Source organism: Tasmannia lanceolata, unplaced genomic scaffold, assembly GCF_043159265.1.
Source record: "Tasmannia lanceolata isolate RefF3 unplaced genomic scaffold, GAP_Taslan_0.1 ptg000020l, whole genome shotgun sequence".
Taxonomy (NCBI): Eukaryota; Viridiplantae; Streptophyta; class Magnoliopsida; order Canellales; family Winteraceae; genus Tasmannia; species Tasmannia lanceolata.
The window spans coordinates 19,963,537-20,107,715 of record NW_027518697.1 but is presented as its reverse complement, the minus strand read 5'-3'; the positions used below and the strand labels follow the sequence as shown (position 1 = coordinate 20,107,715).

The following is a 144,179-nucleotide window of genomic DNA, read 5'->3' as shown; positions in this document are numbered from 1 at the left end:
ACTGATTGTAAGACATTGATGGTTGATTGAAACTGAGTTTTCACCAGCTTAAAGGAAATTTTGATTTTGAAGAGTATTTCTTGTTGTAAGGAAGAGATAGTAGAACTTTACATAAACGTTGCCATTAAGACGTGGCTTCTCAAGTCTCTTGGCTTGCTAGGCAATGTTGAGTCTTTTGCCATTGGTATATTGCCTTGGGTGTCTGCTGAACTGGTATGTGAATGCTTGAGAGTTGTCATGGTGATTCATATGCAAATGGTGGTCTGTAGATTGGTTTATGTATGGGCAATACCATTTGATAATAATCATTTGTCATGGATTCCTCGACTGACATCAGAGACTTGTGGTCTAGATGTTCCTAAGTGTCTTAGACGAGCTCCTGAGAAGCTTCCACAAGTTATTTCAACTTATATGCAATTATGGTAGCCATCTATATTTGAAATTAATCAAGAAACGTTCATCAAGAAAACCAAAAAGGAAATCCCAAAAGATGAAACCGGGTTAGAATGTGTTGTGGTAATGCCTGTTGGTATTTCATTGAGTGTACTTGGAAGTCTCAGCATTTGGAAATTTTATAATTTTCAAGGCTACAAATACCCTGAAACACACCCATATGTCAGAATGTAGATGACATTTATTCTTTATTTTTCATGAAAATAAACTAATGAAGCAAAGTGTGGATAAACATGTTATATCTTTACCTCCTATTTTGAAGCAAATATTCATCAGTTTTGCTTTATAAATGTCTGTATCTCTATACATTTCCAACACTATTGCTTCATAGATACTCATTTAAAGACTACCATTATTCCAAGAGGATTTAACTTCAAACATATGAATTCCACTCTTCCAAAGTTCCAAGTACTAAATATTGTTACTAGAAGTTGGCTTGCTAAATGGATTCTGGATTGGGCCTATAAATTGCCATTCCAGTATTTACCAGTGAAATATGATAATCGTCGTCTGACCCCGCCAAACTTCTCATGCCATTTTCATTTTCATTTTCTTCCTCTTTTTTGTTCTTTCAGTGTATGGAAGGGATACCATTGTTTAGAATCTTATACTGTCACAGAATTTTTTATATGGGAATTAACAATTACTAACTGCTTAGTAATTTGGGGCCAACAGTCTTGTCTTGAACAGTGGCAAAAAGGATTTCATTGAAGAAGAAACAAAAGATGGATACTATCATATAACTGAGATGGCCTAGGAAATAAGAAATAGGAAAGGAACTAACCAACAGAAAATGGTTTCATTCATAACTGAACTCAGTTAATACAGGGGATTCTTACAAGGGAAATGGTACCCGGACTCCCTTTTGGATAATGGTTTCATTCATAACTGAACTCTAACATACATGGGATTCTTAAGAGGGAAATGATACCCGGACTTCCTTTTTGATGATGGGACTATCACTTAACTGATTTTTTTGTTGGATGTTGAGAGAATCTTGGTAAATATAGCATCCTTTAAAAGCTAATTTTACCATTTTTGTAATAAGAGTGCGAATATTAGTTCCCTTCTTATAAATTCAAATTATCTGTAACAATGATACCATGAGATAGTTCTTAATTTGCTCATCTCTTTCAACTCCCATACTTCAGTTCTCTCTGTTCTAGCCCAGGTATTTTTCTGCATTACATATTTCAGTATCTATTCTGTTCAATCCTTTCTTTTCTATGGATGTTTAGGTGAGATCTCATATTTCTGGTTTAGGTGAGATGTCATATTTCTTGCTTTTTGTTCCAGACAATATTGTACTCCATGCCTGTCCCACTGCTTATTTTATGACAGAATGGAGTAGCTTGTAATCTTGGGGAATCTTTGATAATGACACCCCTCTCTTTGTTTTGTAATTCACTAATTGGCTATTAAAGGCTGTTTTACATGTCCCATACACCTATAAAAATATAATCATTAATCAAAGAGGTGTTTAATAAAGTTAGTTCCATTATATAAAAAGGGAGTCCTCATATCATTTCCCTTTTTTTTTTATAATTTTTTGCCTCCTTATTAGATTTAAAAAACTCTCTTAATGTGTTTTCTATTTGGAGAAGGATAGCATTTGGGGTGGGCCTGGAGCTGGGTTTTGCTGATGGACCATACCTCATAGATCTTTTCTTCTTATCCCAAGGCCCAAAAGATCGATCCGGCGGTCATGCTGGATCGGACCTCAACATAAATGTGGGGCCCACAGAAAATGATGTTTGTGATGGTTGAATGATTTGTGGGCCCATATTTTCCTATCATAGTATCTAAAAAGAAGGCTAAAATATACCTACGTTACTAAGCCAATCAAAGCCTGAATTATATGGGCCGGGCCAACTGGGCCCGGTTCAAGGTTCAAGTTGAATTCAATGTTAAGCAATGCTACACCTGGTCAAGCCCAGCTCACCTGGCTATTTGATTGATGTTTCGGCCCATTGTAGATCAAAATGAAAGGACATCTAAAATCCAAACACACTGAAATATTATAAAAAATCTCTACTGACTTGAATCAACCCTATAAAGAAAAAAATATTGGAAAAATAAGATAACAAAAAAATATCGACACTACTTTTTTCTCACAAAAAAGATCACTTCTCTCTAAATCATGGAAAGAAAAAAAAAATCTGTTAAAACCACTTTTCTTGCAATCCAAACAGGGCCTTGTTGGCTGTTTAGATATAGGGAAATTTTTGGATTTTGTTCAAGGAAAATAAAATTTCCAGTTTTCAGCTAACTCATTTCCCATGGATTTTTTTTATAATGAAAATTTCTCTATTTTTTAAGAAAAATCTTCAAACCCACTAGAGCCTGGAATTTTATTGTTTTACTAGTAAACTACTAGTAAAGTCTTACAAAATGTACAACCAAAATGCCCTAAGGCTCTGTCCACTTGTTTTCTAGCTGCAGGAGAAGAAAAGAAAGGAAAATAATATGACGTGGAAAACTAGAAAGGAAAAGAAACTGTGAGAAAATTCTTTTTTCTCTTTGTTCACTTGGCCGAGAAAGGAAAAAAAAAGTATGCAGGCAAAGTGGTTTTCTAAGGAAAATGATTTTTTCATCCTTTTGGTGAGCAAATTTAGAGGGAAAGTGCAAGAAAGTTGGTTTTCCACGTAATTATTTAGAATTTCTACATGTGTAAATCCGCTTTCGCGAGAAAACGAGTGAACGGCGGAAAATGTCCAATTATGTTCAATCACGAGAAAATATGGCTTACTTTCTTCTCCTTTCCTTTCTCGAGTGAACAGAGCCTATTGAAACTTATGTTGGGGAGGATTCAGCATCAGACCCCAAGTCTTTTGTTACAGCTCTAAAGTAAAAATTTGCTCCTCCCCATGACCTATACAGGCATAAGGAAAGCCTCTAAAATTACTGCACCATATTCTCAAGGTAGAAGGAGGAATGCAGGGCGGGGATGAAAAAAATTCCAAGTGGGACGGGGAAAAAAAGTATAATGGAGTGAGTAAAAAAATTAAAAAGGTCTTATATTATGAAATGGGTCATTCAATGGGGTCCACTTATTTTGATGATATAAAAATTTCATTTAGGGAGATGATAAATTTGCACCCACTGTAGGATAATTCGCACCCCTTATAAAGTGAATTGTGGCAGCATTAACGCTTTTTGACGTCAAATCACGTTAAGAGAGGAGTGAATCGTCCTGCAGGAGGTGCGAATTTATCATCACCCTATTAATTTAAAGCAGCAGTAAATGCACTCTTTGGACGATGACCAATAGAGCGCCCTTGTAACTGTTTTTTTGCAAGGACGCCCTTCAGCCTATGTCATTCCTCCTAAATTATAGTTAAGAGGTGACAAAGAAAAGGAAAAAACCTTGAGAAGATGATTCTAGCACTGTTAGATGGCACAGAAAGTTACACATTTAATCTCCTATGAATATGTGGCGGAGCACTAAAACTCAAATACCACCTTAGTTCACCCTAAATATTTAAGTCACAGGTACACTAAGGTAGGGTAAGTAGATTACCCTAAAATAAATTACCCCATTATAGCTACCAAGTGACTACGAAATTGCCAAATGACCTAAAAAACCAATGAGCCTTCTAAAAATTCGTAATTTGTCAAATGTACTACAAGGTAGCATAATCTCAAAACTAGCCTGTTTAAATTAGAAAAGCATGCAGGGCACAACCTCGATTACGATGAGGTGCCCTAGGACAATGGGTCCCACCTTTGAATGATCTAGACCGTCCATCTGATATGCCTTGCTTTGGATCGTCTATGGCCAAAAAAAAAGTTAAGAGGACCCTCTTCCTATAGTTTGGCAATGAAGAAAAAAGAAAAGAAAATTAGACTATTAGAGCCAAACGGTTCACTTATAAGCTTAACATCCTTTAAAAGAGAAATCCACTGACATTTATAATTATTTTGATTCCTGAATCCAAAAACTGGAATTCTAAACTTGTTGGATTAATGCATCGCCAACTTCCATAGCATTGTTAGACCTTGTTAGAGTGCAGGAGTTTTCAAGAAAAGTTGGGATAGGAAATAGTTTTCCATTTTGTTTTCATTTTCCACTACTTGGAATGCACAACCTCGATTACAATGAGGTGCCCTAGGACAATGGGTCCCACTTTTGAATGATCTGGACTATTTAGATGGGTCCATTGAACCTCACAAGGAACCCATTGGATGCAAATGGGTTTACAAGATCAAATACAATTTAGATGGGTCCATTGAACGCTACAGGGATCGTCTGGTTGCAAAGGGATATAATCAAAAGGAAGAACTCGATTATGGAGAAACCTTTGCTCCAGTTGCTAAACTTGTTACCTTTCGATACTTATTATCATGTGCAGCAATTAATAATTAACATCTCCAGCAGTTAAATGTTAATAATGCATTCTTACATGGAGACCTTGATGAGGAAGTCTACATGGAGATTCCTCCCAGTTTTGTCCGAAAGGGGGAGACTCGAGTATGTCGTCTTAACAAATCATTATATGGGTTGAAACAAGCATCTCGACGATGGTTTGCCAAGTTCTCAAATTCCCTCCTTATGCTGGTTACTAACAATCAACGGCCGACTACTCATTATTCACTCGATTTATTGGAGCATCCTTCACCGCAGTTCTTGTCTATGTAGATGGTATCATTCTTGTTGGGACTAATTTGAGTTATGTTAATTCTCTTAAAAAACTTTATTCATACCCGTTTCAAGATAAAATATCTTGGTCGACTTAAATTTTTCTTGGGTACTGAGGTCACTCGCTCTCGCCATGGCATTTACCTCTCCCAGCGAAAAGATGCTTTGGAAATTCTTAGTGATGCGGGTCTTCTTGGGTCACATCCTGCAGCATTTCCCATGGAGCAAAATCTCAAGCTCGAAAAAGATAAGGGCTCATTTCTAGTTGATCCATCTTGTTATCATCATCTCACAGGCCGTCTCATCTACCTCAGTATACATGGCCATACATTGTTTATTCTGCTCAATTTCTCAGTCAACAAGTCATATTCTCTCATACCCTAGGAAGAAAAACAGTGTCAAATTCATATCATGCTTACATTGGTCACCATGGATGTGTCTGCTCTCATCACTTCCAACAACTTTATTAGCAATAAGCCCTCTCTATTTGATTCCCATCGAAACAAAGGTCGTCCTAAATGTGATCATTGTGGTAAAGAAAGGAAATGCCATCTCCAAGTGTTATAAACATCATGGCTACCTGCCCAAAGGAACTGCCATTGCTGCCACGTCTCAAAATGTTGCACAGTCCTCCCATCGAACATCGCCCAATGATGTTCAATCTTCCACTCATGCAAATAGTACCTCTCCAATCACATAAGATCAGTATCATGAGATCTTTTCTTTGCTCACTAAAGGTAGTTCATAGCCTATGAATTGTTTAGCATGTAATCCTCTATGTTGTTCAACTCAACTTTTATCATCAAATTCATAGATCATTAACACTCTCAAGATTGAACGTCTTGGAAGTTGGAGTGATGGCTCCTTCCTTGATGCTTGGACTTGTAGAGGAACTCGAGAAGAACTTTTCTTCTTTGTTGATGGAGGAAGAAGTAAACAATACCCTTGTGAACACTTGAGAAAGAGAGATTTTCCAAAGAGAGAGAGAAGAGAGGAAGAATAAAAAATGTGCAATGCTTGTAAACTCCGCTCTTTCTCTTTATCACAAATGTTCCAAGGGTGAGAACACGGTCTTTCAATACAAGGATTACAATGGATTAATTAAAAACCTGCAACTCTTTCGTTGCCTTCTTATGCAAGATCGTACCAGAGAGTACCAGAGAAAAACCCCAAGAAGAGGATCCAAGAGGAACCAGGGAAGAAACACACTTCTCTCTTCCACTCTCTTCTCTGCTCTTGTTTTGCAGCACACATCAAATAGAACCAATTCTCTTGTATACATATGTTTTTCTAAAATGTAAAACTGTTTCTAATTTGCTTTTTGCCTTCCCACCCAAGCAACCCACGATCCTATTAAGAATAGGAAAGTGGTGGCAAGGAATAAGGCAACTTTCCCAATAATTAAATATAATTCGGATGGCACTATAGAGTGACATAAAGCTTGCTTGGTTGCCAAAGATTTACTCAACGAGAAGGTCTCAATTATCATGAGACTTTTGCACCTGTGGCAAAATTTGCCACTGTTAGATGGTTACTTGCAATTGCTTCCACCATGAACGGGTCATTACACCAGTTTGATGTAAACAATGCTTTCCTTATGGTGATCTGCATGAAAATGTTTATATGACCATTCTTCCTGGTTTTGATCAAAAAGGGGGGATAAGGGTTTGTAAAGTCAACAAATCATTTGAAATCCCAATAGGCAACACAAGAGGGGTGGGGGTGAATTGGGTAATTAAAATTTTTGCCCTAGTTAAGTGTAATGTTAAGATTAATATTCACAATTAACAATTATAAATCTAACCCTTGTTCAAATAACAACAATAAAGGAAATAGGGTTTAGGTTTTACCAATCACCATAAGAAGGAGGAAAAGAGAATAGGAGGCGAATCAATCATGTATAGTGGTTCGGTCCGGTTCGGACCTACTCCTCTACCCAAGTACTTGGGATTTTCTTTCACTATTTGAGATTCCGCACGCTGAATCTCTAGATAAGCAAATAACACACTCAAGCTCACTACAAACTCTCTCTCAAAGATAGACAAAAGAATCATAATTTCAACACTTTGAATGTAATCAAAATCAAGGCACAAGTGTTTGGGGAGAGGTTTGAAAACCCAAAATGATTCAATAGGTTAATGGGTGTTAGGCTATTTTAGAATGGTTTCATCAAGTTAAAATGGAGCTACAATCTCCTTCTTATAGCCTTTGAAAGAAAATAGCCGTTGGAGGACAAAACTGTAAAAACTTGGTTTTTTTTTAAAAACAGTACAGGAAGCCCCAACAGATCTATTTCGGGTGGTCGCGGTCGACCAAGGGTATCGCGGTCGCCCGCGGGCCATGCTCTTATCATATTTTAAAAATGATTTTTGAACCATCTCGGTCGACCGGGGTGTCGCGGTCGACCAGGTAGGTCGCTCGCCGCATGATTTTTGACCAGTTTAAGTTTCACCTCTGAAAATGGCCCGCTCGACCAGGGTGCTAGGGTCGACCGACCGCAAATTGCAAAAACTGTGTTTTTCAGGTAATTTTCAGGGTTTCTTTTGCAATCCTTTTGGGTTCTCTCTTGGACATTAAAAATACAATTTGGGGGGTCCAAGAGAGTGTGCCTTGATAGAGAAAACATCAAGAGTGTTAGAGATACAACCTATAATCGGATTTACAACTCTTGAGTCTTCTCTTGAACATGATCTTCAATGCGCTCCGTTTGATGCGTGACTATGTTGAGATCTTCGAATCTTCACTCCATCTTGTAGGATTGTTCATCAAGTGTCCTTTTGAGCTTGCTCCCATCAAGATTGAGTTGCTTCATATTGTGTCCATATGAATCTCCAAGTCATGCATTGTGTTGTGTTATGTGATGTGCTAGTTCTTCCTTGTTTCCACACAACACTCAAGGCAACTTATTAGTCCTAATAACATAATCAATTTGTGTTTGTTAATCATCAAAACATGGGTGAAAGTATGAGGAGCCCTTGGGCTTACATCCTTTTATGGCTTAAAGCAAGCATTCGTCAATGGTTTGATAAACTATCTTTGGTTTTAATTTCTAATGGTTTTACCCGATCACGAGCTGATTATTCACTATTTATCAAAAATACTGTAAATTCATTTAGAGCTGAGTTAATATATGTCGACGATGTTATTATGACCGGTTCAGATGAACAGTGGATTAATGACTTTGAGTCATTCCTTAATCATAACTTTCAAATAAGGATCTTGGCACCCTAAAATATTATTTTAGGGATTGAAGTTGCTAGAAATTCTTCAAGCATATTTTTATTACAATGAAAATGTACACTTGAAATTTTACAAGATACGGATCTATTAGGAACTCACAGTACTGATTTTCATATGGAACAAAACTTCAAATTAAGTTATATTGATGGTAACCTCCTACCAGATCCTACTATATATTAGCGCCTAATTGGAAGATTAATTTATTTAAATATTACAAGGACGCATATTGTTTATTCAGTTCACATATTAAGTCATGACATTGCACTACCGATTGTCGTATAGAACAAAACTTAAAATTAAGTTCTACTGATGGTAATCTCCTACCAGATCCTACTATTTATTAGTGCCTAATTGGAAGATTAATTTATTTAAATATTATTACAAGGACACATATTGTTTATTTAGTTCACATATTAAGTCAATTCATGAGTTCTCCAAGAAAGCTACATCTTGATGTTGCTTTTGAGTTTTGTGGTATCTTAAAAAACTCGCCTCATCAAGGAATTTTCGTATCATCTTCCAGTAAGCTTCAATTAATTGCTTATTGTGATTTAGTATGGGCTTCATGTCATGACACTCTAAAATTACTAATTGGATATTGCACTTCCTTTGCAATAATCAAATTTCTTGGAAAACCAAGAAACAAACAATTATGTCTCGATCTTCCGTAGAAGCTAAATATCTACATGTGAACTTATTTGGCCACGCTACTTACTTCGTGATTTGTTGATTCCACATCCTCAATCTTCGAAGCCTTTTTGTGTCAACCAAACTGCCTTATATATTACAGCAAACCTTGTATTTCACGAACACACCAAATACACATGTGCCATCCAAACATCAAATTGTTAAAGTGTAAAAGATTAAATAACGCCTTGTCCAACAACTTAAGCTTTTGGAGTAACTGGTCGTTTCACATGGTATCAGAGCCAAAGGTCCCGAGTTCAAACATCCTTGACAACAAAAATCCACATGCAATGGCCTGTAGACACCCCATTTTGACCGGACCCTAATTCTCGAAATCGAATAAAATTTCAAAGTCCAATCTTGAAATTTCCGCAAAACCGAGCCCCGAGTGTGAAAGAGCTTGAAGAATACCTATTTGCAGACCATTGTTAAGGCCTTTGTGGAGCCCGAATGACCCCCGAGCCCCATTGATATCCTCCGTTCAATTGCCCCAACCTTCTCTTTCATTTTGCAAAAATTAGAAAAGGCGTACAAAAATAACCCAAAGTTTTTTTTGTGTATTGGCACTGCTTATTTGCACCCCTAAGCCTTAATGCCTGATCTCAACCACATATTGATATTTTCATTAATTCTTCTTGTACATTTGCTCACTAAGTACTGCCAAGGTGTTGTTATTACTTCCAAGAATATACTCACAAAATTTCAGGGGGAACGAGTGAAAAAGGGAAGAAACGACAAGCTGAGTTTGTACAAGTATCAAAACAGGTTGTGCATATATCATTTCTGATTTATAAAAGGGGAGTGAATAACATTTCAAGGTGGTGTGGACCCCGATCCGAGAGAGGCAGGGGGACGTGCCCCCAGACGAGTCTCAGGATCATCCACGTGAATGAGAGCTCCACCAAGGAACTCTCGAAAGAGTGCCCCTCACAGCATGAGTGGCGATGTAAAATGAGATACCTCTCGACTCGGGGACTAGCCCGGATTCGAGGCGTACCTTAAACAAAGAAAGAGTCGTCATCCAAGGAAGTGGGCCCTGGATCTCATGCTGTGCTCTGTCGCAACAGATAACCAGAGATACAAAAGGTCCGTGCCTGGTGACGAATGGGGAAGGGGTTAGGCGCTCCCAATTCGCCCAAGTGCAAGCACCTGGTCTCTTATGCCATTTATTATTAACTTTGAAGAGTTTTGGGCAAAAATCATGTGAAATGGGAACAATCATCCCCGAGAAAACGTCTATCTAAGCATTCATGACCCGGGGATGGGCAAAGAAAATGAACATCCAAATCCTAACTCATCGCATCTAATCCTAACTCATCACATCTAAGAAAGCAATAAACAATCGCATACATAGCTACAGCTAAGCAGATAATGATAGATATAATGAGTTAAGGAAAGCAAATATCTAAGTTTAGACAGATAATCAAGCTAAGATGAATGGATGAACGCTATAGCTAAGCAATCAAAGCAGTAAAGTAAACACACTAGCATGCGAGCCTATGCAAGAGATAAGACTAAGAAAATGGCAATCGATCGCACGCTAGAAGAACAAACAAACTAGAATGCATGAGAAATCTAAGATAAGCACACAGCAAGCTAAAAGGTGTAAGAAAAGAAAGAAATCGGAAAATCAACGGCATGTGAGAACCAAAAATGCCAGGGGAAAGAAGATGGAACACACGATAGGCTCAGAGGGCGATTCAAAAGGAATCAAGCCCAGCGATCCTAATCTGCTGAAGATCGGACAAGTCTCGCGATCGTCATGACCTATCATTGGGCTCAGCGAGGACAATCCCTGTAAAGAGACCACGCTACGTCATCGCCCGTCCCAAAACCCGATAAAACGTCAGAAAACCGATGGAAACCTGAAAATCACGATGAAAACCGGAAATGGAATGAAAAGAGGGCTCCGAGTGACCTGGCAATCACCATCCTTGCCCATTTTTGCTTTTGTTTTGAAATGTTTGAAAATATTTATTAAAAAGGTTTGACTGAACTTGGGTGGACCCAAGCTACCTACGTACCCTGCGGAGAGGGATCAAGCCAACGTAGTTCGGGCGAAAATGTGAGAAATATTTGTAAAATGGTGTAAAAAAAGGTGATGAAAAAAAGGGTGACTGGACTCAGGATGCCAGCTGCACGCCTGAGTTGCCTACGTACCCTGTAGAAAGGGATCAAGCCAACGTAGTTCGAAACAGCTTTTTCGAAAAACGCTTTTGAGTGTTTTTTGATGTTTTTTTTTGGATTTTTGTTATTTGATTTTTATGTATTTTTTTATCCCTTTTGATTGAAAGGGGGTTTTGGCTCAAGAGATTGTCGTCCGTCATCGCCTAAACTTGACGAGTGTTCCCAAAATCGATGGGGATCCCGAAATGCAAGGAGAATCCCAAGGAACGCGAGGAGAGTGAACCCGAAGAAGGAGGAACTCGGAACCCTGTAAGAAGCGAAAGTCCTAAAGAAAAAGGAATCCCTAAACCCCATGAAGAATCCTAGTACAAGGAGGCCAAGAAGGGTGAAGGGGGTTTGGCTCAAGAGACACCCCGTCATCACCTGAACTCGAGAGGAAAGTTTCCAAAACCAAGGGACATATCAAACGCGGGTAACGATCCCGAACTTTCGGATCAGAAAACTATCACAAACTTTTAATTCAGCTTATGAAACCCACATCCCAATACCATGAGACATCCACATAGAAATAAAGCACAGCAATGAGAAGTTGTCCCAATACCCAAAAAGGAAAGTATGACAAATCAATTAAAATAGAATGGGCAAGCCAATTTTGTGAATAAAATTTGGTGAAAGCCATGTCAATAGCAGAGAACATCCACTAGCTTTACTCATCAGACCTAACGTTGAATATATGAATTACATAGTGCGGATTTGAAGTTGCCCTCAGAAATTGATTTTGAATGAATGATCAGTGAAGCTCTGTTGTGATCAAAACGGAGCAATGCAAGTATCAGCTCCCCAGTACCACCTAATAGCAGTGCTTGTATTTAAGAAAAGATAATCGAGCAGACCCTCAAACCAAATTTATGCCATCTAAAAAAAATGACAGCATTTGGGGCAAGAAAAATAGAGTGCAAGGAGAGTATAGAGGATCTTTTCTATCACTTACAGACACACTATCCATGATCCAAACCATTCAATCCCATAAACCATAAAAATGAAATGATAGAAATTGTGAGAATTACCTAAGATTGAAGATGATCGGCACGGATCGAGTGATTTGCGAGAGTCGGTTGTACTCCAGAATTGACGGATCAAAGCTTGAAGATGGTGGTAGATAGGCGGTTTAAGGGATGATGGTCGAGGACTTCGGATTGCAGGAAATGAGCCGGGAAGTGACCGGATCTGGGAAGTGCTCGCTAGTGGGTAGGGGTATATGGGGGTGATCAAAGGGTTTTAATGGTGGTTGGGGTCTCAAAGACAAAACAAAACAAACAAAAAAAACAAAAAAACAGAGGAGATACAGTGGCTGCTGTGGTGGAGGTAAGGGCGGAGAGGGTCGGAAATGGGTATGGGTTTTGGGGGTTGAGGAAGGTGAAGGTGGAGGAGGGTTTTGTGAAGGGTGGTGGTGGTGGTTCGGTGGAGGTGGGTTTCGGTTGTTGAGGTGCAGAAAATGGGTTTGGGTTTTGGGGGTTGAGGAAGGTGAAGGTGGAGGAGGGTTTTGTGAAGGGTGGTGGCGGTGGTGGTGATGGGTGGAGGTGGGTTTCGGTTTTTGGAGTGCAGAAAATGGGTTTGGGTTCTGGGGGTTGAGGAAGGTGAAGATGGAGGTGGAGGATGGTGGAGGGGCGAGGTCGGAGCTCCGGTGAAGATGAGGGTGGCGATGATCGAATCGGCGGCTCTCTCCCTCTGCTACTCTTCTTCTTCTTTTTTCAAGAAAAACCCCCTTCCCCCCTGTGTCGACGAGATTTTTTATTTATTTTATAGCTAGGGTTAAAACCCTCCTCCTAATCTCAGCCATCCATTCTCCTTTTGATCCTATGGCCTATGTCCATTGCTCGTCCAATTCTTCTAAAATTTGTAGAGACGCTCTCGGAGAGGTTAACCATCCTGGGAAATTTTGTATCAATTAGTGAATACTGTGGGTCAATAAAATTTTGGGGTTTCTTCGCATTCAGAGCTCGGTTCCTCAAAAAATTCTGGACTCAGCTTTCGGGAATTTATTCGATTTCGAAAATTGGGTCAGGTCAAAATGGGGTGTCTACAGGTGGTTGTGCAAGGAAGAAAAGGAGTGCAAATATATCTCTTCTCTTTTTTATCTGCCCCAGCTTTTACCCGAGCCACCCCTGTGATGTAAAAAGAATAGTCATTTTTATCAAGTAAAGGGGGCTGTCCAAGCAATGCAAGGGGTTGCAAATTTATCATTTCCCCTTATATCCCAATCGATAAAGGCATGAGAGGGGAGAGTTCCATTTTTACCTAAAAAAATCAGAGAAGGAGAATACAAGAGAGAAATCATAGGAGAAAGGGAGATCGATCTCCATCTTCATCTCTATCTCCCACCGGAGCCGTCCATCTTTTTTCCCCATCACCACCTCACCTCCTCGCGCCTATAAATAGGGAGCTCTCATTTTTGCCCAAACGGATTCCCATAGAGAGGAGGAAAGAGGGATTTTAGCAGAGAGAGAGAGAGAGAATTTGTTCAAACCCTAACCCCTCCACCTTCTTCTCCGACTAGGCCTTTGCCGGATTCAGGCCAATTTCTGGCCAGATCCTTGCCTTCCTTGACCTTCTTAGCTCTGCTCCTTTACCACCCTCACTGTCATTGATTTCATTTTTTGTGACATCCTAACTCATTTTAAATCCTAAATCAGTTGAGATCCACTCATCTACTACCATTTTTAAATCTTAACTCAAGATCTGAGTGTTTTTCTTAAACCTTGGCCAATTTTACCTTCGAATCTAATTTTCTTTACTCAAGATCTGATTTTCCCCATTTCAGACATTGATAATTCCTGATTATACCTCATTACACTAATATTTTCCTCGTTTGATTTTCTAAATTTTGTAATTTGGAGAAGCACACAAAAGAAGAAGGAAAAACTCAGATCCAAAGAAGGAGCTGAAAGAAAGGTAAAGGAAGCAAGAAAATGATCAATATAGGTACTTTAGTGTCTTATGCTTTTTAAATTTCTAAAATAATTTTGATAAAAAAGGTAAGATATATTTCTATGAGCAGATTTTATAGTGTTAGCTTCGTTTTATTAATTTATTTATGTTTCCTGTTGTGTTTTCTTGATGTGTTTTGGATCCATGAAGTTAAGGATTGTCAATATATTGATGCTATGCGATTTCTCTTTTGAGATCTTAGCTTGAAAGAAAAGGTTGTTAGATTGTAGGGTTAAACGATCACTATAGTAGCTTAGATTCAGAGCTTTTGTTATTTTAGGAAAAATTATGATATAAATATTCTTGGCTTTAAATTATGAGCCTTTAATGCTAATTTTATCTTGATCTTCAGGTTAATGAAATTATTATTTAAGCTTTATGGAAATCTGTAAAAAAAATGATTTATTTCTTGATTTGTGTTCATCATAGGTTTCTTTACAGTGTTAGAAACTTAATTACTCGATGGTTGATCAATCATCTTTGGTTGTGTATAATATATAAAAATATATGAACATAGACATGACACTTAGTTTGGTCTTTGCATTTGGAAGGAAAATGGAACAGGGTATTATTTTTTGGAAGTATAAGTGCAAGCTGGTCATTGTAAAATTGTCATTACTTTATTCTTTCCCTAACCATTAGTCATGAGAAACTAGAGCATAACTGTCCCCTGCTACACGCATGATTAGGTTTGGTCCCTTCATTAGACTAGGTTCTATTCAGCTCATTCGATTATTTGATTTAATTTTTAATGCATGATCTTATAGACTTGTCATTCTTTTGTATTCCTTTTGGTCATTTAGTATTGTCTTAGTTCTAATGATGTATATGTTGATGGTATTTTTTTTAAGGTTGTAAACTGAATTCTAAAAGGGTTCAGGTGTTTATGTAATTGAAATAATGACATAAAATGGAGGAATATGTTATACCTTATACAAACTATGTAGTTCAGTAAGGAGAATACCAATGCCCTTTTCATTTACCTTGAGTCGTAACATTTTTCAGCTTATTTGGTCCAAGTTGATTTTGTAAAAGCACTTGATTGTTCTTCACTTTGAAGTCATTTCTTTTGGTCTTGATTGTTACACCAGAGAATACACAATTAGTTTATCTGTTTGTAGGAAGCCTGTTATTTTTTGGGAAAGAGTCATAATCGTTTCCTCTTTGAAAGATGTAATTATTAAGATATAGTGATGTCCCATGACAGCCGCTTATTTTATTAAGACTCGGTGGTGTCCCTAGCAGCCCATTCTTTTGTTAAGATTTAGTGATGTCTTATAATGGCTTGTCTTTTTATTGATGAGAAGGGTGGTGTCATGCCCTGGTAATTGCACAACGTCATATTTATATCATATACAGAGATAGATTTGTTCATTAGATTTTTTTTTCATATGGGCCGTAGAGTCGAAATCTGTGTTCATGGAATTCCTTTAGAATAGCATCTAATTTCTTGCCTTGATCTAAGTGCTTATCACCCTGCTTGTTAGTCAACTAACTGGTGTTCATGTTGGTATTTATATTAGTCACTTAACTCCTTAAGTTTCAGCACAATACAGTTTTTTAGCACAGTAGTTATCTGTATGATTTTAAAATGCCAATGTAAAAAGCCATGTAAGTGTGTACAGGAGTGTGTGTACATGTATATACATAAGCATGTGTTTGAGCATGCCTGTGTGTGTGTGTGTGTGTCTTTGTGTATCTGCATGTAGGTGTATGTGAATATATATGTGAGTGTGAATGTGAAGTGTAGGTGACTGTGGGTAGGGATATAGCAGCCTTTCATGTTGGTGCTCAAATGAACAAGTTTAGAGCCCTCATTTTGTAGTAGAAATATAGCAGCCTTTCATTTTATAGTAGAGACATAGCAGCCCTTGCATCAATGGAATTGTAAAAAGAAGACATATACAATTAGTGTGGTGTGGACCCCGATCCGAGATAGGCGGCGAGGGAACGGGTCCCCACACCATCCGGATCATCCACGTGTGAAGGAGAGCTCTACCAAGGAACTCTCAAAACGGATGCCACCCTCATAGCATAGCACGAGTGGCGATATAAAAGAAAGAGATATGTCTCGATCCGGAACCGAGGTTCGAAACCGAGATATACCTGAAATAAACTCAGAGTCGCCATCCATGGATATGCCATGGAACCCTAAAATCAAATCCTCTGTGCAATGGATAACCAGAAATATATATGGGTTCGTGCCTGGTTACGAATGGGGAAGGTCTGAGAGCACCCCCGATTCGTCCGAGTGCAAGCACTTGGTCTCTTATGCCATTTATTATTAACTCCAAAGAAGTTTGGATAAAAATCATCTGAAATGGGAACAATCCTCAAGAATCGTCTACCTAAGCATGCATTTCCTGAGGATAAAGATAATAAACACATAAAATAGAATGAAAAATGTGCCACCTAAGCACAGCTAGGTTATGAGTGACAAACCTAAAGGGTGTCTAAGTTCTGATGTGCAAACACATGCAAGCCACAGCAAAAGGTATAGGATCAGTACGAGAAAGTAAGAAAACACATCAAAACATATAATAACAACATAATAAATCCTAAGACTCTAAATTATTAGCCCGAGTCCTCGGATGGTCTGGTATTCATCCAAAGAAGCCTACGTATCCCCGCCTCCACGAGAATCAAGGCAACGTAGTTCTTCGCACCTATTCTAAACTAGGATGCCTAAGACACCTAGACCTCTATCCTAGACTCGATCTAAAAGACCTGACTAGTTATTAAAGTTTATTGTACGATTATTTAAATTCCAGTGAATTGTGAATTTTAGGACACCCTATATGCCCTAACTAAATGCAGGTTAGCCCTAAGCTAATGCAGGTGGTTCCTACAACCTATGTGTAACTAGGCTGTGCTTCCTAAGGAAAACAAAGGGGTCACTAGCGCATCCTAGACCTAGTCATCAGTCGGCGATGTGAATCGCCAACTGACCGGACGGAGGCGTGACAGACTCCTAACTCTAACACAAACCACACACAACAAATCGAACAACACATCAAAGAGAAACTCTTAATTCTAAAACAAACGTAAACAAGCACATAACAAATAAAAGACAAACTCCTAACTCTAAAACTCTCTATCTAGGACAAACTCCTAACTCTAGAGGAAGATCTTGTTGAAAACAAGGTTTTGAAGAAAAAAGGGTTAAAGCATTTATTTACAAAGTTTGGCTGGACTTGAGATAAGAATCTCAAGCTGCACTACGTACCTCGTGGAAGAGGATCAAGCCAACGTAGTTCGAAAATCGAACTCGCCTAATACGCTTCTAAAAGAAACACTCAACACTTTAGATTTTTAAAGGTTTTTTATGTTTTTCAAATGTTTTTGATATTTTTAAAGTTTTCAAATGTTTTTGAGTTTTAAATTTCTAATGTTTTTGGATTTTAAAGCTTTTCCAATGCTCATGACCTTTAGATGAATTCACTCTTACAGAGAACAAACAAGCATAACCATAAACTAGGGCAAAGCCCTAAAGCAAAAAGGGGAAACCCCAAACAAGCAACTAACGCCTCAAAGAGACGAACCACAACAAGAAAGATAGCGTCCCAAGAAGAGAGAAAACGATCCAAGATCCCAAGCAAGCAAAGCTCTAATAAGACTGAGTTAGCCTCTAATCAAAGCGAAGTAATCAACAACTCTAAAGGAGAAACTCCGAACTAACAACACTAAAGAGGGGAACAAATGAGTCAGAGACTCTCTAATAACACTACCGAGTCAAAGACTCACTCTAAAAGAGGAGGCCACTCTAACATGAGGCTAGGTAAGCCTCCTAAAGGGGAAACTTTCTACACGAGACAAGGCTTGTCTCCGAGACACAACTGACGTAAAAAAAGTAATAAGAGACCCTGTGCATATTTGGCAAAGGTAAAACACCCAACCGGGCCGGACAGCTACCTAGCCATCAGGGTGCAACAAATGTGCAACCCAATACCCATAAGGGTAGGGGTATGAAGCCAAGCCGAGTAGGGTGTTCTTCCAAAACCAAACGGCGCACTCTAATAACACCATCTAAAGGATGAATGAATCAAAGACTCCCTAACAGCGCTACCTAAAGGACGAGTGAGCCAAAGGCTCTCTAATACTACACTTAAAGGAAGAATGAGTCAAAGACTCTTTAATACCGCCACTAAAAAAAAATAAACGATTCAGAGACTTTCTCATACTCTAAAAAAAGGGGACAAATAAGACATAACATGTCTTTTAGCTCAAAAAAAAAAAAAAAAGACAAACCATGGATGCTCCCTAAATGAGGCATTATATGCCTCCAATGGGAAAAGGCGGGCTCTAAGCAACGAGGCTTGCTCCTCGATGGGAGCTGCCTAACGAGACGAAGCGTGTCTCCTTATGAAGGACCTTACTAATGAGACCACAATGGTCCTCTAAACGAAGGAAAGGATCTATCTAAAGGTGTCTAAAAGACTTGGACAGTCCACCAAGAGAGCAGAAAAGAGCTACTAGGCAATCTCAAATTTCCATTCAATCCTTATATAAACAAATCAAGTACTAAGCAAAGAAAGATTTACAACTAAAGAGTACACAACCTGTAATAATAGCAATCATAGCATGTAGCCTAATGAAGTAAAAACAATATCAAACACTCAAACACTTCAAAGCCAACCACAAACCCCAATACGGGGACTCAGCGAAATCAGATGATGCCAAAGTAATCATCTGATTTCAATACACATATAATATTCCTACAAACCGCCTTGAAATCAGACAGTACTCATGTCGATAATATCGAATAGAGTAGTCATCTGATTTCCTCCTTCAATTAAACAATTTATTGAAATAAAATTAATTAGCCCAGACCAGCCGCTGGGTAGCCTAAGTAAAATAAGCTTTCAAAATAGTCTCACCTGGACAGTCCATTCATCTTCAAAACCTAACTCAAAGTTTAGTACAAGAGAAGAATATTAAAAAAAATTAATAGATTATACAAATGCATGCAATGATATTTCTGATTTTTATAAATTTTGATGCATAACAGGGTGGCATAAACTTGTGCAGATTCAAGTGCAAAAAGAACGGTGAGCCCCAAAACACAAAGACGGGTCCAATATGAGGCTAAGTAAGCCTCCTAAAGGGGGGGACTCTCTAAATGAGACCAGGCTTGTCTCCAAACAGGGACTCGGTAAATGAGGCAAAGCCTGCCTCCTATGGGCAAACTCTCTACCAAACTAAAAAGGACTCTTAGAAGGGAGGCTCTAAGTAACAAGGCTTGCTCTCGGAGGAAAGCTGCCTAACGAGACAAGGCGTGTCTGTGGTACCCTGATCCCGCGAGAGGGGTGGGGCGCGAGCCGCCGCGCTCTCTCTCTTGGTCTCTCGTACCCACGCGATTGGCGTGTGCATTTTAATGTTGATTTGAATTAATCTTTCCTGTGAACTTGGGATCACTAAGGCAATCCGAATTCCACACGAAAGAGACTGACAGAGTCGCCACCTAGATGTGGGATCTAGGACCCGTAATTAACCAGAAATCTAGACTTGCTACCTGGTTACGAGAATGGAAGGTATGGGGAGTTATCCGCCACATGCACCATTCCTGCCCGATAATCGGTCTTCGATTCCAAAAGCTAATTCTTTTAAATTTATTTTAAATGGCTCATTCAACTCTATGTTAATGTGCGAACTAAGTGACATGCATCCTATGATCTAATTTTAATGTGAATCCTAGATGTGTATCTTGATTTATTAATTTGTCTGGATTCATTCTAAGTGAAAGTTCTCCTAGAATTCTAATTTCATGGAAAATCCTAAGTGATTTGATTAACCATTTACAAGAAAATTAATATACAAAACACCACAATTTGTTTGTGGTGCCGACTCGCGGGTGGTATGCCATCAGACATCCAAGCTGCCTACGTACCCAAGCCTCACTGGGATCAGAGTCGACGTAGTTCGGTGCACCTAAGCTAAGTTACATATGCCTAACTCAACTAAGACACCGACCTAGACGGGATTGACTGTTTCAACAGTTTTAAGAGAAGTTATTTAATTCAAGTTGAGGATTTTATTATCTTAGGATTTCATCGAAGATGCTATATGATTCTTATCTAAATGCAAGTTGTCCCTTAGACTAATGCAGGTTAGCCTACATCCTAGTTTACTAGGCTTGTCCTATGGAAAAGATCGGGTGACTAGTGTAACTAAACCTATGGCACGGTTGCTATACATAGCAAACGTCCGTGATGAGGCTGGACTCCTGACTCTAGGACTCCCTAAAACCTAGGACTCCCTAAAACTTAGGACACGACACGACACGACACCAGTGTTCCTAAATTGGGCTCTAAGGGTTCCTAAAGGAATTTTGAATCCACCGGCTCTTGGGAATCTCGAATTCTTTTGGGTTTGTGGAAACTTTTAGAGTTTTCTTGAAGCTTTTATTATCTGAAGGTATTTAGTGTGTTTGGTAGCTTTTAAAGTTGTTTATTTAGAAGGTTTTAGTTTCATTTGAAATTTTTAGTGGTCTTTTGGTTAATGGCTTTTAACGGATTTTTATCAGTGGATTTTAAATGGGTGAATTTTAGTTTTGTTAATTTTAGGTTGGATGTACTTTAGATTAATGTCTTTCGATTTTGGTTTGGAAAATGACGTTAACACAACCAAGTTTTGACAATTGCACAAATTCGACAAACCATTGACCATTAAAAGATCTGACAAATGCAGCCCACTAAAACTGTCGTAACTCTTTAACCGCTTGGCCAAATTCAACGTACAAACATGCGTTGGAAAGATCTTTTATAGGGCTACAACTTTGTAGTTCTCCATTGTTTGTAAATCTGTGATTTAGAGGTTCGAATTTGTGTTGCAAACAAAAGGACAGCAACATTAAACTGGAAATGCCTAAAGGTGTGCCGCAACCATTTTGGACTTAACTTTTTAACCGCTCGCTGTCTGATCTAGCACGAATACTCGTTGGAAACGGCACGAAAATATCTACTACTTTGTAGTTAACCATTTCCCACGATTCTGTTGTTTAGAGGTCGAAAAATCTGTTTAAAGTCTAACAGCTAGCACTATGACGGGAATGATATTGGCACCCCCATGTTTTCTTTTGATAGTTCTTATTTTTTTAGTGATTAAAAGACGGTGAATATGAAAAATGGCTTGAATGGGCCTGAGATTAGATTCAAATGGGATGTTTGAAAAAGGGGTTGTTTTTATCTAGTTGGCAAGGTGGGGTATGGATATTGGGTTCTTGAGATTGAGTGGGGGCTGTTGTTATCAAATTGGAGTGGGGGCTGTTGTTATCAATTGAAAGATGGAGGTTTTGTAAGCCAAATTAAATGGGTTTTGATAATTCATGTAAAATTCAAGTTTTCTTTCTTGTAAATGTTCAAAATTTTTAATGAATTGTTTTCCCAAAAGAAATCTAAATTCCCTAACAAGCCAATGATTTCAACATCCCATCGCAAATAGGTTCTAATGACCCTAACACATTAATTATATTTAGCATAAGTGAGAACATGACCAAGGCCAAACTAGTACAAAATTAAACATGACATCAACCAAAATATACGCAAAACAACACTCAATCCTACAAATATAGAAAAGAAAATAAAATTCCAAAAGACATACCTTTTTGTAGACGATATTCCATGCAAACTTATGGAGAAGAGGGATTTGGTCTAGAGAGAGGGCTTGAATTTTCTAAGAGAGGGGTTCTCTCCTCTTTTCTTTTTTTTCCTTCTTCTCTTTGGTGAGATGAGAGGGTATTTATAAGAGAATGGGATAGGAGGTTAGGTGAGGTTAGGTGAGGTTAGGTAAGGTTAGGTGAGGTTAGGTGATGTTAGGTGAGGTTAGGTGAGGTTAGGTGAGGTTTGGATGGTTATGATGGGAGGAGAGGTTAGGTGAGGTTAGGTGAGGTTTGAATGGTTAGGATGAGAGGAGAGGTTAGGTGGTTTTGGATGGTTAGACCCAGGTCATGATCTGCCATTGATCTAACGATTTACGGAAATCGGGTCTCGGAATGGAATCAGGGTCCGGGCTATGAAGTGACCCTAGCTTATTTTGTCCCGATTGATGATCCGTAAAGTCAGATCAAGATATTAATGACCTAAAACATATAAATCAATGATAGAGGGGGTTCTCACATGGATTTAACACACTAATTTATTTGTTGATTAAAACAAAACAAAATGGGGTGTCTACAGATGCCCCTCTTTGGTAGAGATGACGTAGTCATTGAATACCAAAGTTAAAAATGACAGAACCATTTTGCGTAGTTTTAATCGACAAAGGACTCTCTAGATACAACGCACCTTAACATAATGCAAAACCTTAGATGAAACCCTAGAACTTGAATAATAATAAAAACTCGATGCGGCGCCGTTCACAAACGGGCAATTAGAGAATGAGATATCATTTTCGAATGGATTCTGAAGGGAAAGGACAAAGATCGCTCTCAAACAGTTTTTAGAAGGAGATGAGACGCCGCTCACAAGCGGGTTCAACGAGGATAAGAAGCATTCCCAAATGGACTTGGATAATGAGGCACCGTTCACAAACGGCCTCAAGGAGGATAGAAAACCATTCACAAATGGACTCGAGAAAAGAGGCACCGTTCACAAACGGGCTCAAGGAGAAGACAAGACCATTCACAAATGGACTCGAGAAATGAGGCACCGTTCACAAACGGGCTCAAGGAGGAAGATACCATTCACAAATGGATTCGAGAAAAGAGGCACCGTTCACAAACGGGCTCAAGGAGAAGACAAGACCATTCACAAATGGACTCGAGAAATGAGGCACCGTTCACAAACGGGCTCAAGGAGGACGATACCATTCACAAATGGATTCGAGAAAAGAGGCACCATTCACAAACGGGCTCAAGGATAAGACAAGACCATTCACAAATGGACTCGAGAAATGAGGCACCATTCACAAACAGGCTCAAGGAGAAGACGAGACCATTCACAAATGGACTCGAGAAATGAGGCACCGTTCACAAACGGGCTCAAGGAGAAGACGAGACCATTCACAAATGGATTCGAGAAATGAGGCACCGTTCACAAACGGGCTCAAGGAGAAGACAAGACCATTCACAAATGGATTCGAGAAATGAGGCACCGTTCACAAACGGGCTCAAGGAGAAGACAAGACCATTCACAAATGGACTCGAGAAATGAGGCACCGTTCACAAACGGGCTCAAAGAGGACACGAGACCATTCACAAATGGACTCAGAAAATGAGGCACCGTTCACAAACGGGCTCAAGGAGAAGATGAGACCATTCACAAATGGACTCAGAGAATGAGACACCTGTTCACAAACGGGTTCGAAGAGAAGACGAGACCATTCACAAATGGACTCGAGAAATGAGGCACCGTTCACAAACGGGCTCGAAGAATTTAGGGATTTTTTTATGAACTTGAATTTGACGTAGGAATGGATTTTTATTTTTATTTTTTAATTAAGGATTTGGATTTGATAAATTTTTTTATTTTTGGAAAATGAGGTACCGTCCGCAAACGGGCTCAAGGAGAAGATGAGACCATTCACAAATGGCCTCGAGAAAAGAGGCACCGTTCACAAACGGGCTCAAAGAGGACATGAGACCATTCACAAATGGACTCAGAGAATGAGAAACCTGTTCACAAACGGGTTCAAGGAGAAGACGAGACCATCCCCAAATGGCCTCGAGAAAAGAGGCACCGTTCACAAACGGGCTCAAAGAGGGCATGAGATTTTTCATGAACTTGAATTTGACGTAAGATTGGATTTGTTTGAATCGGGGATTGGTTTTGATGAATTTTTTATTTTTGGGAAATGAGGTACCGTCCGCAAACGGGCTCAAGGAGAAGACGAGACCATTCACAAACGGCCTCGAGAAATGAGGCACCTTTCACAGAAGGGCTCAAAGAGGACATGAGATTTTTCATGAACTTGAATTTGACGTAAGATTGGATTTGTTTGAATCGGGGATTGGATTTGATGAATTTTTATTTTTGGGAAATGAGGTACCGTCCGCAAACGGGCTCAAGGAGAAGACGAGACCATTCACAAATGGGCTCGAGAAATGAGGCACCGTTCACAAACGGGCTCGACGACACAAGATAGCTTTGATTGATGAATTCAACAATGAAAAATTTAGAGATTTTTATGAATTTGAATTTGACGTAGGATTGGATTTTTTGAATTGGGGATTGGATTTGATGAATTTTTGATTTTTTGAGAAATGAGGCACCGTCCACAAACGGGCTCAAGGAGGACATGAGACCATTCATAAATGAACTCAGAAAATGAGGCACCGTTCACAAATGGGCTCAAGGAGAAGACGAAACCATTCACAAATGGACTCGAGAGATGAGGCACCGTTCACAAACGGGCTCAAGGAGAAGACGAGGCCATTTGCAAATGGGCTCGAGAAAAGAGGTACCGTTCACAAACGGGCTCGAAGAATTTAGAGATTTTCCATGAACTTGAATTTGACGTAAGATTGGATTTGATGAATTTTTTATTTTTTTGAACTCAATGAAATCGGGGATATTATGGATCGTGCCCGACAAAGATGTTGGAAACTAGGACTTTGACGAATGATGAAACGGCAAACCTTTAGAACGAAGAACCATTACTAGCAAGAATGGATTAGGAACATTTTTATGAAACTTCAACAAGATTTTTCTCAAAGAGACTGCTGGTCTTGTCTTCTGGGGATTTTGATAACTGAAACCTTGAACAAGACATTTGAGATTGGTAATTTAGAACAACGACTCTCTTGGATATTAACATGGAAAAGCGGGATCTGCTTCTTGACAGGTGTTTAGATAAACATTTCTTGACCAGGATAACTAACCGGAAGGGAATTATGAATTTGAATGGTTCATCTTTCTGAGAAATTGGCTCAACCACCATTGCATCTGAGGTTCTTCCAAGCTTAAGGTGCCTTCCTGGGGTATGATCTTTTTACGGAAGCTGGGCTTTCTGATGTTTCTACTTCTGAATTTTTCTGAGCTGATCTTCTTTGAAATGAAGTTGTTTGACTAAATTCTCGAGCTCTTTCAGGTATAATTGCAGGGAGCTGCCTAGGCCTGGCCTCCTTCACCAAGACAGTTACATCATTTGGACATAGGAACGACAATTGACTCTTTCTAAAGAGAAAACTTAGATGAAAGGCACTACTCAAAGGATTGAGCAGCCCTGAAGGAGTGAACTTAGAATAATAAAGATTGACTGACTATACTGACAAACATAGTGATGCTTCTGACTTAGTTAATGTTTTGTTTGGTAAGTCTATCCTTTCAAGGAATAGTTTTTCAATTGGTAAACACCGGACTTCTTCCTCGAAACAGTAATGCCTCAAGAATTTAATTACGACCCCTAAGATTGCTTAGCTTCAATGCCCCCAGTTTTGAGGATATCACTTGAATTTGCTTGAACTTCAGTTGATCTTCAGTCTTGATACCGGCTGTTGCCTTCTTATACTGATTCTCTTACCGTGACCAAGTCACCTCTTCAGGGTTTTTAACTTGGCGGACCGCGCTAGCCTTAACTTTTGCCTGAACCACCTTTCTAGGTTTTCGATCCAGCAGGCTATCCCCTTAGCTTTTGCCTAAGCCGCCCTTTCGGGTTTTCAACTTAGCAGGGGAATGATCTTAAATTTTGCCTAGACCGCCCTTTCAGGTTTTCAGTCTAGCAGATCTTCAAACTCCGTTATTTTTCTTATTCATCATCATTTCATTTTTTTATTGTATCTCAGGACCTAGCTCATTAGTTCTGAACACCAGAAGGACTTTTATAGGTAGGATAGGGCTTTTCAAAGAATGGCTTAAGGCTCAACAAAGATTTCGACCGAACCTGTGAACAGGTCGCCTACATATCCCAAGGTAGGAATCAGGTCGTGTGTAGTTCAGGGCGAATGCCCCTAGTTTGAAGATAAATTGTTTGATTTTTTTTCCTTTTTTCTTTTCTTTCTGGAACAATTAACTTCTCTTCTTTTGGAACTTGTCCCTCTCTTTTTTTTTTGAAAGGATTGAATTTCTTTTCCTTTTTGAATCGACCGAACTCGGTTCAACCGAGTTGCCTACGTACCCCAGTATAGGGATCAGGTCTCGCGTAGTTCGGGGGAATGCCCCAAGTTTGATGGGTTTTCAAGAAAATTCGATTTAGGCTCGAAGGGTTTGCAAATCGGTATTCTTTTGACATTGGGTTTTGATTTTGGGATTTAATCGGCCAAAGGAGGCCTTTCGATGTTCAGATTGGGAATCGATCTAGGTTACTAGAGTCCCTCTGGTACTGATTATTTTTTTTTTCTCTTTTGTTTTTTTTTTTCGCGGAGTTTGACGGCATTTCCAGGTAAGAGATAATGGATCTTCTTCTTTCAAGATTCTAATACGTGCTTTTGACTTTCATAGAGCGAAACTTGTTCTTTGACATCCTCCATCTATGGATTCGTACTCTCGATATCTGATGATCACTTTTCATTGTTTGCTTTTGAACTTTTCATCTTGAATTTGTTGGCTTTATGAATTTGAGAACCAAGGTCATTGATTGGAAATATGAAAGTTGTTTCCACTCTATGCCCCTTGTATAGCATATATCTTCTCACTTTCTTCATTTTCTTTGAGCTTTCCATCTATGTCTTGCCCCTGGTATCGGTTGTAGCTTTTCTAGACAATCTTCTTATTCTTGAAATAATTTTATCAATTCTTCACACTCTTTAGAGGGTAATGTATTTTCAATCGGCATTCACTGAATCAAAGTTTCAGTGCCAGTGTTTATCATTTCAATTTCATCTTTGAAAGGTTGGGATTGGCGCTCCTCCTCTCGTTCAAGTAATTGCTGTGACTCAAGTGGAGTTTCGTCAATTTTGTCCTCATTTGAGGAGGGAGTCTTATTTTAAGATCAGAAGCACACTTAAGAACAGACACAAGTGAACTTTTTGGAACTGACTGAAATTTTATTTAAAGAAAAGCTATTACATCAGACGACCTATCCTGAACATGCTCACGATTCACAACTCTAAATAAGAAAGAGAAACAGAAGATAACTTGCCTGGACTAGGCATTGACCTTTAACTGTAAGACCGGACTCAACAATTATACTGACCATGATGACTGACTCAACATAAAATAGTAAGTGACTAAAACTTTAACTGCTGCAACTGTTTGGCGTTGAAGGCTCGGCGAAGGCTGGTTCGTTCTGAACATCATCATGGCTGATACTTTCAATTTTGGACAATGATGACTGATTCGCATAGGGAAATGCCCCTAGCTCAATGATTCTGAGAGTGAACTCTGAAGGACTTAGCAAAATAATCTTGAAAAAGGTAGCCCCTAGAGGAGGAACAGACCAGGGGTACAAGCAAGATTGGATTATCTGGACCAGGCATGATCAGATCATGAGAACGCATAATCGAAAGATTGTGAGATTCTGCATCTGCCAGTTAGGGGATGGCATGAAGATACGATCGAATCGTATGACAGAAGAACGAAAGACGCACGATCAAAAGATTAGATGAGATAGCATAAGATTGCTTTCAACGGATAGATCATGAATGACTAATCCTATGAGATCTTTGAAAATTATGGGATTTATATCCTAACCCAAAGGGAATTTTTTTTTTTTTTTTTTCACATTTTATCAGTGTTACCTGAAGGCATCAACCCTAATCCTAATCTATCGGAGTGGAGAGAGAATCTCGACTCATGACTTTGTTCGTGTATCTAAGGACCGATCGTGACCATTGGAAGATGGACCACGGCCTAATCTAGACACCAATGGGTAGGATATCCTAAACTAGGCTCACACACATGATGCACATGTGTTCGTATACTACATGCATGTGTGGGTTAATCTAGGGGTAAGGCCAAGAGTTCCCTTAGCGCGAATCCCTGTTCGATATACTGTACCAGTGTCCGGCGTATCAGTACGTGAACAAGAGATCCGTTTACGTACCATAAAGGTACTAGGCTAAGGGTGGAATGCTTCTCTAGCACAGAGGCACCAGGTGATGAAATCCCAGTCAACCATGCTAGATAACACTCCGGGTTCCTAAAATAGGACGCGTGTGCACGTGAGATGCAAGAGTTTAGATGCAAGTGATGTAAGTGTGTGCAATATGTTTGCGCAATCTATGATGCCCTCAGGTTTGGTTAGGTTAAGTTCGAGTAAAATGTGATGAGAAAATAAAACAAGACAAACTAATCTATAGAGTTTTTATGAGCCAGTTAAATTAAATTCAAATGAATTATCTTTTGAAATTTTAATGAAGTTAGGTGGTCCCCAGCAGAGTCGCCAGACTGTGGTACCCTGATCCCGCGAGAGGGGTGGGGCGCGAGCCGCCGCGCTCTCTCTCTTGGTCTCTCGTACCCACGCGATTGGCGTGTGCATTTTAATGTTGATTTGAATTAATCTTTCCTGTGAACTTGGGATCACTAAGGCAATCCGAATTCCACACGAAAGAGACTGACAGAGTCGCCACCTAGATGTGGGATCTAGGACCCGTAATTAACCAGAAATCTAGACTTGCTACCTGGTTACGAGAATGGAAGGTATGGGGAGTTATCCGCCACATGCACCATTCCTGCCCGATAATCGGTCTTCGATTCCAAAAGCTAATTCTTTTAAATTTATTTTAAATGGCTCATTCAACTCTATGTTAATGTGCGAACTAAGTGACATGCATCCTATGATCTAATTTTAATGTGAATCCTAGATGTGTATCTTGATTTATTAATTTGTCTGGATTCATTCTAAGTGAAAGTTCTCCTAGAATTCTAATTTCATGGAAAATCCTAAGTGATTTGATTAACCATTTACAAGAAAATTAATATACAAAACACCACAATTTGTTTGTGGTGCCGACTCGCGGGTGGTATGCCATCAGACATCCAAGCTGCCTACGTACCCAAGCCTCACTGGGATCAGAGTCGACGTAGTTCGGTGCACCTAAGCTAAGTTACATATGCCTAACTCAACTAAGACACCGACCTAGACGGGATTGACTGTTTCAACAGTTTTAAGAGAAGTTATTTAATTCAAGTTGAGGATTTTATTATCTTAGGATTTCATCGAAGATGCTATATGATTCTTATCTAAATGCAAGTTGTCCCTTAGACTAATGCAGGTTAGCCTACATCCTAGTTTACTAGGCTTGTCCTATGGAAAAGATCGGGTGACTAGTGTAACTAAACCTATGGCACGGTTGCTATACATAGCAAACGTCCGTGATGAGGCTGGACTCCTGACTCTAGGACTCCCTAAAACCTAGGACTCCCTAAAACTTAGGACACGACACGACACGACACCAGTGTTCCTAAATTGGGCTCTAAGGGTTCCTAAAGGAATTTTGAATCCACCGGCTCTTGGGAATCTCGAATTCTTTTGGGTTTGTGGAAACTTTTAGAGTTTTCTTGAAGCTTTTATTATCTGAAGGTATTTAGTGTGTTTGGTAGCTTTTAAAGTTGTTTATTTAGAAGGTTTTAGTTTCATTTGAAATTTTTAGTGGTCTTTTGGTTAATGGCTTTTAACGGATTTTTATCAGTGGATTTTAAATGGGTGAATTTTAGTTTTGTTAATTTTAGGTTGGATGTACTTTAGATTAATGTCTTTCGATTTTGGTTTGGAAAATGACGTTAACACAACCAAGTTTTGACAATTGCACAAATTCGACAAACCATTGACCATTAAAAGATCTGACAAATGCAGCCCACTAAAACTGTCGTAACTCTTTAACCGCTTGGCCAAATTCAACGTACAAACATGCGTTGGAAAGATCTTTTATAGGGCTACAACTTTGTAGTTCTCCATTGTTTGTAAATCTGTGATTTAGAGGTTCGAATTTGTGTTGCAAACAAAAGGACAGCAACATTAAACTGGAAATGCCTAAAGGTGTGCCGCAACCATTTTGGACTTAACTTTTTAACCGCTCGCTGTCTGATCTAGCACGAATACTCGTTGGAAACGGCACGAAAATATCTACTACTTTGTAGTTAACCATTTCCCACGATTCTGTTGTTTAGAGGTCGAAAAATCTGTTTAAAGTCTAACAGCTAGCACTATGACGGGAATGATATTGGCACCCCCATGTTTTCTTTTGATAGTTCTTATTTTTTTAGTGATTAAAAGACGGTGAATATGAAAAATGGCTTGAATGGGCCTGAGATTAGATTCAAATGGGATGTTTGAAAAAGGGGTTGTTTTTATCTAGTTGGCAAGGTGGGGTATGGATATTGGGTTCTTGAGATTGAGTGGGGGCTGTTGTTATCAAATTGGAGTGGGGGCTGTTGTTATCAATTGAAAGATGGAGGTTTTGTAAGCCAAATTAAATGGGTTTTGATAATTCATGTAAAATTCAAGTTTTCTTTCTTGTAAATGTTCAAAATTTTTAATGAATTGTTTTCCCAAAAGAAATCTAAATTCCCTAACAAGCCAATGATTTCAACATCCCATCGCAAATAGGTTCTAATGACCCTAACACATTAATTATATTTAGCATAAGTGAGAACATGACCAAGGCCAAACTAGTACAAAATTAAACATGACATCAACCAAAATATACGCAAAACAACACTCAATCCTACAAATATAGAAAAGAAAATAAAATTCCAAAAGACATACCTTTTTGTAGACGATATTCCATGCAAACTTATGGAGAAGAGGGATTTGGTCTAGAGAGAGGGCTTGAATTTTCTAAGAGAGGGGTTCTCTCCTCTTTTCTTTTTTTTCCTTCTTCTCTTTGGTGAGATGAGAGGGTATTTATAAGAGAATGGGATAGGAGGTTAGGTGAGGTTAGGTGAGGTTAGGTAAGGTTAGGTGAGGTTAGGTGATGTTAGGTGAGGTTAGGTGAGGTTAGGTGAGGTTTGGATGGTTATGATGGGAGGAGAGGTTAGGTGAGGTTAGGTGAGGTTTGAATGGTTAGGATGAGAGGAGAGGTTAGGTGGTTTTGGATGGTTAGACCCAGGTCATGATCTGCCATTGATCTAACGATTTACGGAAATCGGGTCTCGGAATGGAATCAGGGTCCGGGCTATGAAGTGACCCTAGCTTATTTTGTCCCGATTGATGATCCGTAAAGTCAGATCAAGATATTAATGACTTAAAACATATAAATCAATGATAGAGGGGGTTCTCACATGGATTTAACACACTAATTTATTTGTTGATTAAAACAAAACAAAATGGGGTGTCTACAGTGTCTCCTAGCAAGGAAATCACTAATGAGACCACTATGGTCTTCTAAAAAGAGGGAAAAGATTTATCTAAAGGTGTTAAAAAGACTTGGAAAGTCTACTAGATAATAAAAGGAACACTACTTGGACTAAGCAAGTCCCTTGAGGCTAAGTTAACCTTACAGAAACACAAATTGTCTCTCTAAAGGGGAGGCTCCGACTATCGCCATCATAGCCCCCTAAGAAGGAAGGAAATCCAAGGTTTAAGCATCTTCAAAAGACCAAGTTAGTCTTCTACTTATGAGGGTATTCCACAAAGATTTTCGAAGGAAAGAAACCTAAGGTTTTCGATATGGTTTTTTTATTGATGCCTTAAGGTCTTCATCAATCCTATGCTTGAGGTAATATATCAAGATACGGTTTGGGATTAGGCCACTTCAAGCTCTGCACAAAAATATCTTCCTCCTTTGAACCTCTTAAAAATGAATTTTCCTAAGCAAGCACTTTCGGTGGCATGCCTTTCAATAACAACCAGACTTACCACATATCACATATATTATTTCTGCCTGATGTAGGTAACTTCAATGGGGGTAAGTTGATGATTCCAGCCACATTGAGCAGGCTAGATTGAGAGTTCTGAGGAAAAGGTAACAAAGGGTTTAAATTTTGGACCTATTGAGAGAGGGCGTTTTTAACAGAACTGCTAGCCTCTGATTTAACCTGCAGGACAGTAACAGAAGAACTTTCTGCTGTCAAATTATTTCCACAACTACTCAAGGATCACCATCCATTGCACAAGTATGAATCAAGTTCATAATGCAGATCAAAAGACTCCACACTGCATCGCTGGTGCTGAAAATGGCCTAACCTCCTTAAGCACATGAACCATCTTCGCCAAAATACACTTCTTCCACTTCCAAATTAAAAAGACAATTTAAACTAGTGCAATCATTGGGAAGTAAAAGTGCTGCCTACACTATCTATAAAAAGAATCATAACAGAGGTGGCAAAAATCTCAATCACATAAATCTACACGGTCATTGGAAATTCAGACTCAACACTTGCACTGAAACCTCTTGTCTATTGCTTCCCAAGGACTCATGAAAATACTATTATGAATTTCAAGATGTTCTTGCATGCTCACAAAAATAATCAGATTATAAATCAACGAATGTACATGATCACCTAAATTTACACATCTCAGTACAAATTACAAATACAGACCAAAGCACATTTTACATTTTGACTATGCCATAATATACACAGGAAACAGATATGAAACTGTATAGGCATATGGACTGTGAGAGTATTTTTCAATCTCAAACTTATCACTATCCAGAAATCACTGAAATAACCTCAAATTAATTTGTAGCCATGACACATTTCAAGAATGAGACCGGATCTGAAGCTTTAAAGCTTGGATCGGGTGAAATAAACAAAACCTCAAGGTATAGAAAATCAATCCAAAGGTTATAGCAAATCAAATCTCTAGGTTAAGGATAATAGCATGAAATCTTATTAGAAATTGACCGGATCTCCGGCATAAAACAATCGGAGAAAAGGAAATGAGAGTTAGGGTTTAAAGAGGTTTTCTCTCAAGGTTTTAATTAGCATAGATGCAGGGGAACTAAGCTAGATTACAAGATCCACATCAAACAATCAGAGAATTACCAAATTCCAGTCAGATCTGCCGGAGAAAATTAGAATAGATCTGAGAAGAGGAGTCGAGGAAGAGTTTGGGAATTTACTTTTCTGGATCTAGATGTATTCTCTCCCTCTTTCTCTTAATCTCTTTCAGATCTTTCAATTAAAGCTTTGAACAATAACGAAATTAGAACTAAATCGTTTAACAAGAGATGTCTAACCTGAGAAGAAGAATTCCACCGGATGATAATGGGAGATCCACCGGAATATGACCGGAGCTCGGCCAAATCTGACCAGAGAAGACGATCAGAGGGAAGATAACGAATAAAATCTCTCTCTCTCTCTCTGCTTTCGCTCTCTCCCTTTCTGTCTCATCTCTCTTCTCAGATCTCTCTCTGTCTGTCTGTCTCAGATCTGAAATCTCAGATCTGAGATCCGAGATTTCTCTGCAAATGAGGTTTTGGATGTCCGGCTGGGTTCCGGTGGGGTTTGCCGGAGGTGGAGGTGGCTAGCCGGATTTAATGGTGTCCGATTGGAGAAGATGATGGTGCCGGTGGTGGGAATGGGGGTAGATCTGCGGAGGAGGATCGGTGGATCTGCAGAGGAGGAGGATCGGTGGAAGAAGGAGATGGACGGAGCGATGGTGGAGGAGGTGGAGGATACAGCTGCCGGAGAAGATGGAGGAGGAGGAGGATGTAGCTGTCGGAGAAGGATCGGATCCGATCGGAAAATCCGATTGGAGAAGATAAAGGCGAAGGAAGAAACCCGATTCCCTCTCTCTTTCTCTCAGATTTCTGCGAAAATCTCTCTCTCGTTTTCGACGAGAATGAACAGTGAAATCGAATTTTTGGTTTTTTTGAATATATATAAAAAAAAAAAATTTTGATATCGGCACTCCATTTTTGGATAAGGCGCGCGAACTACTAGTTGCACTCTTCCCGCTTTGTCTTATTAGACAAAAGGCAAAACCTCGGCTATTTTACAAAAGGACACCCCCCTGTGCGGATAATTTGCCCCCCTTCTGCATTTATACTACGACACTGACTCGGTCCGTTCGCAGGGCAAACCAACTCGGATTTCGACGAAATTTTACAGGGACCTATGGGGGACCCTAACCTAGCTTAGGGCGCAATTTGAGGCCCTAACTCACTGGTTTGGCGAGGTTTCGCACCAGCTAATTGCGAACCTGGGTCTGGTCAAAATGGGGTGTCTACATGTGGTTATGTTTGTGATTGTATGAGTGTGCACATGTATATATGTGTTTGAATGTAGGTATACAGGTGTATGTGTGTGTATTGTGCACATATGTGTGTGCTACGTGACTATGGGTATATGTGTATGTAGGTGTGTGTATGTGTTAAGTAAGTGAGTGTGTATGTATTTGTGAGAGAGAGAGAGAGAGAGAGAGAGAGAGAGAGAGTGTGAGTAGGTGTATGCGTGTATGTGAGCGTGTGATGTCCGTGAGTGTATGTCTGTAAGTGTGAATTTGTGTGTGAGTATGTATATGTATATGAGTGTGAAAATGTATCTGTGTATATGAATGTATGTGTGCGTATATGAGTGACTAGGTGTGTGTCTGAGTATCTATGTGAACATGCGTATCTATGTCATCATGCATTTGTTCAATTTCAGTTTAGATGAGTCTTCATTACAGGTTTGTACACTCATAATTGTGATGTTTTATTTGGGTTTAAAATACTCAGTTGCTGTCCCATTGCTGCCCCACAGGTTTATACATTGGTTCAATTCAGTTTCTCACATATTTACAGGTTTATGCACTAGATCAGTCACTCATTGGTTCAGTTTTTTTTATCGATCTACAGATTTATGCAATTGTTCAGCCCATGTTATTCATCTCTAGTTCAGTCCATGCCATCTACTTATAGTTCAGTCCATGTCATCTACTTATAGTTCAGTCCATGTTATTCACTACAGTTCAGTCGAGGTTATTCACTTTAGTTTAGTTCATGTTATTTCTTTCTAGTTCAGTTTATGTCATCTACTTATAAATATTTCTAGTTCAATCCAGGTTATTCACTCTAGTTCAGTCCATGTCATTTATTTCTAGTTAGCCCAGGTTATCAAGTGAACTGAGTATGCCTCTAGTCTTGGCCAGGTTACCATTGGGTTGGTTAACCAATATGGTGGATGTGTCTTGTTGTATGATGCATTTTTTTAGTATAAGCTTACCATGTTCGATTGTCAGGACATTACAAATTTGTATGATGGTCATTTTCAATGATACAGGGTTATTGTATTTAGTTTGTCAAATAAGGTGAACTCATTGGTTTGGTCATAGAATGATGTGTGTTTGTATCATCAGATTATTAGATAATGTGAGTCAGTTGAGTTTTGAATATCTAGTAGATATAATATTTAAAAAGTGATACCTTGCTTATGTCATTAAATTTGTTTTATTTTGTTCTTTAGTGAAGTTCAAGTAATTGCACCTGTAGAACTCTATACCTTATCAGTAATTTGGTGTTCTATTTGGTACTTATGATAGAATTCAGAATTCTTTTTATAATTTGGGTGGATGTTACCTCATATTTTCCGTGGATTGGCTGATGCATATTTTGATATACATGCTAATGATATTGAATCAACTAATTGCTTCTCCTGATATTGTATAATTACAATTTTGGCTTGTATATAATCATTACTCTATATTGAAGTTGTTAGTAGTAGAGTCGTTTGTCTTGAAATGTTTGATTTAATAATTTTTATAGTGCTGCTAAGAAGCATCATTGGAGCAAGTTTATGTTTGCAAAATCATAAGAAACTTGTATACTTAATATTTGTGCTTTGAAATTCTTTAATTATTATTTCTTTGTTTCTTTTAGAATTTCCCCTCATTGCATGGGCAATAAAGGTGATAGCCCAAGCCCATCATTAGGGGACTTGCTCAGTCCAACCAACACTCATCTTTTTATTTAGTAGACTAGCCTAGTCTTTAAACACCTTTTAGACATTAGAACCCTTTTCTCATTGCAAGGGTAATGAAAGAGTCATCTAGAGCCCCATTTTAGGAGACAAGCTATGTCTCGGTAGAAAAGTCATACCCTTTGGAGATAGGCTTTATCTCATTAGTGAGTCAACTCATAGAAAAATAGCTAAGTCTCATTGCTAGTACACCCATATTAGGTAAAAGACTAACTCGGTCTCATAGTTGCCCTAACCCTATTTTATCATTGCAAGGGCAATGATAAGGTTACTTGGAGCCTGCTATAGAAGACATTCAGTTTCTCACTAGAGTTAGTTGTTCTTCCTATAGGAGACAGGCTTTGTCTCATTAGTCATATTTGTCCTCTCTTTTAGGAGACTTGCCCAGTCTCACAAACATCCTTATTTGTCTCTCATTCGTCTAGAAGACATACTTTGTCTAGATATCATCCCCTTCTTAGAATATAAAGTTTATGAGTCAGTCCATTACTTTAGGAGTCTGTCCTACTGTCATAGAGTCATAGGAGTCCGTCCTATTATCATAGGGAGCTAAGATTTTATTTAACCTTTCATCAAGTCATGGGATTATGTCCAACTCCTGCAAAGTATAAGATTCTGTCCAACCTTTGCAAGATATCAGGAGTTTGTCCTACCCTTATAGATGATAGGAGTCTGTCCTACCTGTACATAGTATACGAGGTTGTCCTTTGAATAGGAGTACCCTTTAGCTCTAGGGATTTTGTCAGGCTGTGGATCACAGGGTTTGGGCATATAGGTTCCCTTTTGCTAAAAGGGTGAAAACACTTTTAAAAATTCAAAAATATCAGAAATTCAAAACTCAAAAACATTGAAACATTTCAAAATGCAAAAACATCAGCAACATTTAAAAACAACTCCAAAAACATCCAAAAATATTGAAACATTTCAAAATCTGAAAACTTCAAAACATCTTAAAAGTTATGAGTCATTAGGAGAATAGTTAGGAAAATCTGTTCTCAACTACGTTGGCTTGATCCCCTCCACAGGGTACGTAGGCAGCCTGAGATTCTTACCTCAAGTCCAGTCAAACCTTCAAAAATAAACATTTCAAACCTTCCAAAAATCCTTAGAAATCATTAATAAATCCAAAACCCTAAAAAATGAAAAACTCTTCAAAACCTTTTAAAAATGATCTTCCTCTAGAGTTAGGAGTCTATCCTAGATGTTTTGGGTGTTTTAGAGTTAGGAGTCTGTCTTAGATAGATTGATGCTCTGTATGTCTTGTCGTGCGAGTGTCCCTAGAGTTAGGAGGCCTCGAGTCATGGTCGGTTAGATATTTAGACGAGCCGATGGCTAGATTAGGATGCACTTAGTTAGCCCACTTTCTAGGGTCTCAGCCTAGTTGCACATATGATGTAGGGCTCACCTGCATTAGACCAGGTTTACTTGCCTTAGTTTAGGACGATATAGGCATGTCTAAAAAAACTTAAACATGAATCGAGTCATGTCGTGTACAGTCTAGTGTGGTCTAGGCACATTTAGGCATTGTAGCTTAGAATAGGCCAACGAACTACGTTGACTCTGATTCTTCCAGAGGCCGGGATACGTAGAGCAGTCGGGATGGTCATCCTGGTCTGAGTCAAGTATCACATTAGAGTCTTAGGGTTTATTGTCCTAAAGTCATATGGGTTTGTGGTCTGGTGTTTGTTTGTATGTTTGAGTGATTTTTTTCTTTAGATATGTCTCTTGTGTGATTTTGGTTGTGTAGCTTATTACTTGTTATGATTTCATGTATAGGAGCATGCTAGTGTGCTTTTTCCTGACATGTTGAGTAATCACTTTCTTTACTTGATTCACATGCTTAGCTGTAGCATTTATATGTTTACTTATCTTCTGATGATATGCTTAGCTGTAGCGCTCATATTCTTAGATACAGCTCTTTACTTTTGTTGATTATTACTTTTGCTATCATTTACTGACGTTTGCTCACTGTGCATGTTTGTCTCTTTAGCTGTAGATGTGCATGTGTATGTTTACCGTTTACTTAGATGAGTTGAGTTAGGATTAGATGAATGTATAGAGACTGGTAACATGGTTATCTGTTATCAGATCGATACTGGTCTTCTACGCCTCTTTATGAGACGGCGGATTCTAGTATTCATTCCAGTGACAGATGGTACTGGTACCAACTCTCATTAGATATGGATGTTAGACATGATATATGGAGATAGGTAGCAGAGTTATCTTATATTGGATAAACATTAGTCTTTTACGCCTATCTAAGAGACGTTGAATTCTAGTGTTTATTCCAATGACAGATGACACTGATATCAACTCTTCTTAGGACTTGGATGTTTATTTTTCTTTTGCCCATCCCCGGGATATGCATGCTTCTCGGGGATATTTGTTCCCATTTCACGTGATTTTCACCCAAAACTCTTCAAAGTTAATATAAAATGGCATAAGAGATCGAGTGCTTGTACTTGGGCGGATGGGGTGCTCTTCGAACTTTCCTCATTCGTCACCAGACACGGACTTTTGTATCTCTGATTATCCGTTGCAACAGAGTATTTCATGGGTTCCAGGGCCGACTACCTTGGATGACGACTCTTCTTTATTTTAGGTACGTCTTGGTTCCGGGTTAGTCTCAAAATCAAGAGGTATCTCATTTATATTGCCACTCATGCTGTGAGAGGCACTCTTTCGAGAGTTCCTTGGTAGAGCTCTCCTTCACATGTGGAGATCTTAGAGGCCGCTGGGGGCTTGTCCCTCACCGATCTCGGGACCGGGGTCCACATGCCAAACCCAAAAGAGGGGCCACATGTGAGGGGGACTGTTAAAGTATAAAAGACTAAATAACGCCTTCTTCAATAGCTTAAGCTTTTGGAGTAAACTGGTTGTTTCACACAAATTGCTGATCTTTTCACTAAAACTTAGAGAAAAGGCTCTTTCTATTTTTTGATCGGCAAGTTGGGTATTCGAGACATTCACAATGAGATAGCTTACAAAGATTCCCTTGAAAACACGTCATTAATTTAAGAGTCGTCAACTTGCTGTCATATCAAGATTGATTTTATCTCTACTTTTATTGTAAATTTATCTTTATCTTATCTCTTGTTTATCCTTATCTCCACTTTTGCTGTAACTGAGCATCATTATCATTTTGTATTTGTTGTGATATACACTCTTGTAATTGCATATACATCTTTACAAAGTGAAATGAGAACATACAAAAAGCTTTTATTAACTTTTACATTTTGGCGTGTATGGAAACTTACAACTATTTGCTTATTTGAGACTTCTCCAACGCGAGCCTTAGGGTGCATTTGGATTGTTGGAATTAGAATTGGAATCAGTGTCCTATTCTGTTTACAACGTTTGGTTAAAAAACTGAACATAATGAAAGGATGGAAATGACATCGGTGTGGAATTAAAAGGGAAAAATGATGGAATCTGTTTCCCACCTCAATACATGTGATACTCTGATATTCCAGCGTTTATTGAAATTTTTTGAATTAATATTTTAATTTTAATTTTTTCCATTCCGTTTCCACAGCAATAAGAATAGGAATCAGATCTTGATACTGATTCAGATTGTTGATTCCGAAAATCCAAGCACAGCTTCAAGAGTTGTAAATGACTAACACTCAACAACAAAATTCCCACACGGGCTGACCCTTACAAGAAAACTATTCTTGTGGAATTTTTTCTCGGGAAATTTTTTTGTATCCCTAATTTAGAGTGAAATGTTATGATTGTGGCTTATTTAGAGGAATATCATTATAAATTGAAGGTCTCTCTGGATAGAACTTGAACTGCCATGGTTTAAGTTAATCTTTCCATGTGTAATCGAATAATGGAAAATTAAGAAATTCTGGAACAATTTTCTTTTCCGAACTTTTCCAAAAAATTCATGTAATCCAAACAAAGTAAAAGATTCCTTTTCATCTCTTTCCACCCCTTTCTTCGAAACCAAACAACCTGAAACGACACAACCCATAAGGTACTTTTCGGATTGTAAGAAAAACATTTTTGATCAATTTTTTTGGAAAAATCTTTTATTTCCAATGTTTAGAGGGAAATGATTTGCTTCTGGTTAATAGAGAGGGATATTATCATAATTTGAAGGTCCCTTTAAGTAGAAATTGAATAGGGCTGGTTTAGGTTTTAAATTTTGGTCAACAACGAAATGAAAACAATTTGGGTTTTGTACGAAATTTAGGCTAAAATCTTGTAAAATCACAGAAACATTTCAGTACGAAATCACAGCTGAAATCTGGGTAAGACTCTTCACCATTAGTTTTTCTTTTTATTTTTTATTGTTGCTTTAGAAATATTTTAAAAGAATCTCATTGTTCTTCTATTTTCTACAAGTAAAATTGATTTTTGTCAGGATTTTTGTCGAAATGTCGACATTTCATTATTTTTTTTATTTAAAAAGTTGCACATTTCACACATTTCAACCAAACCTTTCATGGAATGTTCCAAATTTGGTATTTTTTTCCAAATCAAGTAGATTTCTTTTTCGGCCAAAATTTAAAATCACAAGTTAGTTCAATTCATGTGTAAAAAAGGAAAACTTTAGAAATATTTTTCCATTCCAAACTTTTCAAAAAAATTCCCACATTGCTTTATAAGTTATAACTTCTTTCTTAGGATGTTGATCTTTACACAAGTCTAACACAGTGGTTGATATCAACCTTTTGGGTCCCACACCGAACACATATCCCATCAACGGTTAGCTTGATTTGGCGGACCCTCATGGAGTCTGGATGAATTAAAAAAGCGAAGATGATAAATTCGCCCCCAGTAGGATTATTCGCATCACTGTAACGTGATTTGACGTCAAATAGCGTTAAAGTCTTTTCACGTTATACAGTTATACCCTCCGTTTTGACGGTAAATCACGTTACAAGGGAGCGGATGATCCTATGAGGGTGTGAATTTATCATCTCCCTTGAAAAAAGCTACGATCATCTGATCCAGGAGTGGGAGGCATGACTTGTGATGTCAGGTTCAACGGATCTGATCACGTCCACGTATCAAAATGATGATCAAGAAAACCCTGCAAAACCCTAGGGGCCTGTTCACTTGCTTTCTCGGCTAGGAAAATTCCGCTTTTTTACCCAAGAAATTGAGTTCGGCGCTGTTTTCTTGGTTTCACGCGAAACCCAAAAATCAGACGTGGTAATGACGCGGAAAGTCTTACCGCAGAGGCTGGATTTCATTTCCGATCAAAGCTGAGAGATTTCGTTTCTTTTCTGAAAGGAAAAAAAGTTCTTATTTTCGACCCCACGCGAGGAAGAGAAAACCTAGGCCCAACATTCGGAAGTTCATCTTCTCCGGCAAGACTACCCAAGCAAGGTACCTCTCCTTCGCCTCTCCCTCCCTCTCTCTCTCAGTCTCTATCCTTTTTTCGTCATTTTTTTTCATTTCTGCAAATGGGTCTCCATCTTCAGATTTTTACGGTTTCTCGTCAAATGGGTCTCCATCTGCTAATGGGGTTTCAGAAATGGGTCCCCATCTTTGGAAATGGGTTTGCAAAAAAGGGTTTCGGAAATGGGTTTGCAAAAAAGGGTTTCAGAAATGGGTTTGGAGAAATCGGTTTGATAAATGGGTTTCAGAAATGGGTTTGCAAAAAGCTTCTTCGATCTTGTGAAATGGGTTGCAGAAACCCTGTTCGATCTTTTTATTTTGTGAAATGGGTTGCAGAAACCCTGTTCGATCTTTTTATTGGGTTACAGAAAACCTCTCCTAACTTGCGTTTTTAGGGTTGCAAAACCCATTCTCATTTTTCGTATTTAGGGTTTCAAAAACTCTCTTTGATCTTCACATTGATCTTAAGTATGTGCTGGAACCCATTTTTGGGGCTGCAAAAACCCTCTCTTTATTGATATTGATCTTCCATTTTTAGGGTTGCAAAGAAAATGGGTTTTTAGGTTTTGAAGCATGTCTTGATAAAAAGCTGGATTTGCAAAAAAAAATAAAAATGTGTTTCGGATTTTGTGGTGTTTATTTTGGCTATGTTGCAATAGGATTTGGATTTGATGGGGTTTCATGTCTTATTTGGCTTTCCTTTTTTTGGGGTTTTTTGAGTTTCCCCTTTTATCTATTGCATCTGGGTTTGAGATCTTGGGGTTTTGGAAGTTTTTTTTTTTGGGTTTTTTCTTGCGATTGGGGTTTTTGGAGTATATTTTTGGTGGTTGAATGAATTATTGATGGTTGTGGGTGTATATTTTGGACTATATTCTTGGCAAGTGAACAGGCACAATAAACCTTTTCTCTGGATTTTTCAGGTTTTCCTGTGCAAGTGAACAGCTGCAGGATTTCTTTTCCCCGCACAGTTTCTTTTCCTTTCCTTTCTGCCACGTCAGATTCCTTTCCTTTCCTTTCTCAAGAAAACAAGTGAACGGACCCTAGAGGAATGCTGAAACGTTGGTGGAGATGAGCAGAATCTCTAGGTTCTTATAGAGTTAGGTTTAGGGTTAGGGTTAGGTTTTTTTTTGGTTGGTTAGAAGAAAGAAGGGATTGGGATGGAGGGTTTGAAGGTTTCGAAGGCAAATCTGGTGGTATACTTACATCCTTCTAAAGCCAACAAAGTTCAACAAGCCATTCTTCGTCAGCTCAGCTCTTTGCTATTCCAGTACGTTCCTTTTCCCTCTTCCCTCTTCTTTCTCAATCTCAGGATCCTGATTTCGTTCTAAATGCTTGTAGTTTTATGATTTCCGTTTGCAATTTTCGTCGTTAATTCATCTTTCTATATTGATTTTTATTCTTTGCAATGTTTTGAAACCTAAGAAGAAATAGATTGATGTAAATTATATGCTGATTGAATAAATGACTTGATAACATTGTCTTGAAACTCGACTCGAATTTGATGAGGCTTGGTAGAATGCAAGATCCGTTCGATTCAGTTTATGTTGAGTCCCAAGTTTTTAGGGATTTCAATAACCAACTGTTGACGTTGGCTTGTTAGGTTTAAGCTATCTTTCGTATTTATCTTTTAGTTTTCTTTTTATTGTTCTTGATTCTGATTGGTTGTAGAGTCCTAGTTGTGTTGAAACTTGAGATCATTGTAGACGTTTATATTTTCTTTTTATCTCTTAATGAAAACGTAGAGAAGATTTCAACCTAATTTCGTGCTCTTGTACGAGGGACTGGTTTCCCAAACGAACCGAATTTTCTTCTTCCTCGCTTTATCTTGCAGGTACCTATCAACTGATAAGAGCTGGTTGATCTTGGCATGACAAAAAGGAGTCAACTCAAGAACAAATCAGCCATGGAAGAGAGAGTGGAGAAGTTAGAAGAGACCGTTAACAATCTGGCAGAGATGTTTTCCAAGTTTATGGAAAGTCAAAACCAGAAATCCGTTGAGGATGAGGTTTTCCGTGGCAAGGCTACCTCTTCTAACATGGAATTAGGAGGAAACGATGCATCAAGGTCTGGAACAACAGGTGGATCTGTCTAAACGAGGTTCACCAGACTCGAGTTTCCTCGCTTTGATGGTCTAGTAAATCTTACCGAATGGGTATATCGCGCAGAACAGTTCTTTCGCTTCCATCAAACTGCAGAAGATATGAAGGTACCTCTTTCATCATTTCATCTGGAGAGTCAAGCACTACAATGCTTCTAATGGTACGAGAAAGTTCACAAAAATATGGAGAGGAATGACTTGAAGATAGCTTTATGTGTTCGATTTGGGCCTACTAAGTTTGGGGATTTCGACTCAACCCTTAGTAAGCTCAACAGACAAGTACGGTTAGAGAATATCAGAAGGTGTTCGAAAAGTTGTCAAATATGGTGGAAGGATGGACTGAGAAGGCCTTGATTGAGACTTTTGTGGGAGGCCTCAAGGATGAGTTGGCGGGAGAAGTTCAAGTCTTCCGTCCGAAGAGATTGAATGACGCAATTGGCTTAGCACGCATGATGGAAGAAAAAATCCAACGTGTCAAGGCCACGATTGAGCCTGATGTAAGCACCTCTACATCAGATCCAAAGGTTCCTTGAAAGCTTACGATAGGCGAGATGAAGGAGAGACGTGCTAAAGGGTTGTGCTATAACTGTGATGAGCGATTTGTTCCTGGTCACAAGTACAAGCTTCCCCAATTTCAGTTGATTGAAGTTCTTGACAGTGACAAGGAAGAAGAAGATGAAGAAGAGCATCCGCCTTGAGGACAAGGCAATTTTCAAGGGGAAGGGAGTGTTGAGTCCTCAGTTTTTAGGGATTTCAATAACTAACTATTGACGTTGGCTTGTTAGGTTTAAGCTATCTTTCGTATTTATCTTTTAGTTTTCTTTTTATTATTCTTAATTCTGATTGATTGTAGAGTTCTAGTTGTGTTGAAACTTGAGATCATTGTAGACGTTTATATTTTCTTCATATCTCTTAATGAAAACGTAGAGAAGATTTCAAGCTAATTTCGCGCTCTTGTACGAGGGACTGGTTTCCCAAACGAACCGAATTTTCTTCTTCCTCAGTTTATCTTGCAGGTACCTATCAGTTTATGCTGAGGAATAGTTAAAGAAAGCTTGAAAAGGAGAAAATAAAAGGCTTGTTTTTTTGTTAATTTTGGGCGAATAATTGGTTGGGGCCCTCACCATCGATTGTCACAATCTGAAACGAATGGGCCTAAACAAGCTGATGATCCGTTGAATAATCTGAATTTGTATGCTGAAATGGTAAAGAGTGTTTTAATCCGACACGGGTATCGTGTGTCGGATTCGGCATACCTCAAAAAGATAGATTCGAGGATTTGCCAAAATATTTTAATTAATTCTAAAATTTTAATTATAATAAATAATATATTAAAATTTTTATTAGGTTGAGTAAATATAGTGTTTTATTTTCATATTAAAAATATAGAAAACTTACTATTAGGATGGATAAAACTAAAAAATGTAGAAATTGTAAGACTAAAAACAATTAAAAGACACTAATCCTCTCCTTTGCCGCGATGACTTTTAACGTTTCTTAAACCTTATAGGTTGAGGTTTCGAGGATTGGTGCTGGCAATTCAAAAAAAGAAAAGAAAAGGCACCTAGAAGTGTCTCTGTGAATCCTGAAGTATTGGAATCCGAGACGTGCCCGACACGGATTCTTCGCCAATTCAGAAGAATCCATGTGACATAGCAAGAGGGACTAGCTCTGTTTGCTTTCACCAGTTTCTAGCCGGTGATAGTTTCCTAAGCGGATGTACCCACAGGCCCATCTCTCGGCGGAAGGCAGCTCCATCACCATAACCAAGTCATTGCAATGCCTTTCATTCAACATCCTTGCCTCTCATTCTGCTGGTCCCGATTTGGGTGCATTTCCTGATGCTCTCTCATCACGGATGTCATCTTGTTCTACCATGGGAATGTGTATTGAGTTTTTGATCTTTGCCTCCCTTCTCAATTCAGTTTTTTACCCTTCACTTGAACATGATTCCCAACCAAGGATTCAACTGATTGTCTAGAACTGGAGCTTCCTTCTGAAACTAACTATAAAATTGCAACATTCGTCTAGTTTTTTCGTTTGTCAAGGTTTATGCATTCTTTTCTTAGCCTCACATATTTTCTGATTTTCTAAGTCAAAAACATCATAAACATAAAAGTAAAAATTAAAAGTAAGAAACATACAGAAAAGTATTAGTTCTGGAAAAAAATTGCTTAATTTCTAAATGCAAATCGTCATTCAACTAAGAAAAGAATGCATAAACCTCGACAAACGAAACAACTAGACGGATGTTGCAATTTTAGAGTTAGTTAATGGCTGTTTTGCCATGAGTTTTCGAATATACCCTTAGATTGAATCCGACCTCCTCCCATTCATATTTTCATGCAAAATCCCTCCTTTCTGCTATGTCAAAATTTCACAACCCCAAATACTCCAAATAACAAAGAATTAAATGGAAAATTTAAGTTTAGTTGAAGATATGAAGATATAAAGAAAAAATGGTAATTTTTTTTCCGACTCACTTTTGCATTAGATGCTCATTTACCACAACAGTGCGGTGGTCGCCTTTGGACTGACGCACATTGAGGTGTATGCCTCAGGGTCTTGTAGGTGTGTTTGTGCTAAACCGTAGTCCTTGATGCAACTCGGATCTTTTGCTTCAAGCGTTTTTTAAATTATTGCTTGTGACCATCAATGAAACATGTTGGAAGTGGTAGTCGTAACACTATTAGGGGATGCTTTCCTTCAAAGTCAGAGAGTAATCAATTTAAGATGTCAGTCAGGAAGATTAAGGGCTAGACAAGGGTAAGAAGAGTCTGTAATGGAGATAGACTTGAGTCTTACTCGTTTAAACCCCTAAAGAGTCGATTCTTAAAAACTCAAAAATTCTTGATGGAACTCGAAAGTATCTTTTCCATGTGCGTCCAAAAATATGTTGAGCGATAAATACTCGATGAGTTGTTTGAGTTTTCATTTTTGAAATCATGTTGTAGCAGACCCCAACTAGTTTGGGACAAAGGCTTAGTTGAGTTGAGTTTATGTGGTAGCAAAGGCTCAAAATCGACCTAGTCAAGTCAACTTGGTTTGAGGATATTACTGGTTTGACAATGAAATCTATCCATCAACCTGGCTTGGTAGTTTGAGGAGAGGCAGAGGGAGGGGGAAGCAAAGCTTCTACAAACTTCTAGGTGAGTGGACTGGTCTATCATATACAATGATTTAAATCTTTCGATAGAACCTAGCAGACTAGACCAATTGATTGACACTGGAATTTTGCGATCATGGGGCTGACCATAAGTAGGGAGCTAGGAAAAATCTACACCGAATAAACACTTAATAACACTTTCCCGATCACAAAAAACACTCGACATTCAGGGAGATCAACTCTGTTCCTAAAGGAAAGTGATGTACAACTTTTCTATGCAACCCTTGTACTCGCTTAAATAAATCTGAAAATATGATGAGATTGATATTTATAAGCTCACAAGATACGTAAGTGCTCTAGCCATATACATATTTTGGCTTGTGATCAATCCATAAATGCTGATAGAAAGTCAATAGGCACTCAAAAAAAGTACATGCTCTTGAGTCTTGACCATTCAAAAAAAAAGAGAGTACATGCTTGCTATAACTTATAATGATGCATCCAATACTTGTTAGACCCGTCTTCCCTAAACTCGAACCATAGAAATTTAACTCGAGGAGATCCAAAATGTGGTCGTTTGCCTTTCAAAAACTCTGTCTTTGTGAATATGGATTTTTAACACTTCCAACATCACTGTAACTCTTTGTATTTGACATCTTGAAGAGTCATTTGTAATACCCACCCCAAAATTACTCTTCCTCAATATTTTCTCTTTCTATCGTAATTTTTCTTTGAAATGGTGGGATATTTTATTGAAGGAAAGGGAGAAACCCACAACTGAGGTGGTTGGAATTACAAAAGGCCACAAAGCAAAATTACATGAACAACAAGTAAAAGGAATCAAGAAGGGAGTGCGTCAAATAACTCTAATCTTGCCCTGCCCATTCCCGATCGGGTGAGCCGATCCGCCTGGTTGATCTCAAAACATGCTAAAATCGAACAGGATGCGCCTTCACATGATTCCGAATCTCGTCGATCAAATCCGCGAAACCCTACGATGTGGATGACTAACAGTTATCCACCTAATAACAATGAAGGAATCTCCCTTCACTATAAGTCTATCCATGACACTTCCATCAGGCACCAGTGGTATTGATTCATGCAACAACACTCACTTTAGCATCATTGAATTCATGACCCGATGGGTCCTGAAAAAGCTCACAGGAAATCGTCTCACTGGGGATTCCCCCTATTTCAGCCGGTCCAGGGTTATCAATGCTATATCCGTCAAAGTTTAGCTTCAAATTCAGGGTCTAGAGGGGTCCATCTTGGGGGGGCCGTCTCTCTCTGTCATATATAAGCTCTTCTTTTTCTTCCTAAAGATTCTAGCATTCCGTTCGTTTTGAGCCAATTCAAGTGTTACCAACTCAAGTGTTTCTTTTATTGCAGCTAAAAGTCTCCAAGGATGGTCTTTCCTAGTTTGCATCTATCAATTAAATAATCCTCCAATTCCTTTGACACATGTCACTAACTATATTTGTTAGGGATGTGCTATCAATACTGTATTAATTGATCCACTGATGATGATCTTGTCAAACTCTCTAGTCCAACAAAAAGCTATGGGAGGACTCAAAATGGACCAAAGCATAAAAGTGTGTGCAACTGATTTATTTTGCACTATAAGTCTATAAGACATGGTAGAAGGACCTAATAGTGAAAGGACCCTCTGAGACTCGATTTCCAAATCCTTAAATTCCTTCCTTGACTTGTGAATGTAAACACACGAGGAAACAATAATAACCTCGATAAAGAATCAATCTCCAATTCTTTCATCTAAAAGTGGGTTGCCAACCAAACTGACCTATTAGCCTCCCAATCAAGGACTTGCAAACCATAATATCTTTGGGTGGTAGTGCATTGGCTTTTCCTTGTCCTTTTGGAAGTAAAATGGCTAATGAAGTGGAGGTATTAGCTTTATGCCGAAGTTTGAGGCTACTTTTCACGAATACTTATGGACCATTTGTTATTGACCACATGATTAATTGGGTTTCAAAAAGTAATATCATTTTGTCGGAGAGCTGCGAATCCAATTTAGAAATCATTGATGTGTCCAAGGAGTTGAATCTCTTTTTGCCATGTTCATTGTGAAGCAAACTCGGTGAATTCATTGACCGAGGGAGTTGAAAGGGAACATCTACTTTTGATTTTCTTTTCCCAATATTGTAGTATTTGTTCTATTCTATCATTCAAAAGAAAAAAAGTATTTTGTTCTTTTCTTTTCGTATTGACCACCCCCGTCAGCTTTAACTGCTTTTAATCTCTTTAGAGTTTATCATATGCATATGCATATGTATGTGTGTGTATGTATTATATTGGGTTATTGGACTGACTGCCATTTCCTTTTACAGGTTCAGTGAAGCATTTGATGGTGTGGTGTTGGCTTATGATGTGAAAATTCGAAGTAGAAATGCAAAGATTCTTACTGGGATTTGTCCATATTTTGGTGTCAAACTGAAAGCAGAATTGTTGCTATTCACTCCAAAGCCCAACATGCTTTTAGGTAGTTTTTGTTGTCACATGATTCTTCATGGGTTTTTGGATCATGCTGTTATCATGCATATATGAATTCCATCATGAATTTAGTTACGTTTTAATGTGTAAGTCTCTGTTTTTTGTTTGCTGGCGAGTTTGCAATTTTTTTGTTTGCTTCTGTAATAGCAGGTGTTGTTATTTCAATTTCACACACAACACACATATAGGATGGGTGTTGATACTATGAGAAGCTCTTAATATGTGAAGCGCATGAGAACTTTGTCCAATGCCCACGCATATGATGTCAGTGTGATTTGAATCCTTCAACTGAGGGCCCATGACTTTTAGATAAAATGATGTGAAAATCACTTTATGTGAACTTCTAACCAATTGATCATAGGACTTGAATGTGGACCATTGATTTGACAGTTGAGATGGTCTGATAAGTGCGATTTTTTGCTCATTTCATCTATATGGTATGGTCTATCAATAACCAAATGAAAGGTCTAGATATGTTATTGTCATGTTGGTAGCGCATATTAGGTTTCTCTCATGTTTCTCATAGTATCATTGCCCTATATATTTATATAGAAATATATATTGGCCTATTGGGGAAGTATTTGCTGCCTTTGGAGTGACGTGTAGCTATAATATTACTTTATTAGGCCCTATAAAGTATAAACTAATTCGAAGATTTGTTGCCTGGACCTGTGAATGTGAATTTCTTTTTATACCAAGATTTGATCTTGTAATTTGCTTTTCTCGATTATCTGACATTTCTGCACTGCAATGATATCAGAGAAACACAGTTTTATGGATGAGTCTGCTGTTGTTTTAAGAAATTTAACACTTAACTACATTCGCTTAACTTTTGGCGGTTTTGAGTTGATGGAAAAATGAACATGCGGTGCTTTGAGTGACTTGCGGTAATACAAAGCCGCTCATGGTGACATGAAATTTTTCTAAAGGATTCATTCAGCCGACCCCAACTAGTTTGGGGCAAAGTCTTTGTTGAGTTGAGTTGAGTTACAGCTGTAACTACTGGGAACAATTAGTTCTAAATTTATTCAATATGTGGACTTCTGATTCAAGCCAATCTCTAGGAATCCACCAATGTTGTCTATGTTTCTGACAATTCGAGTAGCTATCAGGAATCATCGACTAGAACTCCAAAATACAACAGAATTAATTGAGAAACAAGTAAAGTCCACTTGAATTGAAATGAGGTCGTGCCCTAGTGGAGCATTTTATAAAACTAATGTCAAAACTCAAAACTCTTAATAGTTAATAACCAACTCAAGGACCAGAGATTCAAAACCCTAGAATTTCAAGAACTGAAAACAACTTGTAATTCTTGGAAGGATTAAAACTGATTAGCTTTAGGTCTAATCTATAATAGACAGTATAAACTTAAAACTGAAAATTTCAGTTACAAAATTTTGTGTTCTTGATTGGACTACCTTCCAATCATGAAAATTCAGAAGAAATCACTTCAATTCTTCACACTTTTGTGGCTACCGATCATTGGTAGCCACCCCGATTACATGATTCCTTATGACAGTTGGGCTTAGAAACCATGAAATGTGATTATGTAACTAGTGCATTCGAAAGAACTGTGTATAAGACAAGTGCACATGACACGGTTATAAGCAAAACACACAACAAAAAAGGAAAAGCAAAAAAGAGGAAATAAAAAGTACTCCTTACTATGTGCTGTAAAAGTCTGGCATGTACTTTTGTCGTCAAGAATGTGGATGCCATAGGGTTTCTAGGTTTCTCTGTTTTCATTGTGGTTGCGTTATGTGTTCCTAGGGCATGGTTTGCTTCTGAGATGATGTCCTCTATAAATAAAACATTTCAGGTGCATTATCTATTTATCTTACACAGAGATCTTTTGTTGGAGAATATATATGAATATTTGACCGCATATATATTTATATGTCTAGTGATATACGCATTCCTCTATTTGCATTTTTGTAAATATTTGACCGCATATATATTTATGTCTAGTGATATACGCATTCCTCTAAAAATATGGATTTGTCAAATATTTTTAGAGCATAATGTTCTTGACTGTACAATTTCTATGATAAAATTTTTTAGTTCTTTCATTTTCTCTCATCAGGCCAAACCATTGTTACTAATGTATAGTATAATGTGCCAAAAGTTTTGTTTCTTGTTATGTTCTTGGAAGAAGATTGAACATTCTAAATTTCTAATCATTAAATACTGATTAATCGGATGCTGTGACGGGATCTTATTGTAGCTTGACCTTGTTAATCATTTTCTGATTTGCTATTACTCCAGAAGGAAAGGTAGTTAAGCTCGGAAAGGAATCCATTCATGTCATTGTACTTGGTTTTTCCTCAGCAACAATTACATTTGAAGATATTCGTGAAGAATTCAAGTATAAACTAGTAAGGAATTGCTCTTTTAATTAGTCAGTTTAGGTATGTAAATATTAAAAAATGGGCTATGTATTTCTTGATGCATATTAAGATGGTCATTTTATATATCTATTTTTTATTTGCAGAGACACGGTGAGGGGGTGTATACGAGTAAATTTCACAAGCGACATGTGATTAAAGTTGGAAGTATGCTACGCTTCCTAGTCAAGAGGTGAGAGATTATTTTGGTATTCATGCTCTTGGAAATAATTACTTGGTTTGCTTAACATTCAATATTATGGATGATATGTGCTATATTTTTTGATATTTGTTCTTAATTTGAATTAAGTTATGTGAAGGATTTTGTGGTTTATATGGTTTCAATGAACTATGGGATTTCTGGTTAAGGGTGTCACTCACGCCCTTATTTTAGGAATACCTTCTAATCCTTCAATGCTAAGATGGTGACGTTTCTTTTGTTGTTATTTTTCAAATCACTGGTAGGAACTGAAACAATTTTGGGTCTTCGACTCCATTCTTATTAATTTGTGGTTGGTGTAGTGAGCTAGTTAATGCATAAGCCTCGGTCCTCTCACATAAGGCTGTTCATGGTATTTAGATATACTTCAAATTTAAAAGGCTTCACCTGTCAAAGCCATTCTCTTCTCCAATTATGATCAACTTTGCATTTAAACTTTCATCGACGTTGACTGGTAGTGGCTTGATCGTATAGATGAATCACTCATGCTACTTGTGATTTGATGTGGCTCTGCACATTCTTGTTTGGGTTCAGAGTTATAGTCGTCCTCCTATTGCTCCCTATTGTGGTAGCCAAGCTGCTATTTCCAATGCATCTAATCCATTGTTACTTGAGAGGACCAGACATAAGGAGGTAGACTATCATTTTAGTAGGGAGAAAGTAACATCCAGGCTGATTATCACTTCCCACAATCATCCTAGTGGACATTTGGTTGGTCTATCCACAAAAGCTTTGGGAAGAGCTCCGTTTATAGAAGATTTTGTCGAAGTTAGAGACAGAGAATATCGTTGCTCCAACTTGAGGGGAACATTAATATATATATATATATATATATATATATGGAGAAAGTGATTGTGAGCGGCCCCTCATATAAGCTTATATGAGGTGACCGCTAAAGACATGGCAGGCCCACATTTTTGGGGTGATCCGAGCCGGTCATTTGATGGGCCCTGACGTAGATAAGGGGTGCCCAAAAAATCAGCTCCATAGAATCATCCCAACCCTTCGTACTGTGGAGGTGAAAGAGGGGGAAAATGGACGGGTAAGTGGGCAAATTTGTACCCGCCCATTTTCCCCTCTTTCACCTCCATAGTTTGAAGGGTTGGGATGATTCTATGGAGCTGATTTTTTGGGCACCCCTTATCTACGTCAGGGCCTATCAAATGACCGGCTCGGATCACCCCAAAAATGTGGGCCTGCCATGTTTTTAGCGGTCACCTCATATAAGCTTATATGAGGGGCCGCTCACAATCACTTTCCCCTATATATATATATATATATATGAGAAAAGTGTAGCTACACATACGTGTAGCTAACTTAGCTACACCGACGCCACTTAACTCTATATATATATATATATATATATATATATATATATATCTGTGTGTGTGTGTGTGAGAGAGAGAGGAAATGAAGTATGTGCAGCTGCATAGATAAAGCTATCTGTGCATGGTTCACAAACCATAGTGGGGTCCACATTTTTGGGGGGATCCAAAGCATTCATTTGGAAGGCTCTTCCATGGATAGGGTGTGTACCAAAAATCAGCCCTATAGGATCATCCTAACCCAATCAAAGTTGGGGGGGAAAATGGACAGACACTGTTTCTGCCCATTTTTTCCCTCCACAATTGGCAGGGTTAGGATGGTCCTAAAGGGCTGATTTTTGGTACACACCCTATCCATGGAAGGGCCTTCGAAATGAATGCTCTGGATCCCCCAAAAATTGTGGCCCCCACTATGGTTTGTGCAACCATGCACAGATAGCTTATCTGTGCAGCTGCGCGCACACACACACACACACACACACACACACATATATATATATATATTATGATGTGTTTAAGAGCTTTTTGGGCTTCTTAAACTATCACTTCCGATTTAAATTTTGTCTTTGTCTAACATACTCCTTATTTGATAAAATCCTGTAAAGGAAATCTATTCAATTCCTCATCCCACGAATTCGTCCCATTTCTTCTTCCCCCCCTTCCTCATCATCTTGTTTTACATGGTACCAAAGGACGTGAAGCCCTAGGCGATCAGTGATCTTCCCCTATTTTTAGCGCTGATCTTTTTTTGAAACCCTACTGAGCTGTCTATTTTTAGCACGTGGAAATTTTCTTGTGTGCCCTTATGCTATTTTGAATCTTTCTGGGAGAAAAATCCAAATCTGGTTATCTCGTTCGTAGAGGATTCAAGAACCTGCTTTTGATGATCGTTGATATGGGGAGTGGGAGGGGAACAACCTTACTGGGATGGGTTGGTTTAAAGCACTTGTTTTTTTTTAAAAAAACGCCGTAGTAGTAATAGCCTACTAGGAGGGTATGAATTATAAAGGCAATGAGGAAATATTTCATATGCTTTTGAGGAGCTGAGTTTTTTTCTTTGCTGTTGCCTGACATTATTTACAAAATAAGAATTTTGTTGGCACAGGTAGGCAACCAAAGAGGGGGAGATAGTGAGTGTGTGAATTGGTTCTTTTAAAAAGTTTATTCAATTAAAATGATTTCACAAATAAAAGCTAGAACAAAAACAATTTAATAACTTGGAAGATAAACTTAATGCACAAGGTAAAGAGAGAGGATAAGAGTGTGCACCAAGAATTTTATGGTGGTTTGGCTCAATCCCGGCCTACGTCCACTCTCATAAGGATATCCCCTTCTTGTGGCTCCACTATCCCGATCTTTTTGCGGGTGAAGGTCAAACCATTTACAAGCTTCTCTCCAAGCTTCCTCCGAGGTTTATATGGTGCCTCCCACTAAACTGAAATTTCATCCCCAAGCTTCTCATTCCAGGGTTGATACGGTGCCCTTACCTCCAAATGAGCAAAATGAGCAGTAACTGCCAAAGTTCTTTGGAATCTGGGGAACGACTCGATGGAATCGATAAAATGGTAAGCTTAAAGGTTTTCTTTTGGAAACATAGATGGATGATCAAGGGCTTTAAGAATCATCTTCTTGCCCAGGAGGTCGAAGGCGGAATCTGTTCATAGAAATTATGGTGCTGCATTCAATTCTTGATAAGATCGGAAGAATGGTTTATGTCGATTAGTTAGCAGTAGCCAATGCTTTCCTTGTTAGATCTGGAAACCGGCTTGAGCATAGGAGGCATCGAAGTAATGTATGGCATGTTTCTAGGGAGATGGCCATTTCAGTTTTGGAGGAAGAAATAGAATCTCGATCTTCCCCTGACTCCATGGAAAGGTCTCAGGGGGAGCCTGGCAAGGCTTTTCCGACCTCCTTTCTCCAAAGCCTCCTGGATGAGCTTGGGAAATGCTCGTACTAAATTTTGGGATAAATTAGTGGGGCAACATGTTTTCTCTCTGTGTAGTGGTGATGATGTTGCAGACATGGATCTTCCATGTAATTTATCCAGGAGGTATGGTTGGGGGCTTCTTGTTACATGGTTGATGGAAAACATCACGGATATGACATATATTACTAAAGTGATCTAGTTAAGACTTTCTGGTTATATAAGAAGAGGACGGCGTCACAGAGAAACAGGAATGGCTATTTAATTGGGTGGAATGTGTTGATGTGGTGGCTCTTTGTAGTGTTTTGACCCTGAAGAATTTAATTGCTCCTTCGGCTCAGGAATATAATCCTGGCTATTACTGTTGAGTGTTGACTCTATGTGATGCACGCTGGGACTGCTGGGCCCTTATGTAATTTTCATTGATTCAATAAAATTGTCATCTTTCAAAAAAGAAAAAAAAGAAAGAATAAAGCTTACAAAGAAAACTCTCAAAATGATTTACAAATAAATCCTATCCATTTTATAGAGGTTGGAAGAGAACTAGCTGTTATAGCATCTCAAACTATAGCATCTAGCATCTAGCATCTCAAACGTCACGAACGAACCACGGTCGACCGTTGCATTAGCCGTTTTGGATTGACTGTTTGTAAAAGGCCCTAGACGGGCAACCGTAAAGTAAATCCCCATGGTCGACCGTGCATCGTGCTTTTTGCATGGTTCTAGTTTCTTTCAAATTCTATTTCTTCCAACACGTAAATAATGGCTTTTATGTTCTTTCTTAGCCATTTTGGGTTTGATAAAACTAACCCTAGTGCCATTAATCCCAAGTATACTTAGGGATTAGTTTTACACTCTAGACTTGGCTTTTGATACTTCAATTCTTCATCTCTTCAAGTCTTCAATCTTGAGCAAGCCTTCAAGGATCTTGCGACATGCTCCATGGATATTCGCTTAGCTTTAGAATCTTCACACTTTGGCTCCAAGCTCCCATGCTTCAGTCCATGCTTTAATACTTATGATGTGACCTATGAAGAGCATTCTCAAACATACATAGAAACATTAGTATATTAAATTTCAATACTTATGATTTGACCTATGAAGAGCATTCTTAAACAAACATTGAAGCATTAGTATATTAAATTTCATATTGGGTTTGTTATCATCAAAACATAAATTAAGGGATTGATTGATCAAGGTTGAACCTTTGGGCTGACAAATTGAATTCTTGGCTTCCCAATGTTAGAGTTTGAACCCATGCGTGTGATTTTCCTGTGGAGAGAAAGTCTTTATCTCTCAATGATGTTTTGACCATGATTTTATAGGAGGAAAGTTGTTACCTGTATGAGTCAAGCACTCTCTCATGATTGTAGTTGAGATATCTATCCTCATTTCCGAAGCTAAAGAGAATGAAAAGATGATAATTAGGGATGCGATGCTGGTCTGTTGTAGTTATTGAGAGTTTAAGTTAGATAGGACCAACTTAACAGTAGAATTTGAACCCATGTGAGTGAATGTCCTGTGGAAAGAAAGTCTTCAATTTTTCTGCCATGATTTTATTTCAGGAAAGTTTTCACTTACACGAATCAGGCGCTCTCTCTCATGGTTGTAGTTGAGATGTCTATCATCATTTCTGAAGCTAAAGAAGGAAAAGATAATAAGAAGGATGCGATGGTGGTCTGTTGTAGTTGTTAAGAGTTTTAGATAGGACCCACTTTACAGTAATCATGGAGTATATTATCGGCATGCCTAACCAGTCAGTTATTTTACTTTGGAGTTCGTTTTATAAATAAGATCTTTTAGATGCCTATTTGGAGCACAGATTTGGTAAGGCAGATGACCCAAATTCAAAGAAGAGAAGAGAATCCAAAACTGAGGATTAGGTGAAAGAAGATTTATCCTCTTAATCTGTCTACTGCCCTCTCTCATTTTACTAATCGTTATTTTAGGATTTTTTCCTTTTTTCTTCGATTTTTAAATTTTTTCCATGAGATAAGGGTATTTTGGTCATATTCTGTTAAAGGAGAATGAGCTGGCCGATTAGAACTTTGAAGTTCTATTTATTTGAGAAGGGTTCTCGTGTAGGCATTCTAACAAGAGAATGTGCTTTTAGGGGAGTGTCTAGGCTAAATCCTGGACCTCCCGACTAGCTCGTGTTTTCGGAGTAGAAGCCAAAAGTCGGGTGGGACTAAGCCGTTATTCCTCAAGTTTCCCAAAATTCCCCGAAGTCCAATGCGACTACGCCCACCACCAATTGGACTTTAACAATATATCAGTGCTGCAATCGAGAGCTCAGAGTAGACCCGTGATTGGCCCATCCTGAAGAGAGAGAATTCCTCTGCTTGCTTCCTCTCTTTTCAGTTTTTTCTTCTTGGCAGTTTGCGGTCTTTTTGCCGCATGAACTTTGCTTTCCTAAGTAGGCCTCCTTTGAGTTAATATTCCTGGCATTAGATCTCATCCTCCTCCTCTCTTGGCAGTTTGTGATCTTTTTGCCTTGTGAACTTTGCTTTCCTAAGTAGGCCTCCTTTGAGTTGGTATTCCTGGCATTAGATCTCATCCTCCTCCTCAGTGTCAGCATTTTCCCTTCAGTCCTCAGTATCATGATTCCCCTGATTTCCTCTGATGACATAGGAATGATTGTTATTTTGTTCCTCCTCTTTGATGTATTCTTTCTCTTTTGGCTCTGGTTTAGGCCCCCTCTGTTCTTGTAATTTTGTTCCCTTCTTTAAATTATCTGGTCGGGGTCTGCCTAACCCCAGCTTACCTACCCAAAAAAAAAACATTTTCCCTTCAGTTTGCATTCCTGACAAATATTTGGCCTTGAACATGACTAGTCAATTTCCATTTTGCGAATCTTGACTAGTCAATTTCCATTTTGCGAATCTTTTTTTTTTTTTGCCGTCGGTAATATCATCATACCCATCGAAGTTAATCTTCTATGGCTTCTAACCAACGAAGACATTTGTGTGGGTCATTATTTTCCCTTAAACTTTATTACTTCTATATTGACTCTTCTTGTGTCATATCCCATATGATTCATTGGCTCAAATCTGTTCCGTTTGCATCGCTTACTGTTCAAGAGAAGCCTACTCTCATATGACAACATCCTATATCAATTGTTAACCTTCCCTCACTAGTTCCGCTATTTTAACACTACCCGGAACCTTGCTCTGATATCACTTGAGGGAGGACCAATGAGGATAGAATACTAAATATTGTAGCTCTGATACCACTTGATTTAGGACATGTTAGGGAAGACAACTAGGAACGCTGATTTTATCACAGATGGGAAATTAAGGGTAATAGGGTAAACCGTAAAGGGTTTGGTCTAATTGGATGGGCTTTAGGGTAAGAAATTAAGAAGCAATTCAGAAAGGGATTATAGGCAGTTTGGATGACTGATATATGGGTAGGTACTGTTATGGTAGATCTTGGTCCGCCAAACAGATCTGGATTGTTTGCATAGTTCAAGACTGTTTATAAGATCTTGACAGATTTGAATATTTTAGGAATGCTAGGACTGTTTAGGGATTTTAGGGCTTGCTTAGATGTTATGGTGCAAGGGATAGGGGAACATGTTTTTTGAGGAACAGGGAATCGATTAGGTAGACTATTGGAAGGAATAGAATGGGCGTGGGTAAATAGAGTGGGATGTAGGGTGTATAAAAAGGTGTGCGTGCGCGCGCGCGCGAGAGAGAGAGAGAGAGAGAGAGAGAGAGAGAGAGAGCTGCAGAACAATTCTTGAATTTGTGATAGATTAAGGACTGTTCACAATAAGGAAACCGCAGGGTAAGGCTGTTGCCAGCAGTTTAGTGTTGGAAATAAACAACGAAAAAGGGGTATGATGCAAGGCAGTCGGCTGGATTGGATGGAAGGGGAGTGGATTTCTTGACCAGAGATTGCAAAAATCAAGAACTGAAAGTCATAAACATGAAAGCTATAAGAGAAGAAAGATAAACAATATTATTAAAAATTAGTTAGATTTTAAGGAAAATATTCCGCGTTGGACCACATACGCATTCCCCGTTTTGCCCTATGAAGTCAATAAACTCCTTCGACTCTCCCGAGTTATGACCGCGTCAACCTCGTCAACCGCTTTCTTGGCCGCGTCCTTGACGATTCAACAAGAATTTTTCTTGGCCGCATTCCGCCGCATTTTTAAATACTAGTTTATATCCAAACAATTTTCATGCTTTAAGGATCTAGCCTTTTGGGATGGTTTCGCTCAGTTAAGTTGAATTAACTGCTTTTGTATATTTTTTATGCTCTTGCCCAAACTGAAGATGTTGGTAACATTCATTGGAGAAGCTCACACATGAAATGATGGAAAATATGATAATTTTGATGAACACACGATAGGTACACTTGTACAGGTATATATAGTTTACTATTGATTTTTTTTTTTAATGATCGCCAATTTATTGCAAAAAAGGCCTAGATGGTCAATATACAGAGAAAGGAAACAACAAAAGGACGATTGATACAAAAACTAACAAAATAGAGTCATGGGGGGAAAGAGTCAAACAAGGACAAAGACTTTTTTGACACTCCTTCTGTTATGTGCTCATGTTGTGGGTAGTTTTAATGTAGTAGTTATGTAGATAATGGTTTGTAGTTTAGGGTGGTGGGGTTAATTATTTGTGATGTGTCTTGTTAGTGGGTAAGCGTGCTTGTGATGTGGCACTCTTTCTTGCTTGTATTTATGTAGTAGCAATCCAATGAAATGAAAGAGAGAAGATTTTTACAACAGCAAAGGAGACTTTGTTTTGGAGAGTCACGGTTTCTCTCGAATCGAGACCCGCTAGGAGGTTTGGTTGCCTTGAATCAACCTCTCTCCCCCTCTTTTTCTATTTTCCGTTTGTCTGCTTGTGTTACGGCCGATTAGGAACGTAACAAGTGGTATCAGAGCCATCGATCCTGCGCCACGACCATGTCGTCGGAGTTCTGGGAATTGATACGTGAAGATCTGCAAGAAATTAAAGCATTGGTTTTGAAAATGATTGAAGGACAAAAACGATTTGCGGAGGGCTTGGAAGAAATCCGCAAAGCGAAATGCGAACAGAAGATCAAAAGTTAAAACTTGAGCAAGCTATTGTTCGTGTAGAGAAAAGCTCAAGATTTGATGGCGACAAAGATAGTTTTGTTGAATGTTTTTCCAAGAATCTTAATGATTTTTTCTAGCCATTCGATCATTTCATTATTTCGATGCGTTGTCTTGAAAGATCATAATTCTATTTGAGTTTTGATTGCAGCGAATTTTGAAGCCGAGGTTAAATTGATCATGACCATTAAGATTTGGGACCCCGGCGGACTACAATATTTTCTCCAATAATTCGACCTTGAGGACAAGGTCGATTCTGTGGGGTAAGGAATGTTATGTGCTCATGTTGTGGGTAGTTTTAATGTAGTAGTTATGTAGATAATGGTATGTAGTTTAGGGTGGTGGGGTAAGTTATTTGTGATGTGTCTTGTTAGTGGGTAAGTGTGCTTGTGATGTGGCACTCTTTCTTGCTTGTATTTATGTAGTAGCAATCCAATGAAATGAAAGAGAGAAAATTTTTACAACAGCAAAGGAGACTTTGTTTTGAACAGTCACGGTTCCTCTCAAATCGATCCGCTAGGAGGTCCGGTTGCCTCGAATCAACCTCTCTCCCCCTCTTTTTCTATTTTCTGTTTGTTTGCTTGTGTTACGGCCGATTAGGCACGTAACACCTTCTCTGGAAAGTCTATCGGCCACCTCATTTGCCGAACGGCGAACATGCTTAAACACAAATGCTGAAAACCTCATCCTACCTAACATCTCATCAAAAAGCCTATCGAATCTTCACGGATGATTTTGTCCCCCTTTAAGTCACTTGATGGGATTTAAAGAATCCCCTTCTACTACCGCATTAACTACTCTATTCACCCAGTTGGTTACTTCTGATATTTACATGAAAATAAGTTTTCTAAAATGCTTCATGCTATATCTGTTGCAGTTTGTGTGATTCAGCTGCACCTATTCCATCTTCACTTCATGCCTCATTTGCCGAACGGCGAACATGCTTAAACACAAATGCTGAAAACCTCATCCTACCTAACATCTCATAAAAAAGCCTATCGAATCTTCACGGATGATTTTGTCCCCCTTTAAGTCACTTGATGGGATTTAAAGAATCCCCTTCTACTACCACATTAACTACTCTATTCACCCAGTTGGTTACTTCTGATATTTACATGAAAATAAGTTTTCTAAAATGCTTCATGCTATATCTGTTGCAGTTTGTGTGATTCAGCTGCACCTATTCCATCTTCACTTCATGCCTAGTTTTTAATGTTCTAATATTTCGAAACCTCAAGAGTTATCTAAAATTTGTACAGTTTTGGGTTTACAATGTTCATTTAGTGGTTATTTGATATGAATTTCTCATGCAGTTTTGACGAGGAAATACTCCACATATCTGGATCTTTAATTCCCACTCACACTGGATGCATCCGCTGGTTACACAAACATGCAACAGAAGAAGGTTCACTAATGGATAGGTTTGTATTTGCTTACTTTTCTCATTTTGCTTTCATAAGATATAGTTATGGAATACTCGGAGCTTTATAAATCTTGCCTACACCATAAACAACATGAAATCTCCCCATTTGAATAAAATGAATTTCTTATTTGTAAAGCATACAATAGTTTCTTTCTTTGGTTTTTAACTTTTCAGATACCAAAAAATAGATGTGGGGGAATTCAACTTGAAAAGTGAAAACATAAGGTCTTAAGTTGGACTCTTCGACGAAGAGCACTGCCTGGAAACCACCTACATTTAAAATCAACTAATTTCAATTCATTTAAATTTACTGTTGAAAAAAAAAGAACATACAGGAGTGCCAAGGAACAGAGAAAAAGCGATATGGAAATGGAAATGAATGAAAATGATCCCGGAGTGAACGATGGGGGATCTTTATTCTCAAAAACTGACCTGAGACACAAGTCGAAGAGGAGGAGAACTGCCGAATACTCGTGAAGCTGTTAGAGTGGTTTCTTTTGACCAGGTATTTTCTTGTGTTGGTTCAACCCTGAAAAATTCATCATAGAATGCCAGAATTTTATATTGTTGCTTTCCTTTTATTTTTTGACTTACCGATTTTTATTTTGATCATTGGCTGCATTCATCCCACCTGGATACATATATTTTTTAAGATAGCTCTCATCACTTGAGAGAGGGCAAAAATTTTGAAAAATTCTGTTCTGAATTTGATAATTGTCTCATAGTTCATAGCTAGATTATGCTTTGAAATTCTTGACAAGGGATTTGGCAAGCCAAGTTCCTTTTTTCTAACTTCAAGGAAGCCTCACATAATAACTGTGATTGGCTTTGATCGGATTGGCTGGTCTGGCTTACTAGAGTTTTGAGCTATGATACCCAGATAAATACATGGATGTCGGGAGCTGATATTCAAATCGTCAGTTCTCTATATAGAGGCCGCATGCGGATAATAAATGACATTGACACAACACAAGACACGTTAATAAAAGTATTAGAAAACTCAACTAAATTTAACTTACCAAATGGAATTATTAGACTGTTGATTATTAAATATATATATAAGACTCACATAGAAGTTTAAACCTTCAAATATGTGACACCAACAAACAATAAGCATGAAAGGTAATTCTACAAGAGTCACATATTTTTGAAGCATGAGTCTGACAAACGGAAATATCCATGTTAGATACACAAGACATTGGGGGTCTATACGACTAGACTACTGTTTGGATATCATAGGTTCTGAGTTTGGGACTCGAAGCCTGAGTTTCTCCATGACCGTTTTTTTTTTCTTTTAAAAAATCATTTTCCAAACAAAGAAACTGTGATTTTTCTCTAAGTGTTTTTTTTTAGTGTGACTTTTATATTAGAAGCCTACATCTTCTCATTTCTATTGAACCTTTCTGGGTAGCCCAAAGAAGTTATTAATTTGCACCTCTTGTCTGTGATCAGCACTCCTCTGTTGTGGTCGAACCTTGGTTGGCATTCCATCTATGGTACCATTCAAGTATGTACCTTGGATATGCCTCGTATACTCGTGACCTGTATCCTCTATTTTCCTTTAGGGTTTGTTCTAGAGAGGGTAGGGGGTAAAACATTGGTTTACCCCGTAGCCAAATGTGATGGTTGTTCCACTAGCAATAAGTGGGGGAAAACTACGTCGTTAGTGGCTTCCGACTCTTCCTTCATTTACCCCAAAATAGGAGAAATCGCATACCTTGACGGATATGGTAATTTGAGAAGAGGTACGTCGGAGTTCTGGACGGGTGTTAGAAAGTCGGGTTTCAACTCTTTCATCTCCCCCAACACTTTCCCCCTCTTCTCTCGTTACTTGGGTGTCTTACCCTCTACTTTTGCTAGCTGGAAAACGGAACCTGTTCGGGCAGGTTCAGGGTTGGCTCACGTCTGGTGGGTTTTGAAGTAAAGTTTTTGTCCAGAGGATTGTAAGCACGGATGAAAGTTTCAGGACTGTTTTTCTATTGTTGGTAGGAGGGATGTTCTTGTTTTGCTTCCCTGAACCCTATCCATCGTAAAGAAAGAAAACCCCGTTGTCCAAATGGGATGGAGAGGAAGTTTTAGGGAGTTATGCCTCTTTCATCCTTGAGGATCTGTACGATCATGGGGCTTTTTTCTTGTTTTCGATTGGGTTTAGGGCTGGAGAGGAAGTTCAGGAAAATGTGCCTTTCAATTCATTTGCAGAATGAGGATATTGTTTGTTTCTTCCCAAGAAGTGTCCAGAAGTAATAATCTCTGACAGTTTATTTGGTCATCTTCAAGAAAATAGGTTGGTAGGAGATATTGTGCTTGGTATTGGCATACTGTTATGGGGTTGTGTTACCAGAACATCATTATCTGATGGGAATACTGACATGCTGCCCACTTCTTCGAGTTTCCATCTCCCTAGTACATCTAGCTCTGCAAACAACCGCCAAGATTATGTGGTGGAGACTTACCTTTTAAAAAAAAGAAAGATTATGTGGTGGAGACGCGACAACTGATTGAAACCAGTAGTCGTGCTCTTGTAGAGCTAGAATTGCCTTTTTTGAAAGTGGAAGGACAATAAAATCTCAGTTTGGTATACTTTATCAAGAAAAAGTGATAAATGGAATGAGTTTTGGTAGTTGTGGTTATTTGATTTTGATCGGTTATACGCTCTGTTGGTGGTTTGGATTTTTTGCGTGTTGAACTGTGTTTGACTATTATTTTTTATTGAATGTTTTGGGTTTGTGAATCAGAAAATGGGGTTAGCGTTCTTTGGCTAGGATAGAATCAGACGAAAAGGATCTGTTGGACCTAGCGAATGGATGCAGGGTACCTCCTTGGTCCCTGTATTTCATTTTTAGCTGAATTTATTTCATGGGGATTTAAATGGAAAGAGACTCGCGTGCATAAAGAGATGTTGGAAGAGACTGCATAGTATAAATTTGTAAAGATATGTTGGAAGAGTCTTCTTAGTATAGATTTTTAAACGGAAGAGATTGAATTTCGAGCTAATTTTCTGCTTCTTTAAGTTAGTCATGGCTCTACTCATTTCTAACAAGATGTTGGAATGTAATTTGGGGGGATTTGAATGGTGGGGAAGGATTTGCATAGCATTTAAGTAGTTTTATATTTATGTAAATTGGTAGGGTCAGGAGGACAGAAAAGGTATACATTTTCAGCTATAAGCATGGCTATAACAGCTTGGAGATTAGTCTTAACCATGGATTTAAATTTCGGTTTTGGTTTCGCCATTGGCCGAAACCGAAATTTCGACCGAAATCCGGTAATAAAAAATCCTATTATTTTATTAATTCCGAAATTTCGGGGAATCATAATATTTTTTTTAAAAAAATCAAAATTTCAAAATTTGGCCGAAAATTGGGATTTCGCCAAATTTCAGTTTCAGTCCCAACCGAAATCCGAAATTTCGGACGAAATTTAAAACCATGATCTTAACAGACAAGGTATACATTTTCAGCTGCAACCAGTTCAATGCTTGGAGATTCTGTATATGTTATTCTTTCGGTACTTGACATAAACATAGCTAAAATTAACTCTGCAAACTTCTTTTATTTGGAGGGAAAAAGGAGAATAAGCAATGAAAATGATGGACTGAATTACTCTGGATATAGTGGTGTTTATGTGATTCATGGTGAAAGAGGGCCGAGGGCTATAAAATGAATCATGTAGTGAGGCTTACTTATTATGATGATAAACCACTCATTTAGTGGTCTCCATCATAGGTAATTGTGGTACGAAAAAACTTCTTGAGATGATGATCCTAGTTCTCATTTCTAATTAGTGTAAAATGGATGGTTTAGAAAAGTTATACATTTACCTCCACCATATGTGGTCACTGGAACACTGAAAATTAAATATCATCTAAGTTTACCCAGCACATTGAAACAGCATAAATTAATTCTAACCAATGCAGGGTAAGTAGATTACTCTGAAATAGTTTACACCGGAATAGGTTACCCCCTTGTATTTACCCTCACTGTGGCAGACCCTTATTTGATGACTAGATAAGGCTTGATTCATGGTACTTGTTTCAGATGCTTTTATTCTTCCATAGGGTACGATGTATCATATTCCTATGCCTTATCTTTTTCAATACCTCAAGGAATTCTATTTTTATTTAGTCTGGCAAAGGTTTTAAACATACTATGTTACCATCTAAACAATTAATGTTCTGCTCGTGACTTGAACCATAGATCTATTGGATAAAAAAGACAAACTTACCAGTTGGGCCATCACCTCACTAGCAATTTAAGTTAGCCACCAACCAACTCAACTCAACAAAGCCTTTGTCCCAAACTAGTTGGGGTCGTCTAAGTTAACACCAAATGCTTATAAAAAAATGAAAAAAATAAAATCAAGCAATAGTGCAATTTGATATTGTTTTATTTGTCCTTGCACTTAGAAGAGAATGCTGTAATACTGTTATTCATGCCTTACTAGATTGCTTCATTATTGTCCATTTGCTTTTGCTCTTCGTCATCTTTATAAATTGATGGATTAAAGTTTAAACTTTGAAATAGGAACCTTTGATAATACTTAGCGTTCAATAATACTTACCCATATCTACAGAAGCATGTCATATTCTTGCCGTAAGAATCTCCATATTCCGTTCCTAATCCTATTGGTTCCTGTACTCATATTCATTTAATACAGTGTTCCATATGTCAGCAGACAATTTCTGGGATATTTGCAAATGAAAATGCCTGCGATCTTTTGCTTTGAGTGCCTTTGGTATAAATCCAAATGTGCACGTAGTCATTCAAATATATGCATTTTCTAGTGACTGAATTTGCCTTACATCGCGTAGGACCATTATGTAACTGAAGAATAGTATCTTCATATTGGGAGTTGTTTTGAATATATAAATTGAAAATCTGAGCATGTTAAACTATTGGAAAACTTCTAACTATGTGAATTTGTTATTTTGATAGGTGATTTTGCTCGAGGCAAGCAGATTAGAGTATCAATAAGTACTAATACCTCCATGTGGTGCATTCATTCCAACATCTCTCCTGGTAGGTTGGAGTCTGAAATTTTGGCCTTCTTGAATTTTCTCTTCTGCAGCTCAAATTATTATTGTAATAGTATATTTTATCTCGTTTGTTAACTTTTTTATTCCTAGATTTCTCATTTATAACTAGCACAGGCAACAATAATCCATGAACATGAAAAACAATGCTAGGAATACCATGGATGCCTCTGAAAGAAAGAGTTTCTTAGGCTTTATTCAAATTGAAGAAGAGGTTCATAAACAACATATTGAGTCATGATGATAACAAAGAACTCCATAGGTGGGAGGATACCTCGTCTTATATTCATAAATCCCCTTTCTCATCACTATCTTAAACCTTTGGTCTACATCACTATCTTAAACCTTTGGTCTACATCACTTACTTCCCTGTGATTTCTTGGAACAGATGCCAGTGATGTTACTCTTTTTAGTTGTCAAGGACATTCGTGAAAGGATGTTGTAACAGTTTATTCTGTCTTAGGCTGTGATTTGAGCGAAATTTCTTCAAGTCTTTCTTCCTGACTCTAAAGTAAGTTTTACTTGCTGTTTTGCTTGTAATGACAGTTATCGTCGATGGGTTAATATCAAATTGAGCATTGGCCTAGTGTCCCTTTTTAATTTAGCGTCTGTTTCTTTCGACGTAAAATAGGTGCAAAATGTATTTTACGCCCATTTTATGTTGAAAGAAACTGAGCCTTAGTAAAATGTTTATCTCATGGACGGCTTCTGCTTCTCCAACTTGACACTGAACTCTTCCTATGTGCTTTTCCATTTTTTTTATTTGCTGTTGCATATGTGCCAATTTTATGTTCAGCAAGCTTTTGCACTAGTTGATGAGACCCCCCTTGACTTTTCTAAGTGCTTAGTTAATTGAGCAGATAAAATTTTGGAATGTATCCTGAAAAGTCATGGTCAATGAATGTTACTATATCTCTTCTCAGAAGAGAAATATGTCGTCATCCTTTGAAATGTAGTAGGAACAATTATGGTGTCTGATTTATATACTCTTATAAACAACTGCAGCATGCTTTGTTAAATTCCCATCTCGCACAAACAACTCTACCTACAACTAGTGGGACTAGAAGCCTTCCTCTTGATTTATGATACTAACTATTTTTCTTTTCTTTTTTTGAATGGTTAGATATTTTATTTTTCAGAAAGATTGGTACAACAGCGACCGAGAAGGTCGGAACAAAAACAGAGATGGCAGAATATAAGAAGGCGTATCAATCTGATCTCAGGGAGGGAGGAAGTCAAAACCCTCCAAGCAAGTTTTACCAACCCCCACAAGGGCAAGCCTATCCGCTTCACTATCGGTGGCCTTTCTAACATGCCGAAAGTATACTGGAAAGTCCCCTACTCGATCTTAAATCTCATCTACCAGATGTGCAAACATCTAAGGATGAGCTGGGTCCCGAGCATCCATCTAATCACATTGAGAGAGTCTCCCATCCACAACAAGGGCAGCCCGAATGCATTCATCGGCTAGCCTTATGCCATGAAGGACCACCCTTAACTTAGCTTCATTAGAATCAGCTCTCCAAAAGGGTCTGGAGAAAGCCCACCTGATGCTTCCCCTCACATCCCTAAGGAGACGTCCAACCCAGACGGCCCTGGATTGCTAACGCTCGAGCCATCAAAATTTAGCTTATACATCCCAGGGTCATCGAGAATCCATCTAGGATGAGGAGTATCCCTTGGCTCCACACTAATACAAATCTCTCTCCATGGACACCAAAGATACGATGGACACCAAAGATACGAGCTAGAGAGAATTTAAAAGCAAGGGAGAGGCCTTGTCCAAAAAATATGGAGCCATATAATCTTCGTGATGTCGAATGACAAGCTTTTAACAGAGCCGTGGAAAATATGATCATTCTTCTTTCAATATCACCAAAATAGTTGCAAGTAAAACTATCTTCCAAAGAATTATTCCTTTTCTCTTCCATGGGGTCAAAGGCCATTAATCATGCATGTCGACCATGAGAGAGAAAAACCCACATGATCCCAAATCTCCTTAGGATGCCACTCCCAATGGCTACGGCGAACCTACATTGTATAAAAATATGGTCCACCGACTCTCCTGCCTCTGCCTCAATGCAGGGGGAGCATTGGTTAATAATCAACATCTAGCGATTCCTAAGTTGGTCCAGTGTGAGAATTGTATCCAAATAAGCCATCTACCCAAAAGTATAGACTCTAAATGGTGCAGGTGTGCGCCACACTATCCCAGTGCGAGAAGAGAGGACAAAGAGATGTGGTTGTGGAACGACGTGACAGAGAAGACCTGAGAGGAATCCTAGATCCAAAACCTCTAATCCTTCCATTCTTAACAAAATTCCAAAAGACTAGCTTTGGGGTCTTTCTCTATCAAAGAAATTCCTTCTAAACTAGATTGACTGGGACGCCCTGCCTTTCATCCCACTGAAAACAATCTTTGTCAAAGGTGTTCTTATCAACAACTACCATCATGAGAGCCAAGTACTATTGGCTAGTGGCACCTCACCGCATCTCGTCTTTTATGCCAAAATTTGATTCTATCACCTTATAAACTTTGAACCTTATCCCCTTCTGAAAAATATATTTGTCTCTAAGGATGTCCCTCCAAACTGTCATTCCTTTTTTTCGTGAAACCTGTCAGCCGAGTACCAATAACAAGGAGTAGACCCATACTTACTATCAACCAACTTGGTCCATAGACGGTATCTTTTCTCTCTGTACCTCCACAACCATTTCCAAGAAGGTTTTTATTGACACGCATTATGCGTCTGCCACCTATTCCATCTGCTTTGACAGGCTTACATACCTAGTCCCAGCTTACAAGGTAGAACTAGAAATTCTCTTGTCCTCGCAACCACTTGAAGAAAGTTCTTCTGGATTTGTTCAACACTGTTTACCACACTGATAGGACATCGCAATATATATATATATATAGAGAGAGAGAGAGAGAGAGAGAGTTCCTAAGGGGTCACCTCATATAGCTTATATGAGGTGGCGCTCACAAAACATAAGGGGCCCACATTTTTGGGGTGATCGAAACCACTCATTTGAAAGGCCCTTAGATGGATATGGTGCCTACCAAAAATCAGGTCTATAGGATCATCCTAACCCTTCAATTTATGGAGGTTAAAAATCAGGTCCTTATGTTTTGTGAGCGCCACCTCATATAAGCTATATGAGGTGACACCTTAGGAACTCTATTATCATATATATATATATATATATATATATGAGGAATAAGAGTGTGTGCTCGACCGCACTAAGCTTAGGTGCGGTCGAGGGCCAAAAACTCATGTGGGCCCACATTGTTAGGATGGCACAAAGCATTTATTTGCAAGACCCCATCATAGATAGGGTGTGTACAAAAAATCAGCTCAATAGGATCATCCTAACCCATCCAAAGGTGGAGGGCAAAATGGACAGACACCGTTTACCACAAATCTGCCCATTTTTGCCCTCTACTTTTGGAGGGGTTAGGATGATCCAATGGAGCTGATTTTTTGTACACACCCTATCTATGATAGGGCCTTGCAAATGAATGGTTTTGATCACTACAAAAAGTGTGGGACCCATGTGTTTAGGCCCTCGACCGCACACTCTTATTCCTATATATATATATATATATATAGTAGACAGGGATGTTAGCTAACATTACCTTAATTAAGGTGATCCTTTCACCTAGAGACACCAAATCTCTTTCATTTCAGCCAACCTTCTTTCAACCCTTTCAACAATCGGTTCCCAAACCCTTTTTTCTTTGGATGCCCCTTCTCGAGGGGTATACAGACTTAAGTAGTCAGAAAAACCGGTCTACTGAACAACTGAGTAAACGAGCCAATTAGTCACAACCAAGATTTAAAATTTCGGTTTTGGTACCGGTTTCGGACCTTGAAATTTCGACTGAAATCTGGTACCAAAAAAATAAACAATATTTTATTCATAATTAAATTTTGGCCGAAATTTCGGTGAAATATTAAATTAATATTAAAAAAAAACAAATTTTTTGTGTCAAATTTCGGAAAAACCGAAATTTCAACCGAAATTCCGAAATTTCGGTCGAAATAAATTACCATTTCGGTTTTGTGTAGTTTCGGTGTCGGTCTCTACCAAAATCCGAAATTTCGGATTTCGGTCGAAATTTAAAACCATGGTCACAACCCTCTTTAGAAATTTTGATCCCTAGCAGTTTAGACTTCCTAAAGTTTGATCCAAGTAACTGGATATTAAGAAACTATTCATAACCCTCATGATAAAGTGGTCCTAAGGTGTCTAAATTGAAGAAAAATGGGCGACTTGGGATTGGGAAGTTAAAATTACGCAACAAATCCTTAATGGGTAAGTGGCTGTGGAGGTATGGGGCGGAAAGAGACGCATTATGGCACTCTGTGGTAGGTACTAAATATGTGAGGCAATATGGAGAATGGACAGTCAGGAATCCAGCGTTTGGAAAGGGGTCAGTGTGGAAGGAAAGAAATAACTGTATCTTCAACAAGAAGATTAAACGTGGAGCGGATTACTATTGAAATTAAGATAGAATTAATTTCATGGGTAAGAAATATGAAAGGGGTTGCGTATGTAATGGGGGAAATTCTGAGGAATTGGAATGTAGTAATTTGGGGGAGGAAACTTTCAGCCATGATCGCTCCAAAGTGGGAGACTCCTCTGACGGGATGGATGAAGCTCAATTTTGATGGTAGCTCAATGGGAAACCCTGGAAAGTCAGGGATAGGGGTGTATTCCGGGACGATAGTGGGACTTTGGTGATGTCCTATGCTGGTCCGATAGGCATTTGCGATGCAAATGAGGTGGAAGGACTCTTTTGTTCGGCATCAAGTGGTACTCTTGCAATTCTTCCGATCCTCTTATAATTTGAGGGGGACTCATCTGATGCGATAGCTTGGGCCACAAGAAATGCAAAAGGCCCCTGGCGCCTACGTCACTACATTGCAGAAATTAAGGATTTAGTGCGCTTCATTCAGCCAACTATTCAGCATAGAAGACGTTCGGCGAATGAGATGGCGGATGCGTTGGCCAAACAAGGCGTACTGTTGGAATCGATGAGTATCAACATTTCAGACTCTGTACTGGGCGAGGATCCGGCTAGTTATTTCTTTGGAAAAATGACCAAATAGAAGGGGTTTCTACTGACTATGACATTTCAAGAGGGGAGTTTTCTAAATCACCAATCAAGAGTGCATATGACTAAAATGCCCTTGACTCTCTCTCTCTCTCTCTCTCTCTCTCTCTCTCTTTCCCCCTATCAAATCAGCTTTTTGAAATGATTACATTTAGAAAATAAATCCCAAAACCCACCTTTTTCCCTCTTCTTCTTCTTCCTCCCACCTACCAAAAAAAACTTACGTATGAAAAACCCAAAAACCTCCATTTTTGAAACCCAAAAACCTCCATTGTAGATGCCAAAAGCTCCATTCTATTGCTGAAAATCTCATTTTTAGATGTGAAAGCCTTCCTAACCCTTCATTGCATTGTACAACGCCTCCATTTACAACAAGTATTGGAAAAAAACGTTATTGGATTTGGAAATCGCAAAAATCTTCACTAGAAACCACCATTCCATTGCACAGAGCCTCCATTGAATGGAAATGTGTGTATTTTTACCCCCTTCTCTTTTCATTATAAGGCATGTTTATAAACTTGAATGAAAGTTTTCCATGTTAAACTACTGTCTTCCATTGCAGAAAGCCTTGAATCAGTATTTAATCATATTTAAATTACTTTAAACACTTTATAATCATTGCTATTTTACTATAAACCACTAATTTCTTAAGTTAAACCAGTATTTCACTACCATAAACCACTACTGAAGTGGGTATTTATAAGTGGTTTATATGGCTTCTTTGGTTAAGAATATTCAGTAGTGGTTTATAATAGTAAGTAGTGGTTTATTAAGGCTTACCAAAGGTTTAGAGTGTTTATAATTGGTTTATAAGGATTAACAATGGTTTAAAGTGTTTAGAAGTGATTTATACAGGGTGAGCAGTAGTTTATAGTGTTTATAAGTGATTTATATAGGCTTATCAGTAGTTTAGAGTGTTTACAACTGGTTTATATAGGGTAAACAGTGGTTTATCTAAGGCTATCAGTGGTTTAGAGTGTTTATACATGGTTCATACAGGGTAAGAAGTAGTTTATAGTGTTTATAAGTGGTTTATATAGGCTTATCAGTAGTTTAGAGTGTTTACAACTGGTTTATATAGGGTAAACAGTGGTTTTTGTAAGCCTATCAGTGGTTTAGAGTGTTTATAAGTGGTTTATGTATGCTTATCAGTGGTTTGGAGTGTTTATACATGGTTTATACAGGGTAAGAAGTAGTTTACAGTGTTTATAAGTGGTTTATATAGGCTTATCAGTGGTTTAGAGTGTTTACAATTGGTTTATATAGGATAAAGAGTGGTTTATCTAAGCCTATCAGTGGTTTAGAGTGTTTATAAGTGGTTTATGTATGCTTATCAGTTGTTTAGAGTGTTTATACATGGTTTATATAGGGTAAGAAGTAGTTTATAGTGTTTATAAGTGGTTTATATAGGCTTATCAGTGGTTTAGAGTGTTTACAACTGGTTTATATAGGGTAAACAGTGGTTTATCTAAGCCTATCAGTGGTTTAGAGTGTTTATAAGTGGTTTATGTATGCTTATCAGTGGTTTAGAATGTTTATACATGGTTTATACAGGGTAAGAAGTAGTTTACAGTGTTTATAAGTGGTTTATATAGGCTTATCAGTGGTTTAGAGTGTTTACAATTGGTTTATATAGGATAAAGAGTGGTTTATCTAAGCCTATCAGTGGTTTAGAGTGTTTATAAGTGGTTTATGTATGCTTATCAGTTGTTTAGAGTGTTTATACATGGTTTATATAGGGTAAGAAGTAGTTTATAGTGTTTATAAGTGGTTTATATAAGCTTATCAGTGGTTTAGAGTGTTTACAACTGGTTTATATAGGGTAAACAGTGGTTTATCTAAGCCTATCAGTGGTTTAGAGTGTTTATAAGTGGTTTATGTACGCTTATCAGTGGTTTAGAATGTTTATACATGGTTTATACAGGGTAAGAAGTAGTTTATAGTGTTTATAAGTGGTTTATATAGGCTTATCAGTAGTTTAGAGTGTTTACAACTGGTTTATATAGGGTAAACAGTGGTTTATGTAAGCCTATCAGTAGTTTAGAGTGTTTATAAGTGGTTTATGTAAGCCTATCAGTGGTTTAGAGTGTTTATAAGTGGTTTATGTAAGCCTATCAGTGGTTTAGATTGTTTACAACTGCTTTATATAGGGTAAACAGTGGTTTATCTAAGCCTAGCAGTGGTTTAGAGTGTTTAAGAGTGGTTTATGTATGCTTATCAGTGGTTTAGAGTGTTTATACATGGTTTATACAGGGTAAGAAGTATAAGTGGTTTATATAGGCTTATCAGTGGTTTAGAGTGTTTAGAACTGGTTTATATAGGGTAAACAATGGTTTATGTAAGCCTATCAGTGGTTTAGAGTGTTTATAAGTGGTTTATGTAAGCCTATCAGTGGTTTAGAGTGTTTACAACTGGTTTATATAGGGTAAACAGTGGTTTATCTAAGCCTATCAGTGGTTTAAAGTCTTTATAAGTGGTTTATGGATGCTTATCAGTGGTTTAGTGTGTTTATACATGGTAAGAAGTAGTTTATAGTGTTTATAAGTGGTTTAAATAAGCTTATCAGTGGTTTAGAGTGTTTACAACTGGTTTATATAGGGTAAGCAGTGGTTTATATTTCCTTGTCATGACTTAGTAGTGGTCTAGAGTGTTTTAAAGTGGCCCGAATTGTCTTAGTAGTGGTTTATGTTGTTTTATGGAGACTTAGCAGTGGTTGAAGTTGTGCATAATTCTAAAATTGGTGCTTTACTTGTTAATTGGAATGGTTTTTTTTCAATTGGTTATTTTGACAATGGTTTAATTTTGTGTAAACAGAAGAACGGTAGAACGAAGAGCTTCTTTTATCTTACACGTCGACGGCTTTGTAAAGGATGCGGTATCATTTGAATACGTCGGCGGGAAAAAGTTGCCATTAATTGTGGGTCGGAAAATAAAATTTAGAGAATTTGACACTCTAATTCACAGCAAAATTGGGACTAATCGAAGTAATGTTTCTTTATCTATCAAGTGTCGATATATTTTAGACCCATATCAGATCATCTTATACGATATTCGAGATGATAACGACCTTGATCTGGTGATGATGTTTTTTGATAGTACGGTTATTAATTCTTTGAGCTTGTATATAAATAAAGAGTACAATTTTGGAGGAAACAATTCTCCTCACCCTACGAATGTCGGTCTGCCGTATCGGTGTGGAGATACGAGTGATAGGTAAAATAGTTGATTGTTTACAATCCATTCGTGAAATTGCCTTCCCTTTATTGTTACTCACCTTTGCGCAGATGTCACGCCAACTTAAGTGAAGTTTATGAAGATCCTATTTGTTACCGGAATGTTGGTGTCGCAACGATCCCTACCTCGTTTGCAGACGCTTGGAGGCCGAAAATTAATTCTGTCCCTGCATCACCGAGTCCATCGGCCGTTGCTCGAATGGGAAAAAAAAGAAGACATAGCGGTAGTCATAACATACATCGGTAAATTATAGTAGAGACCAATTGTTGAGTGCTATTCATATTCCTTCCTTTCATTTATTAATCAATTATTTTATCTCTAATTGCTACCCGATGTGTAGCTACGAAGTGGACTTGAATCAGGATTTTGATGATCCCAATTTTAATGAGACCGACACCACTGAGACCGAGTTTGAGACAACCCACCCAGGCCAATACGATGCGGAGTTGTCTAGGAATTTTGGAGGTGATGTTCATGCTAATGATTTCATTGGACCGAACGATGGCAGTAATAACGATGATGATGACTTTGCTGATGATGAAGAGGACTTCAGTGACGGTGATGACATGGGTGATGAGCAGGATGAACCTACTAATTATCTAGGCAATGATTTGGGAAATACCTATGAAAGGCAGCCGATGGAAGCAGATGAAATGGTTGTAGGGGCTGATGAAGTAAATGAGATTGTGCGACTTGAGGATTTTACGGTTGGGGCAATGTTCCCAAATCTTAAAGTCTTTCAAAAGAAAGTTAGAGACTATGCAATTCAGCATCATTTTGTGTTTCTCCCACAGGAGACAAATCCCACAAAGTATGGCGTTAGATGCAATGAGCGTAGTTGCCCATGGCGTATCACAGGGACCACTTACACAGATTATGTTAAGGTAAAAACATTTATCTCCCAGCACACATGCTCAGGCACAGTGAAAGGGAACGATCATCCCATGGCGACTGCAAAATGGGTTGCTGAAAATTGTGTAGCCTTATTCCCCCGCCCAGAAGACGTGAAGGCTACTTTGATAAGAGAGTACATCAAGGTCCAGTGGCGTATAACATTGTCCTATCGAAAAGCCCACATGGCGAAAGAGCTTATACACGAAATTAAGTGCGGAAATGCCGAGACGTCTTACCGCATCTTGCCTGTGTGTACTGAGGAGTTGGTAAGAAGCCTGGCACAATAATGCGGTTGTGCCGATCCCGAGAGTTACGGCCAAGAGGGGATGATACTTTCGCCCGTTTATTTTGGTCATTTGGCCCTAGCATACGTGCGTTCAACCGAACAGTTAGGCCCCTGGCCCTAATTGACGGGATCCATTTGCGGGGGAAGTACAGGGGGACTCTACTAGCCGCAACTGGGATAGATGGCAACGGTGGGTTATTCCCGCTGGCATTTGCAGTAGTCGAGGGTGAGACGTATGAAAGCTGGGTATGGTTTCTGCATTTGTTCCGTCATAATTTTATTTCAGTGGGCTGAGATGTCATCACTATTGGGTCCGACCGGATGAAGGGGTTGCCTAGAGCCGTAGCTGAAGCTTTGCCCAGGTCACACCATAGCTATTGCATCCATCACCTTAGGGCCAACTTCCATTCAACCTTTAAAAATGAAAAGCTCCGGAAACTCTTTATGACAGCTGCATATTCCCTAAGGGAGGGTGCTTTTAAGGATGCGATGGAGAGTATTAAAAGTCAGAGTAAAAGAGCACACCAATGGATATCGGACATTCCTAAAGAAAATTGGGCGAACGCTTATTTTGAAGGATGCAGATATAACGTGTTGACAACTAACGCAGCTGAGTGCTTCAATGCCGTTTTAAAGGGAGCAAGGGAGTTGCCAATTGCAGCACTTGTTGAACACACAAGATGGAAAGTTTGCGACTTCTTTCAGTTCCGTCAGAAGACATGTAGCAAATGGATGACTCGTTTGACACCAAAAGCGGAATCCTGGTTGGCGGAAGCACGTAAAGAAGCAGGTGGCTATACGCCGTGGCAATGTAGTTGGACCGAATTTCAAGTAACGTCCAGGTATCACGTTGACCAGGTGGACATAGGTAAGCAAACATGTACGTGTCGTATGTTCCAAACGATGGGAATTCAGTGCGGGCATGCGATAGCAGCCATGGGACTAAACCACCAAGATCCATTCAGTTACTGCCAGGATTGGTATCTGGCTGATGCATATCAGAAGACTTATGATGGAGTAGTTTATCCCACGTTAGATCGATCGCAATGGTCAGATCCTTCACATACTTTGCCGTTGGTATTGCCGCCAAAAGTAAGACGACAGCCAGGGCGACCGAAAAAAGTCAGAGTGGAGAGAGGACTAGAAAGAGGAGTCCATCATAAGTGCGGTACCTGAGGGCAACTTGGACATAATAAGAGATCGTGCAAGAATCCTCCCATCGTAAATCGTCAGCAAAACGAGGCTCCAATCGGGCCTTCCGCACCAATGGAGAACAGGTATGATCAATCTAACATGTTTTTCGGACTAGTCCTCCATACAACCCGTGCGGGCGCTAATCGATTCTTGCAAATTTTATTGCAGGCCTGGTCTATCCTGCCTGCCTCCGTTTTTTCTATAAGTATGAATTGCAGGCCCGGCATTTTTTGGAATACGAAATATTTTTTGGAATAATTGTTTTGGAATACATGTATGTTTTTTGGAGTACATGTATGTTTTCTGTAATGGGGTGCTATAAATAATGAGAATTTTTTTTTACAAAGCAAAGGGGAACACGTAGAATAGACACAAGAACATCAAGCTGAATCTAAAGAGTCTGAGCAAAAAAGTATAAGCATACGAAATACATTATCCAAATTATCATCCAAGAAGATAAGCCTTATACATCATATGTCAGTATATATAAAGAGTCTGAGCAAAAAAGTACCATCATCATCAGAGAACTGAAGCCATCTATTGCTCTGGAGGTGGTGGTGGAGGATATGAGGAACTGGCAGGCTGCTGACCCCACTGACCACTGGAGAGGTACTGGTAATAGGTGGTCCACTGGTCATCAATGTGTGTAGTAAGAGTCTGAAAGCGACTGCCCATCTCCGTGTCAACGTGAGTAGTGAGCGCCTGGAAGCGACTGGCCATCTCCGTGTCAACGTGAGTAGTGAGCGTTTCGAAGCGACTGCTCATCTCCCTGTCAACGTGAGTAGTGAGCTTCTCAAACTGAGAAGCCATGGATAGCTGAAGGGCCTCCTACATAGCGGTGAAATCCTGAGATGCCCGTGGTGCCACAGGTGCCTGAGTATCCTGTTCCGTCTCTTCTTCTTCATCTTCTTCTTCTTCTTCTTCCTCTCCTTCTTCTTCTCCTTCTTCGTCTTCGTCTCCAGGTGCAACTTCAACTACTTCTTTGTTTAGAGCCATGCGCCGGAAAGACTTATCATCAAATGGAGCGGTAGGAATGATGGTCGCCTCACTATCCAGAGCAATGCCAAAGTTGCGGAAGATACACGTAAGGAGCATGCCATATGGCAAGGAGGCTCTAGACCGCTTAAGTGTTTGGAACATAAAACGGAAAATGATATAGGGTAGGCAAACCTTGCGACGCTCAAGAATACAATAGATGAGGTAGGCCTCTAAGGGCCTTAGAGCATCGGTCATGCCCCCACGAGGGGTGAAGTTGCTGAACATGAAGTTGTGAAGCATCTTAGCTTCAGGAATGAGATGGGAGGCTTTCACTATCATGTTGGATCTATAACTCCGGGTAATCCGACCATACACAGTGTCGTGATCAAGATCATTAAGTGAATGGATCCCATTTCCAGGCCAAAAGTAATGCTCAAAACCATCGGGACTAATCTCAAGCATCTCAGCAAGTTCATGATAATTGAGTCGAATCGTTGTTTTCTTCACGCGAGACTCAATTTGGAAGTACGAAGGAGTGATTGTGAGATTGGCATAGAAAAGACATACCAATCTAGGATAGATAAGCTCATCAAGATGAAGAAATTGTGTCCATCCAAGAGCGTCAAACCGAGCTTGAAGGTCGAAGTGTTTGAGGACGTCGGGCTCTATGAAGAGTCTGGTGCGGACACCACGATTAGCCATTTTTGGCCATGCCTTCTTGGCTTGTGCAGAGGAGAAATAGGAATTTGGAATAAGCTCCGGTTCGGGAGCCGGAGCCGTAGCTTTCTTAGACCGCTTCCTCGATGGTCCTTCATCGTCCTGGCATTGGGAAGAACCTCTGATTTGGACATTTTTGGTTCGAGGCATGTTGAGAACAGTTAGGGAATAAGAGAAGTTGTAATGGAGGGTAAAACGGAATATAGGAAACCTTAAATTTCTGAAAATGGAGAAAATGAAAGAAAATGGAAGAGAAATTGATTCTAATGGAAGAGATGACGAAGAAAATGAGGAATGTGGAAGAAAAATAAGAGAAAATGGAAGGAGGAGTGTTAATGGAAGAAAATGGACAAAAGGAGGAGGAAATGGAGGAATACGAAGAGAACTTCGGGGTTTTAGTAGGGATGACGCATTGTATGGGTTTTTGGGTAAAAAAGAGGGTTTTGGAGGATGAAGATGATGCATTAGGGTTAGATTTGAAGGGATTTTGAGGGAAAATGGTTAATGGAGTTAGGGTTTGGTTGGTTTTGAGAGAGAAGGGAAAAAGAAGGAAAATTAGAAGAGGCAAATTAAAAAAAATTGCACGGTCAAGGGTTTAAACGCGCTCTGAGAAGTCTCGGAATTCTGAGACTATCTCTCGGAATTTCAAATTTTTTTTTAAACCATCAAAATCTCCGCGGAATTCCGAGAGAAACTGTCGGAGTTCCGACGGCATACGTTTTTCATTGTCAAAAAGTTCGATGTTTACTGCGGAATTCCGAGAAAAACGGTCGGAATTCTGAGGAAAGTGGTATATATTAACTGCGGAATTCCGAGTAAACATCTCGGAATTTCGAACATTTTTTTTTTCATCTGCGGAATTTCGAGAGATATTCTCGGAGTTCCGAGCACTTGTAATGTTTGTTTTTTTTTTCCCTAAAAAAAAATCACATGTACCCTAAGTTGCTATATTGGATTTGATTGACCGCCTCCATTATGTCCATTATTTTGGAGCCTTTTTCCATCCTTCCTATCCCCATGAAAACAAATAAATTGAATTTGTTTCGAATAGTGTATCTCACTGCAAGCAGCATATGTGAACTCATGACCATGCACAACAATCAAATCCTAATCCAGCCAATTATTAGATGCCAAGGTCTTGAAAGTTACATTCGATTTGAACCTGCATTGGAGTTGTAACATGGAAGAGACAGTCTGATCCTTACACAATGGAGAAATTTACACATTACAATTTGGAACTGAAGAAATGGAATAAGTGGTCTGACAATCAGCATAATACATTACAATTTACACACATTACAATTTGGAAATGATATGTCTCGAGAGCGTCGACCCACCATAAGCACTCGGCCTCACAATCAGCATAACAATCAGTGCCCTCTAAAAGTGGAACATAAGGTGCCTAACCCTTCAATGGTTCCCTCCGTAACAATCACCTGCAACAACACCACCACAGCCCCTACAAGTTGACAATCGTGCCACACCGGCCATCTAAAAAATTCTCTAGTAGTTGGCTTCTCATGACCGTGATCTCTGGCTGACTGAACTTTGGCGGAACATCACGTGCCAGGTAATCCATCTCCTTCAGCACAAACAACCCACAATCATTGCTGCAAAAGAAGAAGACATCATCGACCAAGCTCGTGGAGCGCAAATAAGAGGCACACTGAATTTAAGTTTCCTAACTCCTGATTGTAATGAAAGTTAATACCTGTTTCTCTGTACTTACATCCACCTTCCACTTTTCTAAGTATAGCCCTTCCACTTTTCTAAGTATAGCCCCTCGAGGTATCGAACCTATGAAACAATCATTATAGGGTAACAGTTTTATATACTTACAAATTTAAGGAAGGAAGGTCAGACTCGAACTCACCAATGGTAGAACATCTGTCCAGTACTTCACATCTTTCAAGGAGTTGTAGATGTAGAACTTTTCGTCTACCATGTCAAGGACCAGAAGAATCCAATGCTGAGGGACATGCACCGGGAAGAGGACTCTTTTTAGGCTATCCGGCGGGTATTGATTCAAGCGCCAAACGTACTTCTCAACGGAGTCGGGGCCGGCATAGCCCTTGTCAGTTAAACAATCCTACAGAAGCAATACAAGCAAAGTGATTCGTGAGCAAAACACATTCAAAGCTTCCTAAAAAATTATAAAAAGCAAGTTTGGGAATGAAAAACGATTTATTCTTACGTAGAGGTAGGTGCTGATGGAAACACAGGCTCTTTCTCCAGGTTTTCTATTCCGTTCATCCCGGACGTTCAGATACTCGGCGTATACGTTCATAAGCTACGTAAGATAACATATAGATATTAGAGACGAATATCACTAGTGAAAGAAGTCAGTATTACAAAAATTAACCAAAACACTTACCGGAGAAGTTAACCACGCTACGGGGTCATTAAGAATAACCAAGTCTTCCGCACACATGTACTCGTTGTTGATCTGTATGACTCGGTAGCTGCAAAACTCCGGATTGTTTAGCATTTACGAAGGCTAGATAACTATATTACAGAAGAGCTTCAATCCAATTTACCTTTTGGGAAGTGCAAGAAGCGGTCAGAGCAACCGATGGTTTTGTGGCTCCGTCACCATCTGTTTATTGTTCGTCTTCTTATGCCGAAAACCTGTATACGGCGAACAAGTGTATTGAGAGGCTTTCTTCCTTCTTAAACCCAGCTTCACTGCTCTCTCAATACTCTAAAGTTTCGGACCCACAGGTTTTACTGGAGTGTCGTGGATGGAAATTACTACCGGCTCTATTCCCTCCCATCGGTGTTGGCTTCCAAAAACGAGCAACTGCCGGTCGTCCCCTCCATCCGGACCTTCACCTTCAACCACCTCCGGTGTATCCTGGCTGGGAATGATGACCAACTATCGGTCATCCCCTCCTTTCATCACCTCCCCCCTCCTTCATCTCCATCCTGGCCTTCGGTCTCCTGCTCCCCTTCAGCCTCCTGGTCCCCTTCACCCTTCTTCCTCTTCAACTCAGCTACTTCATCTTCCAACTCAGCTACTTCATCTTCAAGTTATCTTAACCTCCCCACTATGAAATTAAATTCAGCCCTGCTTATAGGCTTCTCTTCTCCATCCACTTTATTTTCTCCCCTATCAGTTTCTCTTTTTGTCTATCTTCTTCTCTTAACAGCTACGTTGCTCTGAAAAACGTAAATGTGAAGTTAATAACATATGAAATATATAGTTATTGAAAATAAACTTAAAAGACCGTACCAGTAGACTCAGAGACGCTATCTTTTCTTCCTCTGAAATTTGAATGTCTTGGAGGCTATCCTTGTCTCCAACACCTTTTCTCTTATAAACCTACAAAGATTAAAGGAAATTTAGATAACTTGAATACAATGACCCTATGTAAGCAAGAGAGTGATGTTCCTTACCACTGATATCGGAGTAGAATATTTTACGATCAAAACATTGTCGACATCTAAGACATCATCTTCTACGACGGACTGCCGCTATCCCTCTTCTCGAGGAAGAAGAGGATCGTTGAGATTGTCTACATCATTTGCTACGATGGATAAGAGACTCTCTTCTTCAGGAATAGGTAGTAGGCACTTCAGAACCTGAAATCGAATAGTTAATTTCGGTTAGAATAAGTGAGACCTAGAGGAGTACAGAAGCTTTAGGTCTCACCTCCTTCTTCTTTAGCTTCCTATCACGGATCAGGGTAATGAGGGTTGTCTGCTCCTTCATCCGTGTATCGATCCTCGCGGTCCACTTCAATAGGCGTGGACGCGCATCTGGAACTTAAGGTTCCCACAGGGTAGTATGCTCGAATAGCCACACCTGGAATGAAGACGTACGATGATTAGAGAACAAAAAATTAACTTACATATGGCTTATATGGTATATACTATATGTACTCTTTACCTGTAGCACAATACCACATCCGGTGATATATCCCATCCCCTTCTTCGAATATGAATCCAATGACTCTATGAGGAAGTCATAGACGGGGTATGCCCAACCAATTCTTCCGATGGTCTCTACTTCTAAGTAGGGAAAAATGCAGGATTTCGTCTTGTGATCCGTGGAGTCGGCATGTGCAAAAAGCACAAAGCAGCACAGGAGTAGCAACACATGTCTCACTGTCGCCTGGATCGATAAAATCTCGTCCGACATGGACTCTGCCCTAATAACCTTCGCAATCTCAGCGAATCTTGCCGTTGGACTGGCAAACCTCCAACCTTCGACCTCCTCTGTCGAATGCCAGTCTATCCGTATTCTATCCCCTATAAGGCTTAGACCTAATGCTAATGCTACATCCTTAACCTCAAAGGGGACTACGATGCTGCCTACTCTAAATGCCCTGGACTTGGGTATCCAGGATCGCATGAGGGTGGTCAAAATTGCCTTGTGCAATTTTACACTTTCTAGGTTAAGCAAGCCCCCAAATGGGCTTCTACTTAGGATATCAGTATGTACATTCCTCAACTGCAGGGACTGGAAGAAGTCGTAAAACTTGGAGGGGCAGCATCTTGACGTAACATAAGACGGCTGGAAAATAAAGCATTATTAGATATATAGCATATTACCAGAAATACAACACTTAAAAGAATAACAGGAGGCATTACCATGATTTCACGAGATGATTACTATATGCAAAAGATGAATTCGAATCCAAATAATCAGATGTGGACCTGTTCAAACACAATGAGTGGAAACAAATTAACAAATATCCATTTAATTTCTTAGAAGCCTATTAGGGTGTTGAGCAAATCTCTAAGGAGAATTAAACCCCTAATTTATCTATTAAACCACTGTTAATATGAAAAATTAGGGGTTTAAACACTTGATTGCTCGCAAACTCAAACCCAATATACCAGTGAAATGTCTATTCTATTTTTTAATAGCCTAGTAGGATGCTGAGCAAATCACTACGGAGAATAAACCCCTAATTTATCAATTAAATCACTGTTAACATGGAAAACTAAGGGTTTAAACAACTGATTTCTAACAAATTCAGCCCCTATAGAGCAATCACATGTCCATTCATTTTATTACAAGCCTATTAGGGTGTTGAGCAAATCACTATGGAGAATAAACGCGTAATTTATCAATTAAACCACTAATTTCTCCCAAATTAGGTTTTTAAACCATCAATAGTTAGTTAAAACATTTTATTTATCAATTAAACGACTGATTACTCACAAATTAGGTGTTTCAACAAATAATTTCTCAGAAATTAGGAGTTTAAACCACCGATTTTTCACAAATTAGGTGTTTAAACCACTGCTTTCTAACAAATTAGGGGATTATAACCATCAATAGTTAGTTAAAACCCCTCATTTATCAATTAAATATTGAGATTGGTTTAAACCACTGCTTTTTCATAACCCTAACTGAGAAAACGACTAAATAACTGATTTATCAAAACCCAAAATGACAAAACGACATAGAGAGTGAGAGGGAGAGAGTCACAGTGAGAGAGATGGGTTACCAACCTGTGAGATTTGCCACTCAGATTTGCTGCTCAGATTTGCCGCTCAGATTTGCACAGAGAGAGAGAGAGAGAGAGAGAGAGAGAGAGAGAGAGAGACTTGCCGGAAAATTTCCGCCGGCGAGGGTATTTGCAGCGAGAGAGAGAGAGAGAGAGAGAGAGAGAGAGAGAGAGAGTAAAAACTGTTTAAGAGTAAAAAGTAACAAAAAAAAAAAAACAGAGTAAAAACCGTATTTTACAGCTGAGGGCATTTTTGTCCGGTAACAAGCCAAACCAGTCAACATCACTTCATTTTGGTGATTTAGAAAACTCCCCTCTTGAAATGTCATAGTAAGTAGAAACCCCTTCTATTTGGTCATTTTCCCTATTTCTTTTCATTGTTGCCTTTTACTCTGATGCTATGTACTCGGGCAGTTGAATGATTCGCTGCCCGGTGTGGGTACATCTTGTCCCCGGCTTGTACTCTTTTGTGATTAATAAAGTCAATTTTCAAAAAGAAAAAGAAAAAGCGGTCCTAAGGTACTATGAAGTTGTCACTGTATACTAAGTTCATAACCCACATGATTCAATCTTGATGCCCCCTAACTTTCAATCTTCACTACATAAAATATACTTCCACATACGCTCGCTCCAGACATGAGAAATACTCCTTTGTTTCCTTGTTAGTCCAGGTATACTCAACTGAACGTCAACAGAAGCAAGCACACTTCTTGCCTGTGGCAAGCTCCCAACTTGAGTGGTTTGTTTGCAGTCCTTTTTGTGGCTCGTAGACCAGCCATCATAGTAACCATCCTCTCAGACTTTCTAGTTCTTGGAAGAATGGTTCCCTTTCTGTGAGCTTCTTGAAATAAGTGGTTTGGATCATTGAGCAAGTGGCCCCCACTTGTACTTCTGGTCTAATATGAGAACTTTCGTTTTTTGCTTATATTTAGTTTTTCCATAAGATGAAGGGTTCTTGTGTGATGGATGTGCAGGAAAAATACGAGCGGCCAGAAGTGCCAGTGGGGGCTACTTGCTCAATGATCCACATCATTTATTTCCTAGGCCTTGTTATGGATGGGCCATGTGATGAGGGAGCATCCCCTTGGTGAAGACTAATTGGCCTAGAGAGCTCATTAGTTAGGGATTTTCTCTTTTGTGTCATAGCTTAGGGGTAGTTTAGCTATTTTTGGTACTTTTGAACACATATTAGTCATTTTCAATTAAGGGTAGTTTAGACCTTACAATTTGATAAATGTAATGGGCTATAAAAGCCAATTGGCCACTCATTTTCATTTTAGACCTTACAATTATAATTTGAGTTTTTGAGATTTGAATTTGAATTTGAGTTTGATCTAATGCCTCATAGGTGATTTGTCTGAGCTTATTAACAATCTAGTGGCTTTCATTTTTGGCATTTTTGTCGATCCCTAGCCTTGTCAATATTCCAGGCATTTTTGTCAATCCCTAGCCTAGTCAATTCACATTGAAACTCCCTTTGTTGAAATGGTTGTTCTACCATCCTACTATAGACGAAGCTAGATGAAGCTCATAGAAGGGGAGCCCAAACTTGCGTAATTGTCTGATTTGGACAAGTGACCAAATCGGCAACCAATGATTTTCAGTTGCAAGCAATTGCACGACAGGTTTGGTGCTTCGAGCCGAAGATGGCCGAACACATTGAACTGCGACCGGTTTTACCGTGTTAGCGCATGTATATCGTCAGCTAAAGAGGGGAGGTACATTTCGCCATCAATACGTCATTTCGAAGTAAAAACAAAGTAATTCTTGATACTTTTCCTTCCCTCGTGATAGGGAAAATGACATAATTTTACTTTCCTCTTCGAGGGAAACACTATTTTGGTGGCAATCGAATGGACCCTGAATGAATTGTTTTGAAATATTTTTTATTATTATTTTTTGACTCATTTATGGAAAAGTTAGAAAAGGAAAAATATTCCTAAAATTTATTAATTTCTTACACACAAAAAAATTGACTTGAATCAATTTTATTCAATTTTTACTTAGACGGACCTTCAATTTATGATAATATCCTTCTAAATTTACCAAAATTTTATTATTTCCCAATAAATTAAGGATAGAAAAAAAGTTTTCAAAAAAATAATTTCCATCAGAAATATTTTTCTTACAATCCAAACAGGGACTTAAGGAAAGATCTTGGTGTAGCTAGAGAGATATTCTCTTACCAGAGTTCTTATGATTGCTAAAGGGAAAAAACAAAAGAAGGGTAGGTTGGTTGAAAGAGAATAAGTAGGTCTGCGGATTACAAAATGGAGAGAGGCATGGGGAGGCAAACGTGGAATCATAATAAGGTATATGGTTAGTTTCAAGACATTCTTCTCCCGATTCAAGCTTTAAAAAAAAAAATAATAATAATGCAGTAGGAAGAGTGGGTGGATTTTTCAAATCCAAAAGGCATATAAGTGGTAGAAGAAAAAGATTCTTTTTTCTTTTTCAGGTTGCGTAATGATGCTTTGTGCATGTGCACCCCTCTTATTTTATCCACAAAAATCCAACGGCATTATTGTAAAAGACTCCCCTTCTATTCCGGCCTAGAACATGCTCTCTCTCTCTCTCTCTCTCTCTCTCTCCATGCATCAAGTACGTACCACGTAGGGTAGATGGTACAGGACAGTAACCTAGAATCTTTGTTTAGTTCAACTCTCTCTTTCTCTTTTTCTCTCCTCCCTTTAGTTTTCCATTTCTTACACTTTTTCTATCATTTTCTCTTGGTTTTGGATAATCTGTGGGTTTTTGGTTGGCATTATATGGAAACACCCATGTGGGATCTTGTAAGAAGAACCGAAACAATGAGAAAAAAGATGTAATTCTGAAATCTCTTATCCATATCTCTCTCTCTGTGTGCGCGCGGGTGTGTATTTTATGTATTTGTTTAATTTTAGCAGCAACAATTACTCATCATCAGCAACTTTCTGATGTAGAAAGCTGGAATCCATGACTGTGCGCGTGTGTTTATAGGTGATTATCATCTCTACCTCTGTAAAGTAAAAAGGTCCTGTTTTTCATATTAGAAGGCGAGAAAATGATGCTCCACCCGCCCCTCCTTTTAGAGATTTTATATGGTGTGTGCTCGTGATGTCCAGTATTTTTCATAAAGTATAGTGGACCAACTTAACTAGATGATCAAAGCCGTTCATTTGTTGGGCCACAACTAAATAGACTTTACCCTGTAAATCATCTCCATAAGATGATCCCCTAGCCTTACACAGACATATTCCCCCGTACTTATTGAAAAATACTGGACTTCACGCTCACACAACATTTAACATCTCTTCAGTAAACAACATCTATTATCCAACATATTCCCCCGTATATCATCTCCATAGGATGATCCCCTAACCGTCTGATTTGTCTAAGGTTAGGGGATCATCCTATGGAGATGAATTACAGGGTACAGTCTATTTATGTTGTGGCCCAACAAATGTACGGTTTGGATCATCTTGTGAAGTAGACCCACTGTACTTATTGAAAAATACTAGATTTGAGGTGCACACAACATATAAAATCTCTTCAGTAAACAACAGCAATTTTACAGCATATTCCCCTCAGTTGCTTTTCTCTGTCTAAAACTTGAGGAAATGATGTGACAAGAAGAAAAGAAAAGAAAAAAAAAATAGCATTTTGCTGTTAGGAAAACGAAAGAAATTATATGGTGCCCGAGCATAAAGTCCAGGTTAGGCATGCGGAACGAAAAAAATACCGCCCTTCATATTTGATCCAACTGCAGCCTCTTATAAAATGGGCTGCTGTTGTATCAAATATCAAGGGTGTGAAGTCCCACATACACTGTACTTCACGCTCAGGCACAATGAGAGAGAGAATCCATGCTGGCACTTAGATGCCAACTAAACATGGAATCAAAGATTTTAATGGAAAATACTCTAAGAAATTAGCCATGAGAGAAATAATTTCTATCTTACGCAAGAACTTTGAATATTTCTATCTTCAACACCCAATACATCAAGAAGGGCCCATCGGAAACGGATTAATAGCGGATTTTACTAATAAATCCCTAGTCTTTAAAATATATTCCAATTAGTCATTGACAACCACGATTAACCTTAAAGTTCAATCCTTTGAAATATAAAAGGCTGAACTTTATCATAATCTTAGAATCGGCCGAAGTAGTATTTTCTATAAATTTAAAATTTTTGGACATTTCATAATGACTAATACAAAAATAGTGTGCAAATTAGGGATTTATAGAGAAAAATCTCAAGGAAATTTCTTACATTTTGATTAAAAGACTTGTTAAAGAATAATTACCATAGGGGTTGGAGTTACAATTAATTACCTTTTATCGTATAGACAAAAGATATCTGCATTTCTTTATATTGACTAAAGATTTCATTGAGTTTTACACTTTTATAAAAAAGGTTGAAATAGTGATTAATAAAGTAGGCGGTGCAATTATCAAAAGAGAGAGATAGAGGGTGCAGATATCATTTTACCAACCATATAACGCATTTCCTATAGACAGAAGTAGGAGTCGAGCACGGTCGCGGCTAACAACTCATATGGTGGACAACTAAAAAGGTCTTCGAACGTAGACTCTTTTTTCTCAGTCATTCAAAATATTTAAAAAAGGAAGGGACCCACACCCTCCTCATTTGCTTTTCCATATTACCCTGGGTCCCACTCACGAGATTGGTCCTTTGGCTCTCAAATGGTGCCACGTAATCAGTCTGCTGACGAGGCATGAGAGAGAGTGGGTCCCACTAGGTTTTGGATATGTGGCGAGATGGGTTATGCTTTTAGGAGAAAGGACGTTATATGCACCCACCTCGGACAGAAGGTGCGTGTAGCAAATGATTTTTGTCTTGGGGGTGATCACTTATTCACTTGCTCAATGATTCGAAACTTTTGGATAGGACCCACCGTGGGTGGAGAATGCCTCAAAATAACCTAACCCTTCAGTTTGTGTTGATAAAAAAAAAAAAGCAGATTATTCATATTTAGAGCAACTGCACATTGTGGAAACTTTTATAGATCGGAGGGTTAGGATCATCCTATGGAAATGATTTTAACGTCGTGGCCCAACAAATGTACGGTTTGGATCGTTCCATGATGTGGGCCATACCATACTTATTAAAAAGTATACGTTCATAGGGCCGAACATCAAATAAATTTTCTAGATATTTAACATGAAAAACTTAGGAAACTTATTGCCTATATGGATATAATTACTTTGAATGTAATCTAGAGTTTCTATAGGGAGAAAGCCCTCATAGTACTGTACGGACCACACTATAGGATGATCCTAACCGTACGTGTGATGGGCCACAACGTAAATAGGTTGTGCCCCAAAAATCATTTCCATAAGATGATCCCAACCCTCCGATCTATAGAGGAACTGCATTATATGAAAACCTCTATAGATCAGAGGGATAGAATCATCCTATGGAAATGATTTTTGGGGCACAACCTATTTATGCTGTGGCCTATCACATGGACGGTTTGGATCATCCTTTATTGTGGTCCGTACAGTACTTTTAGAAAAATAGGAGACTATAATTTATTTTCTCTACTCAGTCACAAGAAGGATGACCAAGAAAACATAACGGGCATGGCATTCTTTTCGTAATTATGTAAATTCTCAGGGGTGTTTTCAAACCTCTACCCTATAAATTCCTCTCCCGACTTAGTTATCTCTCCCTCCCTACTTTCCTAGTTCCTACAGACCAAAAAAAACCAACACAGACGAAAAGCACATACACAGTCTCTCCGTGTATAATCGAGAATGCCTAGCGGCCTCGCTAAATGCTGCAGAATCCGGCACATTGTCAGACTCCGGAATATGCTTCGGCGATGGAGGAACAAGGCAGCATCATCGAGAACCTTCTCTAGCAAAATTCCGGCAGACGTCCCGGCTGGCCACGTGGCAGTCTCCGTGGGCCCCACTTGCCAAAGATTTGTGGTCCGCGCGACCTACCTAAACCACCCAGTCATCAAAAAGCTCCTCGTTGAGGCCGAGGAGGAGTACGGGTTCACTCACCATGGCCCGCTCTCCATACCCTGTGACGAGTCAGTCTTTGAAGAAATCCTCCGATCCCTGACTCGGAACGATTCCTCGAACTCGGTTTCGGTTCGTCTCGCTAATTTTGAGGTTTTCAAGAGGTGTGGCCACGTGGGTTCACGCAATATAGATCAATGGACTGAATCCCGACCGATCCTCCATGGTTTCTCTGATAAAGCGGTCTGGTAAGCAAGACCCGGGTTTCGACTCGGGCGAGTTGACTCGGGCTGTGGTTTCAGAGCCACTCCTAAACTGGGATCGTTCGGGCGGTTCTAAAAATGTCTCTGGGCTGGCATAGAAGAAGGCAAACTCTTCTCGGAATCGTTTGAGTGGACTCGGACGAGTTAGAGTGCTGGCTTGTTAATTTGACTGTAAATGGCAGAAAATGGTCTGTTTTATTTTTATTGCTTTTCCCTTTTTCTTGCATATTTTGTGGGGGGGGGGGGAGAAGGACTTTTTGTTGAGTCGTGCCGTTTTCGGATCGGAGGATGGAATAAAAGAGGCGAGAATTTGGTTGAGATTTCCAGAAATTGGAAGAAGATGAAGAAAGAAAGAGAGATTGTGCGAGTTGTAGTCTGTTGTTACTCACTTTCTCTGGTAAATTCTGTGATATTTGAGCAATGTAGTAAATTTCAAGTTGGTTTTTCTCTTTTTTTTTCCTGAGTTGTTTGCAATCTGATATCTGCACTCTGTTTTTTATAGATGCACCCCATTTTTAAATTTCTGATTTTTGGCTCTGTTTACTTGATTTTGGGCTTGTATTAAGACTCAACCAATGGGAGAAGTTTAAGCTAAATACAGAGAGGGTGTATGTATAAAGAAAAAAGGGTGTAAATTTGAGCTGATATCTGCACTCTTGTTGTTTTCTCTTTATTTTGCTTTTGAATGGGTTGTGGGGAACAAGGTTTCCATGATTGAGCTTAGCACATGTTGGCCCACCACGCTCGTGAACTCTGCCACCCTCGCTTTCTCTGTTCTGTTTCACCTGGATTCCTTTTTTTTTTTTTTTAATCTTTTTATGCCAAACAGATATATTCAGGGGCGGACCCACATATTCCGTGAGGGCCCACGCCCCCCCCCCTAAATCCCCAATAATAGGGCTGGCAACGGGGCGGGTCGGGGCCGGATGTTGGGGTCCCCTTCCCCTTTGCGGGGATGGGGAATCCCCTTCCCCTACCCGCGGGGAATATCTAATCCCCTTCCCCTCCCCGCATCCTTCGGGGACAAAATCCCCGCCCCACCCCGCCCTACTCCAACATCACCCCCTCTTTAGTCATTGATACACTGATGATGGGTGTCCCTAATCAACTTGATGCAATTTCAATATATAAAAATGTTATAAACTAACATACTTGTAGACGAAGGAGATATATTTCTTACTCTTCAGAAGATAGCAAAATCCCTTGAAGTACTGACTTGACTCTTGAGTGCCCTCGCAGCAGTCGCACCAACAGGCGTTATAAACCCAAATAGATGCCTGAGCAATGTTCAGAGGCTTGGGAATCACCAAAATGCAAAAAGTGAACTGTGTCTCTAACCTGAGCAATGTTTCTTTCGTGGGAAGGAATTAAGGAAACCCTAAGTCCCTAACCAAAATAAAAATGTTATTTATTATTTTATTATTTTATTTTCACCACCGATGTTGGCACTACGATTTTTTGATAATGGCATACACTCAGCTTGTCTTTATTATTTCAACATCTGTCAAAAGGTTATTATAGTTCCCAAAATGCTCTCAGAAGCTAATTAAAAGGAAAAGACAAGCTAAGTTTATGTTTGGGGAAATCTTGTAGCCGATCCATAGAGTTTCTAGTAGTTTTCCTAAAAAAAAAACACTTAAAAATATACAAAAAAATAGCATTGATTAACGGGGCGAGCGGGGAGGGGAGGGGCGGGGCGGGGCGGGGAGGGGAGGGGAGGGGACAACTACATCCCCTTCCCCTTCTCCTCTCCGCACTGGGGAATTTTTAAATTCCCCTTCCCCTATCAAATCGGGGAATCCCCGCCCCAAACGGGGTGGGGCGGGGCGGATCCCCTCTTTTCCGGGTGAAATTGCCAGCCCTACCCAATAACTTGCAAAATCCATTTTCTAACTAAAAGCCAAAAAGGTTTTTAAACGCCGCTTAAAGTAGGAACACATATACCGAACGGTAATAGTAAACGCCCCCCAAAACGAAGTGTAAGTTAGTCTGCCCCCCCCCCCCCCCAAAGTGTAAATTCCTGGCTCCGCCCCTGGTTATATTAAGAAACTACTCGGGCTTGTTGCACAATCCACACTACCATATTTTGATAATGGTACTATGCACTTTGTTTTACACTTTCCTAATTGGATGTTGTTAGAGTAGATCAGATCTTCACCGTGGATTAACTTGGTGGTAAATTGGGCAGGTAGATTAGAAGAGGTAACCTAGAATGTTTAGGAAGGCAGGTTAAATGAGGAAGATTTCATCTTTTTCTCTTTCTACAATTAGGGGTGCAACTTGGGTCAGCCTCATTTTGAACCCGACGGTTCAACCTGATTTTGGCTTGGGTTGGGTTGGCATTTCCTTAGATTTGGTTGGTAAAAGCTAGCCCGATTTATTTTCGGGTTGGATTAGGGTTGAGTCCATGGCAACCAGACCCTTACCCGAGTTCCATCCTCTAATTTTGTCTCGATTTTCTTTGGGTTATTGTTTACACCCATTTCGAGGTTTAATCGGTCATAAGCATGGTTTTAAATTTCGGATTTCGGTGGGGACCGAAACCGAAATTTTTCGAAATTTCAGATTTCGCCATTTACCAAATTTCGGACCGAAATTTGGGTCTGAATTTTTGATTTTATGTCATTAAAAAAAAAAAAAAAGTGTTACAAAATTTCGATCTAAAATTTCGAATTGAAATACGAAATTTCGGTGGGGTCTGAAATTGGTACCGAAACCGAAATTTGAAACCTTGGTCATAAGTGACCGAATCACCGATTAGCAGTCCGCGCAGACTTAGTCAACTAAGTCATATGCCTCACTGGCACCTAATGGACGCGTGGGAGAATGTGCATACACTAGAACCTAAAGAGATGGACGGTTACTGAAAATCTTACTAGGGCACGTTTACCCAAGTAAGCAGGATTCTTCCCTGGGAGTTGGGAACCGTGATTCCCCGGTTCGCGAATTTGAAATGGGAATCTTCTCGAATCCCCAAAAGCTGGGAATCCCGGTTCGGATTCACTGGAAACCCGATTCCCACTTTTGGGAATCGCGGTTTATGATTCCCCGGAAATGTGATTCCCACTTTTGGGAACTACGGTTTAATGCTATGTGAAATGCGATTTTTCGGCAATTCCTTAGAGATTCTTTGGTGATTCTCAATTCCTCAACGATTCCGGGCGATTCTCCAACGACTCCTCGACAAATCTCCGGTGACTCTCCGACGACTTCACGATTTCCGCTACCGACTATTCTGAGAGCTTTTGATTCCCACTTTTGATTCTCGCTCTGGGAACCTTGCGTTTACCTTTAATGAAGACAATCGGTCGAATGCGACCGAATTATCAAGCAACCAATTTGTTTGGGATGATTCAAAGATGGCACACCTGTTGCCAATCGTGGGAAGATGGAGAACAACTGCCTGGACTATGGAGGACGTGAGAATAAGGAAGCCCTTTGTGGGTAGTTACCAGAAAGTTTCCCTTCAAGGAGAACGTGGGGTGATGAGGAACGGTTACCCGAATAAAGCTATATAAGGAGGCGTTTGTCTCCAAGGAAGGGGTCCCAGAATCAAATACAAAACACGTATTAGAATCAGGTATTAGCATTTTACTTTTCCAGCACTTGTACCCTTTTACTTTCATAGCTGTAGCTTGTACTCGAATTAAGAAGCAATGAATTCATCTTCCCAGGTGAGCCCGTCTCTTTATTTCGTTTATCTTTCGCACTTCTGGTCTGTGTCGTTCTGTCGTGTAGCTGGAGTCAGACAGTCTATCGACCCTGAGTGTTGCTCACGCCTCATGCGTGTCGACACCCACTTGCCTTTAGCGTTGTGTTCTGCACCTAAAAATTCCTTTCCATCTATGCAAAGGCGAGGAGCCCAAGAAACAAGTGTCGTTCCCCTCTTCTTAATCACTTGAAATCCAATCCTGGGGGCCAGAAAGGTTTAGGTCTTTGACCACCCTCTCGAATTGAGTTTTCCAGTTTCTTGCCTCAAGAGAGTCTGGCACACCCGCGTACACATGTACTCACGCATGTGCGCATACCCTCACACGTGCGCCTCTGACCGAAGACCCTTAGGAAGCCAACAATTATGTTTTTTTCTCTTAGCTTTTAATTTGGCCATGGGTGAACTCGAAGCCAACCCAACTCAACCCGGCCCAATTTCTGGTTAGATGGGTGGGGCTAAGGTTGAGAGATTTAAAGGCGGGTTGGGTTACGATTGACTATCCTCGACTTGAGGCTTGGGTTCAGACATGTTAGGAGTGGACTAGGGTTGGCTTCAACCTGATCCAACCCGACCCGAGTTGCACCCCTATCTACAATTAGCCTTTATCATTCTATGTTTATCCTTGAGTGCTCTATATAAACACTCATTAAGGCTAATTGTAATGAATTCAAGAATTTAAGATTGGTAGAAGTTTTCTCAGAATTTATCATGGTATGAGACTAATCGTTCCTAACCTTGGATTGATTACAATTTCAGCAATTTTTTTTCCGACAGACGATCGACCTAGCCATCCATCGGGAACTGTAAGCCCAAGGGTTCCCATGGGTTAATCATTCACCTTACCTTCTTGTTTTGATGCTAGCAAACCAAATTGATTAGCATTTATGGACTAATGTGTTGCTTTGAGATGTTGTGCTGTATACAGGATTTTCATGTCATAATCGCTATCACACAAATCTTCTCAACACATAGCTTGTGGATCAAGAAAGCAAAGGAACCAAGAGCTTGCACCTACATTGGTGACATCCTCATTTGAAGATGTTCAAGTCAAGAAGCTCAAGGTGAAGATCCTACAAGTTCCCAACAAGTGTCAAGAAGGAGCTTGAAGATGAACATGCCATGGTGACTCCTCATGCACACCTCTCAACATGATTTGAAGATTGGAGGAAGTCACAAGAGCCAAGACAATGCTCAAGATGTTCACTCAAGCCGAAGAAGTCCAAGAAAGTGCAAATGAGCAAAGACATTCCAAGAAGACTCAATGGTACACACTATTAGAATGTATTTGGAGTCCTCTTGATTTTATGTTAAATGCACTTTAAAAAAGGTTTTCAAATGGTTTTCATACTTAAGTTTTTATATCATTGAAAACGATACACACACCCAAAAATGTGTTTGAAAACCTAGGACTTAAGCTCAAAGACCATGGCCCAAAAGTCCCTTTATTTTAAAGTTAAAAATAAAAAAATGAAATTTTACACAGGGCCGGTTGACCGGGATATGCTGGGCGACCGTAGGATGGAACCTGGAATTCCAGGACATCTTGAAATTTATTGGGCCGGTCTACCTGGGTCATCCGGGCGACCTTGGAAATGGTTCTGTTGAAACATAACCATTCCAGGTTGGTCTTGGAGGGCGACAGCCATGGGACCGGTCGACTGCGATAGTGTTTGTAAGCCGAATTTTTATTCAAACAAATTGCCCTCGCCGGGGGACCGCCCTAGGGCCGGTCTACCGCGCCAGTATGAAATTTAAAATTTAAATAGAGAGCCCGATAAGGGCGGGCGACCGTCGTGCCTCAGTCGACCGCCACGGCTTGGAAAACTAGCCGTTGGGGCTTGTGCAGGTTGACTTTTTCAACCCTGTTTTTTTACAGTTTTACCCCCAAACAGTCATATTTCCTTGTGTGCTATATATACACTATCAAAACCTTTCTAAACAACCTTTTGCAAGATCAAATCCTATCATCATGAACCCAAACTTTTACATGAAAGGTTAAACCTCTTTGAACTTGGATTTTTACATTCTATCAAGAGGATCTCCATAGGCTTTACATTTGTATCTATTCCTTGCAAAGTTTGTGAGCTTTCAAAGTTTCTAATCCGCCTATTAAGAGGCATTGAGAGTTCTTATCTTTTATTTCTTCATTTGTATCCGAGTGTCTTCGATTCGGCCAGTCAACAAAGGTGAATCGTTGTAAGAGGGTGTGATCCCTCGGCAAGGCTTTGTGTAGAAATGAGTTGGTGTACGGCTTTGAGATTCGCCCGTTGAAGAATATCAAGTTTTACTGGAGATTTCAAGTAGATAAACTTGGAAGAGTGGAGTAGGTCTTGTGATAGACCGAACCACTATAAATTATCTGTTCCTTGTGGTTGCTTCTTTTCTCCTTCTTCTCTTGCACGTGTGGTGTTTGGTAATTTCTAACCTAACTTGTGTTTATGTATTAATTGGACAAGGGTTAGTGAATTTATGCTTAAAGTAACATCTAATCCCTAGCTTTCATCATCTTGAATATTTGAACAAGGGTTAGAATATAAATGCTTAATTAGTAATTTGATTTTAATAATCGAACTAATTAAGCCCAAAAATTTTAATTAACCAATTCACCCCCCCTCTTGGGTTGTCACACCCGCATTTCATTTGGTATCAGAGCTAGGGCTCTTAAAGAGATTTTTAAAATTTCAAAATCTACAAGAGAAAAGATTCGTGACAATCCAAATGGATTTTGAGAGAGGCCAATCCTCTATAATTCTTCCATTCTTTGATGGAACGAATTTTAGAGCTTGGAAAGTAAAAATGCTTGCCTATCTCAAATCCATAGATTTTGACATCTTAAATGTTATTGAAAGGGAATTTTCTATTCCAAGGAAATGTACTAAAAATGATATAAAATTATTTTCATTAAACTCAGAAGCTATTATTATAATATGTTGTGGACTATGTCCCAATGCTTTTGAAAAAATATCATCATGTACAAATGCAAAAGTTATTTGGACTAACCTTGAAAACTTTTATGAGAAAAATAATAGTCTCTGTTCAAATGACAATCTTGAACAAAAGGAGACTACGCAAAAATCTTTTGCAAATGAAAATTCTTTCGAACATTCAATTTCTAATTTTGAGTGTCAAATTGAAAATTTGAAATTAGAAGTTAATGAAAGTTTGAAAAGAAATAAAAAATTAAGTCAATTGAGCAAAGTTTTGATAAACAAAAATGATGACTTAATTAAACAATGCAATATCCTTGGAAAAGAAAAGAAATGCCTTGAAAACACAAACAGAATGAAAAATATAAACTTGTTTGTGAAAATGAAGTAAAATGTAAACTCTTCTCACCAAATAGATCATCTTAAGAATCAATTAAATGAGATTGAGTTAATAAATAAAGAACTCTCTTTGAAGAACCAAAGATTACAAGAAGATAAAGACAAACATACATGTACGCATGTGTATTCTTGTGGTTCTAGTTGGTCATCATCCACCCATACTTACTCATGTTCATATTGTGGTAGATTAAGGCATCACAAATCTAGGTGTAGGCTTAGATTTGTGAAATCAAACAAGTTTGTGTGGGTAAGAAAAGATTCACTTCCACACACAAACTTGGTTGGAACCAAAGTGATTTGGGTTCCAAAATTCTCCACTCAAACTGCTGTTTGAAATTATTGATATATGGGGTTGTGCTTTAATTGCTATATTATATGAATTTGCTCTCTAGATACTATATTTCAAATATTGAATTTCTTGTATCTAGATCACATGTGCTTAAATGATATATCATTTCAATTCGTGAACTTGAATACATATACTTTTACTTCTGTATTAAAGGTTGTATCCGTGCTCTTTTGTACTTAATGATCACATCATTTCCATACCATAGTCTAAAATTGAAACACTTGCATATTCATTTTAGACTATATCTTACACCTTATTGAAAACCTTTTAGGAAAATTCATCTAAGTGCATAAACACACACACACACACACACATATGCACTTAGCATCCGCAACTAGAAGAAACAACATGTCAAACCTTGCTAGACATAGATCAAACATGTATCATATTTTGTATCTAGCAAAATCCATAAAAAAACACATCCACAAAGAAATCATTGAAAACATATATCCATTCATTATCTTGAGCATTAAATGATATGAAAATAGAAATGAATTTTTAGATGTCCTCACATAGCCTAGAGATCAAGTTTACATGTTCATTAGAATCCCATAGATGCGAGAAAATAGGAGAAAATGGGTTAGACCACAAAATTCCTTGAAAAGTATTGAAAAATCCAAAACAGGGGTGTGGCGGTCGACCAAGCCTCGGAGGGCGACCGCAGAAGGCAAATAGGAGAAAAATAAATTGAAACAGGTTAGTCGCGGAGGGCGACCGCGTGAACCCGGTCGACCGTGGATGGTCGAGAAGGCAAAAATAAAAAGAGTTGGTGCGTCGCGGCGGGAGACCGTGATAGCCCGGTTGACTGCGATGGTCGAAAACTATGTTTTAATGGGTGACCGCAAGTCATTTCTTATCTTCCGCCGTTTCCTTCTCTCCTGGGGTTTTTCTGCTACTCCACTCCTAAAATCATTTTCGACCAAGATCTTCAAGATTAATGTGTTTTGAGTAAGATTCTTCATCTTCTCCTCTTCGATCTCTCTTTTCTTATTCTCTTTTCCTCGTTTTCTCCATTAAATCATACCATTGTTCATTTTCTCCATTTCTCTCATATATTTCTTGTATTCCCTCTGTTTTTCATCTTCTTCATCCATCCTCTTCATCCTCCTCCAAATCCCTCTAGTTTTCACCTTGATTTTTCAATTCTTCTCAAAACACCAACTCTGAAAATGTCGACTTCAAGAAAAACCACCGCGCAAAAGGAAAAACAGGCTAGAAATGAACCAGAGGAGGAGGTGTTCCCCACCGAACACTTCTTCAACAAGCATGCCAAGGATCGTTACAAGGCATTCGTGAATCGAACAGTCATCTCTGGAAGAAAAGTCATCTTTCAAGATTTTGATAGATTCGGTCTTCTACCACTTTTTGAATTCCAAGGTTAGTCCTTCTTTCTCATTTATAGCGTCGTGGTTTATCCTGAGATAGTTAAGTATTTTTATGCCAATTTGGATATTTCTCATGGAGGAATAGTAATGAACACCCACCTTCAAGGAGACAAATTTGGGTTAAATTTGAAGGATTTCTGTGCTTGGCTTGATGTACCGAATGAAGGGAGAAGGATTTTCTTTTGGAAAAAAGGATGAGATAGAAAAACACTTTTCAAGGACGGATTTTATAAAACCTTAGGAACCGTCCCTCCTCCTCAAGACAAACTTAACATCAATGCGAGTCTAATGAATCATATAGCCCGAATCATTCACAAGATTGTAGCCTACAACATCACTCCCAGGGCAGGAAATTTTGATGTAGTGAAGCCCTTTGAAGCCCTCATAATCCATTGTATTATGGAAATGATCAAGCTAAACCTAGGGTTCATTATGATGGGTTATATGGATGAGGCGGTCAAGAGAGGAGAATGTGGTCTTCCTTATGAGATCCAAATTACTAAGTTCCTGAGACGTAATAAGGTCAACCTGGCAAATGCATTCTCTGAAAACCCTGATCCTGTACTCAACCACACCACCCTTACTCTTATGAGAATCCCTATACCCCGTAGAGATGGACCTAGTGAGGTGACACTAGATGAGATTGATGAGGCCATGGCAGAAGCTGAAGAAGTGGTCAGGACGCAGGAGAAAACTCGATCTCATGAGCAGCAGCGCTAGGCTCCTACCACTGGCTCATATGAGGAGCTTGTCAGAGATGTTAGAAACCTGATGACTGGATTAAAAAATCTCACCACTAGATTCGACACCCTCTCCACTGGACTCGATACCCTCACTACTGGATTCACGATTGCTGAAAGTCAGAGAGCCACTGATCATACTCAAATGATGGAGCTTCTAGTTGCCCAGGAGCAGACTCGAGCAGAGGAACATGCTAAGATGCTACGAGTTCAAGCACAGTAGCATGCTAAGATGATGCGAGCTTATCAGAGGATTCAGACCACTAGATAATATACCGGGACTCCACCTCGTGAAGAGGGCCCTCCTCAGGACAGATAGATGACTGTAGACACCTCCATTTTGCTACGCTTTGAAAAACAAGAGATTCAGAAGTTTCATCGAGTCTTGAGTCGGTCTTCTATATTAGATTAGGATTCTTGCATTTTAAGGAGTTTTGTAGTTGATTCGCAAATTCTAAAAGTCTCTAGGGAGTTCCATTGGCCTCCGGAAGATGAAAAACCAAGTTTCCAATCAAGAAGGAAAAACTGTTGTTTTTGGGTTTCTTAGGGGTTTCCCTCATTTTTGCTTATTTTTGCACCGCGGGGGTATTTTGGTCATTTCCAATGTGTTTCATTTGATCCCCGGGGTATGTCTAAGAAGTTATGGGTCATTCCATGAATTTTGAAACATCTGCTATTTTTGAAATTTCTCAGGGTTTTCCCTATTTTTCATCGATTCTTGCACTATAGGGGTATTTTGGTCATTTCTAATGTGTCCCATTTGACCCCAAGTGTTGTTTAAGAAATCTTGAGTGATTTCATGAATTTTGAAAAACCTGCTAATTTTAGAACCTCTCAGAGGTTTCACTTGAATTGGAAATTTTGTGAAACAAGGGCATTTTTGGCATTTTCAGGGGATTCCAAGTGATCCTGTTTGATATCACCCACCAAAAGGAGCCGTCTTAAAAAGTTTATATTTAGGAAGTTTGACCACTAAGACTTTCGACTTTTAACTTTCCCCTTTAAGGGTGAACCAATTTGAGGGTATTTTGGTCGCATTTGGGTGCATAATGGTCAAATAGGGGCATTTTGGTCCAAAAAGTTATTTTTCCTAAAGGGGATGGTTCGACCATATGCTGAGGGTGCACCATAAATGTCATATGGGTTCGATTCCTCAATAAAATTTTTGAATGTAAATGATTTTATTGAATTTACATTGAAAAAAACTCAAAATACATGTCATAAGGCCCATTGGGTTAAAGCCCACAAGGGCTAATATGGTTAGGTTAGTAAAATAGCCATAACATTTTACCTTCTTGTCCAACAAATTTACAACTATACTTGTTTCGAACGTCTTAAAAAGGTCTACAACTTTCTTGTTTATGACTTTTCTTGATTCTCACCCTAAATATTTTAAAAATGAGCTCCAACGTTGGGTAGTCTTTTTTGGACGGGAATATTTCATATATATGTTATTTCCTTTGTGTGAGAGCTTCTAGAAGAGTCTTGAAAGATCTACCTTATGCAAAATAGTATGCATTGGCTTGCAAGGAATCACAATTAGAATTCAAATTAATTTGAAAACTAAGAGAAATTGAAGCTTAGTGTGTAAATAAGGAAACTAACTAAAAGATCTCTACACACCTGTCCTTTGCCTTGGCTTGCAAGGAAACAACCTGTCCTTTGCAAACCCTAATCCTTTTCTATACAAACAACATCACCCAAACCCAAAATCTCTCTTGAAATTCGTGCAACACTCCCCTTCTTTAAAAAAAATCGGCCCACACTATTTGGGCCATAATTCATCACTTTTAAGTGGGCTCCATTGAAGCATACTTGGAAATCTTCTTCTCTTCTTCAACATACTTTAATTCGGGGTTATAATTCTTCCATCTTCAGGTTTTCTACGGTGTATTTAGAGCTGGTCAAAGCGTATATCTTGGATTACCAGCCCTAGAGACAAGGAAAAAAGATCAACGGTTAGTATTTGTCTCCCTTGAAAACTAGGAACTAGAAAAAGCATGCTAGGTTAGGTTTTTGGGTTTTCTTTCATAGATGAAGCATATGGATGTATTTTTGGAAGAAATTTTGACACGATCTAATATGAATCATATTATTTTTTAATCCAGATTTTTGCTCTTAAATTAATTTTCTATGATTTAAAAATCAAATTTCTTTTAAAGCTTTTTCGATATGGGTTTAAATCCGATTTTCAAAGCAAGTGGTTTGAATCAATAGTTTTCTTCAAATCTGATTCTTTCTGAGATTAAAACGAAGTTAAAAACTTCTGGAAACCTAAATTTTCAGCCATGATTGGCTCGTTTTGACGCCGATATCGCTCTTCGAGCAATTGCCTAGAAAATAGTGATTTTCCGATGAAAAAATCAAATCTATAGCAAAACATGTTGGAATTGGCTGGAATTTTGACTCCAATAGTTTTTTTCTATTTTTAGATCACTAAAAAATTCTCATGATTTTTAGAATTTATTTAATATGATATTTAATTGATTTAAGGTCTGTTTTAATTTGAATAAATATTAAATGAGTTTGAAAAATCACGAAAATTTCCAGAATAATATCTTATAAATATTTAAGTGTTTTTGTGGAAATTTTTTTTGAAAAATCAATTTCCTTCATTGTTTTAAAATCGATGATCTAGTCAAAGAGTTTCATTTCAAGAAAGATCAGCTCATAAGCATTCAGAAGTAGAAACGTTGGAAAGTGAAGTTTCCATAAGAAGGCCATACCCCAAAAATGCACCTAAAGCAATGGAAGAGCCTTGGATGTGATGATGGTTGGCCAATTTCTCAGAAAGATGGATCATTAGAATTCAGAATTTCTTTTCAGTCAGTTGAATGCTATCCTAGTTAAGAAATGTTTATTTGAACACTTTCAAAAGAAAATTTTCACTTTCCAATTTCAATATCCAAGAGAGCCGTTGTTCTTGATTACCAATTCCAGGTATTTAGATCAAGATTTTAGTTATCAAAATCCCCAGTAGAAAAAACCAACGGTCTCATTGCGAAAAACATCTTGTTAAAGCTTCCTGAAAGCGTTTCTGAACCATTCTCGTTCCTAATGTATGTTGTCTCGTCATTTGACAAAGTCTTAGTTTTTAATGTCTTCATCGGGCACGATCTTTATTGTTCCCAAATTCATCCTTCATTAATTTCAAGCATATAAAATTCATCAAATTCAGGTTCACTTCAAATTCAAGTTCATGAAAACTCTTCAAATTCTCCGTTGTCGAAGTCATCAACTTATCTCAATCAAAGCCGTCTCTACCAATCAATCTTTCTCAATCGATTAATCAAGCAATCTAAATCTCAGTCCTGTTCATAACCTCATTCTTCATTAAGAAGAATACGGTCCAATTTCTTGACCCCAGGCTCGCTCGCAACCGAGTTAATCCATTAGCTTTTTGTCTCATTCGCAGAAAGGCTAATTCATTCCGACCTTCCGTTTCGCTGTAGATAGGTCAGTCATCTTGACCCTAGACTCGCTCGCAGCCGGGTCAATCCATTAGCTTTCCGTCTCGTTCACAGACAAACTAATTCCATCCCACCTTCCATCTCGCTCGCAGACAGGTCAATCATCTTGACCCAGGCTCGCTCGCAGCTGGATCAATCCATTAGCTTTCCGTCTCATTCACAGACAAGCTAATTCCTTCCGACCTTCCGTCTCGCTTGCAGACAGGTTAATAATCTTGACCCCAGGCTCGCTCGCAGCCGGGTCAATTCTTTAGCTTTTCGTCTCATTCGCAGACAAGCTAATCCCTCCCGACCATCCGTCTCGCTCGCGGACAGGTCAATCATCTTGACCCCAGGCTCGCTCGTAGTCGGGTCAATTCTTAGCTTTCCGTCTCATTTGCAGATAAGCTAATTCCTTCCGACATTCCGTCTCGCTCACAGACAGGTCAATCATCTTGACCCCAGGCTCGTTTGCAGCCGGGTCAATCCATTAGATTTCCGTTTCATTCGCAGACAAGCTAATTCCTTCCGACCTTCCGTTTCGGTCACAGACAGGTCAATTATCGTGACCCCTGGCTCGCTCGTAGCCGGGTCAATTCTTTAGCTTTCTATCTCATTTGCAAACAAGCTAATTCCTTCTGACCTTCCGTCTCGCTCACAGACAGGTCAATCATTTTCACTCCAGGCTCACTCGAAGCCGAGTCAATCCAGTACCTTTCCATCTCATTCGCAGACAAGCTAATTCCTTCCGACTTTCCGTCTCGCTCGTAGACAGGTCAATCATCTTGACCCCAGGCTCATTCGTAGTAGGATCAATCCATTAGCTTTCCGTCTCATTCACAGACAAGCTAATTCCTTCCGACCTTCCATCTCGCTCGCAGACATGTCAATCATCTTGACCCCAGGCTCGCTCGCAGCCAGGTCAATCCCTTAACTTCCCGTCTCACTCGCAGACAAGCTAATTCCTTCCGACCTTTCGTCTCGCTCGCAGACAGGTCAATCATCTTGACCCCAGGCTCGTTCGCAGCCGGGTCAATACATTAGCTTTCCGTCTCATTCACAGACAAGCTAATTCCTTCTGACCTTCCGTCTCGCTCGTAGACAGGTCAATTATCTTGACCCTAGGCTCGCTTGCAGCCAGGTCAATTCTTTAGCTTTCTGTCTCATTCGCAGACAAGCTAATTCTTTTTGACCTTCCATCTTGCTCGCAGACAGGTCAATCATCTTGACCCCAGGCTCGCTTATAGCCGGGTCAATCCAGTAGCTTTCCGTCTCATTCGCAGACAAGCTAATTCCTTCCGACCTTCCGTTTTGCTCGCAGGCAGGTCAATCATCTCGATCCTAGGCTCGCTCGCAGTGAGGTCAATTCCTTCCGGTCTTCCGTCTCATTCGTAGACAAGCTAATTCCTTCGGACCTTCCGTCTCACTCGTAGACAGGTCAATCATCTAGATCCTAGGTTCGCTCGCAGTCAGGTCAATTCCTTCCGGTCTTCCGTCTCGCTCGCAGACAGGTGCTTGCAAACAGGTCAATCATCTTGACACAGGCTCGCTCGCAGTTAGGTCAATCCATTAGCTTTCCGCCTCATTCGTAGAGAAGCTAATTCCTTCCGACCTTCCGTCTCGCTCGAAGACAGGTCAATCATCTCTATCCTAGGCTCGTTCGTAGCCAGGTAAATCCCTTAGCTTCCCGTCTCACTTGCAGACAGGCTAATTCCTTTCGGTCTTCCATCTCGCTTGCAGACAAGTCATATCCTCTTTATCCATAGGCTCGCTCGTAGCCAGGACGATCCTTGGTCTTCCGTCTCGCTCATAGACAAGTCAATCATCTTGATCCCTAGGCTCGATCAGAGCCAGGACGATCCTTTGGCCATTCGTCTCGCTTGTAGACAAGTAAATTCCTTATGATCTCCCGTCTCGCTCGTAGACAGATCGATCTTCTCGACCATCGGGCTCGCTCGCAGCCATGTCAATCCTTTAGCCTCTTGTCTCGCTAGAAGACAAGTTAAATCTCTTTGAGCCTGTTCAAAATCGGTGTCTCATTTTCCCTGAGCCCGTTCGTAAACAGTGCCTCCTTCCTTCATTGTCCGTCTGAAGACGGTGCCACATCATAATTATCTTTCGTTCTGAGTTGCATAATTTTTGCTCTTAGATCGAATCCCTTTCTCTGTTATTATGGACTACCAGTTCATGGTGGTAAGAATAAATGATACTTTGATTATGTTTTAGGACTTCGTCTAGGTTCTTGCATTAGGAAGCATTTAGAATCTAGGTTGCATTTTGTTTAAAGAGTCCTTTGTTGATTAAAGCTACGCAAAATGACTGTCACTTTTGCTTTGGTATTCAATGACTACGTCATCTCTACCAAAGAGGGGCATCTGTAGACACCCCCATTTTACTATGCTTTAAAAAGCAAGAGATTCAGAAGTTTCATCGAGTCTTGAGTCGGTTTTCCATATTAGATTAGGTATTCTTGCATTTTTAAGGAGTTTTGAAGTTGATTCGCAAATTCTAAAAGTCTCTAGGGAGTTTCATTGGCCTCCGGAAGATGAAAAACCAAGTTTCCAATCAAGAAGGAAAAACTGATATTTTTTGGGTTTCTCAAGGTTTCCCTTATTTTTGCCTATTTTTGCACCTCTGGGGTATTTTGGTCATTTGCAGTGTGTTTCATTTTATCCCCGGGGTATGTCTAAAAAGTAATGAGTCATTCCATGAATTTTGGAAAATCTGCTATTTTTGGAATTTCTCAGGGTTTTTCATATTTTTCATTCGATTCTTGCACTATAAGGGTATTTTGGTCATTTCTAATGTGTCCCATTTGACCCCCAAGTGTTGTCTGAGAAATCTTGAGTGATTCCATGAATTTTGAAAAACATGCTAAATTTAGAACCTCTCAAAGGTTTCACTTGAATTTGAAATTTTATGAAACAAGGGCATTTTGAGGGGATTCCAAGTGATTGTATTTGACATCACCCACCAAAATGAGCCGTCTTAAAAGTTTCTATTTTTGAAGTTTGACCGCGAAGACTTTTCACGGGTGAACCAATTTGAGGGTACTTTGGTCGTATTTGGGTGCGTAATGATCAAATAGGGGCATTTTGGTCCAAAAAGTTATTTTTCTTAAAGGGGATGGGTCGCCCATATGTTGAGGGTGCACCATAAATGTCATATGGGTTCGGTTCATCAATAGAAATTTTGAATTTAAAGGATTCTATTGAATTTTCATTGAAAAAAACTCAAAATGCATGTCATAAGGCCCATTGGGCTAAAGCCCACAAGGTGGGGGTCCATGTGGACCCACCCATGTGGGTCGGCCACATAAGTGGGCATCCCACATGGGTGGCCCACATGCTTGGGTGCCCAACCTTGATGAGGTGAGATGGATGATGACATCATATTTGGTTACTAAAAATAAAAGAAAGGACTAAAAATAAAACGTTATGGCCAGGTAAAACGACCATAACGTTTTACCTTCTCATTCCAAAAATTTACAAATATACTTGTTTCGAACGTCTCAAAAATATCTACAACTTTCTAGTTTACAACTTTTCTTGATTCTGCCTCTAAATAATTCAAACATGAGCTCCAACATTGGAAATTTTTTTTTGAACGGAAATATTTCATATATATGTTATTTACATTGTGTGAGAGCTTCTAGAAGAGTCTTGAAAGATCTACCTTATGGGAAATAGTATGCCTTGGCTTGCAAGGAATCACAATTAGAATTCAAATTAATTTGGAAACTAAGAGAAAATGAAGCTTAGTGTGTAAATAAGGAAACTAACTAAAAGAAGGAATCTATACATTGGAAACAACCTATCCTTTACAAACCCTAATCATTTTGTATATAAACAACATCACAAAAACCCAAAATCTCTCTTGAAATTCGTGCAACACTCCCCCCTTTCAAAAAAAATTCGTCCCACACTATTTGGGCCATAATTCATCACTTTCAAGTGGGCTCTAATGAAGCATACTTGGATATCTTCTTCTCCTTTTCAACATATGTAAGCCCAATGGTTCCCACCTTGGCAATTCCCATCTTATTTTGATGATTCCAAAATAAGATGGAAGCCCTCATAGCAATCCCAACTTTATGTAAAGTTGGAAGCCCAAGAAATAGAAATGAAAATCTGCTGCTGATAGGCTTCTCGGAACTCCGAGATTTGGTCCAGTAGAAATTTTCCAAGTTCTGTTTGTATTCCCGGAACTCCGAGAACACTATAACGGTAAGAAAAATAGCCGTTGGTAATTTTGCTGGAATTACCACTATGCCCTTGAACGGTCATATTTGGCTTTTCCTATATATATAGGTATTCCTAACATACCAAGATGAATCCTAACACTCAAAAACTTTACTTGAATATCCAAAGAGTGAATCAAACTTGTTTATGGCTCTCATCCTCTTGAATTAGGATTTGGATCATTAGGCTCAAATTTGTACATCTTCTACAATTTGTAAACCCTTGTGAGAGATTTTTTGTTTCCTTCTTTCTTATCAAGAACTTGTATTTGGGCGAGTGTTCGGAGAAGCGTAGCCCACTCTCCGTGGTGAAGATCGCCACCAAGGTTAAAGGCGGTTGGAATTGTAATCAGCATTGATCTTCCCCGAAGTTAAGAAGATCACACAGTGAAGCCATCAACGGGTTTGGTTGGTGGAGTGGAGTAGGCCTCGCGTTTTGAGGACCGAACCACTTTAAATCTCAGGTCCAATCTCTCTTACTCTTGCTCTTAATTTGCATTTGCACTTTAGATTTAACTTGTGTGCTTGAATTCATTGTTGATCTCTTAATCTTCTAAAATTGGGTTTGAGTTTTCAAAGAGTTAAAACTTGTTAGGAACCTAATTTTTTCCCTCCTCATAAGTTGCCGTACTAGGGACCACCCTTGGAATTTCACTTGGTATCAGAGCCTTTGCTCTTAAAAGATTTTCGTTTTCTTAAAATCTTTGGTAAATTTTTCTTTAAAAATTTTAACAAGGGAAAGATCATTTGATCTTTGGCAACTTTTTATTTTGTGAAATGGCAAATATAAATTGAACCAGACTTCCGGAGGGCCATTCCACAACTAGACCTCCTTTCTTTAATGGGTCCAACTATGGACATTGGAAGACAAGGATGCGCATCTATCTTCTTTCGATAGATGTGGAACATTGGCACATTGTTGAAAATGGATACATGTTGCCTTCCAAACCATTTGAAGAATGGAATGTTGTAGAGAAAAGGCATGCATATTTAAATTACAAAGCTATAAATTCTTTTTTTTGCTCCCTATCTACGGAGGAGTTTAATAGAGTAGCTCTTTTTGATTCCGCCAAGGTTATTTGGGATACACTTGCCGTTACCCATGAGGGAACATCACAAGTGAAGGATTCCAAACTAAACTTGTTAAAGAGCAAATATGAAATGTTTAGAATGGGTCAAAATGAAAGTATTTCTGATATGTATACCCGATTTTCTAAAATTTCTAATGAATTAGCTAATCTTGGTAAATCTTATCCTACTGATGAGCTTGTGAGTAAGTTGCTTAGGTCACTTCCTCCACATTGGGATCCAAAGGTCACCGCAATACAAGAATCAAAGGATCTCAAGGCGCTAACTATGGAAGAGCTCGTAGGATCTCTCATCACCCATGAGATGCTCCTCACTAGCCGACAAGAGGAGACGAAGCCAAAAGAGAAAGAAAAAAAAAGTCGATCTCTAGCTCTAAAGGTCTCCAAGGTAAAAGCGGACTCATCATCCTCAAGTGAGGCGGATAGTGATGAAGAAAAAGCTTTAAGAAAATTTAAAAGCTTATGGAGAAAGAAGCATAAAAAGGATAAAAAGAAGAAAGAAGAAAGTGATGTTGAGGGAGTTATAATGTGTTACAATTGCAAGAAGATGGGACACAAAAGACCGGAGTGTCCACTTCTCAAGTCATCTTCCTCTAAGTACAAGGGAAAGAAGGATTGGAAGAAGCATAAGGCTCTTGCCGCCGGTTGGGATGCTTTGAGCACTTCGGGACAAAGCTCAAGTGAAGGGAAAGCAAAAAAGGATGATCTTTGCCTCATGGCACTCTCCCATGAAGTTGAGGTAAATTCTAACCTCTCTTATAATTCATCAAGTAGTGATAGTGAAAAAATATCTTATGAAGAATTGTGCTCAACCTTGCATTCTCAAATTTCAAAAAATAAAGTTCTTAAAAAATCTATTTCTAAATTAGAAAATGAACTTGATATTTTGAAAATTGAGTCAACTTCTTCCATATCTAAATCTCAAGCACAAATTGAAAATTTTAAACTTGAGATTGAAACCCTTAAGGGTTGTTTGGATGAGAAAACTTGCCAACTTCAAAATGTGGCATCCAAATCTTATGAAGATGACACTAATGATTTTTTAAATCAATTAACCCATCTTCATAATGAAAATGAAAGGTTAAGATTATGTCTCCATGGATTCCTAAATGGTGACAAAATTATTGACATAATCTTAAAGAAGACTAGTCATAGACTAATCATGCATTTTATGATAGGACTAGCTTATCCAACCCTCATGTTAGATGCCATTATTGTGGAATAAATGGTCATTACCAATTCCAATGTGCATCTAAGATTAGGGATTGCTGTGGAACCAAGAAAGCTTGGGTTCCCAAAGCCCCCATATGATTCTCTTCATATGTGCTTAGCTTAGGGGCTTATGCTAAATTTTGAATATCTTTTTATAGTTAGATTAATATCCTCTCTTGTATTGAATTTGTTTTCTAAATAGGGGGAGTTCTAGGTTTGTCTTTTTCCTTGAAAAAGGGGGAGCTTAAAAATTGTAAATTTTATCCCTTTATTTTTATTTTACCCCAATCTTTTTGATTGATGCCAAAGGGGGAGAGAATTCTAGTGTAAGAAAAAATATGTGTGTTTTTATTGAAAAATCTCTTGTGCTTGTCATCATAAAAAATGGGGAGATTGTAAGCCCAATGGTTCTCACCTTGGCAATTCCCATCTTATTTTGATGATTCCAATACACAAGTGATTTATGATCACTAATGTGTTTGATTGTCTAAGTTGTAGATCACATTGGTGCTAAGACAAGATTGCTTGGATTGAGGCCGAGAAGATCTCATTGAACCACATTATGAAGGCCAAAGACATCGGAGATCCAAGACGAATGAAGACTTGAAGAATCGCATTGAAGATCGAAGTCAATTTAGATTGTATAAGATCCAATCTTAATTTAGATTTTAAGAGGCATAAATAAAGTAAATAAACACACACCCTAAATGTCAAAGAGATTGTCTTTGTGGAGTTCCAACACCATGGAACCCTCATTGCAATCCCAACTTGGTGTAAAGTTGGAAGCCCAAGAAACAGAAATGAAAATCTGCTGCTGATAGGCTTCTTGGAACTCCGAGAGAATTCTCGGAGTTCCGAGCTTGGAGCTCTGAGCATTGGTCCAATAGAAATTTTCCAAGTTCTGTTTGTATTCCCGGAACTCCGAGAACACTATAACGGTAAGAAAATAGCCGTTGGTAATTTTCCTGGAATTACCACTATGCCCTTGAACGGTCATATTTGGCTTTTCCTATATATATGGGTATTCCTAACATACCAAGATGAATCCTAACACTCAAAAACTTTACTTGAATATCCAAAGAGTGAATGAAACTTGTTTATGCCTATCATCCTCTTGAATTAGGATTTGGATCATTAGGCTCAAATTTGTACATCTTCTACAATTTGTAAACCCTTGTGAGGGATTTTTTGTTTCCTTCTTTCTTATCAAGAACTTGTATTCGGGCGAGTGTTCGGAGAAGCGTAGCCCACACTCCGTGGTGAAGATCGCCACCAAGGTTAAAGGCGGTTGGAATTGTAATCGGCACTGATCTTCGCCGAAGTTAAGAAGATCACATAGTGAAGCCATCAACGGGTTTGGTTGGTGGAGTGGAGTAGGCCTCGCGTTTTGAGGACCGAACCACTTTAAATCTCAGGTGCAATCTCTCTTACTCTTGCTCTTAATTTGCATTTGCACTTTAGATTTAACTTGTGTGCTTGAATTTCATTGTTGATCTCTTAATCTTCTAAATTTGGGTTTGAGTTTTCAAAGAGTTAAAACTTGTTAGGACCCTAATTTTTTCTCTCCTCATAAGTTGCCGTACTAGGGACTACCCTTGGAATTTCAACATACTTCAATTCGGGGTTATAATTCTTCCATCTACGGGTTTTCTAAGGTGTATTAAGGGCTGGTTAAAGCGTATATCTTGGATTACCAGCCCTAGAGACAAGGAAAAGCGATCAACGGTTGGTATTCGTCTCATTTGAAAACTAGGAACTAGAAAAAGCATGCTAGGTTAGGTTTTTGGGTTTTCTTTCATAGATGATGCATATGGATGTATTTTTGGATCAAATTTTGACATGATCTAATATGAATCATATTCTTTTTAAATCCAGATTTTTGCTTAAAAATTAATTTTCTATGATTTAAAAATCAATTTTCTTGCAAAGCTCTTTCGTTATTGGTTTAAATCCGATTTTCAAAGCAAGTGGTTTGAATCAATAGTTTTCTTCAAATCTGATTCTTTCAGAGATTAAAAATAATTAAAAACTTCTGAAAACCTAAATTTTTAGCTAAGATTGGCTCGTTTTGACGCCGATATCGCTCTTCGAGCAATTGTCTAGAAAAGAGTGATTTTTCGACCAAAAAAAATCAAATCTATAGTAAAACATGTCGGAATTGGCTAAAATCTTGGATCAAGTAGTCTTTTACTATTTCCAGATCACTAAAAAATTCTCATGATTTTTTAAATTTATTTAATATGATTTTAATTGATTTGAAGTTTGTTTTAATTCGAATAAATATTAAATGAGTTTGAAAAATCACAAAACTTTATAGAATAATATCTTATAATTATTTAATAGTTTTTGTGGAAGAAAATTTTGAAAAATCAATTTCCTTCATTGTTTAAAATCACAATTTTGTTTTGCGATAAAATGGCTATGTTGCTAATAAAATTTAATTTATGAAGTTGAAATTTGGATGAAAACTAATATTATTCATATTTGATGTTTTGTGAATTTTTCATGATTTTAGGATTAGAATTGATGTGTTTTTTATTTTTCTTTCATAATTTCTAGATTTTGTCTGATTTGTAATTGGTAGTAAATCATAATAAAAATTGATGCAATTTTTACAGCAAGCTTATAATATTAATATATTGTTATTGTAAAATGTTTGATCGAATTGAAATAATATTTATATATGTTGCTTTGTAAATTTACCACCTGGTATGATTTAGAAAAAACCTTATAAAAGATTTATTTTAATTTCAAAAATCATGAAAATTTACTGAATGTCATATTTTATCATTATTGAATTTCTTTGAAAGTTTGATTTGAATTAGAATGTAATTGGTATGTGTTGATTTGTAAAATCACAATCTGGTCTGAGATTAATAAATCCATTAAAAATCCAATTTATATCTAAAAGTCACAAATTTTTTTAGAACATCTTAATTTCTCAATATCCACTTAATCCTTAAGGCACTTAAATTTAAACCTTAATAGTTTACAACTTCCTTTGAAAATTTGCTTTTTTAGGTCTTTTAGGTGCATGGGTTGTACTCATAATCGTTCACCAATTGCGATCTATTTTGTACGGTTTAAGTATCTAAGTTATAATATGTTGTTGGCTCTGAGGTCGTTGTCCATGAAAATCTTGAGAACATGCCAGGCAATAAGATATTATAACTTATATGCCAAATTGTAGAAGTGTAGAAATTATGATTTTCTTCCATGAGTGCAACATAAGGAAGAAACTTGTTAACCCTTAGAGCCTTAGGTTTTTCTTAAATTTTAAACATTAGGAACCCTTAAGAGAACAAAAAATCAGTAACTTAATAAATTGAGTTGGATTAATAAATATTTAAGTCATTTTGGAACCGTTGGATTACGGTATCATCTCGTAGGATCCTTTAGAGCCTCTTTAGGAATCCTTACGTCACGATCTAGGTTTTAAGGTGTTCTAGAGTTAGGAGTCCAGCCTCATTACGGCCGATTATTATTGATAGCAATTGGGCCATAGATTTAGTTATACCAGTTCACCCTTTTCCCATAGGACAAGCCTAGTTAATCTAGGATGTAGGTTCAACTGCATTAGTCTAAGGGGATGTCTTGGACTGAGATAGGACCATATAACATCTTAGATGAAGTCCTAGGATAATAAAAGCTACTCAACTTAAATTAAATAATCTCTTTTAAACTGTTGAAACAATCATTTTCAGTCTAGATTGGTGTCTTAGATGTCTTAGGCATGTAGCTTAATCTAGGCCACCGAACTACGTCGACTTTGATCCCAGTGAGGCTTGGGTACATAGGCAGCTTGGATGCTTTGATGGCATTCCAAGCACGAGTCGGCCCTACACACACTCCAGTAGGGTTTTATGGTTGTTTTATTTATTTCTTCTCTAATTAAAAATTCTAAATTAAATTGATTAAATCACTTAGGATTTTCCCAAATTAGAATTTTAGGAGAATATTCACATAGATTGAATCCCAACAAATCAAGAAAATCAAGATACATATTTAGGAATTACATTAAAATTATATTTTAAGATGCATGTCACATAGTTCGCACATCAAAAGAGTTCAAATAAGCCATTTAAAAGAAATTCAAGAGAGTTAACTTTGGAATTGAAGACTGGATTATCGGGCAAGAATGGTGCATGTGGTGATAATTTCACACACCTTCCATTCTCGTAATCAGGTAACGAATCTAGATTTCTGGTCATTTATGTGTCCTAGGTCTTTTACCTAGGTGGCGACTCTGATTATTCTCTTTTGTGTGAAATTTGAATTGCTTTAGTGATCCCAAGTTCACAGAAAAGATGATTCATATCAATAATAAAAAAAGACACACGCCATTAGCGTGGGTACGAGAGACCAAGAGTGAGGCGGTTCGCGCCCCTCTCACAGGATCGGGTCCCACAATGACCAGCACCTTCTCGACAGCAGTTGCAGTTGATTACATCTTTTTTGCTGCTTGATCACCTTTGTGATTTCTTCTCTTGCTCAGTTTGGGCTTTTGGACTATGTTTATATTTTCTTCTTTTCATGGATCCTGTTCATGCCCGATGTGGGCTTTATGCTTGGATGTATATGCCCAGTATGGGTTTTATGATTGCTGTGGATGTTGCCCTAGATGGACTTGTGGAGATTGTGGTTTGTATGCTCAGTGTGGGCTTGATGTTTTGTTGATGGATGGATATGCCATGTACGGCATAATTATGGATGTACAAGATGGTTACCCTGAGGGGCTTTATGTTTGTTTAGTTGCCTATGTAGGTTTCAGGCATAGAGTTCACTTGATTCTAGCTGTTGTAGTGGTGATGAGAAGCACTAGACTCTCACACCTATCGGTGTAACTCTGATGATGTTTTGACAAGATGTGAAGAGGGTGTGTCTCTTCCATCTGTTGTTCATGTATATGGAGCCTCATTTTGCCATATCTATATATACATGATCTTTCTTTTTACCATGAATGTGCACTTCTATTGTTTGTCCTGTTCCTGTATCCATGTGTTTATTAGACTGTGCTCTATTCTTTATCATTGTGTTTTGTCTAATAATCATCAATTCACATTAAAATTGTGATTATCTTGTGAATGGAGCAATTGTTGATTGATTTAAAGGTGATTACATTCAAATCATGGGGTCTATGTGCCTTGAACTATCATAGTTAGACTTGATGTACATAGTCAGGGGGTGCTTTCACTCTAAGAGGAAGGCAACTTGAACTCAAAAGTTATATTATAATTCAGAACATATTCGTACTCTGGAAGAGACTTGTCTGCATTTTGACGAGTAAATCCCTGTATGAAGCAACTTGTGAACTAAACAATGATGTTACAGATCTGAGCATATTCATGCTCAGGAAGAGACTTGTCTGCTTCAAGTTTGGAAATGTAACCCAATGTAGACACCCCATTTTGACCATACCCTAAGCCTCCTGTGTTTGAGCAAAATCCCAACCAAATCAATCAGCTTGGATCCCAAACTCCACCCTTACGTAGGTTAGGGTCCCAGCTAGGTCCCTGTAAAATTTCGTCGAATTCCGAGCGTGTTTGCTTAGCGAACGAGATGGGAGAGTGTCCGTAGTGTAAACCATAAAAGGGGGGTAGATTATCCTGGATGGGACGTGATCGAGCCGAATAAGACAAGAATGCGGGCGCGCTGTATCAATTTTTTGCGCGCCTTATCAATTAGGGTGTGAATATCAATTTTTGAAATGTCTATAAATACAGGTTTTATCTCATTTTCTAAAAAAAAAGAAATTTTTTTTTCGTTGAAGAGCGAGAAAGCTTGAGAGAGAAACCGGATCTCGTTCTCTAAACCCTTGTTCTCCGATCCTCTTCGTCGGCAGATCTCCGGCCAAGTTCGGCCATTGTTCTTCTTAAATCTGCTTCCATTTTCTTCGTTTCTTCACATCATATCTCAATTTCAGTTTGAAAAACCGATCCTAACCTTAGCCATTTTTCTTTTCTTCTCCGATTATTTTTCCGGCAGCTTTGCCGGAGTTCCGGTTAAATTTCTCTCTTTCGATCATCTGTTAAAGAGTCTCAGTTACTATTAGTTGCTACAATCTTCATTTTTCTTCCCTATTGTTTGTTCAAATCCTTGATTTGCAGATAGAAACCCCAACTTCCTTTTAAAAATCAGATCTGATCTATTTTGTTCAGTTTAAGCCCTAAGATCTATACATAAACTTTTAGATCCGATTATAGCTACCTGTAGGATTTTTTTTAGATCCATATTGCAATCGGTTTCTCGGTTTCAAAAATCTCAGATCTGAGAAATAGGAAGAAAATCTTAAAGATCAGGGTTTCGTTTTCTCTAAGCTAGAGAGTATCATCATCAGCGATTAAGAATCTGATAAGATTCTGGAGGTGTGGACATAGATCTGGAGACGTGGACATAGATCTGAACGGAAAGAGCTGAGATTGGTGAAAATCGAAGAAAAGGTAAGTTGAATACATTAATTAAAAGATGTTGCTCTATTTTTCTTGGTTTTGTAGTGATTTAAAATTTTTGTTTTTGATTATATGATGGCTGAATTAGTGTATTTATGTTTTAATTTTAGTTCTGTTCAGGCAAGGTTCTAGATGTGAAATCTTTGGATCTTGGTTTCTTTATATTTTGATCTTAGAATCATTCTGTAAAAGATATGTTTCTTCAAAAAAAATTTTTGTTGAGTTGATGATTTCTGAAGTATTTCATAAACGGTGAGATAATCTGTTTATTTGTTGAATGTTTGCCTGATTTTAAGATATAAAATAAGATTTGTATGGGCCGAGAAATCAAAAATCAGATTTAGGATTTTGAACTTAAAAGTTTCTTTGCTTTGATAATGATTATCTCATGGTCATGAATTAATTTTACAATGTCATTTTGTTGATTTCAATGATCAAATTATTAATTCTGTGTGTAAAGAGTGTAGAATTAAAATTTGAGCCAACTAATCTGTTATATTGTCTCGTTTCCCATGCTTGGGAGTTCAGTTTTGTTATTAAACAAATAAAAACACTCTTTAGTAGTTCTGTTAGATGAATAAAAGAGATTATTTTTTTTTAGGAAAATATTTCCCTAATATATATATATATATATTTTATTTCTTGATTATAACATGTGATAAGCCGTATTGAATACTCAGTGAATGACACAGGGCTGATTTTTTTCTCATGTTTTGTGAATTGAAGTGAAAACTGATCATATTTCTATTGATAAGAAGAAAATTGGAATGTAGTAGTGAACCATTCTCAATATCCCAAATGCTAAGAACAGAGTATTCCATATGTTGAATGATTTGGATCGATAATATTCAAGTAATATATCCTTTTATGAATGTCCTGCTAATAAGAAAATCATCAATTCTTACAGTGATGTAGTAGTATAAGAGCGTTAGTGTTAGCATGTGACAGTGATAATGTCATTTCTATTTTCATCATGGTCTGTCATTGTAGTTTGAAAGGTTAATATCCTACTCAAGTATATTTAGTTTCTATTTCAATAGGACAGTGGCAGTTCTTATGTCATGGTATGCACTCTTATTTTGCAAAGTCATTTGAATTCCAGGTTATTGACTCAAAAGAAATAAGCTACCATCAATATACTCTTATGTTGTTTGATAATAATACTTGATTTATATTTTTACTCCGGGTGCTCATTAAGATGATTTCATTGGGGTTTTTCATTATGGAAATGGATAGTTTTAAGATAAGTAATCTTTCTACTCTATTTTTGGTTGGGTAAATAGTTAACTGCTATATATTTAGTTCATCAAAATTGTTTTTCCTTATTCAGTGTGTTGGGACAATCATAATAACGGATCATCATATGCACTGTATCATGTGTCTTTGTTCATTTGGAAATGATATTACTGTTGCATATTAAAGTGTATCCCACTGTATAGCATGGGTTATAAGGGGAAAGGGCTTGCTATTAATGTTGAAGTGGGAGTATTGCTATCATCGTTACCCATACTATGCATAATGTAAACCCCACTTCTAATCAGTCTGCTGGTTTTGATTGGTAAAAATTTGCTTCCCTATATGACCTTCAGTTGAGGAATTTCAGCACATTAAATAATTCTCTTCTGGTTTACCCTTGCTAACTGTTTGTTGTCATAGCTTTCATCTTGTCATCTAATAATTTTGGGCACATTAAATCAGTTTCATTTAAAATCATGGATATACTCACTCAGAAATTGAGTCTACCTGTTGAAATTTAGTATTTGTCATTTTCATTGAATTCTTGGTGAATAAGAATTATCAGATTTGAGACTTTGGGATTACATGTTCAATGTCTTTTACTATACTGCTGCTTTAATGCCATGGGAGCTCTTAGTATTTTAGGTTTGTTTTCTTTCATTATGGTCTCCCAGGTCATTTTTCTTCCTAGGGGTTGTAATCATTTTTTTTTTTTTGGGTTGTTGTTCATTTGATTACCTGAATGAATTCAAATGTGATTACCAAGTTCGGTTGAACCTTTGGACCAGCCTAATCTATTAATAAATATAAATGTCTTATTAGTGTAGTCTTCGATTATTATAGCTTTTAAAATAATAATTTTAAAAATTTGTAAACAAATAGCTGAAATATTAATTTGGTTACCAAAAGAATAGAAAAATCCTCTGGTCTCTAAATGTCTGTAAGGTTTGTAAGGCATAGAAAAATTCCATTTTTTTTATGTCCACTACATGACAAAGGTTTTGAGATTTATATCCTTCTATTGGTGCTGATAATTCTCGTAAGTCATGATTCATGAAAAGGAGAAGTGATCTTAAATATAAACATTTGTTTATCTTATTACAATGAACTCATAACTTTAATTCATTTTCAGTTCTTTAATTAGGCTAAATGAGATATTTGGAAATAAAGTTTACATTTGAGCAAAGGGTTATTAAAATGTTTTGATTAGCATATCTGTGTTTGCTCTATGCTTTATGTTTGTTCACATGAAGCAATAGATAACTTAATTAGCATGCATGATAATAAAACGAATTTACATTCTCTTTCATTGTTTAGTTATATTGTACAGTTCCTTATAACTTCAATTGAGTCTTTAAGAGTGAAAATAAGTGAGGAAAGATCAAGTAGGTTCAAGCTATATAAAAAAATAGAGTCATAGTTTGCATTATTTTTTGTATGATCAATTGTTACTTATTATTTAGCTCTGTTATTTAAAAAAATAGTGTAGACATTTGAAGATAGGATTTTAAAGACAATTTTTGGAATGAAACATTATTTAAATGGGTTCAGCAGATGTTGATTCAGTGTTTATTTTAGTCCAGACTACGTTATTTGTTCTTCTTTTATCAAAACTTGTAGTTAAAATGTCAGTGCCTACACCTGGAATATTTCACTGATGGATGAAGAATTAGTGCTTACGTATTCAATTTAGTTTTCATTAGATAAATGCATGATATATACGTAATACCAAGTTATACATTAATTAAGGTTTTGCTTTGAAATTTTTTTTACCATGCTGTGATACATTTAGTACATAATTGGAATGAGTATTTAGACATAATGGGGTTATGTTAATTTCGAATATGCCTTGAGAATCATAATGTTCCTGTTTATTTTTTTCATTCTTTGATGCTACAGATTCTGTTGGGTTCCTCTTGAATATTACATTTTTAAATATAGCTTAAAGAAAAACAATAGTATACCTTGGCTATAATATGATTGATAAGTATAAGAGAATTCATGTAGATAATCTTGTATTTCATTATAGAATGGGCGATGAAGGCGCTAGCCTAAGCCCATCATTAGGAGACTTGCTCAGTCCAAGTAACACTCCCCTCATTTATTTTAAGACTTGCCTAGTCTTTTGTATCCCTTAAAATATAAAGTCCTTTTGTCCTCTCATTGCAAGGGCAATGATAAGGTTACTTGGAGCCCATCTCTGTGTTTGAGGGACTTGCCCAGTCTCATTTCCCCTCTTTTATCTCCATTTCTTTTAGGAGACTAGCCTAGTCTCACTAGCATCTTTATCCCCTTTTATAGAGCTTCTGGTTTTGAGTCTGTCCTTAGCTAGAGTTAGCTAGATAGTCAGCCTTTAACATAGGAGTCAGTCATTCAGTTTCAGGAGTCTGTCCTATCATCATAGGGGTTAGGGTTCTATCCAACCTCTCATCAAATCATGTGATTTTTATCCACTCTTGCAAGGTATAGGATGCTATCCAACCCTTGCAGAGTAGTGTTTCTGTCTTTTTCCCCCGCAAAGCATAAGATGCTGCCCAACCTTTGCGGGATATCAGGAGTCTGTCCTCCCCTTATGATGATATGATTCTGTTCTCTTGTGTCAAAACACATCAAAAACATTTCAAAAATAAAAAATCTTAAAAATCTTGAGTCTTTCAGAGTAGTTAGGAAATTCTATTCCAAACTACGTTGGCTTGATCCCTTTACACAGGGTACGTAGTGCAGCTTGGGATCTTTATCTCAACTCCAGCCAAACCTTTAAAAATAAACATTTCAAATCTTCCAAAAATACAAAAATACTTCAAAACCTTTTCAAAAAGATCTTCCCCTAGAGTTAGGAGTCTGTCCTAGATTTTTTGGGATGTTTTAGAGTTAGGAGGCTGTCCTGATTTGTATTGATATGGTGTGTCTTGTCGTGTGAGTGTCCCTAGAGTTAGGAGGCCTCAAGCTGATCGGTTAGACACTTAGTCGAACCGATGGCTAGACTATGAAGCATATAGTTAGCCCATGATTTTCTTTAGGATGCACAGCCTAGTTACACGTAGGATGTAGGGCCCACCTGCATTAGCTTAAGGCTAATCAACTTGCATTAGTTAGGGCATATAGAGAGTGCTGAAAATTACAATTCACCTGAACTTAAGCAATCGTACAAAAAGCTTTAAAAATCAGTTGAGTCTAGTGGATCGAGTCTAGGATAGCGGTTCTAGATGGTTAGGCATCGTAGTTTAGAATAGGTCATCGAACTACGTTGACTCCGATTCTTCCCGAGGTCGGGATACGTAGAGCAGCTGGGATGGACGGCCATCTTGGTCCAAGTCAAGTCGCATTAGAGTTTTAGGATTCTTTTTGTCCAGTCATGTATAGAATTGAATTGCGTTGTGTGTTTTGCTGTGTTTTCTTACTTTCATGTACAGATCCTATACCTTTAGCTGTAGCATGCATGTGTTTGCACACCAGAACTCAGACACCAATTAGGTATGACACTCATAACCTAGCTATTATTAGGCGACACTTCTTTCATTTCTTTTATGTGTGCTTATTATTCATCTCCGAGACATGCATGATTAGATAGACGTCTTCTCGGAGATATTCGTTCCCATTTCATATGACTTTTGCCCAAAACTCTTCAAAATTATTAAGTAAATGGCATAAGAGACCAGGTGTTTGCACTTGGGCGGATGAGGTGCTCTTTGGACCTTCCGAATTCGTAACCAGGCATGAACCTTCTTTTATATCTCTAGTTATCCGTTGCAACAGAGCATAGTATGGGATCCTTGGCCCACTTCCTTGGATGGCGACTCTTCTTTGTTTAAGGTACGCCTCGAATCTGGGCTAGTCCCCGAATCGAGATGTATCTCACCTTTGTATCGCCACTCATGCTGTGAGGGGCACTTCTTTCGAGAGTTCCTTGGTAGTGCTCTCCATTCACGTGGATGATCCATAGAGACTTAGCGTGTGTGGGGCCCTTCCCCCGCCCCTCTCGGATCGAGGTCCACACCCAAGTATTGAGATCATTCACCATTTCCATCATATCATCTTGTCATGCCCTATTACATAGGTTTCACCTAGGGCCAATGACAAATTCATAGGGGGAGAACCAAATGGTTATATATTCATGATTATATAGACCATTGTGATATGCTCACATGGTTTATTGCCCCTATAGTTGTGTTTAACTAGCAAATCATTAGATAAAAAAATGATGTCATATCATATACTTTACTTTATTTTCTCCTTGATAAGCATCATATAAGCTTGAATGGTATATCATCTACTAGGCACATAGCTTAGACAAGCTATTATTCACCTTGACACCCCACTTGCACTATCACTTGTGAATTCCTTCCTTTTTGTTGTTGCCAAAAGGGGGAGAGTTTTGAGAATTGATTAGGTAGTCTAATTATATATGCACCACATGCTTTACATTATCATTTTGTACTTGTGCATATAGTGAGGGGGAGCATTACTCCATTGCTAATATCATATTAATGATTAATGTCTTATTATCTTGATATTTCCTATCTCCCTAATCAATTTGTATGCCATCATAAAAAAGGGGGAGAATGTAAGGCAAAGGGTTCCCATGGGTTAATCATTCACCTTAACTTCTTGTTTTGATGATAGCAAACCAAATTGATTAGCATTTATGGACTAATGTGTTGTATACAAGATTTTCATGTCATAATCGCCATTACACAACTCTTCTCAACACATAGCTTGTGGATCAAGAACGCAAAGGAACCAAGAGCTTGCACCTACATTGGTGACATCCTCATTTGAAGATGTTAAAGTCAAGAAGCTCAACGTAAAGATCCTACAAGTTCCCAACAAGTGTCAAGAAGGAGCTTGAAGATGAACATGCCATGGTGACTCTTCATGCACCTCTCAACATGATTTGAAGATTGGAGGAAGTCACGAGGGCCAAGAGAATGTTCAAGATGTTTACTCAAGCCGAAGAAGTCCAAGAAAGTGCAAAGGAGCAAAGACATTCAAAGAAGACTCAATGGTACACACTATTAGAATGTATTTGGAGTCCTCTTGATTTTTGTTAAATGCACTTTCAAAAAGGTTCTCAAATGATTTTCATACTTAAGTTTTTATATCCTTAAAAACCATACACACACCAAAAAATGTGTTTGTAAACATAGGACTTAAGCCCAAAGACCATGGCCCAAAAGCCCCTGCATTTTAAAGTTAAAAATGGAAAAAAAATGGAATTTTACAAAGGGCCGGGCGACCGGGAAATGCCGGGTGGGGGCGGGATGGAACCGGAATTCCAGGACATCTCAAAATTTATCGGGCCAGTCGACCGGGGTGATCCGTGCGACCGCGGAAATGGTTCTATTGAAACAGAACCATTCTAGGTTGGTCTTGGAGGGCGACCGCCATGGGGCCGGTCGACCGCGATAGTGTTTGTGAGCTGAATTTTTATTCAAACAGATTACCCTCGCTGAACGACCGCCCTAGGGCTGGTTGACCGCGCCGGTATGAATTTGAAATTTAAATAGAGAGCCCGATAAAGGCGGGCGACCGCCGTGCTTCAGGCGACCCCCGCGGCTTGGAAAACTAGCCGTTGGGGCTTGTGCAGGTTGATTTTTTCAACCCTGGTTTTTTACAGTTTTACCCCCAAATGTGGGCTATATATACACTATCAAAACCTTTCTAAACAGCCTTTTGCAAGATCAAATCCTATCTTCTTGAACCCAAACTTTTACATGAAAGGTTAAACCTCTTTGAACTTGGATTTTTACATTCAATCAAGAGGATCTCCGTAGGCTTTACAATGTTATCTATTCCTTGGAGAGTTTGTGAGCTTTCAAAGTTTGTAATCTGCCTATTAAGAGGCATTGAGAGTTCTTATCTATTATTTCTTCATTTGTATCCGAGGGTCTTCGATTCAGCCCGTTAACAAAGGTGAATCGCTGTAAGAGGGTGTGATCCCTCGGCAAGGCTTTGTGCATAAATGAGTTGGTGTACGACTTTGAGATTCACCCGTTGAAGAATCTCAAACTTTAGTGGAGATCCCAAGGAGATAAACTAAGAATAGTGGAGTAGGTCTTGTGATAGACCGAACCACTATAAATCGTGTGTTCCTTGTGGTTGTTTCTTTTCTCATTCTTCTCTTGCACGTATGGTGTTTGGTAATTTTTAACCTAACTTGTGTTTATGTATTAATTGAACAAGGGTTAGTGAATGCATGCTTAAAGTAACATCTAATTCATAGCTTTCATCATCTTGAATATTTGAACAAGGGTTAGAATATAAATGCTTAATTAGTAATTTAATTTTAATAATCGAACTAATTAAGCCCAAAATTTTTAATTAACCAATTCACTCCTGCTCTTGGGTTGTCACACCCGCATTTCAAGAACTTTGAACCCATCATCATCCCCGCTGCTCCTTCCCAACATCACTCCACATTCTTGTAGTTTCTATCCTAGTTTTCTACCTTAAACGTCAACAAGATCTGCAGCATTCTTGCAAATTTTGCTTTTATTTTCTTTTGCTCCATATATGATTTCCTCCATTCTATTTTTGGGGCCACGGGCCTAGAACACCCTTGAAGAGGCTTCATTGGTTCTTGATCAGCCGGTGTGATATTTTCTGAAGATACAATGCATACTGTTGCTTTGATCAGTGATGCAGGGTCACCAAACATCAGTGATCTTGGTGCAGAATTGGTTAAGTCATGTGTTAAGGAGAACATCACTATTGTTCTTATTCCCGGGTCGTCTGCTTGGTAGCTGCTCTTTTCCCTATGGGCTTTCCACTAGTGAGTTCACATTCGTTAGTTTTCTTCAAAACAAAAAAAATCCTGGATTGAGAAGGCAAAAATTGATGTTTCTGCTAGTGAAACTTGTGAAACGACCAATTACTCCAAAAGCTTAAGCTGTTGGAGAAGGGTAGTATTTAGTCTTTTATACTTTAACACCCTCACGTGTGGACCACTTGGCAAACACGTGGCACATGTGGTCCCACCTTGGGCCAACCATTGCATGTGGATTTGTTTTTGACATCGAGGAAGTTTGAACTCAAGACCTTTGGCTCTGATACCATATGAAACTTACCAGTTACTCCAAAAGCTTAAGCTGTTAGAGAAAGGAGTTTTTAATCTTTTATACTTTAAAACTCCCCCTCACGTGTGTCCCCTCTTTCATGGGCTAGCATACACATGGCACATTTGGCCCCTCTTTTGCGTTTGGCCATTGCATGTGGGATTTTGCTATTCTGGAGGTTTGAACTCAGGACCTTTGCTTTGATACCATGTGAAACGACCAGTTACTCCAAAAGTTTAAGCTGTTGAAGAAGGGCAGTATTTAATCTTTTATACTTAAACAAAACTCAACACAGATATTCATTGTTCCTCTGCTCTTACCTTTGCCTATCCCTTCAAATTCCATTCCTCTCTTTTATCGACAAAACCAACAACAACAATCTCCCAGATTGCAGCTGCCCTCTCGACAACCAGATCCATGTGCCTCACCTCGACGATCGGGCCCAATTCGGTACTGCCTTTGCATCTTCATCGTCGCCACTGCAGTGCTTCATCAAGTAGCTCCCTTCTTATTTCGCGAATCAAGACAAGCAAAAAAATGAAGAAGAAAAATGGTAAAGACATCCTCTCATGTGAGTCTCAAAGAAATAAGGAAATGAGTGGGAAATTTCACCCACTACACATCCTCTTCTTTTGTCATCAAATGATAATTAAGAGATGATTTCTACCGTAAATAATTTTGAGAATAGAAGATTTGTTAGAACCATAGTTCAAGGTTTGGAAAAGACACCTTCTTGTTTCATTTCTCACATTCCCTACTTTTTTTCTTCTGAAATACTCTCCCAAATTTGATATTGGCACCTCCTTTCCAATCTAATTTCCCAAATTTTCTATCTTCCCTTCAATTCATTTGAATTTAGCGCACATATTACGAAGCAATGGGAATGAAAGACATTTGAAAGACCTTACGACATCAATGTAGATGCTTATAAATAACCGAGCCTTCGTTTGTTTCGAGGCCCTTGCCAAGCACACCGTCTTTAATTTATTCTTTTTACTTATAACTTTTTACTTGGACCCCACAACAACTATGGATTTTAGCTGTAGTAGTAGCTGCAGCTTTTACTACTCATTATCAGCGTCCAAGGTATCTAGGTATCATGTTCCACACTTATCATTTAATATAATTTATTTTCACCTTCTTTCATCATTGTAATCCTTGTTTCGCCCTGTCGACTCATGTTTGGTGACAAATCAAATATGCTTGCTGTGCTCTCCTTATTCGCTTCTTTTGTTAAAATGGTTGTTTTGGCAGGCGTAATCTAATGGGGGGCCATAAGAAAGGAACCTAGACCTCTAGAATTGCCTGATTTATACAAGTCACCACACCAACGACCGATGAACCTCGGCTGAGAGCGATTGCACGGTTGGTTTGGTGCTTCGAGGCAAAACAAGCCAAGCTGATTGAACTGCGATTAGTTATGGCGCGCACATACACGTATACTGTCAACCAAAGTAGTTTGCAGACGCATATGCACACCAACATAGTATTTCATGTAACCAAACTAGCATGGGCCTATCAAGTTTTATTCTTCATCCAACACCATCACTCGACAAAACCCTCTATTAGCTGGTTGATAGCCAATCATGGCCGGTGATAAGGTTTTTGTTTTTCATTCTAGGTTATTTTTCATTAAAAATGGAGATTTTAAGAAAACAATGATTGATGATATGAATCTAACCACAACCACCGCATCATTAATCACAAATAAGAGGAAAAACGATGCGTTAACCAGTTAGGTGATCTTGATAGGCTTTCTTTTTATTTCGTTTTTCTTTTTCTTTTTAAGGTTGGAAAATGAGAAGGGAATAGAAAGAAGCAGGGAACAATAGATTTTCTTTGAAAAAATAGCTCCATATTATTTTTTAATTTTTAATATGGCTATGAATAAAAATAATAAATGAGAATTGGGAGAACCCATTACAAGTTTCTTCAAGCAATGTGGTTAGTGGATATCTATCATTTTCCTAGATAGGTTATACTCCCATTTTCACCTTAGAAAGGAGACTCAAACAACCACAGAAGTACTAGTGAATTCTATAGAACATACAACAATGCAGAGACATATGCACGCATATAATGTGAAAAGTAAATGCTCAATGCAGTTTGGTTTTCCAAGGGAACGAATTTTAACAAGCAAGTTGTTGTGAAAGTTGTCTTGTTTCCCAAAGTGGTGGGGTTAGTGTTTTGGTAGGAAACAAATAAGAAAGTGCCTTCCTTTTAGCCTATAGGAAAGCCTAAGTATAAAGAGAAGGTTGTTTCTTTTGTCGCGAGCGGTTGCAAAACGTGGAGATAGAGAGAAGGAGAGGAGAGAAGAAGAGAGAAGAAGAGGAGAAAGGGTCCTTTTTCTTCTAGGTTTTCTCTTGGGTTCCTCTTTCTCTTGGACTTTTGTCTTGGGTTTCTCTTGTGTACGGTCTTAGGTGAGAGAAGCAAGGAAAGGATTGCGGGTTTGTCGGTTTGTGTTTAATTCATTGTAATCCTTGTATATTGTTTTTCTTATAGTAGAAGATCGTGTTCTTGCCCGTGGATGTAGCATCTTGCTTAACCATGTAAAATCTCAGTGTTCATCTTGTGTTTGTGTTTACTTTTATCTCTTCCGTTAATTTGTGCATGATCGAATCGGATTTGCCTTGTGGATTTTCTCAACAAGAATATGCCAAGAGAGTCTTGATCGTAGGCCAATTTGAGATATTATAAACTATATAAACAATATCAATTAGTAGCCATTATGAGAAATGCCTTCTACGATGTTCCCTAGCAAATACCCTATTACTATATACGAAGAAGGAAAATCAGTGAATTTTGTGAATTTTTTTATCCTACGTGTAAAATCGTAATTCTACCCTCTCACAAAAATAGAAATTCCTTTGGTGCCTTGGATAACCTTACCCCCGTGATAATCTCACATCTCTCTATATCAATCGATCGCTACATGTATTCCCCCTATGCCCAGATTCTCTCTCTCTCTCTCTCTCTCTCTCTCTCTCTCTCTCTCTTGTAGATCTCCCCCACCCGCACCCACCTCCTGGCTATCCGAGCGAGAGCAGAACCTTCCCATTGAAAATGTTACACGAGAACCATGACAAACATGTGCTTAACCATCCTGTAACTACTTCTGTTTGAGTTTCAAAATACATAGCTACAATAACTTCCTAAACTATTAGTAGAATGATCCAATGGCCAGATCTTTCTAGATCAGATAGAATATATTCTAACACCGATTCCTTCTTCTTGTATATGCAAAAGCATAAATTGTTGTTTGAGGTGCTTCAGTAGAACCCTAAAACTTGCGTTAGGGTTTTTCGTTCCCGTTCCTTCTTCCTATATATGCAGAAGCATTCGAAGATTCCTCTGCATTTGGGTTTCCATTTCAATTGGTAGAGGTTTTGATTTTGAAAGATGCCGATGCAGTACTCAAAGCTCTTCGAGGCAAACGCCGGAGAGTAATCGGTCTTCCCTCAGAAATGAAAGATGCTTTGGCTTGATTGTGTTATGTGTCTAGGTGGAATAAATTAGTTTAGATTTTAGCAATTCGTAGGATTTTCTTTGTACTGTTTGGTATGTGTAGGAGTCTTAAAAATAAAGACTAGGGTTCTTAGATTAGCTAGGGTAAGAGTTTTAGAGGAAGTGGTGAGTGGGTTTTCTCTTTAAAAATAACATGTATTCACTCTTTAGAATGATGAAGAAATTATCACAAAAAAATGTGTATTTGTGCACAAAGGAGGACTAATCCTTCCCTCGAAGTCGATAAAGAGGCTGATCTTCCCTCTAAGATGATCAATTTTGTTGGGAACCGATTCTGATTCATGACAATTGGTATCAGAGCAGCATGATCTAGCCACTGGTAAGAGCAAATCGGAAGAACAATGGATCAGTGGGAGGAGAATATAAGAGAGATCAGAAGGCTTTTAGCTTCATTAAGTGCCAGTTACAATCAAATGACGTCAGCATTCTTCGCAAAACCCGAGGAACCTCTATATCTAAAGAAGTTGAGCAAATAGTTTAATTTGTTCAGCATGAGCAATGTCGAAAAGGCTTCCATGAAGGAAGAAAGAAACCAAAGAAGAAAAGAAAAGAAGCGAGAGAGAAATCCAAAGGAAAAAAAGAAGAGAAAAAGCATTTAGAAGAAAAGAAAGGTATCAATGATTTTCAGCTTTGTCGATTCTGAAAAGGTCGTTGTTTAAAAGATCCTCACCAGCGACCATCCGTGCGTAAACGTTCCAATCATTCCAAAAAGACACAATGAAGGAGCTTCGATGTACAATACGACGAGATTCGTTTGAAGATGGAGTTGTCGCGGCCCTTGGCAGTGACATACAAAATGATGACTAATCGCAAGACAAAGGGAAGTAGAAAAGGAAAGAGACGGAAAGACTTTCGAAAGATGCACAAGATCTGATTTTCACCAATTGGTCCACGCTTAATCTCCAACGTTGGGGACAAGGTTGATTTCAAGGCAAGTGTGTGCCTAGATGGGACCCACTTGATTAGTTTATATTTTAGCAATTCGTAGGATTTGCTTTGTAGTGTTTAGTATGTTAAAGATAAAGATTAGGGTTTTTAGATTAGCTAGGGTAAGAGTTTTGGAGGAAGTGGTAAGTGGGTTTCTCTTTATAAATATTTATTCACTCTTTAGAAAGAAATGAAGAAATTATCCCGAGAAATTGTGTCTTTGTGCACAAAGGAGGACTGATCCTTCCCTCGAAGTGGATCAAGTGGCCAATCTTCCCTCTAAGAAGATCAAATCTGTTGCGAACTGATTCGGGTTCATAACAGATTGCTTCATTTCGATCAATGCTATGAATTTTTTTATCTAACCCTATTCATTCATTTCAAAAGAAGAAAAAAAAATCCTATTCATTTCGATCAATGTCATGATTGTCAAGATGTTTTTGTATAGGAGATGATTAAGGGTTAAGACCGCTTTCCCCTTTGTGTTTAATTTTTAAAATTTTTATCTTGAACTGGAATCCCTCTTTCTCCCTGATTTGTTATCTTTTTCTGTCTCTTTTTTCTCTTCGATTTGTAGAAGGTGTTCATGCAGGGATCGGGGCTGGCGCCATTGTAGATGCCATTAGCACTATATGAAATCATTTTCCCACCCACTTTCTTAGCATTTCATGTTTACTAATTCCCCTTGTTTGAGCATTGAACACCCTCTCCGTGGATCAAAATTTTTCTCTCCCTTTCCTTATTTATTTAATTATGGTAACAATTTCGAATTCTATCATTTTGATTTTTTATTTATATAACATGTCATAAATTCGAGTGATTAATGCCCCACTACTTTAGTAATTTATCTTGAAAGAGGGACAAACTAAAAATTGATTTCGGTCACACTTTGCGTTGTTTTGTTAGATGTAACAAAAAAACAGAATACCCATTAAGCAAAAGCACCTTCCCCTTCTTTAGTTTATTCTTAATTAATCGGTGGTCATCGTTTTTCACTTTATGTACTTTGTTGCTGTTGTTATTACTCGCTTTGAGAAGCACCCACGGAAATTTCAATAATTATGGAACAGACTCAATTTCCAACTTCACAACCTATAAAACAATTTTTTACTTGCCAACTCCACAACCTATAAAACAATTTTTTACTTGCCAACTCCACAACCTATAAAACAACTTTTTAATTGGAAAAAAATAACATAACATAAAATGAGAAGGAACTAAATCAGAATTGGTAATTTTCTTTTGAAAAAATTTAGATGTCTGAACAAATGAATTAGAGGAGTACTCTGAACACACGCTAGACATGTGTTTGTTTTGGAATTTACACACACTAGACTTGTTTGTTTTGGAATTGGCCTGATTTTGGAATCATCAAAGCTTTAAAAGACCAGATCTTCTATTAGATGTTATTGATTAGGTCTTAACTTTCCTGGCAATGATTACCATTCAAAAAAATAGAAAAGAAGAAGAAAAATTGCTGGCAATGATCATCATCATCATTATTATTATTTTTGGCTTGTTTGGTGGTCTAAGGTGTTAATTCCTTATTAGATTACCATGGGATTTAAGTACTTTTTCTGTGACGTTTTCTAATATGACCGAGGCATCTCCATCTTAACTGTTTTCTATACATCGAAAGCTTCAATAAAGAATCGAAATATGTTGCTTTAGGCTCTTTTCTTCTTTTTCTTTTTTTACAACTTTCCGATTTGTGTTTTCCCATTTCTTTTTTCAGGATAACATGATTGGGTTTCATTGCATTTTACGATTATGCTGTCAAAATCCTTAACTTTTGAAATTTGTTATAATTCTACTTTGTAGTATTTACTGTTATGCTTCAAATGCAGTTTCGATGAATTCAGAACCTTCGATATCTAGTGTTCTGTTAATGCATTCCTCTAATAAGATGAAAAGGACTGTGATGTGGTAATACACTAATATATATATGCTTTTCCATATTTTTTGAGAAATGTTCACCATTGTGCCTGATGTTCCTTTATGTATCTCCCATTATTATATAGCTATAATTTTTAGGTTTTGCATATTTTTTTCCTTTACTTCCGCTTTGCCTGCTTTGTTGTTAGGACATTTTGTTCATGTTCCTTACCTTCATTGAGTTTTGATTTGGGTTTCAATTTTTTCCTCTTAGTAAAGATATCAATTTGATGTTTAACAGGGTGTTCATCTGCCAACTGATGGATTTCTGGGTGAGGACGTTTGATTATATACTTGTGAGCACTTGGGATTGCGGTGCCATGAACGTTGGTCAATGTGGTGTGGCCTCATTCGTTTGAGTACTTTCTTGCCAATGAGGTGTGACATTGGCCTCGGAGAAGACTGACAAACCCATAGATAATGATTTTAAACAAGTTACGAATTTGAAAACTTCATAATGTACTTTGTTTCACAAGTAGCTTTCCAAATAACTTTCGTTCAAATATTGTTGATTTGAAACATGAAAAGCATGTCATTTATAGTATTTGCATAAGTCAAGATTTAGACATTGCATCGTATTGTATATGGGTGTGACTGTGTATTAGATGGTCGATTATGGTTTATCCGCTGGGTCGTTGTGCTCATTATTGTTGCTTACCATTTTTCAGGCCTTGAGGATCACCAGAAGGTCAACTACGCAGTGGAGATTTGCCACGCCGTTGATTCAATGATTTTAATTCAGTCTTTTATTCTCTAGTTCAGTATTTAGCGTGGTGAGGTGATTTGATGTTGACGTATTTAGAAGACTTACTATGACTTTTGTATCTGAGATGTTATATTACTTTAATTAAGTAAATTTAGCTTCCGCACTAGCTTAATGCTTAGGTCTTGCATTAAGGGGAGAGGGACGGTCACATGTCTTGCATTAAGCTTTGATACCACTTTAACAGTCATGCCCCACCGCAATGTCCATAGAGTTACCTCCACGAACATGCAAGGCTCAACTTCTAACAATTCACTAATTTACTCTTAGTAAAATCACTTTAAATGGGTACACCTTTCAGAGCATTTACTAACTAGTGCGGAAGCTAAATTTACTTAATTAAAATAATATAACATCTCAAATACAAAAGTCATAATAAGTACCAAGCAAAAAAAAAGTCATAATAAGTATTTTAAATACATCAATATCAAATAACCTTACCACGCTAAATATTGAACTAGAGAATAAAAGACTGAAGTAAAATCACTGAATTAATGGCGCGACAAATCTCTATTGCTTAGCAGACCTATTGGTGATCCTCAAGGTCTGAAAAATGGTAAGCAACAATAATGAGCACAACGGCTTAGCGAATTAACCTTAACCAACCAGCTAATACATAGTCACACACACACACACACACACACATATATATATATATATATATATATATATATATATATATATATAATACGATGCAATGTCTAAATCTTGACTTATGCAAATACAATAAATGACATGCCTTTCATGTTTCAAATCAGCAATATTTCAATGAAAGTTATTTGGAAAGCTACTTGTGAAACAAAGTACATTATAAAGTTTTCAAATCCATAGCTTGCTTAAAATCATTATCTATGGGTTTGTCAGTCATCTCTGAGGCCAATGTCATACCTCATTGGCAAGCAAGTACCCAAACAAATGAGGCCACACCACATTGACCAACATTCATGGGACCACAGTCCCAAATGCGCGCAAGTATATAATCAAACATCCTCACCAAGAAATCCATCAGTTTTGACCTGTGAAATCCATCATCTATGGCAAAGAACACAAATCACCCAATGAAATCCATCGCTGGGGCTCGAGCTTTGTTACAGGTCTACGTGATCACGTCCAGCGTACAGACCCGCTTGCAGGTAGTGGGTGCCAAATCAGCGAAACACATCTCATGTTCTCAATTTGAAGATTGTAATTAATTTTAGAAAATCTTTAAGTCTCAAGATACTTAGGGTATCTTTAAACCCCTTTTTCCCAATATGTCAAGGGTGTCTTCAAAAGTACATGTCAAGGTTAACTTTCAACCTGAATCTTTATAATAACAAGGGTATCTTTCAACCCAATCATGTCATATGCCAAGGTAATACTCAAGCCAATCTATTTTAAATTTGGATAATGTAATAATGTATTTTTGTTTCCAATGTGAAATATTCTTTTCAAGATTTCCTATGCAATTTGTGCATATCATACAATATAGGCGCTTTTATTCCCTTTCAAATTTTTGTTTCCATCCATCTGCAAAACTATGTTATTTCTCGATTTGAAAATACAATGAAATTTCAAATGCTTGAGTTTCCAACAGTACATGCACTACCATAAATGAATCATGTAATTAAATAGCATAATATTTGTAAAACATGAATAGAGTACATAAAGGATCAATTTCGTGTAGTGCTACTAAATTCCTTTTCTTTTCCAAAATTAAAAGGCATTCAACATACTTTATCAAAGGTCTATATCAATTACAACAATATTTAATGCCTCATTACAAGATTCTACATAATCATATAGTTTGATAACTTAATATCATAATGCAACTATAGGAAAAAGACATAATACACTAGTAGGGTATGGTCTACCTACGTCAATTTGCGATAATTCCAAAGGCTCTGGGACAATTTCTAAAGTCCTGAACTCTTCCCATCTTCTCCATTGAATGAACAAGTTCATCCTCCAAACAGTCTTTCCTCTCCCTCAAAATCTCTCTCTCTCTCTCTCTACCTCTCAATCTCTCTCTCTCTCTCTCTCAATCTCTCTCTGTCTCTACAAGCAAAGGTAAGGAGTATGGGGTGGTCGACTTCTTTAAATAGGAATGAAGAACTAGTCATGTGACCCTCCCTCTCCCCTTAATGCAAGACATAAGTGCTTTGCACAACTGAAAACCCATTTCATTTTCCCTTTTTAATTCAAAACAAAGTCCCGTCTTAAATCACATGTTTTCTCTACTTAAACATGTGCCCCAAGGTCTTCTTCAATATAGGTGGATTTGTCCCATGAAGTTATTCTTAATAAATTAAGAGGTCGGGAGCCACACACACACCTACGGTTTTCACAAGGCTCTCATATCATTGAAGAAGGTAAGCATCTATGGTGGTTTTCTATAGTTAATGGCTATTTACGTAAGACCATTCATTTTCCAATATGGAATTTAATTTTTCCTCAGACCTTGCCAAAGTAGCATCGTTTCCATGCTTTGAGACTCCATTAAAGATGAAAACCCTCCTTTTGATGGATAATTAAGGTTCATCTTTCTAAATTCCCCTCTCTCTAATAGTAATTGGTAAGCCTCTCTTCCTATTGGCTGCAACTCAAAGAATAGATGCCCAACGTAGGCTAGAAATCTTGAAAATTTTTATCCAAAATTCAATTTACATATAAGTTTATTTTATAACGACACCCCTATACAAGAATAATACAACTTATGCCCATCTTTTGATAGAGACACTCGTAAAACTTCCCAACTTTGGGCTGGGTATTACATTCTCACCTCCTTAAAAGGATTTCATCCTCGAAATTTACATATTAGAAGACAAAGATCATAGTGGAACGAAAAAAAGGATATTTCCCATTCAAATGGAAGTACCGAAATTTGGGGTGTGTGATTTTCCAATCAAAAACTTCATTTGCTTGTTTAACAATTCAACAATAGCAAGATAGTTTCAACCATAGAGAGTTAAATTTTAATGAGGAATAAAACTCCACGTAATATAGCTAGTTAAAGTGGAGGCTCTCTCTCATCAAATGTCACATGCATCGACTCTTCTACCACTAGGGTTTTACTATTGAACACTCTATAAGCTTTAATATGCATAGAATACCCTAGAAAAATACCCTCATCAGATTTTGCATCAAATTTATGCAGATTATCTTTAATATTCAATATGTAGCATTTGCAACCAAACACCCTAAAGTAATTTATGTTAGGTTTTATAATTTTTCACAACTCATAAGGTGTTTTCTTAGTGATTGGCCTCATGTACACCCTATTCATGATATAGCAAGATGTGTTTACTGCTTCTGTCCAAAAATATCTAGGGAGATTATTTTCATGTAGCATTGTTCTGGCCATTTCTTGGATGGTTCTGTTCTTTCTTTTTACTACCCTATTTTGTTGGAGAGTTCTAGGTGCAAAGAAGTTATATTTTATCCCATTTTCAATACAATATCTATCAAATTGAGTGTTTTGAAACTCTGTTCCATGGTCACTTCTTATGTTTGAGATGGCAATTCCTCTTTCATTTTGAACTTGATTGCATAGTTTCAAAAAATTCTCAAATGTTTCATCTTTATGTGCTAAGAACATAACCCAAGTAAATCTAGAGTAGTCATCTACTACTACTAGCATATACCTCCTACCACCTAAACTACTTGTCTTCATAGGCCCAAATAGGTCAATATGAAGTAGTTGTAAGGGGTAAGTAGTAGAGATCATGTTCTCAAGGGCAAATGAACATTTTAGTTGTTTACCTAATTGGCGTGCTCTACATCTGTGATTCTTATCAAATCTTATCTTAGGTAAACCTCTAACTACTTCTTTTGAGGCAAGGGTTGATATAAGATCCATTCCAGCATGCCCTAACCTTCTATGCCACAACCAAGAGTCTTCATTAAGTGTAGTTAGACAAGTTACATTTTGTAGTCTTAACTCATCTAGCCTAACTGTGTAAACATTACCATTTCTATATGCATTGAATTGTATGGTGCCATCTATCTCATTTTTAACTATGCAATTGTCAGGCTTAAAGATTACTTCATACCCATTATCGCATAGCTGACTAATACTCATGCGGTTATATGAAAGGCCATCAACATAGAGGACATCATGAATAGGGGAGGTAGAGTTTACCTATGGTGTCTTCACCAATAACTTTTCCTTTGTGGTCATCTCCAAAGGTGACAATTCCACCATCCTTGATAGAGAGGGATGCAAATTGGGTAAGATCTCCAGTCATGTGTCTTGAGCATCCACTATCATGGTACCATGTGTCCTTCTTGTTGATGATTCTAAGGCATACCTACATATGAATGGATAAATTAGATTTTTTAGGTACTCACACCTTTCTAATTTTGCTATGTCTAAAGTTATTGACTTTATCTTTCATTTTCAAGTTCAAGTTATCTTGTTTAGCATATATGCAAGCAAACTTAAAATGTCCTTCTAGACCACAATAAAAACAAGTTTTAGTTCCACTAGAAGATCCTTTCACAAAGTTATGCTTATAGTTGCTCATTTTAGTGTCCCATTTATATCCAAGTTCAACTTTATCATGTGACCATGTATGAATGTCTACTATTCTATTCAATTTAAGTGAATCATTCTCCAATCTTTCAAATAGTTTCTTTAAGTCATTATATTTGAGAGATAATTCACAATTTTCATATTTCAACCTGTTGTTTTCAATGGATAGTTCTTGTCTATTCTCATTCAATTTATCAATAGCAACATTCAACTCATCAATCTCTAGGTTAAACTTCTCATCCTCTTCATTTGAGTATTCATGATCATTTTTTAACCATCCAAATTCCTTAGTTAAACTAGCTAATGAGTTCTTAAGAGTTATGTTCTTAGCTAGTTCACTTTCTAATTGAGCATGCAATTTTTGAAATGCTTCAAACAATTCATCAAATGTAAAATCAACATGTAAAGTGCTTACCTCTTGGTCATTGTCATTTGAAGCCATGAAGCACATATTTCTTGCTATCATACAATCTTCTCTTTCATCCGGTTCAAACTCAATTACATCATCTTCATCCCATGTAGCGGCCATTCCCTTTTTGCCTTCTCTTCTCTTGAATCTTGCATTTGCGGTGGTGTTGTTGTTGAGTGGGCACTCCGGTCTAATATGTCCCACCTTTTTGCATTTGAAGAACCGAGGTTGATCTTCAAATTCTTCCTTCTTTGCTTGAAGTTTAGCTCTTCTATTGTTCATGTTTCCCATTTTTCTCCTTAAGAACTTAGAGAAATCCCTTGTCATAAGAGCAATTTCATTCTCAAGATTTTCTCCTTCTCCTTCATGTTTACCTACATCACAAACCAAAGCAACACCTTTTCATTTTTCCATTTTATCTTCTATTTGTGGTTCTTTGGTTTTAAACATCATTTCATGGGTTGTCAAAGATCCTATTAGTTCTTCTGACCTAAGTCTATTTAGGTCTTTGGCTTCTATGATTGCGGCGGTTTTGGATTCCCATGATTTAGGTAAAGATCTAAGAATTTTAGACACAATTTCTTTATTTGAGAATTGCTTCTCGAGTCCTTTTAGTCAATTTGTTATATTTGTGAATCTAGTATACATATCGGCAATTGTTTCATTGGGTTCCATTTGAAATAGTTCATATTGCCTAAATAAGTGATTCATTTTAGATTCTCTTATTTGACTTGTACCTTCATGGGTTATTTCTACAAGGTCCCAAATTTGTTTTGCCGAAGTTAAATTAGCTACCCTATTAAATTCCTCTGGTGATAAAGCACATATTAGGGCATTCATAGCTTTGGCATGAAAACCCATTATATGCTCTCGACTTCTTTAAAGAAAAGGTTTCTTTCACATCTCATTCGATAAGGGAAACGCCGTGACTTCTTCTAACTTCACCATATCCTTACCATACAATAAAGTTACCGAGTTGTCATTCAAATTCTGAACCAAAGTAAGATGCAAAAGAACCTTGTCTTCTTCCTTCAACTTTTCATCAACCTTGTGGAGTTGATCCTCAAGCCCATTGAACATGGTCATGTGTTCTGGAAGATCTTTGCCTTCCTTCATCATCAGCTCATACATTGCCGCTTTAAACACAATTTGGTTAGCCAAACTTTTTGACATGTAAAACTTTTCCAAGTTCTCCCATAATTTAGGTGCTTCTTTTTCCTCCATAACGTTGAACATAACTTTATCTGCCAGACATAGTTGAATTGGGATAATTGCCTTTGATTCAATGTCTTCTCACTCTGCATCCCTGGTCTTTTTTCGGCTTCTCACCCATTCCTTCAACGCCTTAGCCAAGCCCTATTTTGAATAATGATGTTCTTCACCTTCATCTTTCATAGGGTGAAATTGTCATTTCCATCAAATCTATCGATACTAAACTGGGTGGAAATCGAGTTTATCGCTAACCCATATCACTTTGCAGTTCTTATTATAAGGCTCCACCTCGAACTCTCTCGGATAATCTTTCTACCCTTCGATGATCACTATAACCAAGATCAAATTACAACACCCACGATCGCTCCACGCACACTAAAAGCTTGCTCCAATCTTAGCTCTTATGCCACTTGTTGAGAAAATCCTTCAGGAAAATCTGACCCGATTGTGCACAAATAAACGAAAAAGAGAACAAAGAAAACAAGCCACAAGATGCACAGCAAGATTTTATGTGGTTCGGCGAAGTTGCCTACATCCATGGGTGGATCTGCCACTATGAGAAAGAAAAATTACAAGGAATACAATGGATTTATTCAAAACCCACGCACCCGCAACCCTTTCCCTTACTTCTCAACAAAGATCTTATACTAAAGAAACCCAAGAGAAACCCCGAAGGAAACCTAAGAAGAAACCCGAGAGAAAACTCACTCTCTCTCCTCACCTCTTTGAAGCCACCGTACATAGAGATGATTTTTTATTGTGTGATAGAAGAGATTTTATAACTAGGGCTTTCCAAAACCTAAACCAAGTTGTTTCTAATTTTGTATTCCATTGAATCCCACGAAATTGTTAGAAACAAGGTAACTTTTCTAACACTTTGTTTTGAAATTTTTGGAGAAGAAAAAGATAGTTTGAGCTAGGGTTGTTTTGTTGATTGATGAACTTTTTGTTGCAGGAAACTTGTGTGACTTCGGATTATGTCAATGAGTCTGACGAAATTGCAACAATAAATCTGCTGAAGATAAAAGCAAGAACTGAATGGTAAAGAGTGAGTTATCGATGTGCCGATGCACGAATCTTGGCTATTCTTGATAGAAGTATCACCCCCTTATACGACGAATCGTGGTGCAAAATGGGAACTTCGGTGTATGTCTTCAGGATACAACAACTCCGCTCTTGGGATTGTGCATTCATGCTACCAGGATACCTGGCGAACATCCTTTTGCAGCCTTGATCAGAGAGAGAAAGAACCAAAAACCCTTGAATCCCAAGAAGTAGAAAAGCAATGGAAGAAAACAAGTATCCCTTCGAAAACCCTTGAATTCCAAGAAGAAGTAGAAAAGCAATGGAAGAAAACAAGTATCCCTTCGAATAATGTTTCCCTAGCCAAAATTGTCCTTTTTGAGGAAGCATAACAGACCCCTTAATAAAAGGACACAATATGGAAACAATTTAGAACATTACCTAGTGGAAACATAGATAAATCTGTAATTATGCGGTTGTTAAAATTAAAATAGAAACCATGACTTTTTTCATGGAAAACATGAGATATGCAGCGGTAAGATGAACATCACTTATCGACATACGTACGATAGTGAGATGAAACATTGTTTGCCAACATACGTTTTCCGTGGAATCCAAAAAAAAAATAACGATAAAGGCACACTTTACTAACAAACTTTCCTCCCGAAAACATTGTTAGAGTGTATGCCTTAAAACCAATTGTTTTCGTACTTAAACTGTAATTTATTGTTACATAGCATTAATTGGGTACTTATAGGAGTGTGTGATGTGCTTCCAGACACACGTTTGTCCTTAGGTAGCATCATAGGATGGGTCGTGCTCATAAAGATTGTGTCACTTGAAGATATGGCCGTCTGATTCTTTGCAGACCTAGAATGTTCCTGGTTATGGTTGAGATTGGACATCTCGTATCTATACACAACGAACATCGATACTGCCTCCATACACGCATTGGGGTGGCCTATCTTGGTAACTGTATAGTTGATCTTAAGCAGGTGTAATGGGTGCGATGATTATATCACACACTGAACGGATCACGTTACAGAATAACTAGTGGACTGGGACTTTGATAAGGTTCTTCTGTCAGAGAGGACCCTTAGATATGTCCATAGACCAAAGGGGTAGCTTTTATCTGGGTTGCACCTTATGGCTCTGGTCTAAGTAACCAAAGTCCAAATAGGATTACTAGAGGATGAGATTGGGTCATTGGGTAAACCCATGTGATCAATAATGATGCCCAACAAAAGAATCCTCCACCTCTCTTATGGATAGGGGTGCAACTCAGGCGGGCTCAACCCGAACCCGACGGGTTCAACCCGTAAAAAAAGTTGGGTTGGGTTGAGTTCAGGTCGGGTTCTGATTCGGGTTGAGTTTTCTCAACCCGGGTTGAGTTTTCTCAACCCGGGTTGAGTTCGGGTCGGTTTCGGGGTTATGGCTTGGGCAACTTGACCCGAGTGGACCCACAAATTTTAATAATTTTATTTTTATTTTTTAAGCTTAAAATCTCGGATTGAACTCGGGTCGGGTTGGCCTCAACTCGACCCAACCCGACCCGAGTTGCACCCCTACTTGTAGAGGAAAGGAATCCTCCACCTCTTATAGAGGAAATTCATTCATAGTTTCGATCTCAACGAAGCCCTTTAAATAATGACTTCCCAATCAATTCGAGAAATTTTTTATCAAAGGTTTTTTGAAAAGCATTGATTTTTTTTCAAAAGGTATTTGCAAATGCATTTGCGGGCCCAAGTTTGATAGATCGAAAGGTATTGTGGACCCTGATCTGAGGACGGCGGGGAACAAGTCCCCCTCCATCTCTAAGATCTCCACATGATGGAGAGCTCTAGCCAAGGCTCTCACGAAACGGTGCCCCTCACATCTTGAGTGGCTATATAGGAGATACCTCTTGATTCGGGGACAAGTCCGGAACCAAGACGTACCCGAAAATGTAAGAGTCGTTCGTCATCCATGGAATACGGCCATGGAACCAAAAATCTACTCTGTGCAATGGATAAATCCAGAGATATAATTTGGGTCTGTGCCTGATTACGAGTTGGGAAGGTGTTAGGCATCCAACTCGCCCGAGCGCACTCGGTCTCTGATGCCATTTTTTAATTAGCTTTGAAGTATTTTAGGCTAAAATCATATGAAATGAGAACAAATATCCCCAAGAAGACGTCTACCTAAGCATGCATGACCCGGGAATAGGTAAAAGAAAATAAATCATCTAAGTCCTAATGAGAGTTGATATCAGTGTCGCCTGACATTGGAATGAACACTAGAATCTGCCGTCTCTCAGAGAGGCGTAGAAAACTAGAGCTGATCCAATATTAGACAATCCTGCTACCTATTTCCACACATCACATCTAACATCCATGCCTAAAGAAAGTCGGAATCAGTATTACCTGTCATTAGAATGAACACTAGAATCCACCGTCTCCTCCTCTTAAAATGATAATACATATACAATGCTGAACACGTACATCGATATCATGAGGAGGCGGAGAAGACTAGTGTTAATCCGATAACAGATAACCCTGCTACCAGTCTCTATACATCCATCTAATCCTAACTCATCACATCTAGAAAACAGTAAACAATCACAGGCATCACTACAGCTAAGCATGTGATCAGGAGATAATAAACTGGAAAGAAGAGCTATAGCTAAGTATGTGAATGAACAAGTAAGGTAGTAAAGACACTAAAATGCTACAGCTAAGCATGTGAATAAACGAGTAAGAGCACACAAAGGATATATCCAAAGAGAATAAACACTCAAGATAAAGGAGAAAACATACTATCGTGCACCTATATAAGATACAGTGATAAATACAAATACAAAACCTAAAACACTAACAACAAACCCTAAGACTTTAAGGTTTTCGCCCGAATCTTGAATGGTTTGACATATCCATCCAAGCCGCATATGTATCCCCGCCTCTATAGGAATCAAGGCCACGTAGTTCTTGCGAACCTATTCTAAACTATAATGCCTAACACATCTAGGACTGCTATTCTAGACTCGGTCAACTAGACTCGACTAGTTGTTAACAGCTTATTGAATATGATTAATTAAGTTGCAATTGATGGTGTGTTTTAGGACTCCTTATATGCACTAACTAATGCAAGTTTGGTCCTAATCTAATGCAGGTGGGCCCTACATCCTATGTACAACTAGGCTATGACCCTAAGGGAAGAGATGAGTTAGCTAGCGCAACCTATTCTAGTCATCAGTCGGCGAAATGCACAACCCGCCAACTGACCGCACATAGGCGCCTAACTCTAGGACAGACTCCTAACATCTAGGACAGACTCTCAAATATCTAAGTCAGACTCCTAATCTAGTGGAGGAGCTTTTTGAAAACAGCGGAAGGGTGTTTTGTTTGAAATGTTTTTGGAAATTGTGAAAGAGTTAGAAGTTCTGAAGGTTTTTGAAAGTTGTTTGAGAAATTTTATTTTGAAAGATTTGACTGGACTCAAGATAAAGATCCCAAGCTGCCTTCGTACCCCGTGGGAGAGGATCAAGCCAACGTAGTTCTGAAACAGATTTTCCTATTACTCTCCTAATTACTCTTAACTTTTCAGATGTTTCAATATTTTTGAAGTTTTTTTTTTCAAATGTTTTGACTTTTCTGTTGTTTTTGAATTTGTATTACATGTCTTCACCCTTTCAGGCAAAGGGAACCTATATGACTACACTCCATGATCCACCGCGCATGGCCGAGTGTCAACACTAAAGGACAGAATTCCTAGAGCTAAAGGGCATACTCCTATCTAAATAATAGACTCTTAGAAGAAATGAGTAGACTCCTATACTCTATAAGGACATGACAGACTCTTAAACTCTTTAAGGGTAGGACAAATTCATAAACTCTATATGGGTAGGACAGACTCCTAAATTTTGTAAAGGTAGGACAAACTCCTAAACTTTGTGAGAGTATGACAGACTCCTAAACTCTGCAAGGGTAGGACAGAATCCTATGACTCTGCAAAAGTATGACAGACTCCTAAATTGAAGGACTGACTTCTAACACTAGATGACAGACTCATATTTAGAAGATGGACTCCTAAACTATATACTCTAACAGGGGAGCACTAATAAGACAAAGCATATCATCTAGAAAGAGAAGAAACCACTATCACTAATGAGACAATGCTAATAAGACCAAGATGGTCTACTAAGGGAAACTTCTATAAAAATAAAGCATGTCTTCTAAAGGATGAAAACATAGTGAGACAAAGTATGTATCCTAAAAAGGGGAAGCTCCAGCTAGCACCATCATAGCCTTAACCCCAATGAGGTAAGAGATGTAATCAAGGAATCCGAAGGAAGGAATGAGACAAAGCTTGTTTCCGAAAATGAGACTCACAAGATTTGGAAAGTTTTGATATGATGTAAGTGATCCTATAAGTTTAGATGTCTAGGTTATCAATGAAGCTCAAACAAGTGTATTCATCATTTGTCTCTAACAGGGTCCTAGCATCTTTTAATTATCATTCCAACATCTTTTATTTCAGTTTTGAACTCCTTCTTATGAGTTTCAACATTTTGCATTGTTAGTTTTAAACATTACATCACAAAGCATACAATTCACACACTACATGATTCATATCAGATTCTAAACTCATATCATTTCAAACAATTCACAAAGTCACTTAGAGTATAAGCTAAGCATGAATTAAGACAAGGAAGCATACATGTACACTATGCATGGAAACTAGATTTTGTTTTGAAAATTGTATCATCAAGACGGCAAATCTAACAAAAGTCATACATATCAACGTTGTAGAGGACACCTTAAGGAACATTTCATTAGTGTATCACCTCAGCCGGTTCTACCCAGAAGTGGTCCAAAAATGGCTTTCTTTGGGCTGTTTTCAGATTTGAGTTTTCAAAACGCTAGTGACTTTGTAATACCATTTTTACAAATCAAAATTCAAAAGTATTGAAGAAATCATGGCATAGCTTTAGAACAAATTAGGTAACATTTTAAAACTCACAACTCCGATTAAACTTTGCTAGAAGAGGCCGGAAAATGACCATCTCCGATCAACTAGTGTGCTGATTTTAGTATTTTCATGCCAAAATCCCGTTTTTAACACAACTTTTGTACAAATCAAACCAAAGAAAATTGTTAACACAAAAGTTGTTCTAAACCATATGGAAAACAATGTTATGCA

At 38.3% G+C, this 144,179-nt stretch overlaps 3 protein-coding genes across 5 annotated transcripts; all 3 read left to right on the top strand.

The window, feature by feature from the left end:
• Nucleotides 1-40,810: 40,810 nt before the first annotated feature.
• On the top strand, nt 40,811-66,446 carry LOC143854714 (DNA-directed RNA polymerase). Of its 3 annotated transcripts, none has more exons than XM_077364811.1 (8): nt 40,811-41,196; nt 42,129-42,475; nt 48,761-48,912; nt 51,192-51,301; nt 51,418-51,503; nt 61,194-61,301; nt 61,639-61,808; nt 66,238-66,446. In XM_077364811.1, exons 2-7 carry the CDS (start codon nt 42,366-42,368, stop codon nt 61,778-61,780), a joined length of 708 nt encoding a protein of 235 aa, XP_077220926.1. In that variant the 5' UTR covers nt 40,811-41,196; nt 42,129-42,365; the 3' UTR covers nt 61,781-61,808; nt 66,238-66,446. The 3 variants fall into 3 exon arrangements, with proteins under 3 accessions (XP_077220926.1, XP_077220927.1, XP_077220925.1); XM_077364810.1 differs by having other exon boundaries at nt 40,822-41,196; nt 61,630-61,808; XM_077364812.1 differs by lacking the exons at nt 61,194-61,301; nt 61,639-61,808; nt 66,238-66,446 and having other exon boundaries at nt 51,418-51,507.
• A 9,911-nt stretch (nt 66,447-76,357) lies between these two features.
• LOC143853862 (uncharacterized) lies at nt 76,358-77,044 on the top strand. The gene has a single exon (XM_077363568.1). It carries the CDS (start codon nt 76,358-76,360, stop codon nt 77,042-77,044), a length of 687 nt encoding a protein of 228 aa, XP_077219683.1.
• A 12,830-nt stretch (nt 77,045-89,874) lies between these two features.
• Nucleotides 89,875-91,106, top strand: LOC143854486 (SAUR-like auxin-responsive protein family). Its single transcript, XM_077364486.1, has one exon. The coding sequence runs from the start codon at nt 89,978-89,980 to the stop codon at nt 90,440-90,442; it is 465 nt and encodes a 154-aa protein (XP_077220601.1). The 5' UTR covers nt 89,875-89,977; the 3' UTR covers nt 90,443-91,106.
• The last annotated feature ends 53,073 nt before the right edge of the window (nt 91,107-144,179 follow it).

Coding starts and splice junctions, on each gene's coding strand:
- LOC143854714 (XM_077364810.1), top strand. CDS start 42,366: ATGGAGGGTTTGAAGGTTTCGAAGGCAAATCTGGTGGTATACTTACAT. Junction 48,913..51,191: donor AAAGCCCAACATGCTTTTAG/GTAGTTTTTGTT, acceptor CTATTACTCCAG/AAGGAAAGGTAGTTAAGCTC. Junction 51,302..51,417: donor AAGAATTCAAGTATAAACTA/GTAAGGAATTGC, acceptor TTTTATTTGCAG/AGACACGGTGAGGGGGTGTA.
- LOC143853862 (XM_077363568.1), top strand. CDS start 76,358: ATGGAGAGTATTAAAAGTCAGAGTAAAAGAGCACACCAATGGATATCG.
- LOC143854486 (XM_077364486.1), top strand. CDS start 89,978: ATGCCTAGCGGCCTCGCTAAATGCTGCAGAATCCGGCACATTGTCAGA.